A 144179-nucleotide genomic window follows, 5' to 3' on the forward strand; every position below is an offset into this window, starting at 1 on the left:
GCACAGTAGGCCTTCAGAATCTCTGTCCTCGGGGAACTAACTCACCAACCAGGCGCTCATCCCCTCTGTCTGCACTTAGTGCTTCTTTTCTGGCTTCTCCCAACATCCTCTGCCTACCTCCCTCCATCGTAACTCTCCTCAAAATAGAACTATCTCACGTACTTCCCCGTAATCCCAGCGTACCATCAGCTCCTTGAGGGTAGATAAAAATTGTTTGCATCTTTATTCCCAGCGTCGTGACTTGGTTTTGTAAAGTTTGTTGAATTTAGAAGTGCCTCTATGGTGTTTTGAAAATCCATAAGAATTGTCATGTGCATAAAACATGTGGATTATAAAACAACAGGCTATGACTGGGACTTCACATATAAAAACAGAATTAATATAAACTTTGAAAAACCTTAGAGAATAGAGCATAAATTATAGCCGAGAAGAGAAAACTGTACTAAAGATCTGTCACACACACACACACACACACACACACACACACACACAGATCAGAGAGAAATCATGTGAAACACAGAAAACATTAACAACGTCTATAAGAGTCTAGTTATTACCTGGACGGTCACAGTTTGGAGATGGAATGTTACAAGATGGATGAATGCTGTTGGGAAATGGTGATGTATCATCCGTCAGCGAGGGAAAAATGATGATGACTCAGCACAGAAAGCTAAGGATAAGAAATGCTTCGAAGAAAACAGAGACTTGAGTTTGGTTGGGGAGGATAAAGGAGGAAGATAGTGAGAAGAAAGAGGACTTGTCATTTCTATGCACAAGTAAATTCTGCACCAAAGCTAGTCAAGAGGATCTGGGATCAAGACCCAGAGGAACTACCTCCATGGAGGTTCTGAAGGGAGAGCTTGCAAGAGCGAAGCTCACACATCAGCATAAGCGAAAGTGGCTTTCACGCAGGCATGCCTGTGGTGGCATCTTGGGGGGCACAGCTATCCGGGAAGCACAGAAAAGGAAATGTAGCATCAGGATGTGGAATAGGAAGAAAGAGTCCGAAGTCGGAGAGAGATCAGGAAGACGGAAGGCATGCACACAGGGGCAGTGGGTTCAAGGTCGAGGACAGGTGCGGGGAAATGGCAGCCAAGTCGGGTGACTTGGGGAACTGAGGCAGGTGGAAGCTTCTAGGAGGGTCAAGCGGGAACATCTGGCTGCAGGGAGGGTGGAACATGGTGTCCTCTGTTCACCCTTTCCTGATGGTTGGCCTCCGAGTGTTACAACCGCTGGTGGGGAAAAAGAAGAAGAAGGAGCCTCTATGGTGAGGAATATTTGCTAATTCCAAGGCAAGATGTATCTGAACAGATAAGAAGGGGGTTAAAAGACTAACCAACAATGGGGTTGGAAGAGATTCCCGTAAAACAGCAGGAGAGCACGCAAACAGCAAGGAGGGAACGTTCTCTTACATCGAAGGACGGTTCCACAGGGTTACAAGCTGAGTGAAGACACGCTCCCTGCCACCCCCAGGCCCTTTACCAAGTAAGAGGGTAGAGAATGGATACTGCTCAGAACCACAAGTTCAAGTACACCAACAATGGGCGCCTGGGTGGCTCAGTCGGTTCAGCATCCAGCTCTTGGTTTCTGCTCAAGTCCTGATCTCATGGTTCGTGAGTTCAAGACCCGCCACAGGCCCCATGCTGACAGCGTGGAGCCTGCTTGGGATTCTCTCTCTCCCTTCTTTCTCTGCGCCTCCCTGTTTGCTTGCTCTCTCTCAAAATAAATAAATAAACAAACTTAAAATTTTTTTAAAGACACGGACACCAACATGAACACTTCACTCAAGGGCTAAAAAATAGCTCTCACTCATATTGAGGATATTGGTTAATTCTAGTTGATAAAAAGCTGTCAAATATAGACAATGGCTTTTTTTCCATCTTCCTATTGTGAATCAACTTGGGAGGAGGAGGCCGGGAAAGCGATCAGAGCTCAGCGTGTCAGCTATTGTAGGGCGAGACTGTGGAGAAGGGTGTGAAGGTATCACCCAGACACTTGAGTGAGCAAATGATGTGGAATAGAAATAACGCAGAAGGAAAAGAAACCGTGAGCCCGTGTGACAACAACGTGTGCGAAGAAGCTTCCAGAAAAAGTGACGACAGTGATAAAGAATGAAAGTACCTCCCAAGAAGAAGCAAACATTTTTCTCAAGTGATTAAACTTTAAAAAGAAATCAATTTCTGCTTTTAACATTTTATATTTACCTATTATTCTTGAAATGTCCCCGGGAGAAACTATGTTTGACATGTGTAGGCCTTTAATAATAAAAAAAATACATGGTATCTTTTTTTTTTTTTTGTATACAATTTGGGATCATTCTTTGAAAAACAACTTCTGTCTGACAATCAGCTTTTAGGCTTTTGTTCAGGGGAAGCCGCATTATCACATTAGAACCCAAAGGTCAGACATCTGTGAAACATTGTGTTAAAAGCCAGGAAGCTGAGGCAGAAAATTTCTCTCTGCTTCATCTCAATATAAATTGCAGATCAAACAGTGATCTGGATTGACAATGGCCATCCAATCTCAAATGAATTGTATTGCATTTAACATCCAAAATATCACACTGGGTATTGTGTGTGGCTATAATTTTCAACTGCCTGGCCTTGGACTTGGTATTTGTACCTTCCAAATGTGTCTTTTGACCTTCAGACGATAGGATTTTGTAGCTAGAACGACCAAGTGAAAGCTTTGTTACATGGACTGTAGCCAGTGATTGCTTATTTGCTAATTCATTTTTTAAACTATATCCACTTTGTTAATAAACAATAAGAGATATAATTTTAACTGACTTAATTTTAGCAGATGGTAACTCACAAAGAAAAATACCTTTAGCATTCTGTGCAATGGAAATATTTGACAACATGAACTTGAAACCCCTTTTCTCAAGCAGAATCAAGAGTTAACAGATCGAATTCTAGTAATTTCTGTATATTTGACGTTCACTCAATGTTGCACATTCTACTGATGGTTGCTAAGCCTCGTGATAAAGTCATTTAAACACTCAACTCTGTTACTCTCCACGAAGGTAGTTTACTGTGAAGGTAAGGTGAAACCACCACTAGAAAAGTCCACTTTGAAAAAGCAAAATTAAGAAAGGATATTGTTCAGGGCACCTAGGTGGCTGGGGCAGCCATGGGAAGTTCTTAGAATAAGACAACAGAGAAGTTTGCTGCATCGATTGACTCGTCTTTCGTGAACAATTTCTCTGTAGTGGGTGATGGTTTGATAGCATCTAACCCCCAGTAGAACTTCTCTCAGAACTGGAGTCTGCCCTCTCCAACCTGCCACTGCTTTCTCAACTGAGTTCATGTGATGTTCTGTGTTGTCATCTCAACAGTCTTCACAGCACCTTCACCGGGACTAGATTCCATCTCAAGAAGCCACTTCTTTGCTCATCCGTAGGAAGCAACTTGTCCGTTCGAGTTCAGGTTTTATCATGAGGTGCAGACGTTCAGTCCCACCTTCAGGCTCCACTTCTGAGTCCATTTCTCTTGCTGTTTCACCACATCTGCAGTGACTTCCTCCCCTGAGGTCTTGAGACCCTCACAGTCCTCCATGAGGGTTGGAATCAACCTCTTCCAGACTCCTGGTCATGTTGATGACCACCTCTCCCCATGAATCATGAATGTTCTTATTGACATCTGGAATTATGAGTCCATTCCAGAAGGTTTTGTGTTTTCTTTACCCAGTTCCATCAGAGGAATCACTATCTATGGCAACTAGAGCCTTATGAAGTGTATTTCTTAAATGATAAGACTTGGGTTGAAAGGACTCCTGATCCATGGGCTACAGGACGGATGCTGTGTTAGCAGGCATGAAAACAGCATTAATCTCATTGCACATTCTCATCAGAGCTCATGGGTGACTAGATGCATTGTCAGTGAGCAGCTGTATTTGAACTGAGCATCAGGTCTCAACAGAGGGCTCTGAACACTCAGTCAACCATGTTGTGAACAGATGTGCTGTCATCCAGGCTTTGCTGCTCCGTCGATAGAGCCCAGGCAGAGGGGATTTAGCAGGATCCTTAGGGGCTCTAGGATTTCTGGACTGGTATATGAGCACTGGCTTCAACTTCACATCGCCAGCTGCATCGGCCCCTAATGAGAGCATCAGCCTGTCCCTTGAAGCCTTGAAGCCAGGCACAGACTTCTCCTCTCCAGCTATGACAGTCCTGGATGGCATCTTCTCCCAACAGGAGGCTGTTTCATCCACACTGAAAGTCTTGTTCGGTGTGGCCACCTTCACTCACTCTCTCAGCTGGATCTTCTGGATGACTTCCTACAGCTTCTACATCAGCACCCGTGGCTTTGCCTGGGGCCTGTATGTCATGGAGGCGGCTTCCCTCCTTAAAGGTCACGATCCAACCTCTGCTCACTTCAGACTTCTCTTCTGCAGTCTCCTCAGCTCTCAGCCTGCACAGAAGTGAAGAGGCAGGGCCTTGCTCCGGGTTAGGCTTTGCCTGAAGGAACACAGGGGCCGGTTAGATCATAAGTCCAGACCACACAACCTTTCTCTGTATCAGCAGTAGGCTGTGTGGCTTCCTTATCATCCTTGTGCTCACTGGGGAAGCACCTGTCCTTTGCTTCAGGAGCTTGTCCTTTGGGCCCTCCACTTGGCTGATGTTTGGTGCATCCCTTGGCCTCGCTCTCAGCCTGTCTCAGCTTTGGACACACCTTCCTCTCTGAGCTGACTCCTTCCTAGTTTGTGATTCGTGACAGACCCATGACTCTTCCTGTCACTTGAACACCGAGGGGTCATTACCGTAGGACCATTAACTGTCCTGATTTCAGTATTGTTGTGTCTCAGGAATCGAGAGGCCTGAGGAGAGGGAGGCGGGGGAACGGCTGGTCAGCGGGGCAGTCAGAACCCACACACATTTGTCAAGTAAGTCGCCATCTCACATGGGCATGTTTTGCAGCGTCGGAAAACAATTACAACAGTAACTTCAAAGATCACTGATCACAGATCATATCAGTAGAACAAATAAATAATAGGAAAAATTTGAAATACTGCAAGAATTCCCCAAACACGTCACAGAAACATGGACCGATAGACTCGCTCGACACGCGTTGGCACAAATCTTCAATTTGTGCGACACGCGTTGGCACGATCTTCAAGCGCTATCTGTGAAGCACAACAAAGTGGAATGTGATAAAACGAGGTGTGCCTGTTTACATCCAGATAGAGAACAGGCCTTGGAGTCACGACGGGGTGTGAGGGTCAAGCTCGCCAACTGTTAGTTTTGTACCTTGGAAACCTTTGCTTCCCAAAGCCTCAATTTTCTCAGTTGTTCTGGGCTGAGCCACACTCGAATATGGGATAAGACGTCCTGTGTGGGCACTGCCCGGTCAGAACGAACAGGACCTGCAGTTCTAGAGACCCCAGGCCATGTGAGGCTCTGTGTCAGGACTTGCTCAGTGCTGCTTGGGGGCTGGGGGCTGGGGTTGGGGGGTCAGGGGCGTCCAGAGAATCTGGGGCGCTTCCTGCTGCGGCTGGGACAGAGCACACTCTTGCCACAGCAGAGGGATTCTGGTTTTAACAACCAACACTGCTGTCCTGGTGCAAGTGAGATGAGCATCAGACATGGACAAGCATTCCTTCTTTTCCTTTTTTGTTTTTTTGGCTCTGAAGAGCCCAGTTTGGTGATTAAAGTTTCAGCGCCTCTAATGTTCCAGGTTGGATGATACAGCTCTGGAAAGTGTGGGGACGGGGGAGCTTGTAGCTGCAGGGCTCCTACACACACGTGTACTCCTCCCTGTCCCCGTGCGTTCCGGGCACCTAAGGGACTGAATGGGGGCCAGGGGGAGGGCACGGGCACTCTCTCCCCCTGCCCTGTGCCTGCTTCCGGCTCCTCTCTCCAGACTCCCCTCCAAGATAGTTGCTCCTGCTGGGGGACATGGTCCCCTGCAGTTCTCCCCTTGGGCAGGGTCACTATGGAGCTGATTTAAGTCGCACATGTCTTCCGTGCCATCAGAAAGGGCACTGTTGCCCCCCCCCCCACAAATGCGGAGCTCACCCACTGCCTCTGCCTGCACACCGCCCCTCAGAGGCACCAACCTCACACCTGCCACACGCCCACCTCGCACCTGTCAGAGGCCAGCTTGGAACCTGGCACAACAGCCTCCCACCAGTTGGGCACACCAGCCTCGTACCTGTCACACACCAGCCTGTAGGCACTGGGCCTGCAAAGGACCTGCCAGCCTCTCCAGACGGTTCTCTGGAGCCCTCTCAGAACGTCCACTCAAACCTGAATCCCGAGGCAAAGTCCACATTCTATGTTGTGTTTTTTGAGTAAGAGAAGGGAATACTGTTTTCTCCGACTTCTTCCTCAGACTCAGGGGAAAGCTCTCCTCTCTGAATTCACCCTCCTCAAGTCTACCCCCACCTTCACCCCCCCCCCCCCATCTGATCTATCACCATTTCCCAACTCCAAAGTCAAGTCCCTACCGCTTGGACCGCTTGGACCACCTTTGTGCAGATTGGGAGAGGGAAGCCGGTGCAAGGAAGCGGCTCCTGGTCTTGCTACAATGTCAAGAAGGTAACCAGGTCACCCAGGCTGCCGTGCTGCCATTTCCAGGGTTCATCGCTCCCCTGCGCTCTCTGTCTTCAGCTGATGTGTAGCTCCCTCCAGTCCAGCCGTCCAGGTCTGAGCGTGTCCTCAGGCTGACCCCACCTGCCTCCTTTTCTTCCGCTTTACCCCTTCTGCGACCACCACACCCGAAACGGCCAAAAGCGACAGTGTGTTCAGCAGCAGATACCATCTTTCAACTTTTCTTCAGGCAGTTGGTTTCTTTCCCCTCTTAATTTTATTACCAATTCATATTCAAGCAACTACGTACATTCTACTCATAATGGTAAAAATTGAGAATCTCAATGTACAATAATAAAGACCTCCGAAATATACAAGTGATATTTGTTTTTTTTTTTTTTAATTTTTTTTCAACGTTTATTTATTTTTGGGACAGAGAGAGACACAGCATGAATGGGGGAGGGGCAGAGAGAGAGAGAGACACAGAATCGGAAACAGGCTCCAGGCTCCCAGCCGTCAGCCCAGAGCCCGACGCGGGGCTCGAACTCACGGACCGCGAGATCGTGACCTGGTTGAAGTCGGACGCTTAACCGACTGCGCCACCCAGGCGCCCCCAAGTGATATTTGTAAAAATAACATATAACACTGATGAATAAATTATGATGGCTTACAAAATGATCTGTACAGTATGCGAAGACCTTCCATCTGATTGATAATGGAAAATGAATCTTCAATTTTAAAAACTTGGGAAAACAGTTACACTTCACCATAAAATAGAAAGGAAAAAGGAAAAGGAAGATTCAGAAAACAAACCCCATGAATAAAAATGCTGAAAAACTCTACATCATCTTACTCTCTAACCTTTGTTTCCAATATTTATCTTTTCACAAAGCAACCGATGATCACCAAAAAAGACAAAAACAAACTTATAACATACAAACAAGTTCGATATCCATGAAGGCTGGCCACAGCCACGCAAGCCCAGACCCCACAAACCTCTTTTCAAGCTCAGTGTAAAGAGAAGGTAGCTAAAATTCCTATCTGTATGAAATGTTTCTTTGCACACAGAGAGAAGGGGGAGACGGAAGACTGAAAGTTCCGAGTTCTTGACGGCCCCTCTCACTTCCAAAGGCAATGACACGAGTACAGACGTACGGTCTTACCTTTAGCAGGGGCACTAATGGGACTCTGAACGTGCAAATACGAGTCCTGAGCTTAGCAACATGGAGAATATACACTGTCTGCACAGAAGGGGAGTCAGTTTTGGAGAAGATACCAAAATCAGTGAAGTCAGAAACAAAGTAAACCTGTTGGCAGACATTAAGAGGTGAGTGGGTGTCTAACCATATGATGCATACATATCCTGCGTTGCTGTAGTTAATTATTAAAATCTGCAGTTATGCAGGAATTTGTCTGTGTAAAACCAGAGCTAGGAAGGAGAGTAAAGGGTAAAAAGGACTTACGGCTGGAACACAGTTTGGTTTCGTTTTGATTATGGGAAAAAATCAAGGAAATAAATAGGCTGAATTCAACATTTAAACCGTCTCAGCAGAAGAAAGTGAATAATCGTAACAATTATAAGATGAAGAGCCAGGCTTCCAGAGTTTATGAACACAAATAACGGTAGGAATGAAGCCCACAAAGATGTTCATAGCCCCTTGCCTTTAGCCTCAGAAAGAATTATTCCCATTTTAGAGGTAAGAGCCAGAGAGGTCGAGTGACTCGGGTATGGGAACTCAGCTAAGTCACCCCTGAAATCTAGAACAGCTGGATTTGTTTTTTTGGTCTTTAATTTCTATTTTGTTTTCAGCGTATGGCTTATTTGGTGTTATTTTTCCCACTCCATGGTGTATTCAGAGGTGTCAACCCCACCTGGGAGCTTTGCAGAATAGTTAGTTATGTCCTGGATGAACACTTACAACAGACGCGTTAATCACATCATTTTTGTAGTGTGCTTCCTTCTTTCTCAAAGGAATAAAGGTGGTACATTTTCACCATATCTAAGGGGCACGGTCAGCTATTAATTAGTAATAAATTTCTCAAACGTAGAGAATCTTTCCCTTTCCCACATACAATACTGTTTGTATTTGACAAAGTTTATAGTGATAGAATTTCTAGAGATACCAAGGGAAATATCATTAAAGTAACACAATAATTGGGAAATTTTTAATGAGTGGAGAGTTTTTTGATGCACCTTTATTCATTTAAAAATTTTAATACTGGAAATAAGTACCTTTGTATACCTTAATTTAAAAAATATGGATAGCCATATATTTAGAACTGACAAAAATACCGGTAAATTGCTACTTTTAAAATGGCACAGTACACTGTGACATTGAAATAGTGAAAGCCTTTATTGCAATCACCAAGATTTTTAAACATTTTCACCTCCTCGGAAACCAAAAAACTGTCCAAATCATGTTGGTTTTGGAAATCGTGTCCTTTGCGATACAAAGAGATATTGGAAACGGCCAGGAGAGACTGAGTTTCATCATTTAATGCACCTTATCTAATGCAAATGTAAAGTTACCTGAAGATTTGTCACTTTTCCCCCCATTATCATGTTTAAACAGAAAAAAAGCTTTCACAGGGATTGGCAATCTCTGTGGAAATATTGCAATATTGGACAGTAGATGGCTATGAATGAAATGGGGGAAATCCCTGAATTAGGCTTCCCCAAGCCCCTGGCTTTCATGCCTGCGGGACACACCAATCCCTCGGTGAATCTCCGTGGCTACTGAGCGGTAAAAACCAAATCAGCCCAGCACTCAGCTTAATCTGCGAAGGGAAACATAACTCTTGTTGAAATGAAAGGAAAATATTTATATGAAGAGAAATTTTCTCCCTTGAAAATTAGAGGGAAAGCAACAGGGACAATCTAAACATGATTAGAAGTGCAACAGATCCATAAACATGAGTTTGAGAACTGAAAATAATCCCTTTAGCTTTCAGGCTTTTGTCCCTGTGTTTTGGTTCATGACTGTCAGAAAACAAAGCGTAAGAAGCTGGACGGTCAGATCATGATTAGAAAAGATTCAAAAGGCGTTCGTGGGCATTTGCTCCTAGCGAGACATCCTTCCTTATGGAGGTCTCGCAGTTTGGTTGATGGTCTGTGTCCAAATGGCATGGATGCTGAGTTTTGATAGAATGACAGACTAAAACAGGGAACAGAACAGGGTGCAAGTGACAGTCTATGCATCTGGAACTAGCAAAGCAAGGTAAGAATTGCCTTATGATTCTCAATTTACATGCTACCCATGGAGCTTCCTCTAAAATGAGAAGTCGTGTATTGATCTGAAAACTCCAGCAAAGCCCGGCTGTAGCTGACTCTAAACTGTTGCCAACTCTCAACACCACAGTTCATGGGCAAGTAGTAATAATAGCTTTATGAGTTCAAGGGTAAGGCTCGGAAAGGTGTTTCTTTTTTCTGTTTTTCCAAAAAAAATTTTAATGTTTATTGATTTTTGAGAGAGAGAGAGAGAGAGAGAGAGAGAGAGAGAGAGAGACAGAACGTGCGTGGGTCAGGGGCAGAGAGAGAGGGAGACACAGAATCAGAGGCTCCAGGCTCTCAGCCGTCAGCACAGAGCCAGATGCGTGTCCTGAACTCACAGACCACAAGATCATGACCTGAGCTGAAGTCGGACGCTTAACGGACTGAGCCACCCGGCGCCCTGGGGAAGGTTATTTCTTAATTGCTGTTTTAGTGAAACCAAAATTCGAGTTTGAAGTTTATTGAGCAAGTCGACATTAAAAAGTGAATGATGGGAAACCATGAGAGGTAAAGACTGTAAATCGTGCTGAACATTTATGCAGCTGGGAGAGAGAGAGTTCACTGGAAAACAAGTCTAATCCATGTGGTATACCCTGAAGCATTTACTGAGAGCACTTACAGGACAGGCTGTTCCTAAGAGTTCCTGCAGCCGTTCATGTTCTAACTCTGTGCAAATATGGCTCTCAAAGGAGGCTTATGGAAGTGGGAGCTCACGTTAATATTACCCTCTGTGCCAGACACACATCAGGATACCTTCCAAAAATCATTTAGCTTAGTTCTTCGCAAGAAAGCTGCTCATCACTATCCCTATTTAATAAATGAGGAAATCAACTTCTTGATTTTACTTAAATTGTCCAAGGTCACAAATCTCCCAGATAGTTAAACTAAGATTGAATCCCAATCTCTGAGTACAAAGACCACGTTCTTTGCATTTTGCTATGAACTGTGCTGTTAGAGACCTGGTTTTCAGCACCTCAGGGAACAAGTAATCTCCTCTGATGAAATATCTTTAATCATCTGAAATGTATAGAAAATATAGTTGAAGGTATAAAATGATGAATAAGCTAGTTGCTGGAGCGCTGTAACTGACAGGTAATTAACATAGGCCCTCTCCACCCTCTCAGTGTCTGAAGCTATCAGTAAATAACGTTTTTAAAGTTCTAGAAACCACAAATATAAGGCATCTGTGCTTTGGGGGGAAACCACTACTAATGCAAGTACGTAGAACGGGACAGGGACAAAAGAGCAAAGCAACTTCAAATCCACTTTAAACCTTTTACTGAGAACCAGGGAGGGCTTAAGATGCTGATGCCTGGAGGGAAGACAGTCTTCCACAAAGCCTGGTTTCATGGCCCAAACCCCTCAGGTGGGTGCAGGTAACTCCACTGAGCACAGGTAAGGGAAAGAGCAGACTTTGGTGTTGCACGGATTTTTTCCAGATTTAGTTTTGCAACTTACTAGCTCTGTGGGCTTGGTTAAGTTACCCTGGTTATGCTTTCTTGAGCTTCTGTGTCCTTTCTATTAGTTTGGAGTAATAAAAGTTCAGAGAGCTTCTGGGTGGCAGTTAAGTGAGAGCGTATTTCTTACTTTTAAAATTCGAGTTTAGAGCTTTCGGATTAATAAATGTGAACTTCATCCATCCGGTACAGGGTTTACACAGGTGCCAGGTGTGGCCCATTTTCTTTTCCAAATCTCAAAATATGCACCTTGGTTTAGAATTTGCCGTTGCTTTTTTCAAAACACTAAGATGAGGGGCGCCTGGGTGGCTTAGTCGGTTGAGCTTCCAACTTCGGCTCAGGTCATGATCTCACGGTCTGTGAGTTCGAGCCCCGCGTCGGGCTCTGTGCTGACAGCTCGGAGCCTGGAGCCTGCTTCAGATTCTGTGTCCCCTCTCTCTCTGACCCTCCCCCGTTCATGCTCTGTCTCTCTCTGACTCAAAAATAAATAAACATTTAAAAAAAAAAAAAACACTAAGATGACTGGGTCATGGAATTTTCAGAGAGGGTAGGGTTTTTTTGTTTTTGTTTTTTTACATTTTTATGAAGGAGAAAAGTCCCTAGTATGTCTTGACTTTGTCAATACATATTGGTGTCCTGTTACTGAAGTATTCAATCTTCATGCCTACCTTCTTCTTTTTTCTTTTTTTTTTTAATTTTTTAAATGTTTATTTTTTTTGAGAGAGAGACAGAGTGTGAGCAGAGGAGGAGCAGAGAGAGAGAGGGAGACACAGTATCCGAAGCAGGCTCCAGGCTCTGAGCTGTCAGGACAGAGCCTGATGCGGTGCTTGAACTCATGAACTGCGAGATCACGACCTGAGCCGAAGTCAGATGCTCAACCGACTGAGCCACCCAGGTGCCCCCATGCCTACTTTCTTTTAAACAAGTTGAGTAATTGTGTCAAGTTCTTTGACTTGAATATAAAATTCTTTCCAGAAGTGTAACTGGTCCAACCCTGTTTGTGTTTAAGATATTTATCTGGAGAAACAAGAGTTTACTGGCCTGGAATTTGGTGTCACCAGCTCCAGGACACCTGGTAACAGTTGATCCCGTGTCTCTTGAGTAAGGGGACTAAGTCTTCTCTAAAAATTACTGGCAGCCAAGCTTTGAAATGTCACACAGTGGTACCAACAAGGTAAAAAAGCAAGCACGCAAGCAAACAAGCACACAAAAGCCCTCCAAAAACAAACAAAAATAAAAAACAAAAACAAAAGAAAAACCAGGCAAATGGAAACCAGACCACATACCTTCCAGCCTAATTCAGTGCAATCGATAACATTCCCCACCAGGCCTTTTGGGAGAAGTAGATCAGCCACTGCATATCTAGGAATGCAAAGGATCTAGAATAGCCAAGTCGTTTCTGGAAATGAAGAAAAAGCTACAAGACATATACTTCCCAATTTCTAAATGGATTAGGAAGGTGCAGTAGTCCGAACAATGTGGTGCCACTGTAAGAATAAGAAAGTTGATCAATGAGGGGCGCCTGGGTGGCGCAGTCGGTTAAGCGTCCGACTTCAGCCAGGTCACGATCTCGCGGTCCGTGAGTTCGAGCCCCGCGTCAGGCTCTGGGCTGATGGCTCAGAGCCTGGAGCCTGTTTCCGATTCTGTGTCTCCCTCTCTCTCTGCCCCTCCCCCGTTCATGCTCTGTCTCTCTCTGTCCCAAAAATAAATAAACGTTCAAAAAAAAAAATTTAAAAAAAAAAAAAAAAAAAAAAAAAAGAAAGTTGATCAATGAAACAGAATCGACAGTTCAGGAGACACAATGTATTGTGGCCAATTGATTTTTAGCAAAAGGTGCCAAGACAATTCCATGCCGAAAGAACAGTCGTTTTGACGAGTGGTGGTATAATAACTGGGGCGTCCGTATTCACATACAGTCGTACCACACACTGTTCACAAAAATTAACTCAAAATGAGTCACAAATGTAAATGTGAGGATTAAAACTAAAAGTCTTTGAGAAGAAAACAGAAAAAAAAAAAAAACGTTTTATGACTTCTGCTAGCCGAAGTATTCTTAACAGTTTGAAAGACACGGTTAAGAAAATGAAAGACAAGCCACAGGCTGGGAAAAAGATATTTTCAAATCATATACCCGATAGAAAAGACTTCTATGTAGGATAGAAATAACACTTACAGCTCAACATTAACTAAACAAATAACCATTTTTTTCAACGTTTATTTATTTTTGGGACAGAGAGAGACAGAGCATGAACGGGGGAGGGGCTGAGAGAGAGGGAGACACAGAATCGGAAACAGGCTCCAGGCTCTGAGCCATCAGCCCAGAGCCCGACGCGGGGCTCGAACTCACGGACCGCGAGATCGTGACCTGGCTGAAGTCGGACGCTTAACTGACTGCGCCACCCAGGCGCCCCAATAACCATTTTTTTAAATGAGCAGAACATTTGAAAAGATATTTTACCCAGGAAGGTATGCAAATGGATAATAAAGATATGAGAAGATGGTCATCCTCATTAGTCTTTAGGGGAAAATGCACATTAAAACCACAACATACCACTTTACACCCACTAGATGGTTATACTCGAAACTACTGGGCACACCTCCATTACTAGGGATCTACTCAAGAGCAATATACACCTGTTTGCGTAAAAACTTTTTAGGGAATTTTCAGAGCAGCATTATTCATAAATGTCAATAACTAGAAACAATCCGATTTCCAATTTCACTGGTGAATAGATAATCTGCATGTGGTATGTCTATACATTGGAATACATTCATCAGTAAAAAGGGACAAATTCCCGATGCATGCTACAATATGGAGCACCTTTACAACATTGTGCTAAGGCAAAGAAGCCAGATGCAAGCAAACTCTACGTATACTATGATTCTGGACTCTCCAAGAAAGGCAAGTCTCTATAGAGACAAAAAAAATACATCACTGCTGGTCTGGGACTCTGGGCAGGAACAGGGATTCAGTGCAAACAGGCAAAACAGATCTCGTAGGGGCGAAGGAAATGACAAAACTGATTGTACAATCCTGTAGATATAATAACATCATTGAATGTTACATTTTAATTAATAATTCATATTTCAATAAAGCTATTTTAAAAATTAAGTAAGCCAATTGGAAGTCCTTATTCCTAGAGCAAAAGTGAAGACACACACACACACATGCACACAACACACACTTCAAATATTATTGGTTGATAATATTTATTGGTTTATTGGTTGATAAACACAAAAGTTTTCCTCAAGACTTTGAGCCGCTATGAACACCTTTAGAATAACTGTATTCTGCCATATGATTACCTTACTACGTAGATGTTCCCATCAGATATACAATTTGCCTTAATGCATTAAAACACCTGCACCAAAGGAATATTTATCAAATTTTTAAATAAAATTTTCACTATGTATTTCATAATAGTAGCTATCGAAAAACACCCTATAAGTTACTATTACCAAAATAACTTTAAAAAATTCAGCAAGCTAAATTGTGTAAGTTCTGAGGTCCTACTTGGAGAATATTTGAGACATAGAAAAAAATCCATCAGCCAATGGTCTAAAATGATATAAACATAGAAATATTCCTATGTTTAGGCATATAGGAAAGAGGAAACACTCTTGACAGTTATATCACCCATAATGAATAAAATTTAATACATATTTAGGAATTTTTTGAAAATATCCTGGTGCTTTATTTACCTAAATCGCTATTATTGCAGCCTCTGAATTAATGCAAATCACAATGGAATTACATTTTAGTAATCTGTGTGTGATATGTGATGTGGAAAGCAAAAAAGTCAGTGATTCTGTAGAGAAAAGGGTCTAGTGTTAAAACTATAGGAGAAAATTTAAGAGATTTTAAAATATTACTTTTCAGCTAATGTTTATGGTGTAAGATACACAAACACACATATGAAGACATGTGTGAAGACAGAGATAGATAGATCAAAAGGTAGATAGAGAGATAGATAGGTAATGTATATATGAATATACAGACCTATTTATATATAATGTTTTATTCATTGGATTTCCCATGACTCACTTAGAGGAACTTGCCACAGGGCAAAGTCTGGAAACACAACTTCAAGTCCTGAAACAATGCTGGGCGAGCTGGACATACCAACCAGAAGTTTCTGTGCAATGGGAAATCAGCCTCTAAAATATGATATATTGTCTTTAAATGTTTTATAAAGTACTAGAGGCATTTTTCTGTAGACAATTGCAAAGATCTGTCTTATGACATTACTTATATTTACTTAATGCTCGATGAATTTCAGATGAATCTGCCCCATAATCACTTCACGCATCCCAATAAAACAGTTGATGTTCCATTTGAATGCTAACATAAGTACTATTTTCAAAACCATTTCACATGCGCTACATAAAAGCTTCAACATGAGTGAGGAAATTTTGTTTCCAGGAACATATGCTTTATTTTTTATCTTCCATTTGTTCAGTGACTGAATAGATGTTACCATCCTAACAATGAAAATATAATGCCCATATCAATTACATGGGAAGGGAATTCACTTCCTAGTTGTGCTATTATTTTTCTGCAACAGAGGAAGAGTGAAACAAAATTTCTATATATAATTTATGGAGGGCATCAGAGTTTGATTAGCTGCAAACAAGGACTCTTTGAACCTATAAACACAATTTGTCTATTTGCAACTTCTTTGCTGCAAATGTGACGTTTTCTAAACTATGGAATTATTTTAACCTGTTGGTTATGTTGAAATTAATGTAAATGTAAACTTTGTGCACTTATAATACAGGATATTCATATCTAATGTACCTAAAAGTTTCTTTGAACCATTACTGTCCAATTGAACTTTCTACCAATGGAAAGATTATAAAATTTGTATTGTCTGGTATGGAAACCATTAGGCATACATTGCCACTGAGCGTTGAATGTGGCTAATGTCATTTAGAAACTAAATTTTTAATTTTATTTAGTTTACCCTAACAATATTTAAATTTAGACCTAAAGTGAGGTCATTTACTATATGTGGGGAAAAAATGATTCGAAAGTCAATATTTCCACGGAAAACTTTTTTGCATGTTCATTTATTTATTTTGAGAGAGAGGGAGAGAACGATTTGGGGAGGGGAAGAGGGAGGTGGAGAGAAAGAATCCCAAGCAGGCTCCGTGCTCATTGCTTAGCACAGAGCCTGATGTGGGGCTCCATCTCATGACTGTGAGATCATGACCTGAGCCAAAATTAAGAGTTGGATTCTCAACCGACTGAGCCACCTGGCCCCCCAGGAAGATTCCTTACTGCTAGCACAGGGAAAGCATTTCTCATTAGACTAGAAGTATGTACAAAACACAAATTACAGTGGAGCTTTATTAAAACCTCAGTGCAAAACTACCGATTTGAGAGATGGCACGAATGCATCCCAATGCATTCCGCCAAAATTTTTCTGAGAACTTTCCATAGTACATACCTCCATTTCTTTGCTTTAATGCTTCTATATAATCTGCTTTGTATTCACTCTATATAATCTGGCTTCTAGGTTCTTACCGCTTTATCAAACATTTCTCTCAATAAATTCTAACAATCACCCTGCTGTTAAATCCAGCTGGTAACTTCCACCCCATCTTACTCGACCTCTCAGTATTTCTCTTTTTTGGAAACCATCTTTTCCCTTGACTAACAGCACACCACACTTGATTGCATTTTCTTTTACCACTCTAGACTTTTCTCTTTCATTAAAAACCATCTTTTCTCCATAAATCCATAAGCTACCAGGGTTGCTCAACTATACTGGTTCCAGCCATCTGTTCCTTTTCACTATATATTGTCAACCTAGAGAATGGCATCCATTTCCATGGTTTCAAGTTCCTGTATATTTACAACTATGAAACATATATTTCCTGTTCTGACCTTCTTCCACATCCTAAGCTTACTTGTCCATGTGCCTTAAAAATACCTTTTTGGTTAGCCAAAATTCCTAGAAGGTCAACAGGAACAAGTCAAGGATCTTTCCCTGTCATTCCCCACACAGGACTCTCTTCTTGTTAGAACCATTATCTAAGAAATTATAACATAATTCATCCTGTCACAGAGTCAGAAATCTAAGCTCATACTTGATACACAGTTTAGCAATTTCAGTGTATCCAGATCCACTCAATCATAACATGTATGGATTATTCCATTTGAACACATCAAGTTATTCCCACCTCTACTGCCCCTGCACCAGACAGAGTCATCCTCCACAAATGTTCTCATCTTTTCTAAAACTAATGGAATGGTATCATCTCCCAGTCTTTTCTTTCTTTCTTCCTTCTTTTCTTTCTTTCTTTTTTTTTTTTTTTTTTTACCCAGAATTCAGGTTTAAATTTACTATACTGAAATCTGACTTGCCATCTAATAACCAAGAAACCTTCAATAGCTTTTAATTCCTCTTATGATAAAACCAGCATCCTTAAAACAGCCTACTAAGACCTGGCATAAACTACCTCTCTTATAACGTGCATGTAACAAATTATTAATTGCTTACCATTGGTTATGAGCAAACATATATCCATCTCACACCCTCAGTGAGCTTGCTGATTAGGAAAGGAGAAAGATATCAATCAAATAAGTCTATAATTCAGGGTGCCTTGTTGGCTCAGTGGGTTAAGCATCCAACTTTGGCTCAGGTCATGATCTCGCAGTTGGTGCGTTTGAGCCCCACGATGGGCTCTGTTGCTGACAGCTCAGAGCCAGGAGCCTGTTTCAGATTCTGTCTCCCTCTCTCTCTGCCCCTCCCCCGCTCAAGCTCTGTCTCTCTCTCTCTCAAAAATGAATAAATGGTAAAAAAAATTTCAAATAATTCTGTAATGAAATGTAACAATTAACTGTAGTATTAAAAAGTCCACAGAGTTTTGTGAACCTATGATAAAGAGGCTTCATCTAGGCTCATAGGTAAAGGATTTTGAGCAGAAATCTAAAGAAAGATTAAGAGTTAACTTTAATTAAAAAAAATTAAAAACAGTTGCTCCGTCTTTAGAGTACATCATCATTTTAAAAACATAGAGGAAATTATTTAGATCCTTTACAGAAATAAAACACACTTTGCATGGTTCTACTCATTTATAAGATGCATTTTATGACCAATAGTATGGACTTGTTTGACCATGTGATGTGCACTGGGGAAGAATGGATATTCTCCTGTTAGGGGTAGTATTCTATCAAATATTGTAAATGGCTTACTGAAATCCTAACTGTGACTATAGATTTATTAAACCTCAGTCATTTCTCCTTGCGAATCAGCTAGGTTTGATTCATATGTTTTGACGGTTTCTTATTAGGTGTGCAGAAACTTTTATGATTATTAAATTCAAATGATGAGCTGACCACTTTATCACTATGAAATTACCTTTTTTATTTCTGGTAGTATGTTTTGTTTTGAGTATATGTATATATACTAAAATAACCACCCTAACATTCTTTTAGTTAACATTAGCACGTAAAGTGTTCCCACCCTTTTACTTGTATCTATCTGTCTTTATATTTAGTGCATTTCTTAATGTAATTGTTTTGTTTTTGGATCCAATCTGATCATCTCTGCCTTTTGTGTATTTAAGGCACTTACAGTTAATGTAACTATTCATATAATTAGCCTTAAAGTCTATCGTTTTGCTATTTGTTTTCTGTTTCCCTCATCTTTTCCTCCTTTCCTTTTTCTGCCTTCTTTCAAATGTGGTATTATTCAGATTCAAATTTATCTTTTTTGGGGGGTTATTAGCTGTGACTCTTTACTTTCATATTTTAGGAGTTGCTTATATTCGTTTTCTATTGCTGTACAACAAATCACCACAATTTAGCATCTTGAAACAACACTCATATGTCATGTCTCAGTTTCTGTAGGTCAGGATTTCAGGCAGTTTCTCTGGGACAGGATTTTTACATTCTTCTCCGGGGACTCTAAGGTTGCAATCAAGATGTTAACCCAGCAGCATTCTTCTCGGGAGGCTCAATTAGGGAAGAATCGGCTTCCAAGCTTATCTAGACTGTTGGCAGAGTTCAGCCTCTTGTGGTTGTGTGACGGAGGGCCCCATCTTACCAGCTATCCACTAGGATCTCTTCGCCAGCCCTGGATCCCACATGATCCTCGCCACTGGCCTTTGCAACCCGCCTGTTTGCTTCCCCGAGGCCGGCAGGAGAGCTCTCTCCTTTGGTTTGCTGGGGAACATTATACAACGAAAGGGCATCACACGAGTGTGTGATTTGCTTAATGCAGCCTAATCAACAGATTGATACCCCATCACCAGTACTATATTCTGTTGTTTAGAAACAAGTCACAAGTTTCACCTTCACTCAGATTATACTAGGGAGTGACTCACTAGTGGCCTTCCTGGGGCGGGTCACACTGCTTCTTAAAGAGATCACAGTCCACAGCTTTATCTTTAGCCCAGTCTACTTTCACCGCACACACAAAACTTTGAATAAACAACAAAGATGTGTAATTTACTTGTGTTTCTTTTCTCCCCACACTTTTTTTGGGGCTACATTTTACTTGTGCATATAATTCCCCCGATTGCTATTTTTATTAATATAGTTTATTAACTTTAAAAAAAAGATTTAGTGGTAAAAAAAGACATTTTTATTCATGTAGTTGCCATTTCTGGCACTGTCCATTTCTTTGTATACATTTAGATTTCAATCTAATGTCGTTTCCTTCTAAGTTAAAAGATGTCTCGCCCATTTCTTGTAGCATGGATCTGCTAATGACAATTCCTTCAGCTTTTGTACGTCTGAAGTGTCTTTACTTAACCTTTGTTTTTGGAAAGTATGTTTCCTGTAACTTTCGAGCAGTGCTTTGAAGATGCGGCTCTAGTGTCATGTTTTTTCCATGGTTGCAATAAGAAAGTTACTGCAATCCTTATTGTTGTTCCTTTGTATATAACATATCCTCCCACATAAAGCTGCTTTCAAGGTTTTCTCCTATAGGTGATTTCAAGCTGTGCAATCATGGTATGTCTTGGGATAGTTTTTTAATGTTTTAATGTTTATTTGTTTAGAGAGAGAAAGTACGGGGGGGGGGGGGGCTCTGTCAGCAGAGTGTGTCGCTCCAACCCAAGACCCCTGAGGTCGTGACCCTAGCAGAAATTATGGGTCTGATACTTAACAGATGGAGCCACCTAGGCGCCCCTTGAATAGCTTTTACTTACAATTATGTAACCTTCTCCACATTTACCTCCTAAAAGAAACCCCAAGTCCTCCTGCAGTTGCTCTCAGCAGGCAACCAATGCCCATCTCCCCACCCTCCTGCTTCCCTGCCCCCACCCCAACCCTGGATGACCACTAGCTGGCTTTCTGATTCTCTTTACAAGTGCCTAATCTGGGTATTTCATGTAGATGGAATCATACAACATGTACTCTTTTGTGACTGGTTTCTGCCACTTACCACAATGTTTTCGACGTTCATCCATGCTTCAGTAAGTATATCTCATTCTTTCATTTCTGAAAATACCCCGTTGAGTGGATGCAGATTTGTTTTCCAGTTCACCAGCTGATGGACATTTGGATTGTTTCTACTGTTTGACTTTTGTAAATCATGCTGCTGTGGGCACATGTGTGTAAGTTTTTGTGAACACAGTTTCATTCCTCTCAGATCTATCCCTACAAGAAGGACTGTGGTCCATATGGTCACTCATGTTTAACATTTTGAGGAACAACTATACTGTTTCCCCAGGCAGATGAATCATTTAAAAAAACTTTTTGAAAACATTTTACTTTTCAGGGGCGCCTGGGTGGCGCAGTCGGTTAAGCGTCCGACTTCAGCCAGGTCACGATCTCGCGGTCCGGGGGTTCGAGCCCCGCGTCGGGCTCTGGGCTGATGGCTCAGAGCCTGGAGCCTGTTTCCGATTCTGTGTCTCCCTCTGTCTCTCTGCCCCTCCCCCGTTCATGCTCTGTCTCTCTCTGTCCCAAAAATAAATAAATGTTGAAAAAAAATTAAAAAAAAAAACAAAAACATTTTACTTTTCAGAGACAGAGAGAGACAGAGTGCAAGCAGGGGAGGAGCAGAGACAGAGGGAGACACAGAATCCAAAACAGGCTCCTGGCTCCGAATTGTCAGCACACAACCCCATGGGGGCTTAAACCCAGAAACCATGAGATCATGACCCGATCCGAAGTCCTACCCTTAACCGACTGAGCCCCCCAGGTGCCCCCTAGGTGATCACTGTAAGTTTTCTTTAATGGTTTTTTTTTTTTTTTGAGAGTGAGTGGGGGAGGGGCAGAGAGACAGAATTCAAAGCAGAGTGGGGGAGGGGGGACCCAAACACAACAACTGTGAGATCATGACCTGACCTGAAATCAAGAGTGGGACACAGCAACCTGAGCCACCCAGGCGCCCCCAGATGCATCATTTCATATTCCCACCAGCAACGTGAACATTCCGCTTTCTGCACGTCCTCACCTTTTATCATCTTTTTCATTATCTCTTCTTATGTTTTGAACATAACTTTTTTTTTTTAAGTTTTTTAAAGTTTTTTTTTTTTTTTTAACGTTTATTTATTATTTTTGGGACAGAGAGAGACAGAGCATGAACGGGGGAGGGGCAGAGAGAGAGAGGGAGACACAGAATCGGGAACAGGCTCCAGGCTCTGAGCCATCAGCCCAGAGCCCGACGCGGGGCTCGAACTCCCGGACCGCGAGATCGTGACCTGGCTGAAGTCGGACGCTTAACCGACTGCGCCACCCAGGCGCCCCATGAACATAACTGTTTTTAATATCCTTGCCTGTTTGATTCTATTTGCTCTCATCAGTGATTTTTTTTTTTTTTTTTTTACTTCTCATTATGGATTTTCTTTACCTCTTTTTTTGCAAACTTGGTAGTTTTTATTTGGCTGCTGGACACTGTAAGTTGTGTGACACTGGCAGCTGGACATTTTTGTTTCTATAAATATTACTTTGCTCTGGCCTGCCACTTACTTGGTGATGTGCTAGCAGTCCAGCGCTACCTGCTCCCTGCCGCGAAGGCACACCGGTCAGATCTCTCAGCGCAGGGCCCGCGGCCGCTGAGGCTCCCATCCTGATGGGAGGAAACTGCCCCGGCTGTTTATTCCACGTTCCCTGAGCCAGTTCCGGGAGGGCCCGGGGGGCGGACCCCGGCCGACTGGTGGGCGGACCCCCACCTCCTGGGCGGCCCCCGGCCCCCGCCCGAAGACCGCTGCTCCTCCGGGATATGTGTTCTTCCCGACTGAGGCCAAGCATCTGGGGAGGTAGACCCAGTGCTTTCCTTCACCTCAACATAGTTTAAACCAACTGGATGCCGAGTGTCTCCCCAGAGCCCAAACTCAAACTTGGCCGTCGGTCTCCCGCTGGACTAAAACCAGCTCAACTACTCTGCCCGGCCCACACCACGCCCCCAGGCTCCAGCACCGCCTACGGGCAGCGCGCGCAGGCGCAGAGCGCCGGCGCGCCGGCCACGCCCAGCCAAGACCGCGCCGGCGCTAAACAGCCGTCACTCCAACGGCTCGTCGTCGTCTGCCAATCAGAGTGCACGCTGACCCTCGCTTCCCGCCCACTGACGCGGTAGCCAATCGCCTGCCCCGGTGCTAACAGCGGCGAATTCAAAGCTCACTGAAGGCTGGAGGCGGAAGAGCGGGAGCTCGCCGTCGGCAGGATGGAGGTGGCGGAAGACGGGGTGCGGGGCCCCGCGCTAGAGTGAGTGTGTGCCGCCGGATGGCCGCCGGGGGCGGGCTGGGAGGACCTTGCGGGACCCCGCGTACTCCCGGCGTCCCTGGACCTCGCCGCGGGACGTGCAGGCAGGCACCCCCCTCTCCCTGCACGAACCCCGGCTGGGTCCCGGGGGCCGCTTCATCCCTGCGGACCCCGAGTCCCTGGACCTCGCCGCGGGACGTGTAGGCACCCCCCTCCCTGCACGCACCCCGGCTGGGTCCAGGGGGCCGCTCCATCCCTGCGGAGCCCGAGTCCCTGGACTTCGCCGCGGGGCGTGCAGGCAGGCATCTCCCCCCTCCCTGCATGCCACCCAGCTGGGTCCTGGAGGCCGTTCCATCCCTGAGGACCCCGCGTCCCCTAGCGGGTAACACCGCCCAGGCATCAGATGTCTGGGAGGGTCTCTTAATTTTGGTCTGGCCTGTGTCAGCGCGCACTCTTCGGGAGACTGTTCTACCCTCACCCCTGCCTGCTGGTGAGGCGGCTCGCAGAGCCTAGAGCAGGCACCCAGCTCTCTGTCCGATCCCCGCCCCCAAGTGTCCCCTGCCCGAGACCCCCTCCTGCCCATCGGAGCGTTGCCCCTTTCCTTCCCTGTCCCGTATTCCCTGATGGCCTTCAGACCTTCCACCCAGTGGTTCCTCTTCCGTGAGACCTTTTCTGCCTAAGATCCTAGCCCCTTATCCTGACTCCCCCTGCTCTGCTTGTTTTTACTCTCCCTTCCATCCCCAGACAGCACTGCAGACCTTCCTGTAGATTCTGGTTAGGGCAAGACCCAGCGTTGTTGCGCACCTGCGAATGCATCCGTGCGCACAGGTCGGCCAGGACTAGCGCCCCAGGAGTGTCCAATTTTCCCCTTTTTCTTGCCCCGGCAGGGCCCTGGGCAAGCTGGCACACATCCTGGAGCCTACAGGCCTGCAAGAGGAGGCAGAGCTGCCGGCCCAGCTCCTGGCGGAGTTTGTGATGGTATGGGCAAGCCTGGGAGCTAGGGAAGCTCCGGGGTCCCCTCGTGGGGGTACTCGGCAGACGTCCCTCTTCTGCCGTCTCTCTGAACAGGACTCCCGGAAGAAAGACAAGCTGCTGTGCAGCCAGCTGCAGGTGGTAGACTTCCTGCAGAACTTCCTGGCTCGGGAGGACACTGCCCAGGGACCAGAGCCCTTGGCTTCTGAAGACGCCAGCCGTGAGCAGGAAGGGGGTTGGGGTGGAGGTGTGTCAGGTCAGCAATTTGGCTGATGGGAGGACGGAGGCCCCAGTGTGGCAGGCAGACAGGCAGGCCAGTCTCATCTTTGTTCTTGTCTTCGGTGGCTCCTTTCAGGGCAGAAGGCAATTGCTGCCAAGGAGCAGTGGAAAGAGCTGAAGGCCACCTACCAAGAGCATGTGGAGGCCATCACCAGGGCCCTGAGCCTGGCCCTGCCCAGGATGGAGGAGGCCCAGAGGAAGCGGGCGCAGCTCCAGGAAGCCCTTGAACAGCTCCAGGCCAAGGTGGGGCCAGGAGGAGGGAGAGGAGGGCAGGCACGCTGGGGTGGACCCCTGGCCACCTCCCCAATCCAACCAGAGAAACACTCTTCCTTCTTTGTTCCCCTTCTTTGCAGAAGCAAGCAGCCATGGAGAAGCTGAGAACAGCCCAGGAGCAGTGGCGGCTGCACCAGGTGGGTCCAGGCCCCTGGGGGAGTGTCCCTTCTGCACCCTTGCGCGGCACTGGCCACGTCCTCTGCCCTGGAAACCTCCATTCCCTTCTCCTCTGTGAGGCCTCCCCCCACGGGCCAGGTCCTCTTCCCACGTCCTCTACCCGGAAAACCTTCACCCCCTTCTCTGTGAGCCCTCACTGCTCGGGCACCAGCAGGGAGTTAAATCGTAGCCTCGCCACTGACAGTGTTAGGACCTTGGGTGTCCCCTGACTTCCTGTGCTGTTTCTTTGTCTACTCCATAAGCCAGGTGGATGACGTCATCAGTATAGCAAGTGCTTAAAACAGTACTTGGCACATCACAGACTAACGTTCGTTTGTGTGCCCCCTTCCTCCGAACACTTTGCACTAGAATAGCTCGTTCTGACCCCTAGACCTCTCTAGGCCCCTGTTTCCCCTAAAGTGAGTAGAGTTCCTCTTTCCCTCTGTGGGTCTGCACCCCAAGTCGTGCCTAGGCTGGGGATTAAGAGCGTGGCTGAAGGACCTCCACACCTGCTGAGGCGTTTTTGCTCTCACTCCGGTAGGAGAAGCGTCTGCAGCAGCTGGCGGAAGCTTCTGCGGAGGTGAGGCTGCGGCAGACGGGGGCCCAGCAGGAGCTCCGGCGTCTGCATCAGGAGCTTGGAGCCCTACGGCAGCAGGCGGGGCAGGAGCGGGACAGGCTACAGAGGTGAGGCTGGGAGAGTGGGCTGCACACCCCCGTGTGGCCCAGTTTTCCTCCCTCACCAGCCACCTCTTCTCTGCAGGCACCAGACCTTCCTCCAGCTGCTGCACACCCTGCAGGGTCAGCTGCCGTTTCCCGAGGCAGAGACGGAGCCCCCACGGAAGCTGGACCCTGCTGAGGATGAGCCCCAGCAGCGGAACACCGGGGATGCCGTGGGGAGAGACGGGGCTGGGCCATCCGAGGTGAGTGAGAGGTGGGCCGGGGGCAGGGAGGTGGACAGAGGAGCTGGGAGCCAGGCCTGACCCATCACCCGCACCGTGTGTCCCCAAGGCTGACGGCCCACCACCTGCTGTGGCCGCAGGCTCGCCGTGCCTCCCTGAGGGGCAGCGCCACGGGAAAGGAAGCTAGAGCTGCACGGCGTCCCTGGACTGCAGGTATGGAGGGAGGGGCGGCCTCAGTCCACCTCCTCTCTGTGTCTGAGCTGTTGTTCCTTGGGGGCTGGAAGTGGGAAGGAGCAAGGATTCATCTTGTGGCTGAAGCCTAGCACCTCGCTCTGTGCCCAGCCTGCCCTGGGCGAACCCCTGTCTGTCTTCTCACCGTCCCCCGCCCCCATTCTTGTTGCGGGATGCTCGGGGCTCTGGAGTGCAGCCTGGTTTCTGACCGGGACCTGGGTGGGGTGGGCTCCCGAGCCTGGAGCTCTGTCTGTTCCCCCTTTTGTGTCCATGGTCACATGTCGGTGGGCAGAGCCACACGTGGAGCTAGCGGTACAGCAGTTGCCGGGACCAGTGTGGACAGAGAGCGAGTAGGTGGGGAGGGGCCTGGCTCGCAGCCCTGACGCTGCTTGTCCAAATCCACGGGAATCCAGCTCGCCGAGCGTATTCACTGGAGGAGGATGCTTCGTGCAAGGCGGTTGGATGTGGCGCAGTGACGGAAGTGGTTATGGCGTCCCTGCCTCAGGCTGGCCCCTTGCTGCGAGCCGGGGCCCGGCAGCCGCGGGTCTGGCTAGGCCGCGCACACCTGCCCGCACAGTGTGGTCCGCCCAGAACAACCGGGATGAAGAGCAGCCCTGAGAGCAGAGAGAAGCCCTGTGTCTGCCTGAGCTCCTACTTCTGTCCGTATTTGTGTGTGTGTTTCCGTGTTCACTGTCTCCGTTGCTCTTGAGTGTGTGGCTGGTGTGGGGACACTGGGGGCACTGCTCTCTGGGGGACAGCGCGTCCCTGTCGGGAGTGTGAGGACTGCCATGTGAGAGACACCAGCGACCACCCCAGCGGAAGACCCGTCGTCCATATGAGGACGGGACCTTCCTGAGTGAGCGGGACCCGGGACCCCAGCGGCTCTGGGAAGAGCCTCGGGGGCTGTGTTTTCAGACGCCTTCCGGCACGTGGAGATGGATGGAGGTCTTTGAGTCCTGCTCTTGGCTCTGCTTCTCTGAGGGCCCGAGTTCCCTAGTGTTCTTTCAGATGTGTTGGCCCCGTTGTTTAGGTGTGAAATAGGTCTGATCTCAGAGGTGTTTGAACACCCCCTCAGGGCTGAGTGAGGGGTCAGGATTGAGGACGCTTCTCAGTCTACCATGTGTGAGGGAGCAGGCTTCTAGCTCCCAGGTGCCCAGTCCCACTCACCCCTCTTCTTGCTGGGGGGCTCCCTCCCCCACCTTCTGCCTTATCTCTGTGGCCTTGTGGGCCCTGGGATTTCTACACGGGAGAGCAGGCACATCGGCCCTGGGGAGGAGAGCTGCTAAGGGGTTCTGGGGTGTGGTTGGGATGCTGTGGGGTTGCCTGGTGCCTGCGCGCTGGTGGCTGATGGAGCCCGCAGGGACAGGAAGATACAGTCCCCGGAGCCCTCCAGGCCACTCCCAGTCCAGTCAGGGAAGAGCTGGGTGGACGAGCAGTGATCACACGAGCACACCCGAACTTCTGGCAAGCAGGCTTCCCTCCCCGAGTGGGGGCGGAGCCAGTGCACGCCTCACGCCTAGGTCTCACACCTAGGGGAAGGAGGGCTGGTGTTGCACCGGCCAGTGTGGCTGCAGGACTGACCAGCTGGGGGACCGGGCTTTATTCGCCGAGATGAGCAGGGTCTCGGCTGTAGTGGTGCTCTGTGCTCCCGGTCCCCTACGAACCATCCTGGGACCCTGGTCTCATACATGCACTTGGGCCTGTGGGCCTGTGGGCCTGCTGCCTGCTGGGGACTTGCTCTCTTTTCCACCTGCTGGAGGGATGGAGGCCAGTCCCTGAACCACTGGTCTGGACGCCATTGCGCTGTCCTAACCGAAGTCTCCATGGTAACTAACACGGATCATCGGCTCAGTCTAGCACCAGAGAAACTCTTCTAGTTAAGAATAGTGTTTTCCTTGGGGCGCCTGGGTGGCGCAGTCGGTTAAGCGTCCGACTTCAGCCAGGTCACGATCTCGCGGTCCGGGGGTTCGAGCCCCGCGTCGGGCTCTGGGCTGATGGCTCGGAGCCTGGAGCCTGTTTCCGATTCTGTGTCTCCCTCTCTCTCTGCCCCTCCCCCGTTCATGCTCTCTCTCTGTCCCAAAAAAAATAAATAAAAACATTGAAAAAAAAAATTAAAAAAAAGAAGAATAGTGTTTTCCTTTTAAACGTGATATTCTTCTGTGGCGAAACACTGCTTTGCTTTTTCTTTGCTAGCTTTAATTTCCCGCTTCCCAGCTACTGTTACGTGTTTTTAGGAATTTCTCTTTTCTCAAGCATATTGGTGTTCCATCATAGTATATTTTTTATTCTTTTAACGTGTGCACACTGTTGCAGGGTGGCCTAATGTGTATTCCTGATATTTTTGTGCCGTATCTGATGTTCCCTTTGATCTGTCTTCAGCTGTGCATTCATTTTCACATATTTAAAGCTTCAGAATTGCCTTTTGTGACCAGCTCTTGTTTGTGTCTGCTCTGGTTCATTGGCCCGTAGGCCTGGCTTGGCCATTTCCTACCTTCTGTTTCTAGGTGGAGAAGATGTACTTGTTTTGTGAACTTTTAATTTTTATCAGATAATAAACTTGTGTATCTGGTTCTTTGTTTTCTCAAATAAAATGTAAGGCTACACATTTCTTGTGGCTTTCTCTAAATATGTTCACATTCAGTTCATAGAATTTTCTATTTCCCATTATTTGATTCGTGAGTTTCTTAGAAAAGTACTTTTGCAGTTTTCTCTGCATGGGAGGATAATCTTTCTAAGTCTGCTCTAATTTGGTCAGAGAATGTCATCTATATAAGAAATCTTTGGAAGGTGGCGAGGGATGCGGGTAGAGCCAGGAATGTGGTCTCTTGTCTTTTCTTTTTTTGTGCTTCGCAGGGGTTTGAAAGGACGTCTGTTTTGGAATTGTCCCCTGTGGTGGTTTCTATGTGTCTGTCACATTTTGCTTGTTATTTTTTTCAGTTTTTGTCTCCCGGATACCAAATTTTTTGTTTTCTGAATGTCACCTCCTGAGAGGTGTGTTCAGGTCTCTGAGTATGATCTCCTTATGATTCTGGTAGATTCTGCTTCCCCTGCCCTGCGCCTACTGTGTTAGGGCACAAGTTTACACGTGGGTCTTCCTCTGAGCCGGGCTGTACCACTGTTGACGGGCGAGTGTCTCTTAGCCTTGCGATCTGCCTGCGTCGGTACCAAGAAAACTGCAGCTCCCTGGTACCTTTGCCTCGTCCGCCTCTCTGACAGCCTTGTGAGTTTCAACTTCTCTTCATCCTTGTGTCGTGTTGTGTTTTTAGAGAGCGAGCGAATGAGAGCAGGGGAGAGGCAGAGAGAGAGAATCCCAAGCAGTCTCCGAGCTGTGAGCACAGAGCCTGATTTGGGCTCGATCCCATGAACTAGGAGATCATGATCTGAGGCCGAAATCACGAGTCAGACGCTCAAACATCTGAGCCATCCAGGTGCCCCCACTTTTTATTTTTATTGCTTTTATACCACATTAAAGAATGATTTTTTAAAAGCCAGTTTCATAATTTTTCTATCTTTGGTTTTGTTTATTTTTTTATCATTTTGTTTTCATTCCTTTTATCTTTTTTCTTCTGAAGGTTGTCACTGGTTGTTACCCCAGTTTAGCTTTTGAGTTAATAACGTCTAAAGTTAAGTGTAAGAGTCTCGATCTTGAACAAGAAAGGAAGCTTGGCACCACTGATGGGTCAGCACACTTGACTAGTAAGATGTTTCCATCTGGTTCATTACTTCCAGCCTGTTCTCTCCTCACAAAGCGGACTGACTCTTCCCTACATTTTCTGGTCATGTTTACTCATTCACTTTGGTTTTCTGCCTGCCTGATTTTATATGTCAGAGCTTTCACATGGGGTGATTTCCCATCTGAAATACATGTGTCGGACTTTCTTTTAGTTATAGGGTCGGTAGGCTGTGCGACACTTCACTGTTTCTTACTGTGAAATGCTTTTATTCTGTTCTCATTCTGGAAAGAGGTTTTCATTGCGTAGAGAATGCTTAGGGCACAAGGGCTTTCGTTTAGAACGTGACTCTAGCTTTCACTGTTGCTGATGGGAAGTCAGCTGGCCGCTTAAAGTTCTTCCTGTACATCCGGTTCGTTCATTCGTTCGTTCGTTCATTCATTCATTCATTCGTTCATTCACAATGCTTGTGGTTTGTTGGGCTTTCTAAATCTGAAATTGCCAGTCTTTTCCACAGTTTAGGAGTATTTTCAGTATCTTCTGTATAAGCTTCTTCCACACGAGTTAGACATCAATTAGATTTTCTAACTTTGTTCTTCATGTTATATAGACGTTCTTCCATATTTATAGTTACTTTTTTCTCTCTAGAGCATTTTCTTTGTTTAAATCTAGTTTGTTAACTGTATGTTACTAACCTATTGGATAATCGTTAATTTCATTTTTTGTCATTAATTTTTAAGCAGCTCTGTTAGACACCAGTCTACGTTATTTGGAGTTTTTGTGTTATTCTGGCCTACAGTTTGAGCTGATCCTTTCTGACCCTCATACAACATGTTCCAGTCTTTCCCCGGCGTTGGAAGGGTGCGTAGTTTCCATCTTGGCGGGCCTGCCTAGGTCCTCACCTTCCTCATGTGCTCCTTGTTTCTTTGTGTGGTTTATGTAGTTTTACTACCGAGTGTCCATTTTTATTGAACTTCGCTGTTGCGAATACTTTGTGGCTGGTCACAGGGGGAGAGGGTGGGTGTGTTTTCTTTTAGTAGCTCGTGGACGTGCTAATGTTCCTTGTGTCTCTCCTACTTCTCATTCTTGCTGGTTGAAGACTCTTCATTCATATTTCTCAAAGACTTTTTTCTATTTTCTCTTTCAAAAGCACAAGCTTTTGGCTGTATTTTAATACTGCTTTAATGTTCTTTCATTATCCTCCTTTCCAAGGTGCCACCCTACAATTCTTTACTGAATTCTATTTTTATGTGACTGTTTCCACCAGGAAGATAATTCTTGTCAACACTTGGATGGTTTCAGCAAAGTCAATCCCTTGCATTCTATCTTTACAATTTTAAAATTTGTAAAGCCGAGATTTCACTTTGGATATTCTACCCTACTGTGAAAAGAAAGCTATTCTAAAATAGAATAATATAAAATATGATATGTGTTAAATAATAACAAATTACATGATAATTAAAGAAAGCTATTCTGGCCATTCTGGTTAATACACGCCATTCCTATCTTACAGAATTTATGCAACTTTTTGTATTGTAATTTTTATGGGTCTTCTTTGAGGCAATTATGTGTAAGTTTTAAAATACAGAGGATGAGGGGGCACCTGGGTGGCTTAGTTAAGCATGCGACTTCGGCCCAGGTCATGATCTTGTGGTCCGAGCCCCATGCTGGGCTCTGTGCTGATGGCTTAGAGCCTGGAGCCTGCTTTGGATTCTGTGTCCTCCCCTATCTGTACCCTTCCCCCACTCGTGCTCTGTCTTCCTGTGCCTCTCAAAAAATAAATGTTAAATAAATACAGAGGGTGAGGGGCGCCTGGGTGGCTCAGTCGGTTAAGCATCCGACTTCAGGTCATTGTCTCACAGTTTGTGAGATCGAGCCCCGTGTGGGGCTCTGTGCTGACAGCTTAGAGCCTGGAGCCTACTTCAAGTTCTGTGTCTCTCCCTCTCACTCTGCCCTGCCCCTGCTCACACTCTGTCTCTGTCTCTCTCTCAAATCAACATTAAAAAAAATTTTTTTTAATACAGAGGATGAAATAAGTTAATTTCATTATTATTCCTAACCCAGTCTTTAAATGCCCCTTTTGCTACTTTGAGCACTGGGCTCTGAGGAATTTAGTGTTTGGGCCTTGATAAACTTTGCTTTTGAAATTTGGGATAACCTAGGCATTAGATCTCAGTCTCAGGAATCAATATCTTTTAGTTTGTTTTCAGGACTTATTAAACAGTTTTTTGAGGGCATGTACATTCTTTTATTTATGTTGTTAAATTGAATTTATATAACTGTTGACATAGTTAGGAAAATCTTCACAGAGCTCTCAGTATACCAGATTAGGTGTCGGATGCCTGTTCCCATGTACCTATAACTTCTAAACTGTCAGATGGACTCCAGCAGACCCACCTATGTGGACATGCGTGATTTAGTTCATCGTGCATTTCTTCGTTGTCACGCCCTAGTGAGGAGTTGATAATTACTTAAATGGATTGATTACTATACACCTAAAATAGCATTTCAAAATAGGAAAAAGAAGGAGTAAATCCAGAACTATAGGAGATTGTCGCATATAATCATTATAAAAGAACTAAACCATAAAAAATCTATACGTGTATACGTAATCTGGTACGGAAGTGTTCTATTTACACATACTATAAAAAATCACAGGAGAAGCTAATGTGAGTTGGAGTAATCAAAGTGAGGTTTGTCTTAGGAAAGAATGAGTTTAAAATATCCTCATGATTCTCAGTGTTATGAAATTACATTGCAAAAACTTCAGGTCTGATCTTACAAACCAATCATAAACAGTGAGCATGTTTCATTAATTAAAATACTAGCTTAAAAAGGAGGTATATTAAATTCTCAAGTTTTTCATATAACTTAGCAGTGGACAAGAAGTCATGTTTTGCATGTCTTTGAGGGAAAACACTCCGGGCACAGAGGCCAGTCCACCATCTCCATGTTTGTAAAGTCTGGATTACCTGGGCCAGATGTTCTAGAGTTAAAAGAGGGATTAAAGTAATCCATTTAGTGAAGTTTAACGTTATCTCTGGTTGTTTCACTTGGTCACCGTGAAGTCAGGACTGTGTGGGAAAGACACGCAGATTTCGTGTTTAGACTGCTCTTGATGGTGACCCAGATGCTGATCCTTGTTCCGGTGTGCCTTTTTCAACACACGAAGGAGGGGTGTGTTCAGAGTACGTAATACTTGTCACATAAACACGTGGACACGGACGCATCCACACCTAAAACAGGTGGAGAACACGCGGATCAGATGGGGGAAGTGGTTTCGGGCTCCTTTTCTCGGACACAGGTCCTGTCATTCACACTGGCTCTGATTCCTCTGTTCAGGAATATGCGTAACTTTTGTCCACAAATGAACTCACACCAGTGCCCTCGTAATTTAAAAGGACTTAAGAAATGCTCATTGCATTATATTCAGGGAAGATTTCTCAAAGAGCTGCCTGTTGAACTCAATTTCAAACAAATGCAATTATCCAGAGGCAGGTTTCATCATTTATTGAATGTCAGCTGTGTGCTCAACATAAGTTTTGAGAATTAAAAGAAAAAAAAAGGAAGATGATAAAGACAATCTGAGTTTACATTCGGAGACAGGAAGGAAAAACTAACTCTAACAAGCAGTACCTACTGTTCTCATGGAGTGAGGGCTGGCGTGTTCAGCAGCACCGGGATGGCTACGTCCTCAGTAAAGCACAGAAAGTGACACCAGTGACCTCAGGAGCACAAGAGGCCGGGCAGAGCCTGGATCACACTGTCAGGGAGGCCGTTACCCCGATGGCTGGGGGGAGGCCAAGCCTTTACCCAGGAGCCAAGGAAACCTGCTGAACAAGGTGTTTTCCACCTTTGGCAAAAAATCTCCAAGCCCCTTTTAACCCGTTGAAATAGAAAGTCTCAGGGAAGACCCGCCCCTGGGGAGGGCTTTGTGAATCCTGGCACATGCCCTTGTAGCAAGCGGTACCGCTGCCTTCACTGTGCGGAGGTGAACAGTCTCCCTGAGCATCCACTGCCTGCTCCTGCACGTGCCACAGTGGCAGCAAGCAGAGGGCTGAAATCCATTCAGGCTCCAGAATGGACCTCTGTTCTAGAATGCTGGTGCTTCACACTAAGTGCAGTAGTGATCACGATTACGAGCTCTCATGTTCTACCCAGGAAGACCATCACTAGAGCAGCTCAATGATGTAGTGCTCTTGGCTGGTGACAGTTACCGTCAGGACAAGTGCAGAACAACTAGACTGATGGATGGCCTCTCCCACGGCTCACTGTTGTTTGGCGTGTTACTGGAGGCTCATGACTCCGTGAGAATTTTGGAAAGTATCACAACGCAACATCACTCACTGTGCCTCGGGTGTAGGCTACTTATCAAGGTTTTAGGGACTTACAGTTGAAAACGGGAAAAATCCTCAGCCATAATTTAAAATGTTTGTGATAAAGAATGGTGAACTATTTCCCATCAATTAGCAAAATGACTGGTTTTTAAACACTACCCTGTGACTACCATAATAACTTTGGTGTTAGTGATTACATTGAACAATATTCGGAGACTTCTGGAATGTAAAGATGAGAGGAGCTTTATGTTAGGAGTCTTGTCACTGCTGGTGCCGGCGACAGGCTGTTCTTACTCTTTTGAGAAAGAATAAGACAAATATTGTTTCATTAAAACAGAAGTGTGGTTGCTACCATAAGAAGAGATTTTCCATTTTCCCCCTTCCATCTATCTCTATCCCATCTCAGGGGTTTTTAGTTTTCAGGATCCAATGAACTAATTAACTCTGTTAGGGTGGTGGTGGCAGTGGTCTAAAGAAGTAGGCAGTGAAAAACAATGTTACGTTTATAACAAAAGAAAGGGCTAGTAGATATTCAGGTAATTCTAATAGTCATTATTGCATGTGGTGTATCTTTTATGTAGGCGAAACACTGAAACTATGGAGTTCCATGTGCCTCAAGGAAAACAATTTGTTTTATAGCTAAATAATGGAATTGGGTTTGCTTGTTTTTGACATCATACAACAGTGTTACTGGTGTGAGTCACAGTGCCTGCAATTTAGCCTTGCCATTGTCCAGCTCAAACAGGGGATGGTCTGGCCAATGGTGGTGAGATTTTCTTTATAATGTTTACAATTTCTGGCAAATTTCTTGCCTTGTTTGTTCTTTTTCTGAAATGTGTGTGTGTGTGTGTGTGTGTGTGTGTGTGTGTGCACGCACACACACATACGCAGTCATATTCGTTCATTCCTTTATGTTTTGAGACTAAGTTGTTAATTACATGCAGATTCAGAATTGTACTAACTCCCTGGTAGTTGTGTTCTGTTAGTATTTATTGATCACGCACTTAACAAACATTTCAGAGTACCTATGTGTCAGTTACTCTTCCGTTTTTTAATAAAAATATATTTGACATAACGTTGTATACATTTAAGGTGTACAACATGTTAATTTGATGTGTTTATATACTGTAGTATGATTGCCATTGTTGTGTGAAGCTACCATAATTAGTACCTCTGTCACATTAATAACCAGTCCTTTCAGTGGTTAGAATACTTAAGTTCTAGGCTCTTAGCAAGCTTGGTGATTATATAACAGTATTGTCTGGGTTCCTTTGTTCTGTGCATTAGATTTCTAGGGCTTATTTACTACCCGTTACAAGTCTGTCCCTTCAAACAGTGTCCATCCTGTTTTCCCTGCCCCTGTCCTTTGTAGTCATCATTCTGATCTGTTTTCACGAGTTCGGCATTTTTAGATTCCACACGAGTGATCCCATACATTACCTGCCTTTGCCTGACATACCTCACTTAGCTTAACTGCTCAAGGTCCATCCACGTCTCAGATGGCAGATGTTCTTTAACATGACTGGATAATAGATAATGATAAGTGTAGGTACCTGGATATGTACGATATATATGGAGACTATTTTATATAACGTGTAACGTATCTGCTTCTTTATCCATTCATCCAACAATGAACATTTAGGTTATGCCCACATCTTGGCTATTGTGACGAATGCTGCAGTGAACAGGGGAGTGCAGATCTCTCTTTGACACCCCGTTTTCATTTCCTTTGGGTGTACACGCAGAGATGGAGCTGAACAAATGTACATTCCCACCATCAGCGGAAAGGTTCCCTTTTCTCCACATCCTCACCACACTTGTTCCCTCTTCTTGTGGAAGTTTAATTCTGAGCTCTGTATTCTGTTCTCTAGGTCTACGTGTCTATTTTTTATGCCAGTGGCATATTGTATTATTACTGTGGTTTGTAGTATAGTCAGGACGTGTGAGGTGCCTCCAGCTTTGTTCTTCCTCCAGTATCGCTTTAGCTATTCAGGGCCTTTTGTGGTTCCATACGAATTTTAGGATTTTTTTCTTTTTTCTTTTTAGTTTACTTGAAGCCATTGGAATTCTGATGGGGATTGTGTTGAATCTATAGATGGCTTTGGGTAGTATGGGCATTTCAACTATTAATTCTTTCAATCCGTGTACAATATGTCTTTCCATTTGTTTGTGTATTCTTCAACTTCTTCCAGCAAGGTCTTGTATTTTTGAATGTACAGATTTTCACTTCCTTGATCAAATTTATTCCTAGGTATTTTATTGTTTTTGAAGCTATTGTGACTAGGATAGTTTTCTTTATTTCTTTTTTGGATGTTACATCATTAGTATATAGAGTTGCAACTGATTGTTGTATGTTGATTTTATATCCTGCAACTTTACTGAAGTTCCAACAGTTTTTTGGTAGAGTCTTTGGGATTTTGTATATACAAAATGAAATCATTCACAAATAATGACAGTTTTACTTTTTCTTTCCCAATTTGGATGCCTTTTATTTGTCTTGACTAAATGCTCTAGCTAGGACTTCATTACTGTATTGATTGAGTAAGAGGGGTGAGAGTGGGCATCCTTGTCTTTTTCTTGATCTCAGAGGAAAAACTTTCGATTTTTCTCTATTGAGTGTAATGTTAGCTATGGGTTTGTTATACATGGCCTTTTATATGTCATGTTTCTTTGGTACCCAATCTGTTAAGAGTTTTATCATGAACGGATGGTGCATTTTGTCAAATGCCCTTTCATCATCTATTGTGGTTATTATGTGATTATTTAAATCTTTCATTCTGTTAATGTGCTGTATTACATTTATTGATTTGTATGTGTTTGAACCATCCTTGCATCCAGAGATAAATCCCACTTGGTCATGGTATATAATCATTTTTATGTTATTTAATGTGTTCTTGAATTTAGTTTGTCAATATTTTGTTGACAATGTTTGCATCTGTATTCATCATGGATGTTAGTCTTTAATTTTCCTTTCTTGTAGTGTTCTCTTCTGACTTTGGTTACATGGTAATTTTGGCTTCATAGAATCAATTTGGAGGTGTTCCCTGCTGTTTAGTTTTTTTGGAACAGTGTGAGAAGACTTGGTGTTAATTCTTCTTTAATTGTTTGGTAGAATTCACCAGTGAAATCACCTGGTTCTGGAGTTTTCTGTGTTAGGTTTTTGATTACTGATTCAATTACTTTACTACTAGTTATTGGTCTGTTCAGATTTTCTGTTTCTTCCTTATTCAGTCTTTGCATTCGCTGTGTTACTAGAAATTCATCCATTTCTTGTAGGTTATATTTGTTGGCATATAATTGTTTATAGTAGTCTCTTAAGATCCTGTGTATTTCTGTAGTGTCAGTTGATTTCTAATTTTATTGGAGTCTTCTCCCTTTTTTAATTAGTCTAGCAAAAGGTTTGTCAATTTTATTTACCTTTTTGAAAAACCAGCTTTTAATTTCATTGATCCTTTCCATTGTTTTTCTGGTCTCTATTTCACTGATTTCTACTGTGATCATTATTATCTCCTTTCTGCTAGCTTTGGACGTAATTTGTTCTTTTTCTAGTTCCTTGAGGTGTAAAATTAGGTTTTTATTTGAGATCTAATTAATAGATGCACATAACACTAAGCTTTCCTCTCAGAGCTGCTTTTGTAGCATCCCATAAGATTTGATATATTTCCATTTTCCTTTGTTTCAAGATAATTTTTTATTTCCCTTTTGATGTTTCCTTTGACCCACTGGTTGTTCAGAAGTGTGTCATTCAGTTTCCACATATTTGTAGAGTTTCTACCTTTTCTCTTGTTCATTCCTACTTCATACCATTGTGGTGAGAAAAAAAAAAAAAACCCTTGGTATGGTTTCAGTCTCCTTAAATTTGCTAAGATTTGTTTTGTGTGCTGTCACAATCTGTGGTCCACGTGCATTTGAGAAGAATGTGTATTCTGATACTATTGGATGGAATGTTGTATCTGTGTCGGTTAAGTCATTTGCTATAAAGTGTGGTTCATTTCCAGTGTTTATTTTGTTGATTTTCTGTCTGGATCATCTATCCATAACTGACAGCAGAGTATTGACGTTCACTACTATTTTTGTATTATTGTCTATTTCTCCCTTCATATCTGTTAGTATTTGCTTACCGTACTTAGGTGTCCCAATGGTGGGTACCTATATGTTTATGATCATTTTATCTTCTTGATGTATTGACCCTCTTATCATCATATAGCAGCCTTCTTTGTCTCTTGTCACTGTTTTTGGCTTGAAGTCTGTCTTGTCTGATGTAAGTATGGCTGCCCTCGCCATATTTTTGATTTCCACTTGCACGGAGTATCGTCTTCCATCTCTTCACTTTGAGCCTATTTGTGTGGAGAGCTGAAATGAGTCTCTTTTGGCGGCTTAGAGTTGGGTCTTATTATTTTTATCCGTTGAGTCACTCTGTGTCTTTTGACTGGATAATTCGGTCTCCTTACATTGGAGCGATTATTGATGTGTAAGGACTTGGAAATGCCATCTTACTGTTTTCCTTCTGGTTGTTTTCCATGGTAATGTGTTCAGTGCCCTCTTTTTCTAATGGTTTGTGAATCTAGATTGTTGCTTTGTGGTTACCTTGAGGTTTATGTAAAACATCTCAGATAAAAGTTCTTTGATGCTGAAAGCAGCTTATCATCATTCCCCTGGAAAGGCTCCACCCTATTACTCCTCCTCTTTTATGTTTTTAATGTCACAGTTTACCTATTTTATGCTGTGAATTTATTGTACATTATTGAGGTTTTTACTGTAGTTAAGTGGCCACGGTGCTTTTCCAATACAGAGTTAGTTTTCTAATTCTGGCTGTTTACTTCTCACCTACCCAACTGCAGTGCACTGTCCTGCTTTCGTGTCACCGATTAGCACCTTTGCATTTCAGCTTGAAGAACTCCTGTTAGCATTTCTTGCAAGTCAACTCTTGTGGTTGGCAACCTTCCTCAGCTTTTATTTATCTGGGGATGCCTTTATTTCTCCTTTGTATCTGAAGGGTGGTTTTGCCACGTAAAGTATATTTGGCTGGCCAGTTTTCTCTGTCAGCACTTTGAATGTGCCATTCCACTCTCTTCTGGCCCGCAGGGCTTCTGCTGAGAGCCTAACAGGGTTCTTTTTAAGGGTTACGTTCCCTGGCTGCCTTTAAGGTTCTTTATCATTGAGGGGTGCCTGGATAGCTCAATTTGTTAAGCATCTAACTTCGGCTCAGGTCATGATCACAGGGTTTGTGGGTTTGAGCCCCTGCGTCAGGCTCTGTGCTGACAGTTCGGAGCCTGGAGCCTGTTTTGGATTCTGTGTCTCCCTCTTTCTCTGTCCCTCCCTGCCTTGTGCTCGCTCTCTCTCTCTCTCTCTCTCAAATATAAATAAACATTAAAAAATTATTAAAGAAAGATTCTTTATCATTGATTTTCGACAGTTTCATTGTAATGTGTCTTGGAGGTCTTTTCACATTGAGATAATAGGGTGTTCTAGTAGCTTTGTGAACCTGTGCCAATTTCTTCCCAGGTTTGGGACGTTCCCAGCTATTATTTAAGTAGACTGTCCCCTTCTCCTCTTGTCCTTCTGGTATACCAGTCACTCTTCTATTTGCCCTTTTGACCTTTGTGATGGAAACTGATGGCTCTTGTAGGGTTTCTGCCCTGCTTTACAATCTTTCACCTCCTCATTGAGCTGCACTCTAATCTGTGTCCTCGAGGTTACTTGTTCTTTCTTCTGTCTGGAGCGATGCTTCCTTCCTCCCCTCCTTTATTGAATTCTTCAGTTCCAGAATTTGCTTGGTTCTGCCTTATAATGTTACTCTCTTGTAAAGAAGTGCTCTGTTCATTAATTTTGTTCCTGAGTTCACTGAATTACTGTTCTGAGTTTTCTTGGAGCTTGTTGAATTTCTTCATGACTGCTGTTCTGAATTTGTTATCGGATTGCAGTTTTCCATACCATTGAGTTGTGTTGCTGGAGGATTACTGTCTTTCTGTGACACCACGTGTCTGGGATTGTTCATAGTGTTGGGAGACATGCACTTGTGCTCCAGCCTCTGAACTGTCAGTCACCTTCCTTAAGTAGGGTTTTCTGTTGACTGTGGATCTTATAGTTCAACGGTTTGGCCATTAGGAACCTTGTTTCTTTTGGAAGGTGGCTCCGTAGCTGGAGCGTGGTTTCTCCTTTGACTCCTCTGGCAGACGTGTGCGCACAGGGAGCTGGTGGCAGAGCCCGGGCAGTTGTGGGCTAGGTGCCTGGGGCTCTAGGGGTCCCTCTGGGCCTGGTGTGGTATCCTCCAGGGGCCCAGGGCCATCCTGCTGCTGACGTCCTGAAGCAGATGGCATGAGGCCCGTTTCTTCACGGCGCTTTGCCACTGTCGTCTTCCTCTTTCCCTGTCCTGTCCCTCCCCCGGTCATGGGTGGTCCTCAGATGTGCAGGTGCTGCTGGAGACAGGGCCTCTCCTCGGCAGCCTGTATAGCTGCTGCGGGGGTCACTCTGCCCACGGGGGAGAAGGTGTGGCCTTTGCCTTGTAGTTCACCTGTCTCTAGACCTTGGTTCCCAGTCAACGAGAGCGCGATATAAGGGAGATGTCTTTGTTAAGTGACTCATCCATAAAATCAGTTTTTGTGGTCAGACAGGTTATAATATTTAATTTTAGTTTGGAAACTTAAGTTATAAAGCTGTTTAGTGTTGTGTTTTGTTTTTCCTGGCGAAGTATCTTGAGTGTCATATTTTTTAAGTGGACGTGCATTTACATAAATTCTAAACCGAAGGCAGGCATTGTTCTTTCTTTATAGCTTAATTTTATCTTGTGTTATTTCTTAAGGAGTCATTTATTTAAATCATGAAGGCACCCGGAAGCTACGGGAAACCTTCCTCACTTCATCGTAGGACTGATTGCTATCCATGGTCTGCTATTTTTTATCTGTGAATCTAGTTTACCTCTAAGGAAGCTGAATGGACAGCCTGGCTCATTTTAAATTTTGTATTAAGAACAGAGTGCACTCATTTTGTTCAATGTCAGGTGAAGCCTATCTAATATTTCCTAGATGGTAAGTATATGAAATTATATATAATAAAAAATTATAGAAAAATTAAAAATCTGTCTTCCTCCGGGCATCTCTGTCCCCACAGAAGTATACATGCTTGGCAGGAATGTGGATGAACACTCTCCATCCTTGGGGCACCTGAGTGTCCCCGGGGGTTGGGCATCTGATGCTTGATCTCTGCTCGAGTCATGATTCCCGGGTCACAGGCCCCACGCTCTGCATGGAGATTCGCTCTCTGCCCCTTCCCCTCTCTGTTTCTGTCTCTCTCTCAAAAATAAACATTAAAAAAGATTTTTAAAAAAGGAGTTGGAAGGTAAGAGACAAAAGCGAATAGATGTTTAAACTATTATCCATTTATTTTCATACAGATTTTGTCATCTTTTAGATTATCTTAGTGAAAATAGCAGAGTTTTGTCAGCATAAATTTTAATTTTTTTTATGTTTTATTTATTGTTGAGAGAAAGCACGGGAGGGACAGAGAGAGAAAGGGAGACACAGAAGCTGAAGACAGGCTCCAGGCTCTGAGCTAGCTGTCAGCACAGAGCCCCACGCGGGGCTCGAACCCACAAACCGCAAGATCATGGCCTGAGCCGAAGTTGGACGCTTAACGACCGAGCCACCCAGGTGCCCCTGTTTGTCACAGACTCTTCCTGACCTCAGTGGTCTCCAAGACTTTCCCTATGAGCAACAGTATCTTCTAAAAAAAAATAATGAATCTCAAATAATTGTCATCTTTTTGTTAAAAGTATAATTAGTAAAAGTGAAAATGTTGACTTTGAACAGTATGGTGTTTTAATCTAATCTCGGAGGAGCTCCAGATGACTGAGTTGCCATGGCAACCTGTTAGCGGTGGAAATGCAAGAAAACTTTATTTTTTTTTTCAACGTTTTTTTTTTTTTTTTTATTTTTTATTTTTTTTATTTATTTTTGGGACAGAGAGAAACAGAGCATGAACGGGGGAGGGGCAGAGAGAGAGGAAGACACAGAATCGGAAACAGGCTCCAGGCTCCGAGCCATCAGCCCAGAGCCTGACGCGGGGCTCGAACTCACGGACCGCGAGATCGTGACCTGGCTGAAGTCGGAGGCTTAACCGACTGCGCCACCCAGGCGCCCCTGCAAGAAAACTTTAAATATGAAATGTTTTGATCGTGTCTGTTCCTAATTGGTACTCTCCTCTCCGGTGTTTCCACTGATGTTTTCATAACACTTCAGTGGAGTACACATTTATCAGCAGTTAGAAGTTGTTTTATAGACAGTGAAACTATCACAACTTTATGATTGTTATCTTAAAAATATGTAATATATTTGCGACGCTTTGACAAACCTTTTGAAAAGCTGTTCTTACCTCAGCAATCTTTGGCACATCTCAGAGCAGAGCCCCAAGATTGCTCCTGTGACCTTCCGCACCCCGAGCCCGGTTCCACCTGGCACTCCCCATGTTTTAGGGAAATTATCGCTGACACTCTCTCTTCCTTATTTGTGTATTCTTACTGCAGAATACACTGCTCTTCGCATTACAGGTACCCGAGAGTTGTTTCTTTCCTTATTCTTCTTATAACTTGTGAGCCTTATTTCTCAGGGGCTCGGACTCAGTTCAAGCCAGGCACGGGTCAAGATACATTTAAAATTGCACACGAATTGGGGCAGATGCAGTCTCGCAGGAAATCTCCAAATGAAGGAGAGAGGCTTATTCGAACTACAACGTAACATTTTGAAATATATAGATCTTGCAATTTTTTAAAAAATGTTTATTTTGAGAGAGAGACAGTCAAGGAGGGGCAGAGAGAGAATCCCAAGCAGGCTCCACGTTGTCAGTGCAGAGCCTGATGCAGGGCTTGAACTCGTGAACTGTGACCTCATGTCCTGAGCTGAGATCAAGAGTTGGATGCTTAACCGACTGACCCACCTAGGCATCTCAGATGTTGGAATTTTTTTATGGTGGAAAAGCATACATGACAAAATTTGCCATTCTAACTACAAGTGTACAATTAAGTGGCATTTCGTGCAGTCACACTGTTGTACAACCGTCACCACTGTCTGCCTCCAGAACTTTTTCATGTTCCCAGACCGAAACTCCTTACCCAGTAACAGTAAGCCAGCCCCTAACAACCACCATCAACTTTGTGTCTCTATGAATTTATGAGACTTATTATGAGACTTAATATATTTAGAGTTATTATGAGACTGAATATAAGTAGAATCCTGCAACACTTGTTCCTCTGTGGCTGGCTTACTTTTAGCACAGTATTTTCTTTTTTTTTTTTTCAAAGTTTATTTATTTTTGGGACAGAGAGAGACAGAGCATGAACGGGGGAGGGGCAGAGAGAGAGGGAGACACAGAATCGGAAACAGGCTCCAGGCTCTGAGCCATCAGCCCAGAGCCTGACGCGGGGCTCGAACTCACGGACCGCGAGATCGTGACCTGGTTGAAGTCGGACGCTTAACCGACTGCGCCACCCAGGCGCCCCTAGCACGGTATTTTCAATGTCAAATTTTTCTTCATTGAGTCTGAATAACATTCTCCTCCTGTATGTATATATCACATTTTGTGTGTTTGTTCATTCATCAATGGGCACTTAGGTTGCTTCACGTTTAGGCTCTTTTGAACAACGTTGCTATGAATGTGTATGTACAAATATCCATAGGAGTCCCTGTGTTCACTTCTTCTGAAATTCCAGAAGTGGAATTGCTGGATAATAAGGTAATCCTAGGCTCAATTTTTGGAGAAACTACCATACTGTTTTCCACAGTGGGTGCACCATCTGACATTTCCACCAGCTATGCACAGAGGTTCCAGTTAGTCTACATCTTCACCAAAACTTGTTACTTTCTAGCTTTTTTTGTTGTTTTTGATAATAGCCACACTAATGGGTATGAAGTAGTATCTCATGGTTTTGATGTGCGTTTCCCCATCAATTACCAGTGACCAGTGTCGAGCATCTTTTCATATACTAACTAGTTGGTCGTTTTTTAGGTGAAATGTCTGTTCAGTCCTGTGACTGTTTTTTAATCGGGTCATTTGATTTTTTGCTGCTGAATTGTAGGAGCTCTGTATTTTCTATATTAATCTCTTATTGGATATGTGATATGCAGATATGTTCTCCCATTCCATGAGTCACCTTTTAGCTCTGTTATAGCCATTGATGCACAAATATATTTTTTCTTTAATGCATATTTACTTTAAGAGAGAGAGCAGGGTAGGAGCAGAGAGAAAGGGAGCGAGAGAGAGAATCTGTGCTGACAGCACAGAGCCTGATGAGGGGCTCGATCTCATGAACCATGAGATCATGATCTGCGCTGAAATCAAAAGTCAGATGCTTCACTGACTGAGCCACCCAGGTGCCCTGATGCACCTTTTTAAAATGTATTTTAATATTAAGTGTTTTTAATTTTGATAAAATCCAACTTACCTAATTTTTTGTTGTTGCCTTGATTTTGGTGTCCTATCCAAGAAAACAGTACCAAATCAAATGTAGTGAAGCTTTCCCTCTGTGTTTTCTTCTAAAAGTTTCAGAGTTTAATTAGTTCTTAGATTGAGCCTTTGATCCACTTTGAGTCAGTTTGTATATGGTATAAGTAAGAGTCTAACTTCATTCTTCTGCACACAAGTATCCGGTTTTCCAACACCATTTGTTGAAAAGGACCCTTTTCCCATTGAATGGTCATGATACCATTGTCTAATATTTTACCATACATGTGAGGATTTATTATTTTTTTGGTAACATTACTTAATTTGTTTATTCTTTTTTTTTTTTTTTTTTTAGTGTGGAATATTTAGGGTCTTCTGCCTGTAAGATCATGTCGTCTGTGAACAAAAATAATTTTATTTCTTCCTCTTTTATTTGGATGCCTCTTATTTCTTTTTCTTGTCTAGTTGCTCTGGCTAGGACTTCCATTACTATGTTGAATAAAAGCAGAAAGAGGGGATCCTTGCCTTGTTCCTGATCTTAGAGGAAAAACTTTCAGATTTTTACTTTTGAATTTGGTGGTTACCATGCATTTTTCATATATGGCCTTTATTTTGTTAGAGGGTTTTCTTCTAGTTTGTTGAGTGCTTTTATCATGAAGGAGTGTTTTATTTTGTTGAGCTTTTTTTTTTTTAATCAATTGAGATAATCATTTTTTTTATTCCATTCTGTTAATGTGGTTTATGTCATTGTTTGCTTTTCATATGTTAAACCATTTTTGCATTCCAGGAGTAAATCCTACTTGGTTTTGTGAATAGTTCTCTTAATATATAATTTGAATTTTGGTTTGATGGTATTTTGTTGAAGATTCTTGCATTGATGTTCATGAGAAATAATTGTCTGTAGGTTTGTTACTGGTTTTCTTTGTGTCACTTTGATATCAGAGTAATGCTAGCTGCATAGAATGAGTTAGGAAGTTGTCTTAGTTCAGGCTGCTGTAACAAAAATACCATAAACTGGTGGCTTATAAGCAACAGAAATTTATTTTTCACAGTTGTTGAGACTGAAGAATCCAAGATCAAGGTGCCAGAAGATTCAGTGTCTGGCAAGGACCCTCTTTCTCATTCATACCCCTGACCTCATTAGGTCCTTACATGATAGAAGGATGAGGGAGCTCTGTGGGTTCTCTTGTATACGGGCGAGAATCCCATTCCTGAGGTCTCCATCATCATGACCTAATCGCCTTTCAAAGACCCCAACTTTTAATATCATCACTTTGGATGTTAAGATTTCAACATATGAATTCTAGGAGGACACAAACAATCTCTAGCAGAAGTGTTTCCTCCTCTTCAGTGTTTTGGAAGAATTTGAAAAGGATTGGCTTAATTCCTTTTTAAATGTTTGGCAGAATTCATTGGAGACACTGGGCTGGGCTTTTCTTTGTTGGGAGGTTTTGATTACTGATTCAGTCAACCTGTTAATTAGAGATTTATTCAGATTTATCTCTTAACGATTCAGTCTTGGTAGAGTGTGTGTGTGTGTGTGTGTGTGTGTGTGTGTGTGTGTGTGTGTGTGTGTGTATTTTAATGTTTAAGGGAGGGAAGGAGGGCCTGGAACATCTCAGTCCCCCATCTGGCTTATACCTCTGTCTGTTGCACTCTGTTTACATTGTGTTCTGTCCTGGAAATCATCGGCAGCAGCACTTACTGTTCATGCAGTAAGAGCTTCCTTCTTTTCCAGCCAGCTGTTCCCTCTCACTTTTGCATGTGGAGTACATATGGTTACATCACTGAAATTGATGACTAGGACGTATCAGTTCCCTTGCTGTGATTGAAGACTGTATTTCACCCTGAAGGCACATGTCTTAGTGCAGGGGGTGGTGACTCTGCTTTCGAGAAACATGGATTCGTGTTCCAAACCTGGTGAATAACAACACTAGTGTTTTGGAGACTCAGTCATCTTATCTGTAAAATGAGAATGTTAAAGTAAATGTTTTTTAAAGGTTCTGTTTTATCTAACTCTATGGTTTTATAGTGTAGATAGTAATTTAAAATTTGATACAGTATAAGTGAGCGTGAGAAGAGTTTTCTGTGTACCTACTCAGGACACAGCTACCTGGAGCACTTTGGATTAGGTCAACAGGCAGCCCTTATGAAAATAGTGAAGAGGGCACTGGAATAAGTTACTGGGACCTAAGGAAACAGAATCTGATTCTTAAATCAATATGCACCTGCCCCAGCCTTTCACAGAGTGTTACAGGTTGTCTGTGAACTTTTCCCTGAGGGTAAAATAGACCCATCTCTGGACATTTTCCTGGAGGAAAGGCTCATTGTTGGCAGGGAGCGTCTTTGGAGAATAATACTATATGATATACCTCAACTATCCTTTGGTTCTGGCCTAGGAGAATATGGCTCAAGTTCTTTGATAAATAAGGTTATAAGAGTATGACAGAAAAAGCCGTGATATAAGAAAATATGGAAGGAATGTAACTAAGAAAATATGGAAGGAAAAAAAAACAGTGAACAACTGTTACAGACTTTGAGGCTGGAGTAATCTCTTGTCCAGCAAGAGATCGGGTGCAGAATTAACTGTGAGGGAGGCTAATGTCCAGGAGGAAACAAGAGCCGGGAGGAAGCGTCCTTGCTCCGTCTTTATTAGGATCAGAAGGCTTATAAGCATGATGGACATGCACAAAGAGACAGTGAAACCGTGAACATTAACTCTTGTGTGAGGGAAAGGGGGTTACGAAGATATGCGGTGTTAGGGGTTTGGGTCAGTACAAAACAAAATCCTGGCACGGGGCACATGGCTGTTTACAGCAGGCACCAGGTGCGTATCTGTTCATCTTAACTGGTCTAGGGGCTAAGACAGATGGTGCGTGCTACTGCAGGGTCAACAAGGCTCCTTTCTTTCAGTAATTAGCTCCTGGAAGTTTCTCCGTGCTGTGGTGGTATGCCCTGTTTTATCTGTTTACCTACTCTGGAGGCTTTAGTCCTGTGGAAGCAGCTTTCTGCTTTTATTAGTACTATGCTGAGGCACTTTTGCCCTGTTTATCTATTCTCGGGCACTTTTGTCCTGGGCCTTGTTAACTGATTGGTGCAAGCTCAGAGAATTCCTTAACTTACTCACCACAAACAACTTCAGGGTCACTAGAAAAATAAACTAGGCTCTTAAAGGTGGAAGGAACTCAATGGTATTCAAATGCAAGAACCATCCAGAAAACTCACAAACTGGCCCTTCAATTCCCAGAGAAAATAAGTTTGCTTTAATATTGCTTACTGCCGAAAAAAATTATTATTAGTTATTTTAGGACTTGAGGCCTGTGTGTTTAACACTGCCGTGAAGAAAATTTGTGTACACAAAAGAGATTCTTCTTTATTTTCGGAAATCATAGCATGGAAAATAGAACACAGAATATACTTGAAGAGGCTTCTAAAAGGAAACATAATTCTATAAATAGTTTACTTTCCATGTTAAAATGTAATGTTCATGAATAGTAGCCACAAATATTTCTTTTGATCAATATGCTGTTCTGTTTGCTTGTAATTTAAACATAATTGAAGGTTGTTACACTTTATAAATGTATAATAGGTGTTGCCATTTATTTCCTTATCCTATTAAAACGTGAAATGCCACTATCTTCTGTTATTTTCAGATAGTTCTTTAGCTCATGTTTTCACGCATGTGGCACCGTTGGTTATGTCACTTCTGCTCATTAATGTCAGCAACGATAGAGAAAAGAGAACTGAAGTATAAATGCTGAATCCATCACAGTGTGGATAAAACAGTTCAAAACTAGGTGAAAGTTAATGAACTTTGCAAAGGTGTTTCATGAAAGTGAAAGTGAAAGTTTCATGAAAGTGAAGTTCACTGATGTGAATTAAAAACTATTGTATTTGGTCAAGATACTCGGTTCTATTATTTGCATAAGTTGGATTCAGGCAAAATACCAGAGACCCAAGTGTGAGAAAGTGTGGTCGTGTCCTTCTGCCGGTATCCTTCCGGCCCCGGTGGGGTGTCCTTCCGCCTCCATCCTGCCGCCCACCAGGGGTTTCTTTCCGCCTCTGACCTTCTGGCCCCCGTGGGGTATCCTTCCGGTGCCTTTCTGCCACCCCTGTGGGGTGTCCTTCTGCCTCTGTCCTTTCTGCCCCAGTGGGGTGTCCTTTTGGCCCCATCCTTCTGAGCCCCCATGGGGTGTCCTTCCGGCTTCGTCCTGGCTCCCCCGTGAGACGTAGCTGATGCAGACACTTGAGGGAGAGGACCCTGGGAAGCAGGCAGAGTAGGAGGCACCAGGAATCAGTCGGCCCTGATGGAACCTGCCTCCTGCACCTATTTTGGAACTTTGGAGACTTGAAACCTTACAACTTGCAGGGGATGGCTTAGATGATGCCTTGCGATTCATTTCAGTCAATTTCATCTCTAAGCTCAGCAACTTTAGCTTTTGCTGAAGCCCAAGCCCCGGGGCAAACAGCCGTGCACGTGCGCCCGGAGTAGCTTGCCCCCAGCTGGCAGGAAGTCAGGGTGAGCAGTCAGGACCTGCCCTCCAAATATCCACAGTCTTGTTCTGATCCCTGAATGCCGCCTTGGACTATATCCTGGATGTCTGAATAAGACCTACCCGTCCCCCTGGGACTCACAAGTGACTGGGCAGCCTGGTTGAAGCCAGTGCATGGGTTGGCCTCATCTTGCTGCTGGAAGTTCTGTTGATAATAGCCATAATTATACTCTGTGCAGGACGAGTCTCTGTTGGTCAGGTTGATCAGGATGACAGATGGAGCTGTATACTCATGTGAAGAAATATTCAAGTTCCGCCAGGAATGTGCAGGGTCAGATATTGGGGCAGGCAAACAGCCCTTGCCTGAGCATCACTGCTGGGCATGGCAAGAATGCACAGTCCGACCACCCTGCCTGGGCGATTTCTCAGGGTTGTATGTGCAGCCAGCCACCTTGAGGAAGGAAGTGACCTCTCTAGGAGAAAGTGGGTTTGTTCGCTGTCTTCTGTAAAAGATGACCCCCATGGCCTCCCATGGCCTGTGCTCCTCCGATGTGACAAACCCACTGTATGTGTAGCTCACACTAGGGCCCTCCACGTTGGCCCCGTGGGACTGGGCCCCGAGGAGCGGGATGCTTTTGCTACTCAGTGTGCTGTGAGTAATAAAGTTTTTTGTCTCTGGGAAAAAACATCAATCCAATAGAAGCCTGAAAAGAAAAATAAATACGTAGTAAAGGAATGTATAAAATAAGATAGAAATTAGTCCAGATAATTGCTAATAAAAAATTTACATAGACTAGATATACTTGATAAGATGCAGCAGTTTGAGAAGGAATTTTAAAATGATCTATGACGTGTACCAGAGACACTGCTATTAGAGGACAGGACAAGTGATGAAGATCCTGGAGCGGTCAGGCATCAAACAAATAATTAGGCTTCAGCTGTAAAATTTTAATATACACCAAGTGTCTTGCTATATTAATATTTGTAAGCTCTCATCAAACTCGAAACAGTTGATCTTGTTAGAATGCCGCCAGATGGGATCCATATTGATCTTATTTAAGGTTTACAACAAACTCGAAAACCAGGTGTTTTTAAAAAGCAGAGAATGGAGCTGTGAACCTTCGAGTAATTTCTCAAGAGCTTGCCTAGAACATGTGGCCCAACTAGGACTCAGTCTGCGTGTTTGGTTCCTTCTTTCCTTCCCTCCTCCACCCCTCCTCTCCTCCCTCCTTCCGTCCTTTTCTTTCTTCCTATCCTATTCCTAACTCCAAAGCTGTTACGCTTTCGGATCTGTCTTTGAGTCTCTTATTCATGAGCTAGTTACGAGTAACTTAATAAATATGAGATCATTTGGCAGCTGCCTAGGATGTTATGATAAATAGAAAAGGCCGCATTACATGTTAGCTTTGGAGACCTGACCAAATTATTCCAACCTATTCTCTGTGGTGTTCTACCCTCACCGTTTCTTAAATAATGAGATTATCTAATGTCAGAAGCGCTGCATCCTTTGCAGTGGTCTTGGAAGGGATGTTTAGGGGGGAGGAGGAGGCTAGAAGGCCTAAAGAATGTGCTACTGTACTTGTGAAGAGGGAGTCCTTTGTTCTCTGGGTCCTGTAGCTCTGGTGACAGTTTTCCCTTTCACACCCTAACGCCAGTGACTACAGAGAAGAGTGTGCTTTCTACTATGTGATCCCCTTTGCGGGTGGTGGGTGGGAAATAATGGATAAAGGGGCCTGTTGCACGTGCAAGACGGTGGGCACGTTGCACCCGCTCAGGAAGTCATGGGGCATGAACACAAGAGCCGCCACTTGCAGAAATGTGGCAGAAGCACAGCGGCACCTTGTTCCTTGTTCGTTTTTCTGCTGTTACAGCTTCAAGGTGACTCCCTCTGGGGCCCTGCTCTGCGCTTTGGAGGCTTAAGTTTGGTGGCCCTTTTTACCAGTTTGCACCCCTTTCTCCTCAGGCGACCGCTCACACTGTGAACCCCGGTGCCTGTATCACGGCACCTATTAGTGTCTGTGACCAGAGAGCACACAGACTGATACGCCCTCGAACTCTATGTAAACTGTAGAACACGCAAATTAGATAACTCGCTCGTGCAAGGTGACTTTTTAACTCTTAAAAGACTAATGTACACAAAATGTAAAAAAGGACAGTTAAGCAAATGCCAATTAAAGCATCCTCTGAAGACCAGCAGCATCCGCAGGCAACTTCTTAGAATACTCTGAGTTCCCACCCCCGATTACTGAGTGAAGGCTGTTAGTCTGTGGGATTTTTCTAAATGTTGATTTTATTTATTGAGAGAGAGAGTGAGGATGAGCAGGGGACAGGCAGAGAGAGAGGGAGAGAGAGAAAAATTCCCATGCAGGCCTCGCACTGCCATCACAGAGCCCGACGCAGAGCTCGAACTCATGAGCCATGAGATCATGACCTGAGCCAAAATCAAAGAGTTGTTCGCTTCACCGACTGAGCCCCCCCCAGGTGCCCCACGTGAATCTCTGTTTAATAAATACTCCAGATAATGTTAATGCAAAATAAAATGTGTGAACCAGTGGCATTTATTTATTTATTTATTTATTTATTTATTTATTTTCTGTAGTGACATGACAGGTAAGACTTCTTTGGACTCTTAATTTTATTTTATTTTTATTTTTTTTAAGATTATTTATTTATTTTTTTAACGTTTATTTATTTTTGAGACAGAGAGAGACAGAGCATGAATGGGGGAGGGTCAGAGAGAGGGAGACACAGAATCTGAAACAGGCTCCAGGCTCTGAGCTGTCAGCACAGAGCCCGATGCGGGGCTCGAACTCAACGGACCGCGAGATCATGACCTGAGCTGAAGTTGGCCGCTTAACCGACTGAGCCACCCAGGCACCCCTGGACTCTTAATTTTAAAAGAGTGAAGAAATAATTTCCAAGTAGTTCAGTGTTGGGTTGCTGGTATAGAGGAGGAATTAATTTTGTAATCGAGCAGACCGACGAAAGTCGTGAGGATTCGGTAACATACGTGTGCCACTTGGACATGACATTCTGTAAATGTCAATCATCACGGAATTCTAACATGCCCGCTTTTACATTTTAATATCTTCACAATCATGTGAGTCTTACAACCAATGCAATTAGAAGTATTACGCTGATGAATTAACAGCTGTCCTCTGGCTTGGTTAAGAGTGAAAAGACGACTGCATGTTTGTACATGCATGCCATGTCAGTGTTTTCACGTTCTGTCTGTCTCGTCCCTGGAACACAGTCAAACTCTGATTTGTTCAGGTCTTAGCTCTGTCGTGAACTTACTGTCCTCCTTAGTGATTCCCTGAGGTTATGTGAGCGACCGTCTTCATCTGTGAACTAGGCCGTCAGAACCGCACTGTCCTCATCTATATGCCGGGGGAACCAAAGTTCTCTCCAACTCTAACGTTCTGTGGTTTCAATGAAATACTATTAGAAATAAGATCAGTTCACAGTGGTGGATGTAGACAGTTAAGGTTGCAGAACTGAACAGGATAAGAATGTCAGGAAGCAATGATTTTGCACAATAAAGAACTTTCTGGCCTGGACAGAAAGGCTGCAAGAGGAGGAAATATGATGATCCTAACAAAAATAATCCCAACTGGAGGGGCGCCTAGGTGGTGCAGTCGCTTGGGCATCCGACTTTGGCTCAGGTCATGATCTCACACTTTGTGGGTTCGAGCCCCGCGTCGGGCTCTGTGCTGGCAGCTCAGAGCCTGGAGCCCACTTCAGATTGTGTCTCCCCCTCTCTCTGCCCCTCCCTTGCTCACGCACTGTCTCTGTCTCCCAAAAATAAATAAACACTAAAAAAAATAAAATCCCGATCTATTCCCTTTGTCACACATGGAGAGACTTGGGATTATGTTTCCAGGACAGAATGTGCCCCAGGGGAGGTAATTCCTGTGCGCCTGTGGGTCCTCAGAAGAGCCAAGAGAGATCACCTTCTTCATCATGGAAGAATTAGGGGATGAGCATGAAGGCTGGGGGACACACCAGACGGCTTGGGCCACTTCCAGCCTTCAGAGCGGCCAAGAGTGTCAGCAAAACTGGGGGACGTAATAAGGGGGCGAGCATACTTACAAGTCCCGCACACCTACTTGGAAACAGGAATAAAGCGATAGTGCTATGCTCTTAACTTTGTTTCCCAACATGCCGTGTGGTCAAACATGTTTGTCTCCTACTCCAGATATTCCTTAAAGTGCTGGAGGCAAAAGTAAGTCCCCTCAGATAAAGTCATAGCATGAATTGTCTTTGGCTCAAGCAGACCACCTGCCATAAGGGTCTGAGCACATGTAATTCGGGAGGCGGTTCTCGGGAGCTTTGGCCTTGAGTGTGGAAAGCACGGGAGAGGGAAAGGAGGGAGGCCCTTCCTGCACTGCTGCTGCAGGTGATCAGGGCACCGCCGCTCGCATCTCTGGGCCAGCGTGTAAAACGTGTACGGTGTGCCAGGCGGCAGGAAAGCCAGGCTGGATATGCGTTTGCCGGTCGTCCTGCGTTCGGGTTGCTCAGAGGATGACCCTCCTGGTCCTTTGTCCGCTTGCACAGCGTGTTCGGCTGCCAGAGTTCCGTACAAGACAAGGCAGCGCTAGAGCAGAGCGAGCAGGGCACCGGCGGCTTCTGCGGCCCCCTCTCGGCACCCCATGTCCGCCTTGGTCTCACGTTCCGCTCCTCAGGGCTCATCCTTGCTTTAGCAAGGACACGGCCACTCGGGATTGTACTGCACACCTACAAAAACTCTTTGTTTTTAAATAATAATTGTAAAATCACATGCACTGTTAAGAAATAACACAGAGTTCTCGTATTGCACTCAGGTTTTCCCTTTTGTACCACAGATTCCAGATTTACCGCAGCCAGCATCAACACACGTGACGATCTAGGTTGCCCGCTCCGCAAAGTGATCAAGATATTCATGTGTACGGACATCTGGGTTCTGTGCTCCCAGACCGTGATTCCTACAGTTGCCCACTGAAGGTCTTCGCAGAGGCTGGATGGCCCAGGAGGGACCCCAGTGAATCTCCTGAGCTCCGGATACACCCACCTTTGTCCTTGCTTGTCACAATCCCACCTCCCGACCAAAGGGTTAGTGGCTTCCGGTAGGAGAGTATTTTATCTCTTGGCCACCTGCCGGTCTCCTGGCGGGAGAAACTCAAATAACCATTGGTTGTCATAGCTTTCTATGTGTCGAAATTCAAGTCTCTGCTACGAAGAATATCCCCCACCCAGCCTTCCTCCAAGACGGAACCTGTTTACATAGACTGATTTAATAGGGGCGAGAAGTATAGATTATGCGCTGGATCCTGGGAATGATAATGAGATAGGTCACTCCTAACCACCACACCTTGGTTCCTTGACCTGTACATTTTAGCTTCAGATACAGATGTTCATGGATTGGGATAAATGGAAGAATAAATATTGTAAGATATCCATGCTGCCCAACCAGTCTACAAATTGCATTCAATCTTTATCACAATCCCAAAAGCGTTTTTCGCAGAAAAGAGAAAAAATGATCCTAGCGTTCTTATGAAACCACAAAAGATGGTGAATACCAAAGCGATCTTAACAAGAACATGAGGTATCATGAGAAATCTAGAAAAGTCAAACTTGTAGAAACAGAGACTAGGATAGAGGTTGCCTGGCTGGGGAGGAGAGACATAGGGAGAAGTTGGCAAAAGGGCTCAGACTGTCAGTTACAAGACGAGTAAGGTCTCATGATCGAATGTGCAACTGATAACTGGAGTTCACATGACGGTATTGCGTGATTGAAATCTGCTAATAGACTAGAACATAAGTGTTCTCCCCTTTGCGCCCTCCCCCCCATAAAAAGGTCAATATGTAGGATGATGGATGCGTTCATCAACTTGGCGGGAATCCTTCCACAACGTACATGTGTATCAAATCATCACACGGTACACTTCAAATATATTACAATTTTATTTGTCAATTATTTCTCAAAGCTGAACAAAAAGCAAACACAAAAAGAAGGAACAATGTTCAAAACTCTATTCTCCTAGAAAACCGTGTGTAAGGTCTCCAGAAAATTCATAGTAAACATTTATAAATCCTATTTTTTTGTGGAGAATTGGAATATAAAGTGAATGCATACACATTAGGTAGGAAGTTTTTATCAGCCCAGTTTTGGCCAGTCAACTGTGAGAAAGGGGAGAAATGATGACTTTAGTATAATTTGCCCTAAGTCTCCATGAGAATACTACCCCTCTGGGATTCCTTTCTGCCCATGCAGAGTTCCTAGAAGGTACTTTTTCCAAGCACGTTGTGTGGAAAAACGTGACTTAGTTTCTTCATGTCCTGACGATCCATGTACACTCTGGTTTGTCAGAGCCAGTTGTGCGCCTTTGTGATATAATGTGTCACAGACGATTCACATGGGGCTTCTGATCATGAGTGATTCTCCAACTCACGTTGGCAACTACCGGTGCCGGTGCCTTGTCTCGTTTTTGTGTGCCTACACGTGACTTGCATTTGAAATTGTTGTGTCAGGTAAACTGACTGCAGAAATCACGTTGTTATAAGAGACGTGAGCATGGGGCGCCTGGGTGGCTCAGTCGGTTGAGCGTCCGACTTCAGCTCAGGTCACGATCTCGCGGTCCGTGAGTTCGAGCCCCGCGTCGGGCTCTGGGCTGATGGCTCAGAGCCTGGAGCCTGCTTCTGATTCTGTGTCTCCCTCTCTCTCTGCCCCTTCCCCGTTCATGCTCTGTCTCTCTCTGTCTCAAAAATAAATAAACGTTAAAAAAATAAAATAAAATAAAATAAAAGACGTGAGCAGCCAGCCTTTGGAACAGAGACCTGGGGGTGGTGTAGACCGGGAGAAGAGCTGCCCGCGTGGGGGAGCGTGGAAGTGACTGTCGCCCAGGACGCACGTCCCGGGTGGCCTGGGCTCCTTGCTGTCTTGCTCCTTCATGCTGATTCTGCAATTAGTGACCCGTCAGTAATGTGTGAGGCCAGGCATTGGCCACGTTGGTTGTGATCAGGAACATTTGAAACCACAAAGGAATGTCCTCCCTTACATTTGTTAATCCAGGCTGCTATCTGGGAACCAAACGCTGTGCTAAATACACTGCTTTCATTTTATCTGTCAAAAGTTAAGATTTTTTTTTTTTTGAAAAGACTTTCAGTTTTTTTTTTTTTTTTAATTTTTTTCAACGTTTTTTATTTATTTTTGGGACAGAGAGAGACAGAGCATGAACGGGGGAGGGGCAGAGAGAGAGGGAGACACAGAATCGGAAACAGGCTCCAGGCTCTGAGCCATCAGCCCAGAGCCCGACGCGGGGCTCGAACTCACGGACTGCGAGATCGTGACCTGGCTGAAGTCGGACACTTAACCGACTGCGCCACCCAGGCGCCCCAAAAGTTCAGATTTTAAGACACTTTACCCTATTTTACAGATAGTTAATGGGCACCTGGGTGGCTCAGTCAGTTAAGTGTCCGACTTCGGCTCAGGTCATGATCTCACCGTCCGTGAGTTCGAGCCCCGTGTTGGGCTCAGAGCCTGGAGCCTACTTTGGATTCTGTGTCTCCCTCTCTCCCCGCTTGCACTCTGTCTCTCTCTGTCTCTCAGAAATGAATAAACATTAAAAAAAATTTAAAGATAGGGAAACTGAGGCTCAGCGAGATTGAAAATGACTGGTTAGTTGATAAAGGAGAGCTTACAGCTCGAGGTCCCGACGCCCTGTACAGTGGGCACCAGGAGGTCTGGACAGAAAAGAAGCTGGCCTCTGAAAAGCTGGATATTCAGTAATTGTCGGAGCTGCTGACAGTAAAACTCGTTTTCTAATCCTCTCCTGGAAACGTGTTTTTGCGAGGAAAAGGAGAGTTTTTTCTGGTTCTTATATTAAACTCAGTTCTCATCTCGGATCTTAGGACAAACGGGAGCAGCCACTCTCAAATGACCTCATTTGGATTTTCCTCCCAAAGATACTGCCATTCAGTTTCTCTTGCAGATTTCTAGCGTACGCGTGAGACCTTTCCCTCATGAAGGCTCCTCCACTTGAGGAGGTAGACGTTTGGTACAGTTTCCCTCAAAAACCTCAGAACCTATGAAGTGTGATATTTCAGGGCAAGAGATGTTATTTCCTCTCCAGCCCATGTGACTCACATTAAGATTTAAAAAAAATTTTTTTTTAATGTTGGTTTATTTTTGAGAGACACAGACAGAGCGTGAATGGGGGAGGGGCAGAGAGAGAGGGACACACAGAATCCAAAACAGGCTTCAGGCTCCAAGGTGCCAAAACAGAGCCTGATGCGGGGCTCGAACCCACAAACTGTGAGATCGTGACCTGAGCTAAGTTGGACACTTAACCGACTGAGCCACCCAGGCGCCCCAAGATTTTATCATGAAGGTTAAAAGTTTTCTCAAAACCTTTTTTCCTTCATCATAGCCTTTTTATCTCGATATCTTTGTTATTGTCTGAACATTTGACTATTTGCATGCATTACTCATATATTTTAAAAGTTTATTTTGATTTGTATAAAGAGTCATGCAAAGTTCGATGGGTTGAGTGTTAGACCATAGCAAAATTTTCCCAAGTCAACTGTTTGTATTTAAATATCACATACTACACGAAAGTATATACCTTATACCAAATACAGTATAAATGAGAGAATTTAGCTGTGTGTTTCTAGAACTGCTGAGACAGTGATGTTATTTTCACTGTTTAAGTTTTTGCCCTTCAGTATTCATGGGTTACCAGCACTGTTCCCCATTTTTAAGAATTGTCTTTGGTATGTATGTACGTATGTATGTCTGTATTTATTTATTTAAATTTTATTTATTTTTGACAGAGACAGAGTGTGAGTGAGAGCTAGGGAGGGGCCGAGGGACCGAGAGAGAGGGAGACACAGAATCCGAACCAGGCTCCAGCCCCGACGCGGGGCTTGAACTCACGAACTGTGAGATCATGACCTGAGCCGAAGTTGGACACTCAACCGACTAAGCCACCCAGGTGCCCCTAAGAATTGTCTTTGGTATTTAAAATATAATTCGTGAGCTGAAGGAACATAATCCCAAGGTGTTTATATGGTTAAACATCAAATAATGCACCTTGTTTGGTAAAAAGCATGACTCTATGCATATGGTGGTTGGAGGTTAAACTGGGAAGGTTATATGTTACTAACTTTGGAAATTATGTCCTGATGGATTGATGGTTGATTTAAATGTAAATTCGTGCCAAGTACCTGTTTTTAGGAGTGGATTATTATGGCTGCAGTTTCCCTGAAGTCTTAGTTCTGTTTGCCTTTGTGTGGCTTTAAGAAAACGAAGAATGGGAATGTGCAAATTGAGTTCTTTTCTTCCCTTTTGTATTTATTTGTTTTTATGCTTTTCTATCAGACAAGTGCCCTCCTCAGTCCCCATCCCCTGTTTCACCCAAACCCCACCGACCTCCCCTCTGGTGACCATCAGTGCTCTGTGGTTAAGAGTCTGTTTCTTGGTTTGCCCCCTCTCTTTTCCTGCCTTTGCTCGTTTGTTTCTTAAATTCCAAACATGAGTGAAATCATATGGTATTTATCTTTCTCTGACGGACTTATTTCACTTAACATCGTGCACTCTAGTTGCATCCACGTAGTTGCAGATGGCAAGGTTTCATTCTTCGTTATGTGTGAATAATATTCCATTGTGTATACATTACACTTCTTCATTCATCAGCCGATGGACACTTGGGCTGTTTACATAATTTGGCTGTTGTAAATAATTCTGCTATAAACATTGGGTTACATGTATCTCTGAATTAGTGTTTTTATATTTTGGGGGTAAATACCCAGTAGTGCAATTGCTGGGTCATAGGATAGTTCTATTTTTAACTTTTTGAGGCACCTCCACACTGTTTTCCAGAGCGGCTGCCCCAGTTTGCATTCCCACCAGCGGTGGAAGAGGGTTGCCCTTTCTCTACTTCCCCACCAACACCTGTTGTTGATTTCAGCCATTCTGATAGGTGTGAGGTGGTATCTCATCATGATTTTGATTTGTACTTCCCTGATGATGAGTGATGTTGAGCATCATTTCCTCAAAACGTTTAGGAAGAAAAGCACTGACTTTAGCCAGGTTTTCCCCTTTGTGTCTCATAAACACGGGCGGTCTAGGAGCTGGATGCCAAGTAGTGATGCAGCCCACTGAGGCACGTTGAGGCACTCACAGATAAATGTGCCCACCGTACAATCCCTCCCTCGTTGCTGCACAAGCAGCCGTCCTGAGAACCTGGTGCATCACCAGAAGCCAACAGCAGGTGTGGACGGGACGCCAGGCCTCCCTGCCGAGCACCGCGCTGGCCCGGGCTCGTCCAGCGTGGCCGTCGGCGCATCTGGTACACATCATCTCCAGTTTACATTCGACTCTGCTCTTTTGTGCAGCATCTCGGGACATGCTTACTTGCCAGTCACACACAATAGCACACACTCCTCCCAGTAGCAATTTATAAAAATAATTCAGATGAGAGACTACTTGCAGAATTGTTAAAGAAGTCAGATACAGAGAATGTCAGCATTTCTTTTCCCCAAACTCACATTCTTTTTACGATGCCAGAGAGCTTTTTCCAAAATGTCTTTGGCCTAAATAAACACTGCAAAATGGAGGTAACTGCGTAAAATAAACTGTAAGTATTAGCATAATGTGGTATTGGGTTTTAGACTCCATTCGCTTTCCTGGTATTTTCTATATGACGCATAAGTATACGAAGTGAACTCCAATCAACAAGTGTTGAAGCAAAATACCATTGCAGATACGTGATTTTTGTTTGTTTTGTTTTTCCTGTTTTTCAGCTTTATTTCCTTGCTCCTATCACTTCCTAATCCGAGGAGCCCATTGCACTAAATTCCCTACGTCCCTACGTGGTAGTTGTGTGCTCAGGACTTCTTTTTTCCTCTACCCTATTCTGCTGCTTACACTTCAGTGCAGGTGTTGAACAGACTGACAAATAAAACATAGCAGCAAAAGGTGCTGAGAATAAAAATACAGCACTGGGGAGAGGATAACTAGCTGAGGAGGGGGATCATCATGGGTTGGGTGCTGGTTAAAGGGATCATCATGAGATGGGGTCCTGGTTAAAGGGATCATCGTGGAGGTGGATCCAGGTTAAAGGGATCATCATGGGGTGGGTTCTGGTTAAAAGGGATCATCACGGGGTAAGTCCTGGTTAAAGGGGATCATGGGGTTGGTCCTGGTTAAAGGTATCATCATGGGGTGGGGTGCTGGTTAAAGGAGGTCATCAGGTGGGGTGCTGGTTAAAAGGGATCATCATGGTGTGGGGTGGTGGTTACAAGGGATCATCATGGGGTGGGGTGCTGCTTATAGGGGGTCATCATCAGGTGGGGTGCTGGTTAAAGGGGATCATCATGGTGGTGCGCTGGTTAAAGGGGGTCATCATGGTGTGGGGTGCAGGTTAATGGGAGACATCATGGGGTGGGGTCCTGGTTAAAAGGGGTCATCATGGGGTGGGGTGCTTATTAAAGGGGGTCATCATGGGTTGGGATGCTGGTTAAAGGGGGTCATCATGGGGTGGGGTGCAGGTTAATGGAGATCATCATGGGGTTGGTGTTGGTTAAACGGGATCATCATGGGTTCGGGTGCTGGTTAAAGGGGATCATCATGGGTTCGGGTGGTGGCTAAAGGGGGTCATCATGGGGTGGGGTGCTGGTTAAAGGGGATCATCGTGCGTTTGGGTGCTGGCTAAAGGGGGTCATCATAGGATGGGTGCTGGTTAAAGGGATCATCATGGGATGGGGTCCTGGTTAAAGAGTTCATCATGGGGTGGATCCTGGTTAAAGGGATCATCATGGGGTGGGGTGCTGGTTAAAGGGGGTCATCCTGGTGTGGGGTGGTGAGTAAAGGGGATCATCATGGGATGGGTGCTGGTTAAAGGGAATCATCATGGGGTGGGGTGCTGTTTAAAGGCGATTATCATGAGGTGGGTGCTCGTTAAAGGCAATCATCATGGGGTGTGACGCTGGTTAAAGGGGGTCATCATGGGTGGGGTGCTGGTTAGAGTCATTAAATAGGGGCTCTGACAGTTGTGTTGAGGAGCTGGAGACATGAAGCCATCTCATACTGAGATATGGCAGGTGGTGTGGTGTGAAGATGTGTACCACCTCTAGGACCTCAACGAGGGGTTGTTGGGTTTGAGATCCAGGGCTGGACAGTCGGCAGCTGCATTCGCAAGTGTGCAGTCGGGTTGCGGTCCACGTGGAAATAAAACCTTGGATGCTTCTGCGGTAGACATCATTTGTGACCGTAAGAGTGTGTGTGCTCAGCAAGGGTAGGAAGAAAAAAGCACGACCCAGGAGGAGGCCAGCATTTAAAGACGGGAGTGTCAAGATCTCGGTGCAGAGGATCTGGGGGGCGGCCAGGGAAGGGCACAGGAGGGAGGTGGGCGCTGAGGGAGGGACGGTCTCTTCTGAGGCCTTTTATTCGTTCGGTGGGGCAGTATCGTCGCCCTTTTCCGCAGTGACTTGTGTACCTTATGGTTTATGAAAAAATAAGAAACGTATGGTTCTGGAGATAGGCATTTTATCCGCCGAGAAAGAGAATTCGATGGATGTGCTGGAGATTTGAGGAGAGAGCGAGGTCTGTAGATGTTGTGTGGGACAGGTAAGCACTGTTGAATCCCGGGATGTGGGAAGATGGCCTCACTGAGGGTCCACGTTACTCCGCTTGGCCGTGTTGTGCACATACATGGTGCACACGTATGCATATGCAGTGGGCTAACGACTGAATCTACCCAGACCTACGGTTTCGACCAAGAAAACAGCATGATTCAGCAAATCCTTCCATTGGGGATCGGCGTGACCATGTGGTTGGCTGTGGCCAAAGGAAGAGCTGGGAGTGGTTTTCTGCCCTCTGGGCTGAAGCATTTACAAACCTGAGGGTCATGTTGGTGAAAGGACCCGGTACGAGCTGAGGTGGCCTCGGATGTTGACCGAGTGCAGGGGGAGAGCCCCCCTGAGGACTTAGATTGATGGCAACTTTTATGAGAACGGGAATTAACCTTTTGTTTCCAGCTGCTGTGCGTTTGGTGGTGATGCCACGTGTCATCGGGTGTGTCCTGCCTGAGAAACAGGCATGTTTGCGGGAGCAGGTGCCTGAGGTCAGGGGAAGGACGAGGGCAGAAATGCTGAGATGTAGAAGCATGAAGCCTGTGAAGATTTAAGTCACCGGGAGTCGCGAGGGCGTAAGTGTCGGGTGCGGAGATGACGTTAGGACGGAGTGGGGAAGGAGGAGAGCATGGGGTTTACTGTGGTGTGTGACCTGCGACCACGGAGGAGGGGGGACCAAGGAAGGTTCTGGAAGTAGCTATAAAAAGCAGAAGGAGATAATCATAAAACAAAATTAACCTCAAAGGATGTGGCTTTTCAAAGGGAATATATCTGAAGCACATAACCTTTTATCAGAATTTCAAGGTCCATAGCAAATGGCAACTTTAAAAATGGGTTGTGTTCTTGGATTTCAGACCTCAGAAACAGCATCGAAATATACTCCCAAAGTAAGCACTTTGCCGTGTGGGAGTCTCCAAACAATAAAAGACTATTTGGACTGAAATTATAATGTGTTCACACAAATTACAAACCTTGACCTCCACTAATGTTGCCTCAAGGTTGGTTTTTCTTCTAATTAATTCACAGTTATGATATATATATTTTTAAAAGTATATCAGTTTCTTACATTATTTGGAAAGAAAAAGACAACATCTGTCCCTTCCACTCAATTTTTTTTTTTGTATATATTTTTTTAATGTTTATTTTTGAGACGGAGAGAGACAGAGCATGAACAGGGGAGGGGCAGAGAGAGAGGGAGACACAGAATCTGAAAGAGGCTCCAGGCTCTGAGCTGTCAGCACAGAGCCCGACGCGGGGCCCGAACTCATGGACCGTGAGATCATGACCTGAGCCGAAGTCGGACGCTTAACCGACCGAGCCACCCAGGCGCCCCACTTCCACTCAATTTTAACGTGAAGTCAAAACTGCGAAAAAATACAGTCCGCCTACTTCCTTTTACACGAATTTATATTCATTACACTTTTCTGTCAAAAACCTGGAGTCATATACTTGACAACGTGAACTTTTGTCTCTATTACCTAGTGATCAATAGTGTTTGCTTTTTCATTATTATTATTCGGCAAAGTTCGTTGTGTTGCTTGGCCTTGTTTAGTGCTTTGTAGAATTTAGGAACATGAAGGGCTAAAGCAGCACACACCGCACCGGACCTCCAGGCGGTTTGGGTAAATAGTACGCGGCCAACTATGTTACAAAGGGGGGAAGGACCCCTTGTCTTCGCTGGTATTTCAATGGCGCTTTTACGACCCTACTACCTGCTTTAAGTTTCCAAAGTCCTTTATAGTAATTCGCTTGGAAAATTCCATAATTATATCTATGTGTATTACACCTGTTTCCTAAAATCACCATGACAATCCCGTTAAAATACTTTTGGCGGGAAAACGAGTGTTGTTTTCCCTCTGGATTTGGTTTAAAAATATATGTATTATCTAAACTGAGATCATGTAAAAGTGACATATAAAGGGGATATTGTGGCTTTAAACTTTACAAAATGAACCCTTTTCGCTGTTTGCATTTTGTTTCTTAATCAACAAGACTATTTGTAGGACCCCTTTGCCCATATTTTTTACAACCTTATGAGCAAATGAGCAATTGACGACACATATTGAGAATGTACTATCCGGTTGGTTTTCACATCCACGTACACAGGTGAAACTGTGATGGTCACGATGACGAATGTACCACATGGAATACTGTCCTGCTCCTTCACAGCCCGCCTCTCCAGCCACTGACCATGTCCCCAGGCACAACTGATGTGCTGTCTGTCACCCTGAGTTTGCCTGCATTTTCTAGGATTTTATAGAATCGGAATCATGCAATACCCGCTCTTTCTTTCTTTGGCTTCCACTCAGCGGAGTCAATTTGAGGTGCCACGTTGTGTGGATCCTTTGCTTGTTGCATTTTGGCTTATTTTATTTTATTTTGAATGTATTATATAGACCTGTCACAATTCTCTTCTTCCATCACTTGTTAATGGGCTTGTGGTTTGGGCTGTCCCTGGTTCTGGCTACCACGAGTAAAGCTGCTGTGACGTTTCGTGTACGGTCGTTGTGTGAACATGTGCTTGTATTTATCAAGGGTAAATCCCCATTCCTGTAGGGGCTGAATTATGTGGAAGTGTCAGGAACTTTTGAGGAAGCTGACAGCTTCTCCAAGTGTTTCTGCCCCTTTACAATCCCACAGTCGTGTACGAGAATTCCGGTTGTGCCCTGTCCTCGACACTTGGTGCAGCTTTGTTATTTTTAGACATTTTTATGGGGATTTAACAGGTGTGTCCTTGAGTTTGACTCTTTAATTGGTTTGCAGCTACTAATGTCGAGCATCTTTTCAAGTGCATTTTTACCATCATGTATCCTGTTTGCTGACGGGCCAGCTCAAACCATTTGCCTCTTTGTGAGAAATTAGTTGTCTTATTTATTGTGAGTCTTTATATATTGTGGATATAGGTTCTTTATTGAATGTACAATCTGAAAATAATTTGTGGTTTGTTTTCTTTTTCCCTCCCTTGACTTTTGAAGAGCAGAGATCCTTGACTTTGATACATTATGATTGATCAGTTGTTTCTTTTTACGGCCCATGCATGTGGTGCTGTGAGTAAGAAACCTTTGCCCCACCCAAATATTGTCTCTGGCCCGGCCGTTCCTAGCCCTGTGTGGCTCTGTGGTTACGCCCTGTGCTCTGTTCCGGTGGTTTTTTCTCTGGAGGCCAGTGGCCTCTTCACACACATGTTCAGAACACATCGACACAAGGAGGACTCTCACATCCCCAAGCTGGTGTCTCTCTGTTCACTTCTTTCCTGTCCAGTATTCTTCCCCATGTGCCCCGGCTTCCTCAGCCTCCTGGCCTTCCGGCTCCATCCCCTCAATTCAGGGGGACTTCTGGGCTGGGGCCACAGCCTGGGAGCTGTCTTGAGGCAGCAGGTGAGGCAATCGTGGGGATACCGTCATTATTTCCCCTTCCTCAGCGATCTGTGTTGTACACAGTCTCACCACCGTTGTTTCGTGTCTTTGTGTAGTCGTTCATTCGTTCTGGGTGATTCCTATCCCTGTTAGTCTGTCTCAGCCAGAAGTGGAAGACCCAGTGGTGTCGACCTGACATCCACTTATTTCACTCCCCTTTCCCGATCTCGTGTCTGTTACATAGTCGTTTTGCTGTCCCGCTCTTACTGCTGTGACATGTGCTTCTTCGTTAGCCTCATTACTGTTGACTCCAGAGTTGTCAATGGAATTGAGTGAATACATTACTAGATCTCCATAAATCAACTAAGTCATTTATTTCTAAGGGTCAGTCAGAATGAATTAATTGCATGCTTTTTGGGGAGACAGCTCTATGGGTTCTCGTGTTTCTGCGTGTCATGTAAGCAGAGGAACTAACTTCTTGATTATCTTTTCAAAGTGTTTGCATGAGACTCGTTGGAAGACAGAACTGACATTGTCCTGTAAAGCGAAGGGCATGTTTGCTTACAGTCTTGGAAGATAGAGATAACCTGTGCCTCCAGAACAAAGGGCAGGCATGTTTAGTGCCCTTTATAAAACACTCGGGTTATCTGACTTCAGGTTTCCTCTCTTGTACTCTCTACCCACCTGTAATCTGGCCCTTTCCTTGTAGCCCTTTGGGAATTAGCACCTAGGGAACCAGCACAAGAAACTGTTAGTATTCTGACTGCTGCTGTTTCTGAGAGTCATAAAATCCTGTGTCTCTGACCAAGGAGTCCTATGTCTTCTGCCAATGCTCATGATACTGTGACGGAGTAAATTCTCATTTAAAAGAAGGGCAAAATCTCAGACTTTTTACAGTTTTGATGCGCTTTTGCAAATAATTTGCAAACACAGGTTGAATAGAATTACTAGTGGGAATAAGTTTCTTCTACTGGTTTTAAGTCATTATTAATGTGTGACAGCTATGTAAAAAGGGTGTTTTAGACCACACTGGTGTGCTATGACATATCATGCTAACATCTCTTGAAAGTGAGTAAATGGAACAAAGGAAACATTTTGGCACACTTCCTGAATTGATAGTCAAATTTAACATCAATGCATCAAAAGAAATTCACTGAAACTAAGTGAGTCTTGAGGAATTTTTTTACTGCTTGCCTTACCATTCTGTCTGGGACATATCAAAACATAAGGAGTGGCAGGAAATAATAGCCTCTTGGATAAAGAGGACTGACTTTTCCTTTTCTTCGAGTCTTTCCATTGGTCTCTTTTTCTGAGCAAGTGGAGAATGACAACTATAACAAGATGAGGTCACTTCCCATGTTTACATGTTCATGCTTGAGAGGTTGTACCCACTTGGATGAAGCGACCTGACTCCCAAGTAATTCACATTTATCTTGAGTGGTTGGTAATCTATCAAGCAAAGTGAAGTCCATAGGAAACATACACCACCATCAATATGAAAGACAAACACACGTAACGTATCCAAGAAAGTTTTGTGTTTCTTTGAGCCTATTGTTTGACCTTTGTGTGACTCTGCCTCCCCGTCTGGAAAAGGCAAAATAATGGCATTTACTTCAAAGGATTGTTGTGGGTATTAAATGAGTTTGTATATGCAAAACATTTAGAACATAACCTTGCACTTAGAAAGGGAATTCATAAGTCTTAATTGGCTCTAATTGTAAAGGAATAGACTCATTACCAAAGTGTTACACAATAAAATTAATAAGTGAAGGAAGAAAGATGTATGATTCCTGTGACAGCAGTAACAAACTATCACAAATTGGGTGGCTCACAACAACAGAAACTTGCTGCCTCACGATTTGGGAGGCCAGAGGTATGAAATCAAGGTGTTGATAGGGCTCTACTCCATCCAGACCCCACGGGGTTGTGTCTTCCAGCTTCTGGCAGCCCCAGACGTTCATCGGTTTGTGGCAACATAGCCCCAGTCCCTGCATCCGCCTTCATATGGTTTTCTCCCTGTGTCTCTTCATCATCTTCCCTCTGTATGTACCATATCTGTATCCAAGTTGTTCCTTTTCATAGGGGCCCGATCATATTGGCTTAGGGCCCACCCTAATGACCTTATTTTAAAATTTGATTACCTCCATAAAGACCCTATTTCCAAATAAAGTCACATTCTGAGGTAGTGGAGGTTAGGACTTCATCACCTCTCTTCGCAAGGAAGATTTAGTCCATAGCAGGAGGAATTATGCTACCTGTGTAATTAAGTAATATGGATACTTTATTGAAAAAAAATGTATCTAAAAATATAAGAATATGCTCCATAAACTTACCGTTACTTAACATTAAAATATTTTAGGGTAATCTTGACAACGTACAGAGAATGCTTTATTAGTTACAGTGATACCATCCAAGTGGCAATGGTGTAAATGCGATTTACAGTTCAGTTCACGTGGCCACGTTCCCTTGAGAGCATATGACTGGTGATCATGGGATGGGAGCAAAGATTAAAAGACATAGCAGTTTTTGTATTAGGTCGATTTTTCTTAATAAATAATAAAATAATTTGAATGACCTAAAACACAACTGCGTCGAGCAGCTGGGTCGCGGGGTGGATTTGTACGGAGCTAGCCTGCTTGTAGGCGGTGCCTGTTGAATCCAAAGACTCTGAAGTCTATGTGTCTGGACATTAAATCCCAGTTAGTAGTGGGGCTTATTATACTTAACATGGTCCTAATTAACTGGTGAGAGTTAAGAATCATTGCTTAGGTCTTCAAATCACATTCATTTGGTACAATATGACTTAGTTCATTCAGCTATGGCAACAAGACCTAAATATATACGTTAAACAATTATCTCCATCACTTTACATTTTAGATTCGAATTTCATCATTTTATTTCCTACTTGCAGTGACAGACATTAGGTAAGCTAATTAGAGCTAAAACATTTAGTCATAAAAAATATGCCCTCAGAAAGGATTAGAACTCAGGCATTGCATTCTGGACTCTTCATTGTCAGTGTAGCATGAATTGGGGGAAAGAGTGGACAGCAGATCATCAGGGCTCTAGATCAAGCATTCTGACAAAGGGAGACATAGAAGGGATCGAAGACTCTACCCCACTGCCTCCACATCTAGGACTTTGTGGAACAAATGCTAAAATAATCCAGACGTTTTATCATACACCCAATCAAAGAACCATATGTATGGATAGGTTTCACTTCTTCCCTGTGTTTTCTCAGAGCAGCGCTTCTTCAGAATTCCAGGGACTGAGTTCAGTCAGCTACAAAAGAATCAGAGATTTTGAGAATATATGAAGGTGAAATATAAGAATTTCATGAATAGACTATTCTGAGCCTTTCCTATAATTTAACGTTAAAAGAGGGTTGTATGTTAGCCAATCTGACAATAAATTATATTTAAAATAAATAAATAAATAAATAAATAAAAATAAAAGAGGGTTGATTTACATTGGAAGATCTAAGGTATCCCTTAGAGTTAAATTATTTTTAACAAATTCAGATGGCTTATGGTGGGGCAAAGTCTCACTGTACTGGGCACCATATTCTAAGTCTCTTTTCTACCATGAGAATTATAGAGCAATCCCAAATGTACAGGATACATTGCTTTATTTAAATTAGCTACAGTCTGACGTTGCACAAATATAAATGAATAACAAGAAAAAGAAGCAAAACCAAGTGGAGTCAGGGCCCACGGAAAATTACTGAAATGTGGAATTTCCCTCTATTACGGCAGTTAATCATCTAAGGCTTGAGAAAAAAGGGACATGAGGGGCCTGAACGTGGTTTAGGAATGTTACAATATCCATTCATGTATAATACTAAAGACAGTTATAACTCTAGCTATTGTATTCTGAATAGTCTCTATGTGTCAGACATTGTGATAAATGTTTGGTGATAGACATTTAATTAAAACAACCCATTGAGTTCATAGTATTGTTCCTGTGTAGAGATGAGGAAAATAAGACTCTTGTATATCAAACAACATGCCATATCCATGAAGCTTCAGGTTAACATCATGGTAGACGTTGTTCAGGTGACCAACAGCCATCACAGTCTTCCATGGTCCTTGGTGGGAAGTACACATATAGCATGAAGCCACAGTCCAGCTTCCCACAGAATCAGTTGGAGAAGAGTTACGGAGAAGGAAGGATTCCAAGTAACTGCGGTGAGGCTACAAGCAGGAGTTATCTCACTGGGAGTTAGAATGTCAGACAGAAAAACTGAGTCTATTTAGTAGTAAAAATGCCAGACGTGCATTGTGGATGTACCACACTTTGCATTCACCCTGCCTCATCTTGACAGATTACCTGTTCTAAGTCACAACATAGTGACGGTCTCAACCAGGATTCAGACCCAGCTCTCCCTAAGTGCCAAAACTATGTAATTTCCACTATATGTTAATAGTTTACCTGTAGGGACTGAAATAACAGGCATAAAGCAGGCATGGCCCCTAAATGTTCAGTTGCTTAGGAACTGGTTGAAAGTGACTTCAGGTGGCAAAATGACTTACCTTAGCTACTCTATATTTCAGAGGGTGAGAAAAAGTCTATTGAAGTAAGAAATTTAAATGAAAAAGTGACCTGTCAGCTGGCAAATAAGCACATTAATTAATTAATTCTGATATTATCAGTTGATCTCTTCTTTTTTGATTTTTCATTTTTTATGTTTTTTTCTTTTTTTCTTTAAGTATAATTAACATACAGTGTTATATTAGTTTCAAGGGTATGATGTGGTGATTCAACACTTCTATACATTGCTCAGTACTTATCACAACAAGTGCCCTCTTTAATCCATCACCTATTTAATCCATCACCCCCCTCCCCACCCCCGCCACACTTTCTGGTAACCATCGGTTTGCTCTCTATATTTAAGAGTCTTTTCATTTGTCTTTTTTCCCCTTTGTTTGTTCCTTGTGTTTTTTTCCTCAAATTCCACATATGAGTGAAATTATATGGTATTTGTCTTCCTCTGACTGATTTTCTTCAGTTAAAATTACACTCTCCAGCTCCCTCCATGTTGTTGCAAATGACAAGATTTCATTCTTTTTATGGCTGAGTAATATTCCAGTGTGTGTGTGTGTGTGTGTGTGTGTGTGTGTACCACATCTCCTTTATCCATTCCTCCATGGATAGATACTTGGGTTGCTTGCATAATTTGGCTGCTGTAAATAAAGCTGCAATAAACATAGAGGTGCATATATCTTTTCAAATTACTGTTTTCATTTTCTTTGAGTACATTCCCAATAGTGGAAATAGTGGGTCATAGGGTAGTTCTATTTTTAACTTTTTGGACAAACCTCCATACTGTTCTCCACACTGGCTGCACAGTTTGCATTCCCACCAACAGTATAAGAGGGTTTCCCTTTCTCCACATCCTCGCCAACGCCTATTGTTTCTTATGTTGTTGATTTTCATCATTCTGACAGGTGTGAGGTGGTATCTCATTGTGGTTTTAATTTACATTCCCCTGGTGATAAGTGATGTTGAGCATCTTTTCATGTGTCTAGTGGCCATCTGTAGGTCTTCTTTGGAAAAATGTCTATTCTGCCCATTTTTTAATTGGATTATTTGAGCTTTTTGGTGTTGAGTTGTACAAATTCTTTATATATTTTGCATATTAACTTCTTATCAGATACATCATTTATAAATACCTTCTCCCATTCAGTATGTTGCTTTTTTGTTTTGTTGATGGTTTCTTTGCTGTGCAAAGTTTTTAATTTTGTTCTGGTCCCAGTAGTTTAATTTTGCTTCTGTTTCCCTTGCCTAAAGAGACATACCTAGAAAAATGTTTCTACCGCTGATGTCAGAGAGATTACTACCTATGCTTTCTTCTAGGAGTTTTATGGTTTCAGGTCTCACATTTAGGTCTTTAATTTATTTTGAGGTTTTTTTTTGTTTATTTTTGGTTTTTGTGTGTTTTTTTTTTATATGTGGTGTTGGAAAGTGGTGCAGTTTCATTATTTTGCATGTAGCTTCCCAGTTTTCCCAGCACTGTTTATTGAAGAGACTGCTTTTTCATCATTGTATATTCTTACCTCCTTTATTATAGATGAATTGATCATCTAAGTGTGGGTATTTCTGGGCTCTGTGTTCTGTTCTGTTGATCTGTGTGTCTATTTTTTGGCCAGTACCACACTGTTTTGATTACTACAGCCTTGTAATGTAACTTGAAATCTGGGATCGTGATACTTTCCAGTTGTGTTCTCCTTTCTCAAGATTGCTTTGGCTACTCAGGGTCTTTTGTGGTTCCAGACAAATTTTAGGATTATTTGTCCTAGTTCTGTGAAAAATATTGTTGGTATGTTGACAGGGATTGTATTAAATCTGTAGATTGCTTTAGGTGGTGTGGAAATTTTAACAATATGCGTTCTTCTAATCCATGAGCATGGAATGTCTTTCATTTGTATCAGATACTCTTTTCAAATATGCATTGTTAAATACAGAGTTCATAAAGATATATGGAGGGGTGCCAGGGTGGCCCAGTTGGTTAAGCATCTGACTCCCGATTTCAGCTCAGGTCGTGATCTCATGGTTCATGCATTCAAGCCCTGTGTCATACTATCAATGCTGACAGCTCAGAGCCTGGAGCCTGCTTTGGATTCGGTGTTCTCCTCTCTCTCTGCCTCTCCCCCACTTGTGTGCACACGCTCTCTCTCTCTCTCTCTCTCTCTCAAAAATAAATAAACATTTTAAAAAGATATATGGATATATGAGTTTTATTTCCCAGTAGTTTTTGTCTGTCATAGAAATACTGAAACTCTTCTTCCAGCCAGTGTTACAAGGGTAGATTTTAGAATTTTTAGATTTGACCAGTTCCATTGGGCAAAACTCAGCCTCTCTGAGACATAGGTCCTTAAGCAGTCCAATGGGAATAGCTATCAATACCTGCATCATAAATTTGGTGAGGGGCATCTGGGTGGCTCAGTCAGTTAAGCGTCTGACTTCGGCTCAGGTCACGATCTCGTGGTTTGTGAGTTTGAGCCCCACATTGGCCTTGCTGCTGTCAGCGCAGAGCCTGCTTTGGATCCTCTCTCTCTCTCTCTCTCTCTCTCTCTCTCTCTCTCTCTCTGCCCTTCCTCTGCTCATGCTCTGCCTCTCTTTCTCAAAAAAAAAAAAAAAAAATCAAAAAAAAAAATTTAAATAAATAAATAAATAAATTTGTTGAAATAATGCAATATAGATTCTAATATCATTTCCATCATCTTCATCAGCATCCTCCTTTTCTCTCTACTTCACACATCTGTGTCTTTTTATGTGGAATAAATTGCTGTCTTTTCTAGAATGTCACAATCTATACTAAACGTGTTCAGTCCACTTCAAATTCTGACAGCTTCTCAGGACACCCTTTACGCCCCAGTGCCAAATAGTCAGACACTCATTCAGGTACCTGTCTATGAATCAAAAAAGGATTCAGTATTTTACATAATCCCTTACTGATGATAAATCTTATCTTTTCCATTTTATGAGTTTAATGAAAGCAAAACTCTAGCTACTTTCACTTAAAAATGATTATTTTTAACATCACCACAGCAATACCTTGCATGTTAAATAGATAGTAATACCAGCTTGGATGGGCTTGGCTGGGTGTTAAGACCTTGCCTCACATCCCCATCTTCTTTCAGTGTTTTGTGGTCATTGATGGTCCGGCAGCAGCATCTAGAGTGAAGCCAAGAAAGGGATCAGAGGATGACCCTAGAGGTTCTTGTGATTTTTATTTTTTATTTAGGAGAATTTTTATGGATTCTGCACACTTATAAGGATACTACTAAAAATAATACCTGGTCTCCTATTTCTTCATCATTAATATATATTATTGTATTTTACTTTCGCTTGTTGGCAGATGAGGATGGATGCAAAAATTGTTGATAAAATTTTACATGACAGGGATGTTTGAGATTCTTACTTTGCGACACAGATTGCCTTCATTAGCTATCGTGATTAATAACAGACAGATGGGATTCAAGAATTCTCTCCAGAAGAGATAGTAAGACCACAAAAGACTCCAAATCGCCAAAGTTATCTTGAGAAAGGAGAACATGCTGGAGGCATCATGCTCCTTGATTTCAAACTACATTAGAAAGGTATAGTAATAAAAGACAGTATGGTGCTGGCATAAAAATGGACACATGGACCAATGGAACAGAATAGAGAGTCTAGAAATAAACCCATGCCTATATGGTCAATTAATTTATGTCTTACGGCATAATCAAAAATCGGATCAGAATGGATTAAAGACTTGAGTGTACCCCTGAAACTATAAAATTCTTGGATTAAAACATAGGGAAAAAGTTCTGTGATATCCATCTTGGTGATGATTTTTTTTTTTTTTTATTTGGCACGGAAACAAAAATAAACAAGTGGGACTACATCAAAGTAAAAAGCTTCTGCACAGCAAAGGAAACCATCAACAAAATGAAAAGGCAACTTTGGAATTGGAGAAGATATTTGCAAATTATAGATATCTTAAAGGATTAGTATGTAAAATACATAAAGAACTCATATAACTCAATAGCAAAAAAAAAAAAAGTAAAAGAAAACATAAAAATGGTCAACAGGTATATGAAAAAGTGCTCAACATCACTAATCATCAGGGAAATGCAAACTAAAACCACCATGAGATATCACCTCATCCCTGGTAGAATGGTTATTATCAAAAAGACAAGAAATGACAAGTGCTGGTGAGGATGTGGAGAAAAGGGAACCTTTGACAATGTTGGTGGGAATGCAAACTGGTGCAGCCTCTCTGGAAGACAGTAGGGAGGTTCCTCAAAAATTAAAACTAGAATTAACACATGGCCCAGCAATTGCATTTCTGTGTATTTACCTGAAGGAAAAGAAGACAATGAATTCTAAAAAATAATGTGCATCCCCATGTTCAACGCAGCATTATTTACAATAACCAAGATGTGGAAACAACTGAATGTGTGTGTGTGTGTGTGTGTGTGTGTGTGTGTGTGTAAATGAGACACAATGAAATACTATATAGCTATGAAAAGGAAAGAAATCTTGCCATTTGTGACCACGTGGATGGACCTTGAGCTCATTAGGCAAAGTGAAATAAGTCAGACAGAGAAAGACAAATACTGTATGGTCTCATTATATGTGCAGTTTTAAAAACAAAGGAAAAACAAGTTCATAGATACAAAGAACAGACTGGGTGATTGCCAGAGGCAGGTCATGGGGTTGGGCAAAATGAGTGAAAGGGGTGAGAAGGCTCACACTTCTAGTTATAAAATGAATAAGTCATGGGGATGTAACATAATGTATGTGTAATGTATGCATGGTGACTATAGTTAATAGTGCTTTATTGCATGTTTGAAAGTTGCTAAGAGAATCGATATTTAAATATATTTAAAAAGATATTTAAAACAATTTGTAGCTATGTTGGTGAGGGATGTTAACTAGAATTATTGTGGCAATCATTTAGCAATATATATAAAAATTGAATCATCGTGGGTTTTTTTGAATTATTATGTTTTATACCTGAAAGTAATATTATTTTATATGTCAATTATACAAAAAATATTAAACAAATTAAATAATTTACAATTAAAAAAATAAGGGATTATAGGAAAATCTTATAGTCCTGTTCCTTTTCTTTTGTTGAATTCTCTCTTAATATATCTTTGGTCTGAGAACTAAGGGTCTTACATACACACACACACACACACACACACACACACACACACACACACATATATATTTTGCATATATGTATATTTAATTTAAGTTTAATTTTGAGAGATAGAGACAGAGCATGAATGGGTGAGGGGCAGAGAGAGAGAGAGAGAGAGAGAGAGAGAGAGGGAGACAGAATCCAAAGCAGGCTCCAGGCTCTGAACTGTCAGCACAGAGCCTGATGCGGGGCTCGAACTCATGAACTGTGAGATCATGACCTGAGCCAAAGATGGAGGCTTAACTTACTGAGCCACCCAGGTGCCCAATGGGTCTTACCAATTTATAAATAAGTTACTGTGCCCAAAAAAAAGGAGAATATGGCAGTCGTGTAGAATGACATATGCTAAGTTTTCATTATTTTATTCACATGTATTTTCTAAGCATATGGTAGGTTATATTTTGTATATTATTATTATTAAAAAATTTTTTTTTACTATTTATTTATTTTTGAGACAGAGACAGAGCATGAACGGGGGAGAGACAGAGAGAGAGGGGGAGACTCAGAATCCGAAGCAGGCTCCAGGCTCTGAGCTGTCAGCACAGAGCCCGGACGCGGGGCTCGAACCCATGGACCGTGAGATCATGACCTGAGCTGAAGTCAGACGCTTAAATGACTGAGCCACCCAGGCACCCTGGTATTTTGTATATTATTTTACTTCCTTGGTCAGACATCAAGATTAACAAAGTTAGATCCCTTCTCTACTACTACTTAATAATTTCCTCTAAAACTACCATAATCTGGTATACACAGATGATTTTGTAAGCAGATATTGGAGTGCTGAGGTTGTTGATAATTCATGAAGCTCTCTCTAACACTTCCCAATCTCTCTTACGTTGAAAGTACAATTATATCTTCATTTTTACGTGAAGAAACTGAGAGTTAGAGATGTTGAAATATTGTGTTATACAGCAAGGGAGAACTAAAATCTGAATTTGAACTCATGTGTACTTGACTCTAAAAGATTTTTTATTAACTATGTTATGAAGTTTTAATCACCATACTTAAAGTGGTAGCTCTTAGTTGATGTATTTCCAATCATTTTTAAACTAATTTTTTTCCTTTATGGAATACTCAGAAATACTGTTTTAGATCATCATAATTTAAGTAATACACATGCCTCTCAGATTATCTTGTACTGAATTTCTTTAAAGCATGCTGTATTTTTAAGGATGTATGTAGAGTACTGTATTCCTCAGCCCTTATTTTTCACAAATGGCCCAACTGACGATTTTCAGTCTGTAATGTGTTTAGAGTAACAACATTTTACTTACTTAAAGGTTATGTCATCATAACTTAAAACTTGTAGGTCATGGTTCAAAAATAAGAAATAATTGAAAAGAGAAGAGAAACAGCCAGAGTAATTCTTTTGGTTTTAATAGATGTGGAATTTATGATTCAAGGCTTAATTTGAAGCTTAATACTATGTAAGTGTTTGGCATTTCCCTGAAACACAAAACCTAAGCAAGATTAATATTTCAAGGAGGAGGCACAGCAAGAGATTAAGCCCACTCGTCCCACACACAACTCAGTGTCACCTTGTTTTTCTTGGGTTGGTAAGTGTAGAGTGATTCAGAATATACCTTACCCCATTGGATCAGCTAACTACTTATCAAAGTTTTAACAAAATGTAAGGTTAACAATGTTACCAGGATCTTTTCCCTTAAGAACACCAAGAATCTATTGTAATGTATTTTTCATTGAAAAAGTTAAATTGTTGTAGTGGCAATTAAAGATTTTGCTTTCCATTATATAGAAAATTCACAGCTACTGATGAACTCATTACCAGATAACAGAAGCCTATCAATATATAAACTATATTACAGTCACTTATAGCAATCTCTATCTTTTTTTTTTTTTTTTAATTCACTGACTATATCTGGGCGCCCGGGTGGCTCAGTCGTTGAGCGTCCGACTTTGGCTCAGGTTGTGATCTCACGGCTCGTGAGATCTTCAAGCCCCATGTCCGGCTCTGTGCTGATGGCTCGGTGCCTGGAGCCCGCTTCGGATTCTGTGTCTCCCTCCCTCTGCCCCTTTCCCACTCATGCTCTCTCTCTGTCTCTCAAAAATGAATAAATGTTAAAAAAAAATTGAAAAAAATTCACTGACTATAATTCAGGACCAATGAAAAATTATGAATTATGGGTTGGAGGGGCCATCTGAAACTAAAGTTATATGTACACGCATGTACATACACATATACAAACATACACACAATAAATCCATAATAAACATTGTGAAGCAATACATAAACATACACGTAAAATAAATCCATAATAAATATTGTGACTCAATTGTACAACTAAAACTGAATGGCTTCTCTCCTTTCTAATAGTGTATTATTGATGTCTATAAAAACTACAAGAAATCTGGCTTCCAGATGCATGTTTCCTGGTGTTAAATGTAAGAACTCCCCGTCAAAGCTGGTTACTGCAAATGAGCGTAGGAAGCAGATAACGGCAGTAAGTTAACTCGGTACGGAAATCCTCAGCACAGCAAGCTCTTCTAACGGTTCGGATCATTTCAGACTCTGTCACCCGCTGGGCCTCGACACACGACAGAGACACGTCTTTCCAGGAGTTTCATTTTCACTGAGTTCAGACTAAATGCCATGCAGACATCCAGTATTTCTCGTAGGGATATTGTTACAGCTGCCAGATAGTTCTGCTGGAATTCAGGTCAGGAAGGAAACTACACTCTTCCCCAAACTCTCCAGGCTGTTCTCTGACAATAGCTCTTATATCACACAGAGTATACTTTGATTCGATTTTCCTTGAACTATTTCATGTTCGAGTGGGTAAAGAATAGATTTTGTGTGTGTGTGTGTGTGTGTGTGCATGTGTGTATGTGTGTGTCTCACATGATGTACTGTGAATAGGGTATCTGGGCACTGTGGGACCCCCAGCTCATTTTCTTCTGGCTCCAGACTCAGAAGCAAGTATGTTACCAGAAGCCGAGCACAGAGCTGGAGTCTAAGCTAGAAACTTGAGGTCTAGCAGCCTGCCCTTTACACGTTTACTTCCAGAACACTCCCATCTATAAAGGGGAGGGCATTATAGCATCTATAACATGGGGATGTGGGTCCCAACGGCACCTAGTTCACTCAAGTAATGCATAACCCCGAATTAAGTGCTCCATTGTAGTAACAAGTAATGGCAGTCGCCCTGAGAGTATGGACAGCTTCATGGGCTTCCTGTGATGTCGCCCGGCACTAGGCAACATGCTCCACGTGTCTTGGGAATTTCACTCAACTCGTCGGCCCGTTAACAACTGCTGGAGGCACAGTGGATGGTTGGACAGGAAAAGAAAAAGTCCACCTGTCAACTTTTTTGCCCTGTTACATCCTCAGCAAACTAAGCTGGACTTTCTCAAATACCCAAGCTTTGGCCACAAGAAAATGTGAAAATATGTAAAGAGACTTAAAGACATAATAGTGATCTTTTGAAAATAATTGTAGCTAAAACAAAGGAGAGAGTATATTCACTCCCTGTTTGAAAACAGATCTCACTCCGGATGCCCAGGAAAGTAATTTGCACAATAAAAGGTGCTCAATAAATTTTTTTAAATTTAATTAGTTGATGGCAATTATGTAAGGAAGCCAGTTAACGAAGCAACACTGACCCCCTGGAAGATCATATAATCTGCACGTGGAGAACTATTTGAGTGTTTTGGATCATATCAAGTGATCGTATTCGGTCTTGCCTTTTGTAGACTCTGTGTCCCCTTGTCTTGTATCATCCTGTGTCCAATACAGCCAAGAACACAGAAGATTTGAAAATATAAGAATTATGTTAACTGTAAAATAGCTACCGAGTTCCTGTGTAGCTGTGATGCAAATGTATATATCTCCTTCTTCAGCCTCCTAACAGCGAGGAACAACAATGCGCAGAAGAAGAACAAGTACAAAAATACTTACGGGAATAACAGAATATGACAGTATAGGAAATATCTTCTAAATAACACGGAAGCTGGTGCTTTCAACAGAAAACTCTTTGAATTGTCTAGTGCAATAATAAATACACTGAAAGCTTCTTAAATGGATTACATATGTGGTATAATAAGGTAAATCTGAATGGAGATGTTTGGTAAGTACAGGTCTGACTTGAGGCGGATCCTGAACAAACATTTACTACCAGGCACTGAGTGTATTAAGAATTGAACATGGGAAAAAATATCTCACATATGCATTCTTTTTTAATTCTAAAGAGTGAGAATTGATCTTTACAATGATTATATAGATGACTGCAGAGTGTCTTGAGAAATTTAAAAAGAGGAATAAACTAGATTTAGGTTCATTTCTGGGTTAACTATATTTTGTTGAATGCCAATAGTTTGAGGACTGTTTAATGCTGCAAGCATTTATTAGCTATCTTTTCTGTACATAACAAGGTACTTTGTGATTTGGAGAAAAAGTTAAGATACTTTTCTCATCCAGCTTGCTTATAATTTATTAGTGGGAATAAGTAAACATACAACTGTTTTATATATTTGTGTGATAGTAATAATTTGAAATATTCTTTCTTTTAAATAAGATTGGGAGTTTGGATATTGATAAATCTCATTTTTGAGTCATAGAACTTTCCATGATCCTCTTGAATAGAGATTTAATTAGGTCTCAGAGAAATCAGAAGTAATCTTTACTAACTCCCTATTGCTTTCAGAATTAGTTATAGATTTTCCATCCTCCATGGGGAAAAACTGAGAGCTTTCCCCCTGAGATCAGGAACACGACAGGAATGTCTACTCTCACCGCTGCTGTTTAACATAGTGTTGGAAGTCCTAGCCTCAGCAATCACTTGTTTCTAAAAGTGTTTTATGTCATGGCCTAAGCTTTCTACCATTGTTGCCCAAAACAATGTGTAAATGCCCAGTAAAATAGAATTTAGATTTGTATTTCTGACCACAGTCTATGCTTTCCTAACAAGACCTTTGCCTATGCCCTAGAATATCACTCACACTACTAAAAATTCACTCTTCTTTGGTGTTAAGTCACTGTCTACCGCTCTCATGAATGTTATTCTGGCCTCTTTGTTTCTGTTTCAGAACTGTAGTGATACTTTGCTTGAATCTCTCTTTCAAAGTACCAATTATGCAAATTGAAAACACTTGGTATAATAGAAAGCTCGATGTAAATACTGTTTTTTCTTCTTTTCTTGACTCTTCAAATATTTGATAAGTAACCACATATGTCAAACTGCTTGGTGCTAGTTTAACCTCAAGAGACTCAGGATCCACCGGCAGAGAGAAGTAAGTAAGCTGACGTCTAGAGTATAGGAGACTAAGGACCATGGCAGATGAAGGAGCAAATGGATCAAAAAAACACAAAGTTGTGAAACACGTAACATCTTCCCCAAACTTGGATCTAGTGTACAGTGGGAGGAAACAGTGAGTTTGCAGGGATGATGGGAGAGACCCTAAAGAGAATGAAAGACGATCTGAACTGTGCCGTGCCGTAAGCACACATCTTTGAATCTCGTGAGAGCCATGATCCACATGGAGAGGTCTTATGCAGAGGACTGGACACATGTTCCAGAAGGGCTATCATGGAATCAGTGTGGGTCCTAGTTCCAGGGGGTGGGGGAAAGAGAGTGCATCAGAAGGCTCCTGGAGGAGCTTAGGGAAGAAACGATTAGGCCTGGCTGGGCGGCAGATGGGAAGGATGGGGCAAGATAGGAGAAGTTGGTAGAATGAGCCCACGTAGCTGCCTGGGAAACTGCATTACTGTGTTTATGAAGAGACAGAGTATAAATGTGGGGAAGCAAAGATAAAGGAGGAAAGTGGTACTTTCTGCGGACACCTTGTAAACTTAGGGGGAGATCTTTGGTACGTAGTGGAATGTACAAGTCTGAAACAAAGTGGTCCTGCAAACAGAGATCCCCCAAAAGGAAGAGAAGGCTGCAGTTGGGTCTGGGATGTCAGTGCCATAGACTTTCATCCCACATGAAGCTGGTCTGCTCAAGTTTCTGTGGCCTGTCTCCAGAGCTGGAGACCTTTCCATTCTCACAAAGTTGACCTAGGCAATCTGGATGGGTCTGCACAGAGAGGTGGCTCTGGAAGACAGAATTTCATGGTTATTGTTCTTTGGGGGAATCTCTTTGAAACTGGTTACAAGCGTAGATGTTAGCATGGTCCTTTGTTCGGATCCCTTGTTGACATGCTTTTACTCAAGAGCAGGACAGATTGTTTAAGCTCTTCAACAGTTATACTGCTGATTGATAAAATAGGAACATTTCTAAAATAGGGATAACTGTTTCTTAACTCGCTGTTAATGTAGTGAAGAATAAAAACAAAACATATGTATTGTTCTTGCCAGGGGTCTTGGCACATAAAAGAATCTCCAAAAAATAATAAATAGCATTACTTACTTGGTCTTCCTCCTCTTCTTCACCATCTTATGATCTTTTGTGCTTGGTTCTTACCATTTATATCAGGTGAGGTGCGCTGGCAATATGAGCAGGCACATTGTGTCAGTGAGAACTTTTTGGTATCTTCCAGCAAGTGGTTTTATGCTTCCTAGAATCTTGTTCTCCTCTCAGAATAGATTTCCATTATCATACCACAGTATCCTCTATTTGCTCTTCCCTTCTCCAAGAATCCAGCAATAATATGTCAAATTTCAAATTCTGAAAAAACATTTTGAAGATTCCACTCTTATGTTCTTAATTTTATGCAGTACAGAGAGATATTAGACTATTAAAGTGTCCTTAGTTCATGTATTTCAAAGGTGGCCTTTAAGTTATTTACAAATTACATTATTTCCCAAATACTTAGTCTAAAAGGCCAAACTCATCTTTAGATGTATGTCTGCCCCACCTCATGTCGTAGACTCTGGGTCTGGAGTTCTGTCTTGTCCAGCAAGAGAGCGGGACACAGGATTGAAAATGCGAGAGAGGCTAATGTCTGGGAGGAGACAACAGCCCCTAGTAGGGGTCCTTGATCCGTTTTTATTAGGATTGGAAGGCTTACAAGCATGATGGACGTGCACAAAGAGACAGTGAAACTGAACATTAACTCATGGGCGTGAGGGAAAGGGGTTTGGAAGATATGCGGTATTAGGGGTTTGGGTCAGTATAAAACAAAATGCTGGCGCTGAGTCGATGGTTGTTTACAGTAGACACGAGGGCCCACCTCTGTTTACCTAAACTGGTCTGGGGACAAGACAGACAGAGCATGCTACCTCAGGGTCAACAAGGCACCTTTCTTTTGCTAATTAGCTCTGCTCTGGGCAGCTTCACCCAGCAGTGGTCTATAGCCTTATTTACCTATTTACCTAATTTGGTAATTTGGTCCTTCCTTCCTTTGAAAGCAGGTTTCTGCTATTGAACTAAGTTCGGGGGCGTCTCTGCCCTGAATACCTAATCTTGTTTGCCACGTCTTGGATGTTTTCATCCTGAGATTTCCTATTCCTATACCTTTGTCCTATACTGGATGCCTTGGCCCCGTTTGTCCTATACTGGGGGCCTTTGCCCTGTTTACCTAATCTTGTTTGCCCAAACTTGGGTGTGAGTATCCTATGGCTGTCTAATTCTTTCTGCCTTGTTAACCCATCGTGCAGGCTCAGGGAATTCCTAAGCTTATTCCCCACAACCTCATAATAACTTTTGTTTGCATTTCTAATAATATAAAATGATATTGCTGAATCACTAATGATAAACATATATTGGCATGTATCAAAACTCATGTTGCTACAATACATATTCAAAATTAAATTCAGAGTTATGGAAATGCCATAGAATTTATAGTACTAAAAATACAGTACAAATCACATCTGGCTCATATTTAAATGAGCAAAGAAGAAATCACTTTTATAAGATCAGTAAGGGCAGGCAATGTCTCTGTGATGTTGTTCAGCATTGAATTTGTAGAGACAATTAGAATTCTCCCATAATATTTTGAGAGAATAGATGGATGGATGAACAAAATCTCGTGAGGATCTTGGAATTGCAAGAGTCAGGTTTCCAAAACAAGTGTTTTCTTCTAACTGACTTTTTGTTTTTTTTGTGTCTATGTAGAGCTTTTCAGATAATCAGGTGCAAGGTACACATTATATTACAATTAATTGAGAATCAATATGGGCCAACGAGTTAGTGTTCTATTGGTGCATAACAGAGTGTCACCACAAAAGTGGCTGTAAACAGCACGTATTTATTAGTGCACAGTTCTGTAGGTCAGCTAGCCAGCATGGTGTGGCCGTGGTGTCTGTTCGGGATACCAGAAGCCCAAAGCAACGTTTTGGCTAGGCTGGGCTCATGTCTGTAGGCTCTGGGGAAGAGCCCCCGTCAATCTCATTTAAGCTGTTGGCAGAATTCAGTTCCTTGACGTTCTAGGATGGAAGTCCCCACCCCCCTTTTCTTGCTGGCTGTGAGCTGGGGACCCCATTCAGCTCCTAGAGGCTGCTTGTAGATCCCTGGCCTGGCCTCCTCCATCTCGGCAGCAAAGACAAAACATCGAATCCGTCTCAGGCCTAGAATCTCAAACTTCCTCACCCGCTACCAGCCAGGCAAAACTCTTTGCTTTGAAAGGGGTCACGTGATAGGTTAGCACTACCCAGACACTCTCTTTTTTAAGATCAACTGATAAATGACCCTAGTTCCATCTGGAAGATGCTTTCTATGCTGTGATATAATATAACCCCGGAAAAATACCAGGGGGTAGAGCCATTTGAGAATTCCATCACAATCAAGGTTGTCACTATGCCAACCTCTGTTCCATAGATGGTTAATTTAGGTGTAAAGATAACTAAAGTTAAACAACCAGTGATTTTCCAAGAATATTTTTGATTGTATAAGCATGCTGTCATAGTAATTATAACAGGCTATTTCAAGATTTGCTACGGATTCACATTTGGGTGTAGCATATACTGACATAAACACAAAATTGGTTTTTTACATTATAGAGGCTTTTATGAATTTATTCTTGATGGCTGCTATCTTTAAAAAGATTTTTTTAACGTTTATTCATTTTTGAGAGACAGAGACAGAACATGAGCAGGAGAGGGGCAGAGAGAGAGGGAGACACAGATTCCAAAACAGGCTCCAGGCTCTGAGCCGTCAGCACAGAACCCGACGTGGAGCTCAAACTCCTGAACTGCAAGATCATGACCTGAGTCCAAGTTGGATGCTTAACCGACTGAGCCACCCAGGCGCCCCATGGTGCATAAATAATTTTCATTTGCGTAACACAACCTACTGGGTTCACAGTTCTAAATATAGGTGTTATGTATTCACAATCTCAAGTACCAACCGCGGCTTAGTCTATGTGACTGGCAGGATAGCTGGCATGCGTGACTGTTTTCGGATGGAATACGCAGTGTGTTTTGTTCCCGGAGGTGCCCTGCCCTTTAGGAACGCCTTGTGCAGACCAGGAAGTGCATAGAACGTACATTACATACCACGAGGGTGCTGTTGGGGTATAGTGCCGATCTCTGGCAGCTTCGGGTTTCAGAAGCAAACCCAACGTCCGTCCATGTTCTGAACTCTATAGTCATACATCATTCAGTTAGTTTACCTTCAGGTTAGCCTTTTCTCCCAGACATTTTCGATCAGAGCTATGCAGGGATGCAGCGTCACATCGTGTTGTTTTAGTTAGAATCACCGGAGGGGCGCCTGGGGGGCTTAGTTGGTTAAGTGTTGGACTTCGGCTCAGGTCATGACCCTGCGGTTTGCAGGAGCCTGGAGCCTGCTTCAGATCCTGTGTCTCCCTCTCTCTCTGCCCCTCCCCAGATCACACTCTGTCTCTCTCTCTCTCTCTCTCAAAGAAAAACATTTAAAAAAATTAGAATTGCACGAGAGTTTTTACAGTAGTCTCTTCTCTCCTCAATCAAGTAAATGGCCAAATTAGCAACTTGAGCTTGCTCTAAATTATCAGGTGGAAGAGGGTGTTTAGAAAGTCATCTGTTTAAAATAGTCATTGTTTGCAAATCTAGCCGGCCTTTTACAAAGAACCAACCAATTAAAATCAGTCAGCAGGAACAATTGCAAAATGAACGTGGTTGCCTAATATTGACTTAGTTTTTCTTCTTTGATCAAAACAATTCTAATCCTGTCTTCCTTTTACTTTTTTTTTACCCTATTTTACATGCACACACAACACATACACACATCATATTGCATATAACAATTAATTTTTGAAAAGAATCAGAGACCTTGGAGAACAGCCAGTGACGCATGTTGTATTGGGTATGGGACTTCATTTTTTGTTTATTTGAGCAAATGTTGGCTGTAGAATTTGTATAAACTGTTGCAGTCAGTCCCTAGGGTTAGTTTAAAGACTGAATTAAAGTAGGCAGAGGAATTAACTCAGATTTTGTAACCTAGAACATATGAAAACAAAGTACATTATGGCTTAAGCCATCTATTTAGAGAGAGAAAGTTATAGAAATAAACATAAATTCATTATATTCAACAACAGGACTAAATAGTTATTCTTTGACTTAATTCATTGTCTTACGAACCTAATTTAAAGAAACCTAATACCCAGTGTAGAAGTGGACAGTGTATAAGAGAGTTCAAAGAGTCTCTGAATTCATCTCTTTCAAAAGAAAATCCTATTCATTGTGAGGAAATTTGAGGATTTTTTCAAAATTCTTAAATTTTGATATAAGAATATGTATACTTGGAAGATATTTTCAAACAGCTAAATTAGGTGCAGAAGGAGCTTATTGAAATCGAAGGGTTTTGGGGCGCCTGGGTGCCTCAGTGGTTTAAGCATCTGACTTTGGCTCAGGTCATGATCTCGTGGTTCGTGAGTTCAAGCCCCATGCCAGGCTCTGTGCTGACAGCTCGGAGCCTGGAGCCTGCTTCAGATTCTGTGTCTCCCTCTGCCCCTTCCCCGCTTGTGCTCACTCTGTCTCTCTCTCAAAAATAAATAAACATTAGGAAAAACTTTTTTTAAAAAAAGAAACCAAAAGCTTTTGATTTTTCTTATGAACCTAAAAGGAAAGCAATATCCATACAATATTCATCAGAGTATAACATACTCTACCAGAGGGCAGTTCATGTAATGAAAGAAACGGGACACAGGTAGTACAAACTCACTAACAATGATTAAAGGCTGTGTGACTTTTGGCAAGTTACTTAGCCTCTCTGAACTACATCCTTCTTGTCCATAAAAATATGAAAAAATATATTTATGGACCTGTTTGAGTATTAAATGTCATATTTATATGCGCCAGTAAAGTGCATAGAGAAAATGAAAGTAGAAATCAGAGGGTTTTTTTATTTGGTCTCAAAAATAGCTTCCATATAGGTTCATACAACTAACAGAGTCTACCTCTGTCTTCAAGAGTCACAAAGAGGAAAATTCCTCCATCATTTGAAGACACGCATGTTCTTCACACCCATTGTGTATCTTCCAGTCCCCCCTTATAGTTGCCCAGCGATACTTGCCAAGTTCCTTTAACATTTGAGTTGTTTTTTTTTTTTTTAAATATTTTTTTCCAACGTTTATTTATTTTTTGGGACAGAGAGACACAGAGCATGAACGGGGGAGGGGCAGAGAGAGAGGGAGACACAGAATCGGAAACAGGCTCCAGGCTCTGAGCCATCAGCCCAGAGCCTGACGCGGGGCTTGAACTCACGGACCGCGAGATCGTGACCTGGCTGAAGTCGGACGCTTAACCGACTGCGCCACCCAGACGCCCCAACATTTGAGTTGTTTTAAGACATTGAGACCATTAACTCTCTTAGTGACATTTCCTCAGCTTGTGTATGAATGGAAGCAATGGGTGGGTTGAGGAAGAGTCTCCCCTTTCTCTGTTGACAGCAGGGCCGTCCTTGTAACCCGGGAGGAGGAGCAGAAGGCTTTTTGTCTCAGCCTGACTCATCACTGAGCTTGTCCTCACTTGAGCTTTACCTTCCTTACACGTGAACTGCTAGTTGCGACATGTTTCAGTCTAGCCACACCTGATACATGTTTCTATCCCTGCGGTCTTCATCTAGTCAATACCCATTTCCGTAGGGTAAATTTTCCTAATGATGTTTACTGAAGTTGAGATAAAAGCAACATCAAGGAAAAAAAAAAAAAAAAAAGGAATCAACTGCATGCATGTGGCTCTACATAATGTTCATAATGGAGAATAGAATGAGAGATACGATCAAGTATGAGGGTGCTTTGATCTTTACTCCAAAGCTCAGCTAGTTCATGATTTGTTTATAAGGCAACACTGCTGTCATGTGCAACAAAAAAAATACAAAGCTCTTGGATATTTATAGTGTTATCTTCTGTGCAAAACTGTTAGTATGGATATGCGGCTAAAATTATTCCAATAATGTAATGTTGACTTTTAGTTGGCTCAAGTAAGCTCTTGTGCCCAGTTGAGTTAGAAACAAACTGTTAGAGACTCTTCGAATTCAGAATCATTTGTCAGGCTTCACAATTAAGATAAATGTAGTACTCATTTGTGACACCAGAGGATACCTGAGATTTAAATTTAACTTAAAATTTCCCATATTTCAAAAATAGTCAGTGGATTTTATCTACTGTTGCTATTAAAATATGAGATGTTAACTCCACCAGAGGTTAATATAAATTAATAAGGAACTGATTTTTTTTACAAAACGAAAAATTGAGGCCCTAAATCTAAGAAATGAGGTAAGATTACTGAGCTGATGATGTCTTTTTAAAATTGATCTATAATTGACATGTAACATTATGTAAGTTTAAGGTGCACAAGGTATTGATTTGATACATGTGTATGTTGCAATATGATTACCAGTGTAGGGTTCCCTAACACCTCCATCATCTTAGGTAGCTATCATTTCTTTTTGTGGTGAGAACATTTGCAATCTAGTGTCTATCTTACATCACCCACAAAAGTTATCTCAAAAGGGATTAAAAGACATACATGTAAGACCTGAAACCATAAACCTGCTAGAAGAAAACAGGGGAAAAGCTCCTTGGCATTGGTCTTGGCAGTGATTTCCTGGCTATGACACCAAAAGCATAAGGAGCAAGGGCAGAAATGGACAAGTGGGACTACATCAGTCCCAAAACCTTCTACATAGCAAAGGAAACCGCTGACCAAATGAAAAAGCAACCTACAGAATGAGAGACAATATTTGCGAATGATAGATCTGACGTGCGGTTAATATCCCCAATATGTAAGGAACTCCTACAACTCAAGAAAAAATTTGATTAAAAAATTGGCAGAGAAACCGAATAGACATTTCTCCAAAGAAGACGTCCAGATGGCCACCAGACACATGAAAAGATGCTACACGTCACTGATCGTCAGGGAAATACAAATCAAAACCACAATGAGTTGTCACCTCACACCTGTCAGAATGACTGTCGTTAGAAAAGAGGTTAACGTGTTGGTGTGGATGTAGAGAAAAAGGAAACTTGTTCCTTGTTGGTAGGAATGTAAACTGGTTCAGTTACTATGGAAAACAGTGTGGAGATTCCTCAAGAAATTGAAAACAGAACAGAAATTGAAAATATCCCACCAATCCAACTTCTGGGTGTATATCCAAAGGAAATAAAACCAGTGTTTGGAAAAGATATCTGTATTCCCATGTTTATTGCCACATTAATCACAACAGCCAAGATGAAGAAACAACTGAAGAGTCTGTCAGAGGATGAGCAGCTAACAGTGTACCATATATGCGGTGGAATATGATTCAGCCCTAAGAAAGGGAAATCCCGCCATCTGCAACAACTTGACTGGACTGTATTATATACTTCAAAATTAAAGATGTCTTTTAGGGTAGGGTTTTTATGGAACTTCTTATTCTTGGCAATCATAGACGCATAAGTTTGGACTGTACTTAAGAAAATATCAGCGAGTATCATGGAAAATTTTACGCAATATGTCGACTTTAAGAGCTTAACATTGGAGTCCGAGGTTCGTATTCAAAACCTGCTCCGGCATTTTCAGCCACGTAGCCTGATGTAAGTGATTGAATCCATCCGTCCTCAGTGTGCTCATTCATAAAATATGGGTTGTAATCATCACTATATGATTAAAGACATTAGGCATAAATGCGATTATGGCTTCATGTTGCTCAGTATAGTACTCGACACCATATTAATACTGAGTGGGAGAAATAAAATCGACAGTGAGAAAAAATAATTCTTAGATCCTTCACCACCCCCTCACTCGCAGGTCACACTGCAGCACAGGTACATCATGGTGGGCACGTGGAGCCCCGGGGGCAGAGTTAAAGAAACATGGCAGAACAGATTCACGGTAGTTGCCACCATCTTGGGGGCACCCTGGGAATCAGGAAGCTTGGCTGTGCCGTGGAGCCCCAGCCTGGCCCAAAGAAGGGGACTTTGCAACTAGCAGCTTGGATGCCACAACGGTGCCGACATGTGTGGAAACCTGCATCTCGGGAAGACGGCTTTGCGAGGATAGAGTCGGAAGTCCTCGCCTATCTCCTTCTTAGGTAAAAATAACCTCCCCAGAAGCACGGCGGTACCCATTTACTTGACAGTTCACTGTTGACGTGTGTCTGTCACAGTGTTTTATTTCGTGTTTATGAAAAATAATTGTGAGAATGGCAGAAGCTATTCCACAGTGAGCTGACCCTCTCCTGGTCCTCACGTCACCCTCCTGGTCCTCGTATCATTCTCTTCTGGTCCTCGTGTCATTCTCTCCTGGTCCCCATGTCGTCCTCTCCTGGTCCCCACGTCCGTTGTCCTCTCCTGGTCCCCATGTCGTCCTCTCCTGGTCCCCATGTCATCCTCCTCTGGTCCCCACGTTGTCCTCTCCTGGTCCTCGCATCATCCTCTCCTGGTCCCCACATTGTCCTCTCCTGGTCCCCACGTCGCCCTCTCCTTGTCCTCAGGCATTAGTGAGGCAGTTTGATTATGTAGTGAGCTGTTCCTGGAATGGGATAATCTCCCCCAGGGTGCTTCCTAGGGCATCCAGTAGAGACAGATTCTTATTCTCTTTCCTCTTCTGTAAGATGTTTCATTTTAAAGATGAATTGAGGTAAAGATAAAATCTTCTGACATATATTAGGCACTTAGTAAATGGTAGGTATTTTTGCTAAAGATAATAAAAAAAAATTATATGAAGAGAGGTGAGAATATCTAAATATAGTAGTTTTGACATACTTCTAAATAAGCACTTTAGATGGCATGTTAAGCTATTCATAGGAAATAGTAGAATTAATTAATATGTAATATGTGAAATCATATTAAACTCCAGAAAACAATTGTTGAATGAATTTATTCATTATATTATTCTTGGGATACAAAGTTATTTTCTTTTCAGGAAAGCCTTTTTAAACAATCATATATATTTTTGACTTAATTATAGCATAAAACTCCAAACACCAACATGATCTACATGCAAGGTAGGAACAAATAGGTACAACTATAGCCAAGGACTGAGCTCTCAGAATTGACCACACAGTCACAAGTTTATACATGTTTCCATTTAATTTTTTAATGCTAAAGTTGTTTTTTTTTAAGAGTGCCGGTAGGTTGATATTCAAGAGCTAAACAGTTTTAGATGCTTTAAATTCAAGTTATGAGTATTCAGAAAGCAAATAATACTCCAAGTTGCCAACTAAAACCACACTTCTGTGTTTACTTAAGTTGTTATTTATTTGCATAAGTTTACATGATCCCCACCCCCCCCCATCTACTAAGGCTTATTAATAGTCCCCATGATTCTTTGTAGCTTTTAGAGATGACCTACTCGCCGTCCATACACGGGAAGATAGAGGGTCGATTGCGCTGTGGGATTTCAGTTTTCTTACCAAGGCTGAACCGTTTGCATTTCCCCTTTTCAGCTGAGGCAGCTATTTGGCTGAGTCCCCTGGCATAAAACAGAAATACGCAAAACGGCAGCGACAACATCAACAAAAGCTCGAGAAACAAAGATGGTTCCCTTTTCCTCTGGTTTGATGTCTCATGTTACTGGAAATCGCACTGACTTCCTCAAAAGAACATTCATAATATCCAGTAAGATGCAATGGGAAAACTAGGCAACTGCAGTTTTAAAAAGGATACATTTTATTTATTTGGATCTGATCTTTTCAGTTTTTAAAGGAAATGATTGGATTACCATTAATTGCTTCAACATCTGAATTCATTTGGTATATTTTAACATCTTTACCCACATCTGAATACTCGTAATTATTCTAGCAATAACATACATAGACATCAAGTCAAGAAGCAATTAAAAAGCATCATCTGTATATTATTTTAATATAAATGATACAAATTAGAAATAGATAATTATACCTTATTTAATTGAATACAATTAACATACAATAATTGCTTTCTACAAAGTTTTCAGGCTATGTAAAGACGCGTTCAGGTAGGAAACACACCAGATTTTTGTAAGTTGGCATATTGTCAAGAATGCATCTAACAGTATAGCACCAAGTACTTGTAAAATACATGATTTCTTTCACACGCATTGCAAGATTAATACAGTCGAGTGCTTGGAAATAGAAACATATTAACTCGTTAGATTAATTCCCTCCTCCTACCCCTTACAGTATTCCCTACAGTGGAATAAGGGAAGCTACTGTACTAAATATTTTTAGAGTGAAGTTTCTCTCAATGTTTTCACACTTTAAATGGAATCATTTCAATAGTTTATCTCAACCTCAAGCATTGACAAAGAAGATGTACGACTTTCACTTCTGGGCAAGGTAGGCGATTAGCGTTGAAATTTACTGGGCTGCCGAAAAGCTGCAAAGTATATGAACTGATGCTTCTCAGGATGCTGTCTATCAGGAAACCAAGGACAGTGTTTCCCGAGAGATGAGAGATAAAAACGAGGTGAGCTTTATCATCGCCCAGGCATATGGGCAAGGGACCCAGGTGAATCCAGTATGTTCCTTGAGTTGAGAACTCAGAGCCAAGAGCCTGGTTGGGGGCGGGGGGATCGGACAACCTGGATTTCCACAACAAAGTAACTGAGAGGAGAAAGAAGTATAAAGATGGACTTCCAGAGATCTCCAGAAACGCCCTCAGGTGTTTCGTGAAGTATTGATTAACATGTTCATTAAATGAAAGCCCTCAAGGTGGTGGAAAGAGCCACCAAAAAGGAATAAAGGTGTAAACCCCCAGAGGTGCAGGGCTTGGAGTAGGGCCTCTTCCCAACTGTTAGTCTAGAAAACCTCTCGATCCAGCAGGCAGTGGCTAGGGTGTAAAGAAAGGTCTGGCCTTAGTAAAGGGAGTGATCAACCCTGGACAGAAAGCAGCTCCAGCCTTCCCCGCACATCTTAGAAGCAAGACTCTAGAGGAAAACTGGCCTAACTATGTCTGAAAACGAACTGAGAATATCTTTCTCAAATTCAGCAACGAGCACGATACAATTCCCAGTGACGGGCATCCTATTAAAAACTACTGAGCTGCCAGGAGGGAGGAAAGTGAAGCCATAAAAAGAGAAAATGTGTCTATCAAAAGTGACACAGATGTTATGATTATCAATCACACTAAAACCCTGATTATTACTGTATTCCGAGTACACACAGGACGTCATTCAAGATAGATCATATTCTGTGCCCTCAAACAAGCATCTATAAAATGGAAAAAGATTTAAGGCCACGCAAAGTACCCTTCCGTTAAACAGTAGAACCGAATTAGAAATCAGTAACTGAAAGACCTGTGGCCAATCTCCCAAACTGGGAAATTAAATAGCACAACTCGAAATAACTCATTGTCCACTGAAAACATTCAAAGATTAAGTTAAGACTATTTGAGCTTAGTAAAAATGGACACGTGGCATATGAAAATGTGTGCAGCGTTGCTAAAGTGACACTTTGGAGGCAAATCTAGAATTAAATGTTAATTCTAGAAAAGATAGGTCTCAAATCAATGCTCTTAGATTCCTCTTCTAAGGAACTGGAAAAGGATGAGCAAATTGAAGCCAAGACGAATAGAAGCAGTGAAGATCAAAGTGGAAATAAGTTAAATGTGACAGAGAAAATAGTAGAGAAAGTCAGTGAAACTAAATGCCGAGTATTTGAGACGATGCATCAGATTGATAAATCTTTACCCACTTTGATCAGCAAAACAGAGAAGACAACCTTAACCGATAATCAGGAACGAGCAAGGAGACACCACTAGAAAATAAACCGACAGGATAAGTTTAAGAGAATATTATAAAAACCTTTATACCAATACATTAAAAATTTTTATATATAAAATTGATAAACTCCCTGAAAGATACTAATTACCAAGCTCACTGGAAGATAAATAGTGCTCACTTCAGCAGCACAGATACTAAAATTGGAATGATACAGAGATCGGCATGGCCCCTGCACAGGAATGACATGCAAATTCATGAAATGTTGTGTATTTTGAAAGAAATAAAAGGCATCCAAATCAGTAAGGAAGAAATACAAATTGCACACTTTGTAGATGACATGATATCCTATATTGAAAACTCGAAGGACACCACCAAAAAATTGCTAGGATGCATCAATTCAGTAACGTCACGTTTCTATACACCAGTAATGAAGCAGCAGAAAGAGGAATTAAGGAATCAATTCCATTTAAAATTGGACAAAAACAATAAGATATCTAGGAATAACCCTAGCTAAACAGGTGAGATACCTGTGCTCTGAAAATTACAAAACACAGATGAAAGAAACTGAAAACGACAAAAAGAAATGGAAAGACATTCCATGTTCAAGGATTGGAAGAAGGAATATTGTTAAAATGTCTATATTATATGTCTAATATATTATATTAAATTCCTATAAATCTACAGATTTAAAGCAATCCCTATCAAAATACCAACAGCATTTTTCATATAGCTAGAACAAAGAATCCTAACATTTGTATGGAACCACAAAAGAACCAAAGAGCCAAAGCAACGTTGAAAAAGTAAAGCAAAGCTGGAGGCATCACAAATCTGGACTTCAAGTTATATCACAAACCTTAGTTTCAAACAGTGTGGGACTGGCACAAAAATAGATACATAGATCAATAGAATAGAACATAAAACCCAGAAAGGAACCCCCAATTGTATGGTCGATTAATCTTCGACAAAGCAGAAAAGAATAGGCAACGGGAAAGAGACGGTCTCTTCAACAAATGGTGCTGGGAAAACTGGACAACAACATGCAACAGAATGAAACTGGACCACTTTATCACACCGTACACAAACATAAATTCTAAATGGATGAAAGACCTAAATGTGAGACAGGAAACCATCAAAATTCTAGGGGAGAACACAGGCAGTAAACTCTCTGACCTCAGCTGTAACAACTTATTTCTAGATAAGTCTCCTAGGCAAGGGAAACAAAAGCAAAAAGAAACTATTGGGACTTCATCAAAATAAAAAGCTTCTGCACAGTGAAGGAATCAATCCACAAAACTAAAAGGCAACCAACAGAATGGGAGAAGATATTTGCAAATAACATATCTGATAAAGTGTTGGTAATCAAAGTCTATAAAGAACTTATACAACTTAACACTGAAAGCCCAAACAATCCACTTAAAAAATGGGCAGAAGACGTGAATAGATATTTTTCCAAAGAAGACATACAGGGGGCAACAAACACATGAAGAGATGCTCAGCATCACTCATCATCAGGGGAACGCAAATCAAAACCGCAGAGATACCACCTCACACATGTCAGAATGACTAACATTAACACACAAGAAACAACAGGTGTTGGGAAGGCTGTAGAGAAAGGGGGACCCTCCTGAACTGTTGGTGGAAATGCAAACTGGTGCAGCCATTCTGGAAAATAGTATGGAGGTTCTTCAAAAGGTTGACCATTATTTCCCAAGATCTGGCAATTGCACTACTGAATACCCCCAAAATACAAAAATACTGACTCCAAGGGGTACATGCACTCTGATGTTTATTGCAGGTTTATCTGTAATAGCCAAATTATGGAAATAGCTTAAGTGTCTATCAATAGATGAATGGGTAAAGATGTATACATATATACACAATGGAATTTTACTCAGCTATTAAAAAAAATGCAAAAAACAAAATTTGCCGTTTGAAACAACGTGGATGGACCTAGGGAGTATTATGCTAAGCAAAATAAGTCAGTCAGAGAAAAGACATGTACCATATGGTTTCACTCATATGTGGAATTTTAGAAACCAAACAAGCAATGGGGGAAAAAGAGAGAGACCCAAACCAAGAAACACTCTTCATGGCAAAGCATGAACTGATGGTTACCAGAGGGGAGGTGAGCCGAGGGATGAGTAAAATAGGTGATGAAGATTAAAAGTACTCTTGTGGTGAGCCCTGGGTGAGCCCGTGGAGCGATGTTAAAATAGCAACAGTAAGTGATGAGGGTTGTCGTTGAAAGCAGCCTTGCTTTGACCTCAAAACCAGTACAAATTTCTTGAGCAAAGCAGGTGTTAGGAGAGGGCAGTACCTAAACTCCAACGTAAATTCAAAGCAATGATTTTCCATTTGTTGCTGGAACAGATTGCCGATGCAATCGGTGGTCTGACTATTGGAGAAGCAGTGAAATGATAAAACCACAAGCCTGTGTTCTTATGGAAGGGACGCCATTCGGAGTGTTCAAAATTTTATTTCTGGCCTCTCACACAGAACCTGACACATAGTAATAATTTAAATTTTTGATGAATGAGTCAAGGGATGGATGGAAGGATGGCTAGCTGGTTGGACAGGTGAGTGAAGCTGAATGAATATAACCTGGGAGTCAGGCTTTCCCTAAACAGGATTGCGAGTGAGTTAGATATCCGTAGGCTCAATTGCTTCTTTTTACAAATAGACAGTCTGTCTTTGCCTTAGAATGACCAGGATTCAAGTCCAAGCTCACCACTGAAATCGTAGCCTCATCTTGCGGGCATCTCTGTTTCCTGTGATGTGCAAGCTAGTGAGATACAATGTCACTAAATTTGGGAAATTTCCATTTTAGTTACATCAAGTAGCTATAATTTAATTGCCATATAAGAATGGATAGCTACTGGTGATTATTATCGATTATAATAAAATAATTTCAATTTAATGATATTCGCCTCTGTGACAATATCTGTGTAGGGTTTTTATAACGTGGTTTATGTCAAAGAACCTGGCCATGCCTCTAAAATCTGACATTTTATAAAAACCTTTAGTAAAACCTTTTAGGAAATAAATTACATAAAATTACCTAAGTGAGATCAAAATCGCCATTTGTATGAGAATTCCTCCAGGCACCATGCTTTTTTAGCAACTCGGTGAGAGCTTTCCACAATCGGACATAGTCTCTTAAATTGTACAAGATCATGTGTGAAAACTGCATTCCTAGATAGACCTCAGTGTTTGACACATGGGAGAAATACAGAAAATATGATTCTGACATAAAAAGTTTTATGCCTTAATTTTAAAAAGTGACGTTTTAAAAGCCTATTCAGTTTTCACAGTTTAAAAGCTTTTGATGTTAATTTCTTGGATAATTATTACTTTAATGCACAACTGAATTGAATTTAGGGCTGCGTTCCTTAACTAGTGGTTCTGTATTGACCAATGGATCATAAATTGTGGGGCTCTCGTTTGCCCCTCCAGTTTTACTGCCACAGTAATTCCTGACACGTGTCAGAGTCCGGAAGACGAGAGGTTCGGTAGAAGTGATGCTCCGTTCCATGCTCCCCCCATCCTGGCCAGCGTGTGCAGTCCCTGCCCCTCCAGGGGAGAAAATATGTCTTAAACTCTGCTCTGCTTCAGAAAGATTTTCTGGATGGATGGTGATGGGTTAGAAAACGCCCTTTGCAAACATGTAAACGGCCTGTGGCAGGCACAGAACTTTGGTGCCATTTAAAGATGGTCCTCCTTAAGGCCACATGCCTTAGTGTTTGATACCTAACCCGTGAAAGGTCAGCCCTGGGCTGATTTCTCCTATGTAATTATGGACAAGTCCGTATGGGCTGTTAGGAGCGGAATGTGTTGAAACCCAACCCCAGGATCTCAGAATGTGACCTCACTTGGAAAGAGGGTTTACAGAGGTAGCCCAGGGAAAGTGAGGTCACTAGAGTAGGCCCCACATGGGACTGCTGTCCTTACAAAAGGGGGCATTTGGACACGGAGGTGGACATGTGCAGACGGAAGGTGGTGTGCAGGGGACAGAGAGAGCAGGTCATGTGAAAATGAAGGCTGAGACCGAGGGGCACATCTACAGGCCGAGGAGCACCTATGAGGGGCACCTACGATTTCTGACGACCACCGGGATCTGGGAGCCAGGCACAGAGCAGTCTCCCTCGGGGTCCTGGGAAGGAACCCGCACTTCAACCCCAACTATGGACATGCAGACCCGGGAGGCAATAAGCAGCTCTTGCTCTCCCCGACCCCCCACCCCCGCCCCGGTTTGTGATGTTGTGTGACCGCAGCCCTAGGGAACTAACACACTCGCCGAGAAGTCTACAGAGAAATACCATGGCGATTATCCTGGAAAGAGGCAAAAGACAGCTCAAAACTCTAGAAAATTAGGGCAGCATTTCCTCATAATTTATAATTGGAAGTTTTATTTGTTTTTTTTTTTCTTCAAAAGTGTTATGGAATAATTTTTTTTAAAAATTAGGAAATACTGTATAATGCATGTCTCATTTAGTACTTAGGCTTATGCACATTTAGAATCAAACTATAAGAACACGGATGAAAATATTGATATGTGCTTTGGGACTGTATTCACCTCTGAGGAAGGTGAAAAGGAAATGCTATTGGAGAGCAGGGGGGATTCAGGAACTTGGATTGCATTTTGCTTCTTTAGAAAAACTGAAATCCACAAAAGGGTCATTTGTAACATTTGCTACATCTGGCTAACAGCTACCTGGGTATTTGTTAAATATTCTCTGTACTTTTATTATCTTTTTTTTTTTTTTTACCGTAATCAAAAACACATAAGCTAAAATGTACTATTTTAATGATTTCAAGTGGATTGTACTACATACACACTGCTGTGCAACAAAGCTAGAATATTTTTGTCACAAACCAGAAACTCTATATCCACTGAACTGAATCTCTCCTTTTTACCCGTTATCTTTCCTATATTTTATCATTTGGAAAGAGTCACATGCTTAATATGCCAAACTTTTTATGTTCAGAAGGCAAAGATATGTTTCTCATGAATTGTATATATGTAGGGGGCCAGAGAGAATTTCATTTGAGATGCTGTTGATTGACTTGGTTACTAATTCATGGCCGTGACCTCATACACAGTTATGAGAGCTAAATGTGTCTATCTAGTACGTCACCTACTCCATGATGTACATAAGTGTAGGCTCTACGCTCTAGTCTATATTCTCTCCTCTCCTTTGAGCATCCCAGAGCTACACAGAATGCGATTAAGGCCTTTACTCCTCCGTGACTTTTTGCTAAAAGGGACAATTAGGGGACCAATTCAACTTGCAGCTAATATGGTGGCCAAGATTTCCCCTTTGAAGATAAAGATGTTATCTGTCTAAAGCAGGACTCAACTCTGGAACATTCTGTAGGGGTTTGTTCACTGACAGTATTAGGCAACTCATTTGGGAAATGTAACTTTGTTCTCCGATGCCCCAGATCTAAATACCTCATAGTCTTTGTTCAAGAGTCTTATTACTTAACAAAAACACATGCATCTTAGGGGCGCCTTGGTGGCTCAGTCGGTTAAGTGTCTGACTTCAGATCAGGTCATGATCTCGCAGTTTGTGAGTTCAAGCCCCACGGTGGGCTCTGTGCTGACAGCTCGGAGCCTGGAGCCTGCTTCGGATTCTGTGTCTCCTTCTCTCTCTGCCCCTCCCCCGCTCACGCTCTGTTTCTCTCTCTGTCTCTCTCTCTGGAAAATAAATAAATGCTAAAAAAACACATGCATTTTGTTATTCCTAAATGGAAAAGTTCTTGCACAAACAATTCAAAGAAATGGAATTTGAGTGTGCCTCATAGGTGTTCAGGTAAAGGGGATTCATTTCCTATGCTGTCAGATGGAAAGATTCAGGCTTCGCTTTAAAGATTCTGTTTCTACCCGTGTCTAAGACAAATACGGTAATAGTTCATTTTACAGGAGGTCACCTTCTAAAATTATTGATTTTTCTAATAGGAATCCCGGAAGACCTTCTGATATAAATACACATTGTCTTCTCTCCTGTGATGCTTACTTTTTAAGGGTCCAGAATAGTCTGTCTTTAGGGAATGAGTCTGAAGTTCATATTCAATTTGGCAATAATGCCAAAAACGGCATTTCTTCATTATTGAAAAAAATGTATTTTGATGTAATATGAGAAAAGGAAACTCCAAACTTATATTTTTCTTAAAATAGAAGTAACATTTACAGGTAATTTAAAAAGTAGAAAAATCCAACCTTTTCCAAGAAAGTAGTTGGGGTTTTGAAAAATTAAAAACATTTTTTTGAATGTTTATTTATTTTTGAGAGAGAGAGCGTGAGCACTAGTAGGGGAGAGGCACAGAGAGAGGGAGACACAGAATCCGAAGCAGGCTCCAGGCTCCGAGCTGTCAGAACAGAGCCTGATGTGAGGCTTGAACTCAGGAACACAGAGATCATGACCTGAGCAGAAGTCGGCTGCTTAACCGACTGAGCCACCCAGATGCCCCAGAGGCCTAATTTAAAAGTACAACAGCACGTATCTATGTATTCATACTTTGTAATTTTTTTTCATATTCAAATCCACTTTGTTTTGTCTCTTGATGCTGGGAATGACAAGAAGTCCTACGTCAGTAGAACTTTGAACAGGTTATTTCATTGGCATTCCTGCGGAAGAGTGGCTATAATAAAATTTCAAATTCTTCCACTATGATATGAATACAATATGCATTATATGGCTGTGTCTAATTTTTTTTGGCTCTGTTTTAATGCACACCTATATGCATTAAGGTGCATTTAATGCACGCCTATATGCATTCTAAATTGTCCTGTGATATTTGTGGCCACAAGAGAAAGCCTTCACGATTTGGACTGTTGCTCTTTCTCTGTCTCTCTGTCTCTGTGTCTATACCTCTGTCTTAGAAGCTTTCAAAACCTTTCTAAAATAAAGCTCTCAAGTGTTTCTTCCATCACTGCTATTCCAAAACCAGCTGGAACATGACTGTTCTATGAAGTCATAATCTATTTTATGATTTAATATAGAATTGAATGGAGATATAGAAAGAGATTCTTTTAATTTAGAATAGAATGGTATTTCTTACTCAGAATGCCAAGTCCTATATGAAGATCGCTTAAATTACATTTTTGAAAAGTAAGACAGGGAATGAATGATGGTCTCATCAAATATAGTTAATTTCCTCTCTACCATTTCAGGTGCATTTTTAGCACGAAAGAAAAGATTAGCTACGGCACTGGAGTTCCTTTCCTGCCCTTCTTGCTGCAAAAGTGTATATTGGTTGAGGATCAAATAACAAAACTCGAAGGAGTCTCTGTCACGAGTCTGTGCAGAAAAGTAGGATTGTAAGTTTATCAGTCTTACAACCTACTGTGGTTTCTAACCACTCGGGACTTAGAGCGAGGGTATTCTGTACCAGTTACATCTCCCATTAAATTATCTGGCCTTGGACACGATCCAGTGGTGCCCACAAGTTATTAGAGGTGATCTTACCAAATAAACACTGATTTACTTTTTCAGTACTGAAAAGGCAACTCTGGGACTAGGGGGCACTAGAAAATGTGCTTAGTCTACAGAGAATGGTAAGCACGGTGGGACCCCCCCCACTGTACTAGCCCAGACTGAGTGGCTCACAGGCAGTGATTGTGGTAATGCCCTAGATGGGTATAAATAATGATTTAATATGTTGTATTTGTCTCCTGCTGCTGCCGTAACACGTTCACCACAAACTTCGTGGTTTCAATCCGTACAAATGCACCCACCTACAGCTGTGGAGGTCAGGATTCTAAGGTCCGGGGTTGGTGGGGCTGCATTTCTTCTGGAGGCTTCCGGGGATAATCTGTGTCCTTGCCTTTTCTTGTGCCTGTGATCCTGTTCCTTCTATCGCTGCAGCCTTTTGCTTCTCGGTCACACGGTGGAAGGCTCGCTTCCATCTTCCGCATCCCACTTACGAGTGCCCTTTGATTGCATGGAGTCCTCTCGGGTCGGCTAGCACACGGACGTCTTTGGGACCATTATTCAGCATGCGACAAACGGGCTATGGAATAGAGGGCAAAGCCCAGCTTCGTGGGGGGAGGGGAGCACGTGGAAATCTCCGCAGAAGAGACCCCCTCTGCATCAGGCCTAGGACTGTGATAGGTGGAGAACGGCAGGCCTCACAGAACTTGCTGGCAAAAGCGACTGCTAAGACACACGGCGTTACTTTGGAAGATTCTGCTCAATTCAGACGCTCACTGCATCTGGACTTCATTACAGCGCTTGTTGCTGTCAGACAGAAAGGGAGCAGGCCGACAGCCGGGGTGACCGCATTGACCCCTGGGCTTCCGGGTGAAGAAGCACCCACGGCCGCAACGACAGACGGGTCCCTGCCGCTCAGGCGAGAAATGGCAAACCCACTTCGACCCCAACCAGCCTTCCCAGCCGTAGACTCCAGACATCCCCGGTGCCAGCCGCCCATCACGTTGTCCTGCTGTCGTCGTCGATACTTACCCAAACCACGCTCCTGACCTTTTTTTCTCCCCCAGTGTTTGTCCTGTCGTCTGCTGCTCCCCCAGGACCGCGGTCGCCATCTCGGATGTCCCGTGTGCCACGCGGGGACACGGCTGTCGCTGTGCATCACATTAGTTCCGTGGGGTCCTCAAGGCTGTGGGCCCCATCCGCCTGCAGGCAGACAGCGCGGGCCTCTCCCAAGCCTTGCCCGCGCGAATCGGCACAGGGTGCCCCGTGCCTGCGGTTTCTGGGACTGCTGGGCTTAGGCTAGTAGGTAACCTGAAACTTCAGACTTTACATCCTCAGCCCAGCATTAGCATTCAGGGCAAGAGGCGGGGGAGGCCCGGCAGAGGCCTCACAGCCTGGACTTCCAGCAGGAGCTGTGGAAATCATCAGTAGGCACTTTCTCCGGGGTCCGAGGCTTCTAACCAAGACCCAAGCGAGAGAGGGCGCAGTCATGTCCCCGCCTGGGCACTTCAGAGCTCGTGGGGGTGGGGGTCGGGGTGGGGGGAGTATTCGCAGACTGAGAAACTGGAGGCGGATGAACGACGAAATGAGCAGAGGGGAGTGAGTGGGGAGCAGTGGGGGAGGGGCCGGCCTTCGGCATTACCTCTGCCCTCGGCCAACCTTCCCCGTGGATCGTGGATCGTGTGCCAGGAGCTCCCGGCCGCTCACGCCTCTCATTAGAAGCACGCAGAAACCATTTGGGATGGGAACTGACTTCAGTAATGCAGGGTAGCGTTGCTTACGATGTGCGAGCTTAAGTAGCATGTTGCTGCTAAAAATCCGTCGCAAAACAGGCGCGCGTGCACGGGGAGCTGCTCGTATTCGGAGCCCGGGTCTGAATTCCCAGGCTCGCGAAAGCTCCCGGGCGATTCCCGGCCACAACCGGCATCAGAATGATTAGCTGCCGACAACCAAAGCCTCGCGGTGCGGCCTCTGCACTGATGCAGTTGCTGTGACCTTTTCATTTGAAAGGAAGGTTATTTAAGTACTATTTGGGGGTTATTGTTTACTGAACCATGGGAAATTACCGAGGAACAAAATAATTGGATGGTTTTCCTTCAGTATAAGAACAGAGGTGCTGTAAATATCATCTACAGTGATTTTTTTGGGTAGTAAATTCCAAGAAATCCGGGGGCACTAATTAGTAGAACAAAATTTTCTGTATTTCTCTTCTGTCTCATAAAACTAGGCTTCACTTTTCCTATACGGAGTTTATAAACCTCATATATAATAACCATTCACTGAATGGTAAAAGGTGAAAAATGTAAATAAACCCAATAAATACATTAATTCGATATATTAGCAGAAGAACAATGAGAAGGTTGAAAGTAAACTTAAAATATTATAGTTAGGATATTTCTGGCTATGCTACTGTAAGCTGTCAATGAAAGTAGGTTGACTAACTAAAAATAGCAACTGTGATAATGAAAGATCAGCCTGAAACAAAAATGTTGTCTCAGTTATCAGCTTTACAACACTGTGATTTTTTTTTTGTTCCTTTAATTTTTTTCCAGTTTTATTGTGAAATGATGGATCTACATCACTGCATAAGCTTAGGGAGTACAGCAGGCTGGTTTGATTTACATCTGTTATGAAACCATGTCCACTATAGGTTCAGCTAACATTTATGTTCTCATACAGATAGAATAAGTAGAAAAGAAAGAAGAAAGGAATAAAGGGGTAAAACATCTCCCTGTGATGAGAACTCTTGGGATTTACTCTCTTAAACTTTCCCACGCGTCCTGGAGCAGGGTTAGCTGTGACCATGGCAGACACTGCATCCCCAGTACTTTCTGTCTGACAACTGGGAGTTTCTACCTTTGGACCACCTGCCTCCAAATCTCCCTCCCTCCGCCCATGAAAGCGTATTTGCAAAAGAGCACCAGAAATAGTGAAATAACATATATCACTACGTTGTGCTTGGTATTTAAAATTCGAAGAATGTCAGGGAAGTAAGAAAATGAGCAAATCTTACCTATTGAGTGCAATAATTTAGAAGGCCAGTTTTCTCCATCAGTAAAATGATTTATCCAATAAATACAGTTCTGCAATTCAATTTGGACTTACATACATATGCAGTTAACCAGAGATAATAAGCAAGGGTATGATTTGTTGTTTTATAAATTTTTAATGATGTAAATAAATGAGTACTTTGGAGGTCTTTATTAAGGAGTTACTGAAGGGGTGCCTGGGTGGCTCAGTCGGTTTAATGTCTTACTCTCAGTTTTGGCTCAGGTCATGATCTCACAGTTTGTGAGTTCGAGCCCCACCTTGGGCTTTGCTCTCACAGCACAGAGCCTGCTTGGGATTCTCTCTCTCTCCCTCTCTCTCTTCCCCTCCCCCAGTCATGCCCTTTCCCTCTCTCTCTCAAAATAAATAAACTTTAAAGAAGGGAGTTATTAAAGAAGCAGTGGGAATTATATCAGTTTAACCATCTACTATCATGAACATTATAATCTAGCTATTTCTTCTGTAATACATATAAAAAGATATATGTATATTTTCCTGTATTTCCTGAATAATGGCACATATGTAAATTTTCTAGACAAGAAAATGTTACCCTTTTTTTTGTATCAGAAAGTTATTTCAACTTGCCCTAGGAACATCCAAAACAATTGTTGCTTTTTTTTTTTTCCTCAAAACAATCATTGCTTTTTCAGAAGGGTACAATGGTAATGAACGGTTATATTTGATTTTTTAAGATTCAGTGCCATAAACGTATGTATTTTTTTTTTGAGTTTATTTATTTAAGACACACAGAGACAGTGCAATGGGTGGGGGGACAGAGAGAGAGAGAGAGAGAGAGAGAGAGAGTGAGAAAGAGAGAGAATCCAAAGCAGACTCTGTGCTATTAGCACAGAGTCTGATGGGGGGCTTAAACTCATGAAACTGTGAGATCATGACCTGAGCTGAAATCAGGAGTCAGATGCTTAACTGACTGAGCCACCCAGGGGCCCTGAGAAACATATATAATTTTGTAGCATTCTGTTGTACCCGTGATAAAGTAAGTGATGCCTTGGAGAGTGATATGAGTAATGCCGACTCATGCTATGCCGAAAAATTCAAATCACATCGGGATTCTTGTATCAAAGTGATGTCGCATTTTAGTCTGTTTTGCTTTAAGAACCCACGTTTTAATTCTTCAATTCCCCTGCGATTTCAGTGAGCTAGCTCTCTTAAATATAGTGAAATGTGGAAAACCAAATATCCAAGTTTATTAGCACTGCATGTGAAATAAAAGTAAATCATCACACCATGAGGTCTATATATTTTACTTGTAAAAATTATTTTTCTGGGCGTCTGGGTGCTCAGTCCGTTGAGCAATGACTCTTGGTTTTGGCTCAGGTCATGATCACAGGGTTGAGGTCATGGCTCAGGTCATGATCACAGGTCATGATTACCCACATCTGGCTCCACACTGGCATGGAGACTTCTTTGGATTTTCTCTCTCCCCTTCTGCCCCTCCCCAGCTCACGCTTTGTCTCTAAAATAAAAAAATTTTAAAATATATTTTGCGTTTGCATTTTTGCAGTGGATGTGGTAAAATTTGTCTTATTGGGTGAAAAGTCTTTTCGACAAAACAATTTCCCATGTTTTAATGGGATTACAAACAGATAGTATACATTTACAGGTATGTATTTCAATACTATCAATGTATCTGACCAACTCATATTTATTACCAATTTATCCTTTAATACATATTGCTCAGCCATATATGCATGACAATCTAAGCCTGTTACATTCATTGCCAGTATCACGGCGAGATGCTTATGTGACAGAGGATTCACTGAATTTACGTTCTAGATAGAAAGCGTGTTACTAGCATTTTACTGTTGGTAAATAGGAAAATTTCTAATTAATTTAGTCAATTTCATTATGTTAAATATACTGGGGTAAAGAATTATATTGGTAAAGATTTCGTAAATAATCACCATGTGACCACACTGCTTTCTTTTATTAATATTTTTACAAAGTAGTATTTAAATACCTTCTGCACCAAATAGTAGCATATAACACATGAAACGGGTACATACATCTATTTTTTTTTTTTTTTTAATTTTTTTTTTTTCAACGTTTATTTATTTATTTTTGGGACAGAGAGAGACAGAGCATGAACGGGGGAGGGGCAGTGAGAGAGGGAGACACAGAATCGGAAACAGGCTCCAGGCTCCGAGCCATCAGCCCAGAGCCCGACGCGGGGCTCGAACTCACGGACCGCGAGATCGTGACCTGGCTGAAGTCGGCCGCTTAACCGACTGCGCCACCCAGGCGCCCCTACATACATCTATTTTTAATAAACTTGCACAGCAATTATTAAAGGAAATCTCATGAAACCATAGAAAACATTTACTTGCACTGATCACAGATCATTCAAAATGTAAGTTTAATAATAAATCCGCTTAAAAGCCATAGGAAAAAAATTAAAGAAATGTCTTTACAACTGACTGATGGTTCTGGAAGAGGTACAGGGGTGCCTCTGGCCTTAAACAAAGAAAAATGCAGGAAACAGGAGCTGAGGGTGTCTGGGCAGAGACACGGGAGCTGGACAACCCATGACATTCTCCAGGGACACACCCGCTGCGGGGGCGCCAGGTGGCGGGGGGCCTGCCCCACGTGGGCGCACCGAGGGCGGCTGGGCGCTCAGGAGAAACGCGTGTGGACGGGTGTGTGGCGTCAGTGCGGGTCCCCGCGGGGACAGGGAGGGGGTTGGGCAGGGACCGGGGGCCAGGGGGCCGGCCGATGGCGACGCGGGGCCTGAAGCGGCGTGGGGGCCACACTTCCAAACGACGCCCCCTTTGTTCTCGCGGCCTCCGAGTCTGGCGCGGACCACGTGGGCCGCAGGGGTTCCTGGGAGCAGAGACCTGCCGGGAGGAAGCCGGAAGCTGCCAGGCCCCGTCCCGCGCGGCCTCCCCGCGCTAGCCCACGGAGTCCTCGTTGTCCCGAAGGCTTGGTGCCCGCCGCAGGCACCTGCAGGGCCCGGAAGCGTGCGGGGGGCGCCGCCCTAGGGCAGAGCTGAGGAGCCCGGAGCAGAGATGGGCTGTTCCTCGCCCCTGCCCGGTCCACTGCCCTGCAAGGCCGCGCCTTCCGAGTGTGCCGTTGTCCCGTCGCCCCTGGGGCCAGGTGTGCCTCCCTGCGGCTGCGTCGTGTCTGGGGCTCGTCCCCACGACCACGGCTGCCTGTTCGTTCCAGCAGCCTCGAAGGACAAGCTCAAGGCTCTGCTCTCTGCCCTGCGGCTGCGCTGGCTCTCTGAGCTCTCGGCTCCTGCTTCCGGAAACCCTCTCCGGGGCCAGCCCCCAGCCTGGTTCAGGTGAGTGCAGATGGGGGTTTTCCCCGGAAGGCAGACGGGGCCCATGTGACACCTGCAGGGCATACCGCGTGACTTGGAGTGTGTGCGGTGGGAAGGGATGGTCCAGGACTCGCTGAGCGTCCGGTGGGAAGCGGAGGACGACGGGAGGTGGCGTCTCGGAAGCAAAGCAGAGATCGGAAAAGTCAGCGGGCTGGTCTCTTGGAGTGTCCCGGACTACTGCTCGGGAAAAGGTTTCGGGGCCGCGTTACACAGAGTGAGAACCCAAAAGGAGCCTGGCCGCCTCCTTGAGTCGGAGAAGCAGAGGAGTTCCAGAAGCCAAGGCAGCTAGAATTTGCGACACGGTAGAACAGGGAAGGAAGGTGCGCCGAGAACCCTGGTGATTTGCCAAGGGGTTTTCTAAAGTCTTTAGCTGAGGACTGATCCGTGCAGGTGTTTCGATGAACTGCCAATGCGAGGCTAAACAGCAAAGAAAGGAACAGGACATATCCGTGTATCACATCCGTCAGAGTGCAAAGACCTAATACATGGAGTAACTATGTAGTGGAATGAATTGAGTCCTTCAGAAAGTTATGCTGAAGCCTTAACCCCTGATACCTGTGCGTGTAACCTTCTTTGGATCTAGGGTCTATGCAAATATGGGACATAAGTAAGGAAGAGGTCATACCGGAGCACAGGGGTTTCTGAATTCAGTATGACAGGTGTCCTTAGGAGACACACAGACACACAAAGGGAGGAGAATGTCATGTGAGCACAGAGACACCACTGATGGGAAAAAGCCATGTGCCAGTGGAGGAAAAAGTTGGGGTCAGGCAGCTACAAGCCTAAGGATTGCCATTGATTGCCAAAAGCCAGGAGAGAGATAATGGCCCTTATGATGCCTGAATTTTTACTTTTATCTCCCAGAAGAGTAAAAGAATAAGTTTCTGCTGTTTTAAGTCACCCACGATGTGGTAGTTTTTATGGAACCCCTAGGAGAGTAATACATATCGGTAGAGTCCTTAGAAAAATAGCAGATTGGCCATTGACTAAAGACTGTTCTGGATCCACACTGATCAAGTTTTGTCCACACTAATCAAGGTTAAGGTTAAAAACAAAAATTGAAAAGGTCAAAGTAATTCTGCACAACTTTCTCAGAACAGAATCCAAATCAAATTATAGTAATATAAAAAGGAAAAAAAATGCCACACACTTAAAATTTGAAAAAATGTTATCTGGTCAAACATTTTCAGGCATACAAGAAATGGAAAAATATAACTCATAACCAGGAGAAAGATCAGTCAGAACTGGAAGGGACTCAGCTGATAAAACTTTTAAATAAGGACATTAAGTTTCTTTTTATAAACATACTTCAAATATTCAAGAAGGTAGAGAAAAGCATTAAGTATGATTGAGAACTCATACGTATAAAAACAACCCAACCCAAACTGCTAGAAATGAAAAGTGCACTACTCTTAATGAAAATACATTGTAGGGGATTAAAAGCAGATTAGACAATTTAAATATTGTTCACATTGGCTAAAACAAGATCCAAACATGTACTGTTTACAACTGATGCACTTTAAAAAATATTGCAGAGGGAAATGAAAGGGCAAAAGGTGGGAAAAGATAAGCCAGCTAATAGCACGAAGAAAGCAAAAGTGTTTATATTAGGATCAACCAGTGTACATTTCACAGCAAGGGAGAAAAAGCTTCATTTTATAATGATAAGTGGGTTAATTCTGCAAGAGAACCTAGTAGCATAACTTAGTATGCAGCTAATCATGGAGATTCAAAATGTATAAGATAGAAAGCGATGGAACTGGAAAAAAAATGGCTAACTCCCAAACTAAATTCACAAACCTCTCTCAACTTAAAAAACACGTTGATGGCAAATCAGAAATAATAATGATTGAAAACATGCTCAGGTGTGATAACCTTGTATTTACAGAAAACTCCAGCCAAGAGCAGCATTATGCAAATTCTTTGCTACTATACTCAGAAAAGATACTGCAAGGGGACATACTCTAGGCCATAGGCCAAGTGGCAGTGTATCAAAACAATTAAATCATACCATATATATTCTCTGATCCTAGTGGAATTAAATTAGAAATCAGTAACAAAAAGAAAACTGGGAAAATCCTTAAATGTTAGGAGACGAAACAATTTCATTCTAAATAAACCATGATAAAATGTTGATAATGAAAATTTAAAAATATTCATAACAAAGAAAATTAAAGACAAACACTCAAATTTGTGGGAGATACTCATCTGTAGTAATAAATGCTTATGATGTAAGAGAGACTCAAGTCAACAATTTAAGTTTCTGCTTTAATAGTCCAGGAAAAAGCTAAGGAAACCAAAACTTGCAGTAATGCTAGTATCCATCAGATGGTGATTGCTACTCCACAATAGGAAGGAATAATGTACTGATACGTGCAACAAAATAGAGGTATGCCTAAGCAATGTGATGAGAGAAGGAATCTGGATAGAAGTCACGGAGCGCAGTTTGATTCCATTTATGTAAGTTCTAGAAAGGGCAAAATTGAAGTGATAGAAGCAAGAGCCAGAAATTAAGCGAGGGAAGGCCTTTTTCTTTATGCCATGATTGGACAAAAACAAATAACATGTTTTCAATTCTGCCTTTACTCCACTATGGTAAGTCCTAATTTCACCTTTGACACTTTAAGGGAGATGAACGAATAGTTGACAGTTTTAAGCAAGATGGTGTAAGATGTTTTTCCAAAATGGATGCTGTTATGATACTATTTTAATATTTTCGGTCCTCTTGCATCATGGTTACCTGATGGTTTAAGAACTGACAGATGAGGCGTACTAACACTGTCCAATAATGTAAGCAAATTTCTAAAAAAACAAAACAAAACCACAGAAACTGAAAATCAAAAGGTTAATATAAAGTATAAATAAGAAGGAAAAATAACACGAAATGTCAATTGGATATAAGAATCGTATAAAAGCCATGAAGCAAGCAGAGCCCATGAACACTTACCATATGTGCTTGCATTGATTAGTGGCAAGGTAAAGAAAATGAAGGCTTTTTAGTCTGGAAAGCAGAAAAGCTGTTAACCTTCTGCAGATTGAATCTCATGCAACAGTTTTTAAATGTTCTCGTATAGCGGAAACCGTAGGAAAGAAAATGTGCTATTGAAATTCTCATTGCTGTGAATGGTTATCAGTGGTACGGATCAATGTGAATATTTGAGGAGGGAAAGCACGAAGATTTGCAACTCTGCTAAATGTATCTGCCAGATAATCAAAAGCAATGAACAGTGTTGACAATGGCATTGCTCAAATGTTAATCAGATAATTAAACTAAAAATGTTAAAAAATTGAGGAGCGTATCATTTTCTCAAATGGACTGATCCCCTGGAATCTCTTGATAAAAAAGATAAAATGGCTTACCTCCTGGAGACATATATACCGCATCTTCATTCTGTCCTACTTCTGTTAGAGGCTTCCTTTAAAAAATGCTTATCCATTAGGGGTGAAACAAGCACCGGATTTCCTGTACAGGAAAACACATTTTGGGAGAGAGGAAGTACAAACAAAAGCACTTCCAAACATACAAAAAGGCAGAGTAAGACTGAACTGACCTACACATTTCAAGGATATTGGAGATGTAGGTGTGGAAGTAGGCATTTGGGGGGAAGATTTCTAACACAGGACTTAATTGTTCAATGGCTGAGTATTTTGATCTGTAGAACCTTTGATATAGAATTACTGACAGAGCCGTTACATGGTATTGAGTCCTGGAAAATAAATATGCCGTTTAGTGCCCAGACTAATTTCTGTTTGCTGTATAATGATGCAGTTAAAGGAAATAATGTGTGTCTGTAACCAATGAGATTGTGATAACATGAGAGAGAAAATCGTTCAAGTCAATTACTGTAATAACGTCATTGTGAACGCTAGATTGCCTGAAAATGACTGACGGGCACCAGAAGGCACAGAGAAGTTCTTTACGTCCGGGGCCAGGTGGTCTTTTCCGAATTGAAGCTCAGAGGCATTGGGAGAGTTGCTCTGGGCAGAAAATAAGGACTGATTTTAAGATCTAGGTGAACAGATCTTGGTCATATAAATTAATGACTTGTTCTACAAACTGCTCTCCACCTGTTTTCTGACCAGAATGTCCATTTTCCGTGGAGAACTAATACCTGCTCCTTTGAGTGCTAATTCCCAAGCTAGCTCAAATATGGAAATTGTATGTTATCCTTATGTGAGCTTAGGGTATGTTTTCTAGGACTGCCTTTATAAAGTGCCCCCAAAGGAGTGCTTAAAACAACAGACTTTTTTGTCTCACAGTTATGGACGCTTGAAGTCTGAGATGAAAGTGTGGGCGGGGTCCTGCTCCCTCCGAAAGCTGTAGGCGAGAATGCTTTGCCTCTTTCTGGCCTCTGGTGGTTTTCTGGAGATCCTTGATCTTTTTTTCCTTGCAGATGCAGCCCTTCAGTTTCTGCCGCATTGTCACATGGTTTCCCCTCGTGTGCATTTCTGTGTTTCTCCTCTCATGAGGATGCCAGTCGTGTTGGGTTAGGAGGCCACGTACTCCAGTAGGACCTCATCTTAATTTAGGTGATTACACGGGCAACTACCTTGTTGCCAAATCAGGCCGCATTATGAGGTACCGGGGTTTGGGATCAGCGCACTTTTGTGAGGACATACGACCTGGAACAGCTTCTGTAGTCATTCACAGCATTTTTCACGGACCCCTTAGACAACAGCCTGCACGTAGCATTAGCTTATGTGCTCCGTGAGAATTGGAATTACTTACTCATTTTTGTATTGCTGGCTTTGGCATAGTGTCTGACATGGCGAAAGCTTGCGATTTGTGTGGTTATGTGCATGTAGGACCTAAATGTTACGCCCCCTGACTTCATCTTTTATTAGCGCCCCCGTGTCTCCCTGTGCTTCACACATGTGATCGTAAATACAAGTGCTTAGCAGGTTGCCCCGCACACAGTAAGCACCCGGTAAATGACCAGACCAGCAGGGTTATACCTCCACACTCGTTTACTCTTCAGCCCCCGTCCAGGCCCAGACCCCTGCTCCAGTCGTGCGGCCGGTTTGCCTTCTGGTGGACAGCCTCGCATCTCAGCGTGAGAGGACAGTAGGTGCAACTAAACATGAAGAGCAAGGGTGTATTCTTGTAACAGAATTAGGAAAAATTCGTAATGAGCTGGGTGTCTTTCATTCTTTTATTTTACATCATTTTGAGGCTCGTCCTCTGAGAAAGCCTTTTTTATTATTATTGAAGTATAGTTGAAGCACAAACCGGATGTTTTTCAAAGACATCGTTTCCCTAGATATCCTGTCTGCTGGCTGTTACCCTCCTACAGCGTACCAGGAGATGCCTGTACCTCTCTGGTTCTTTTTATGATAAATGTAAATGTAAACTACCACGTGGGAATCAAGTCGTAAAACTTGATTTAAAGGGCAGGATGAAAACGAAGACGTCGGAGGGTTCCATTTCAGCTAACCCTTGAAATCCGAGGACACACGTGAGGCCGTGGGGTTTCAGAGTGGCAGCACAAAGGCACGGAAGTTCGGGGTGTACTTAGGGACTCGTGAGCGAGCACGAGGGACCAAGTGTGGGGTTGGCCAGGCAGAGTCTGGGGGGATGCCACTGCTGAAGGTGATAGAGGCCACGTTCCGCGATGCCAGCCGCCATACTGAGACATCCTTGAATGTCTCAAAGCCTCCCGAGATCTGATTTTAGAAACAGAATTTGTGGGAAGAGTTGGTTTCGGTGCGATGAGGATGTTTGCAGGGCTGCCGTATAGCGCATCGATACGTAGGGCCAGAGCCAAAATAGTGACGGTGAGATGAAAACCAAATGGCGAGAGTTTAGAGTCACTTCCTACGTAACGTCAGTAGAGCGCAGTTTTAGCTTTGTGTGCGTAGGTGTTTAACAGCAATAAAGTAAATTAAAAGGGGCTAGAGCCAAAATCTGGTTTATAGTTATTAACATCATCAGTCTGACCTCTGGCAAATACTGACGAGTCTGTACCTTTCTTGGAGATTTCCAGTGCATTTTGACATATTAATGGTTCTGAGAATTCCTTCAAGGGAAAACACATCGGTTAACCGCTTCAGTCCAGAATGTTCCAAATTATTTTGTTTATGGGGCCCTTTTTTGTGTAAAAATATTTCATGTAAAAATGTTTGCTGCACTTTGATAAAGCACACAAATTTTCTGTATAGCTATAAATGGTACTTCATACATAGCTCTAGTATGAACATATTCTGAGTTGAAGAAAAGACTATTGGTACAGTTCTGTCCTGTTAGTGTAGAATTAAAATGAATGAAGTTATGTAAAATACTACTGTAAATGAGTATTTGTCATTGAAACCTTGTTTCACCTTTATTAAAATGATAAAAATAACATAGAATTCTTCCTCTTTAAATACAGTTGTCACTTAAAAATAAAAACTGATTGCCTTATCACAATCTGCGAAGCAACCCCAGATCGTATACTTAACATGCCTTAGGACTTCTGTTTGTTAATAATAGCGTGGCATCTTCTGGTAACACAGACTCATTTTCCCCATATTACATATATTAACGGCTTTTATCAGTTTTTGAATTAAAAAGATGCTCCCTCAAGCAAACCTCTTGAAATTGAAAGACTCATTTAAATATGTCCATTCTATTACTGATTTTGTAAAATTAGAGATTGTGTTACATTGCCGACATAGCAGTTACCTGCCAGATTTCGGGTAAATTATTAAAGCGATGACATTTGATAAACGTAGGAAGAAAATGAGAAATAATTGCAGCCATTGTACTGTAAAAATTCAGTCTGTTTATATTCCCAAAAATCTTTTCTAACTTTAAGGTTGTCTTCTCGGCTACTTATTTCCCCCTTTCTCCAGTACTTCACTGCTTCGGATCATAGGGTTTTGCACAAAATGTAGGTGTGATAATTGTTCAAATTCTCATAGTGTTGGGAAAGGACAACTCATGGTTTAGTGTGGTAAAAAGTGAGCCATTTTTTATATGCTTATTTACCTCTGGTCATCATTAAACTAGGTGAGTCTCACTTGATCACCTCCTGATATTCCTGCCAAAGGGTCACATAACATTTCTTACTTGTCCCTTGTTCTCTGCAAATTCTGTAGATTGTAGTCATGAGGAAGGGGAATCTGTCTCACTCCTTGCCCTGTGTTCTGTATACAAGTAACCTGTAGTTATTTCATACTTTTATTAATAGAAAATACATTGCTTGGGCTAAATTATAAGTAGGATACAAAGGTATCAGATGACAGATAGAATCTTACCTAATAGATATCTGACTCTGTTTATAGTCAGAAGTTATTTTTAAAGCACTGCTGTTCCTGCCTCCCTCTCTCCCTCCTTTCCTTCCTGCCTTTGTCTTTTAAACACATAAGCAAATGTTTTTGTGAGCACGTGATAAAATAGTATTAAGTAACAGTAAATGTAAATTTATTAATATATAAATGTATTTATGTATTTTGCTTGGGTATGATTTACACGTTTATATAATTTAAATGTAGCTATAAATTTATATTATATATAAATATATAAAATAAGAAGAAGAATTTTCGTACTCTTTCTAAAGTGAAATGGCAGCCGTGTCCAGAGTGTCGTAAGTTTACGGGCTTGGTGCAGTGGTACCACTTCCGGAAATACACCTGTTTGGTAGGGCTGCCTAAAGAGAATACCACAGACCTGTGGCTTCAGCAGTGGAAATTTGTTTTTCTTACAGTTCTGGAGGCTAAGTGTCGTCAGGTTTGGTTTCTTCTGAGGCTTCTGTCCTTGGATTGAAGATGTCTGCCTTCCCACGTGTCCTCACATGGATTTTCCTCTGTGTACATGCATCCCCGGCGTCTCTTCTTTGCGTTTCCAAATTTCTTCTTCTTGTAAAGATACCAGTCAGATCAGTTTAGGTCTCTCACCTAGTTAAGGCCTCATTCCAACTTTATCACATCTTTAAAGGCCCTGTCTCCAAATACGCTCATATTCAGAGACACTGGGTTTTAGGGCTCTGATATATGAATTTTGAGGGGACAATTCAGTCCATAATCCAACTCTAGCAAAATATCAGACAGATTTAGTCAATTTTATGTAAATCAAATTTATTGCATCATTATTACTTTTTAAAGACTCGATTACTTTTAGAGCAGCGTAAGGTTGAGATAGCAAATTTGCAAGGAAGATACAATGGTCTCTCATAGGCTGAGCCCCTACACATGCCCATCCTACCCCATTATCACCATGTCCCACCAGAATGGTACATTTGTTACAATTCATGAAGGGACAGCAACACATGGGCACTCAAGTCCATAGTTTGTATTAAGTAAGGTTCACTCTCGGTATCATTCTGTTTGGAAAAATGTGTAATGTCATGTATCTGTCATTATGGTGTCATGCAGAGTATTTTCACAGCCTGAAAATCTCTTGTGCTCTGCTTATTTATCACTCTTAATCTCCCCCACTCTTTGGTAAACACTGACCTTTTTTTTTTATTTAATTTTTTACATTTATTATTTTTGAGAGACAGAGTGTGAGCGGGGGAAGGACAGAGAGAATCTGAAGCAGGCTCCAGGCTCTGAGCCATCAGCACAGAGCCCGATGTGGGGCTTGAACTCACATCCGTGAGATCACACTCTGAGCTGAAGTCAGAGGCTTAACTGACTGAGCCACCCAGGCGTGTCAACGCTGACCTTTTTATTGTCTCCAGTTTTCCTCTTCCAGATTGTCATACAGTGGGTTGCCTTTTCGGATTGGCTTGTTTCCCTTAGTGATGTGCATTTAAAGTCCTTCCATCCTTTTGCCTGTCTTGATAGCTCATCCTGTCTTAGCACTGAGTAATATTTCACTGTCTGGAGGGACCACAGTTTGCGCACCCTCCACCTGCTGAAGGACATCTTGGTTGCTTCAAGTGTTGGCAATTATGAATAATGCAGATTTTTATGTGGACATGAATTTTCAACTCCTTTAGAAAAATGCCAAGGAGAATGATTGCTGTATCACGTGGTAAGAGCATGTTTAGTTTTGCTAGAAGCAGGTGAACACTCTGTCTTCCAAAGTGGCTGCACCATTTTGCATTCCCGTCAGCAGTAAACGGGAGTCCCTGTTGCTTCACATCCTCACCAGCATTTGCTGCTGCCAGTGTTCGATAATTGGGCCATTGTGATCGGTGTGTAAGTGCTATCTCGTTGCTTTAATTTGCATTTCCCTGATGACCTATGATGTGGAACACCTGTTTATATGCTCATATGACATCTTTGTATTTTCTTCAGCGAGGTGTCTGTTACGATCTTTTGCCTGTCTTTTAACTTGTTTTTTTTCTTTCCTCTTTCCTTATTGTTGTTTTAAGAGTTCTTTGTATTTTTTGGAAAACGGTCCTTTGTCAGATGTGTTCTTTTAAAATATTTTCTCCCAGTCTATGTCTTGTTCTTTCATTTTCTTGAAATTGCCTTTTACAGAGCGGAACTTTTTAATGAAATCTCGCCTACCAATTATTTCCTTCATGGGTCATGCGTTTGGTGTTGTATCTAAAAAGTCATTGTCGTGTCTAAAATCATCTAGGTTTTCTCCTATCTTCCAGGACTGTTATAGTTTTACATTCGACACTTAGGTATGTACTCCATTTTGAATACATTTTTGTGAAAGAAGTTAAGCCTTTTTCTAGATTGTTTTTGCTTGTTTGTTTGCATGTGGATGTCCACCTGTTCAGTACCATTTGCTGAAAAGTCCATCTTTGCTGAGTTTTCTTGCCTCTGCTCCTTTGTCAAAGGTCATTTGACTATATTTATTAATGTGTATTTCTGGGCTTTCTGTTCACTTGTGTTGATGTATTCTATAGCCAGTACCACACTGTCTTGCTTACTGCAGCCTTGTGGTAAGATGAACTCAGATACAGCATCAGTCTTATCCTTCAGTATTGTGTTGGCTATTCTGGGTCTTTTACCTCTCTGTGTAACCTTTAGAATCGGTTTGTCCTTCTCTACAAAATAACTTGCTAGACTTATTTCATTTAGCATGCAAGACAGATATCATATGTTTTCACTCATACGTGGATCTTGAGAAACTTAACAGCAGACCATAGGGGAATGGAAGGGGAAAAAAAAACAGTTTCAAACAGAGAGGGAGGCAAACCAGAAGAGACTCTTAAATACAGAGAACAAACTGAGGGTTGATGGTGGGGGCGGGGAAAGAGGGGAAAACAGGTGATGGGCATTGAGGTGGGCACTTGTTGGGATGAGCACTGGGTGTTGTATGTAAGTGATGAATCACAGGAATCTACCCCCAAAAGCAAGAGCTCTATGTTAGCTAACTTGACAATAAATTATATTAAAATAAATTTAAAAAATAAAAACTTAATAAAAGGGGAGACATTGCTTGTCCCCATGAGAATGGAAAAAAAATAACTTGCTAGAATTTTGGTTCTATTGAATTGACTCTATATATCAAGTTGGGAAGAGAATTGACATCTTGACAATACTGACTCTTCCTGTTCATGAACATAGAATATCTCTTCCTTCATTTGGTTCTTTGATTTCATCCATCAGAGTTTTGTAGTTTTCCTCATAAAGGTCTTGTACATATGTTGCTAGATTTATACCTAAGGATTTCACTTTATGGTGCTAATGTAAATGATACTGCGTTTTTAATTTCAAATTCCACTTGTTAATTTCTGACACGTAGCAAAGGGATTAACTGTTGTATATCAGACTGGAATCCTGTCACCTGCTATATTGCGCATTAGCTCCGTATTGTGAGGGCCTCTCTGTGACTGAGTTCCTAGGAGCTTTTAATGTTGTCCACCCTGAACTCCAGCAGTTTGCTGGTTAGAGTTCGGGTTTGTCTACTCTGGCACTAGTTCCCTGGATGGTTTCTGGTCATGAGTCTCTGCTCCAATAACCTTACCTTGACTGTATGTAGTCACCTCTCTTTCTCTAGTCTTGGGGGAATAGTTTGCCTGTTCCTGCCCTCTCCTAGAGATCTGAAATAGTTGTCGATTTTCCATCTGTTTGGCTTCTGACTTCTTGTTAGCTAATCGAGCTCCTTACATGAGGAACTGGAAACTGGAAGTTGCAGTATTATTTTTTAAGGTAGAAACTTGAAAACAAACCGAATGCCTAAAAATAGATGATAGTTAACAAAAATTATGGTACGGCCATATAGATTTAATGTCAGTCACTAAAACAAGGTTTAGAAATTATTTAATTATATGAGAGCATGATATTTTATCAAATGAAATTAGCCACTTTCAAAAATGTGTATTTAACGTATTTCCAGCTTTGTGCCACAAATGCAAATGGATAAATATGTCAAGAAAAGAGATCATTTAAAATTATCATTTCTGGTTGGGATGGTTATGAACACATTTTAATTTTTTTCTATATATCTTTCTACCATTTTCAAACATTATACCATTTAAAATGAACATATACTTTAAAATATAAGTTTCATTTCATGAAATTCAAGTTTTAAATTAGCTGAAATTTCTCAAAAAAATTCTTTATGCTCAAATATAAAAATAGTATTCTAAAAGACTATCAGTTCCATAAAATAGTGGTTAGTCCTTCAAAACTGAATTTACTTAGTTGCTGTGTTAAAGTAGAAACAGAAATAGTTCAATATGAAAAAATAGAATTCAGCTGATACCTATAGACAAATTAAAAATTTCTGTGTGCCAAAGCTATGTTTGAAAGTTCTGGTCATTGCATGTGCATACCTTTTTATCTTTATACCACATCTCTTTTAAGCAGTAACAAATGCAGTGTTGAAGGTTCTAGAGAAAGAACACCAGAGAACAGGGTGGTCAGTTAACAAGTGAGACTGTTGTTATCTTCTGGCAGTTAGTAGAAATCATATTACAGTCTTATGGTCTCTTATATAAATTAGTCTTCGTTTGATCGTGAAGAAATGGAAGAATAGAGGTGCGAGGCAGGGGATAGTGTAGAGGTAGTCAACATCTCGGCTCTCAGACATGGTTTAAGAATAAATCCCAGTAGGGTGCCTGGGTGGCTCAGTCTCTTGAGCATCAGACTTCGGCTCAGGTCATGATCTTACGGTTCATGAGTTTGAGTCCACGTTGGGCTCTGCACTGACAGTGCTGAGCCTTCAGGTTCTTGGGTCTCCCTCTCTCTCTGCCCCCTACTCGCGTTCTCTCTTGTTCTCTCTCAAAAAGAAATTAACATTGAAAACAACAATCATTTATCTGGGCTAAATGATAAATGTCCTCTGGGTCTGGGGTTATTACAAAAGGCCGGGGAGGGGGAGAGGATGATTAGGCCAGAGGTTTGTGAATCTTTTTACATAAGGGTATCAGAACTATCCTAATTCTTCAAACCGTAAGTGAAAAATTGTATTTTTTTTACATTGGAATTGGATAATGCTTCAATTGTGGTCACTGGTGAAGAGAAGGGCAAAGCTTAGATGAACAAACTTGCCTTTAGTTTGTAGACTGTCTTTTATTTTACTATAGTATCTTGCTTGCTATTGATCCTGGAATAATGATAAAAGTAATGATTTCCTTACTAGAGCAACCACACAGGATTTATGAGTCATAAATATACAGTGACCAGAGAGTGTGAAAACATAGATTATATTCTTTTATGTTTTTACAAAGTGAAGCTTTTTCTGGACTGTAGTTTGCATATTTACCCTTTTTCTCTGAATTGATGGATGCACTGTCGTGATATTCTTAAACAAATAAAAGGACCTCATGAACAATGGGAAGGAGAATCAATCCCTTGCATCAATGGGACCCCTGTCCCATTAAGCTTAAAATCAAGCTCTCTATTGAAAGATAGAGGATTCTAGAAATGCTTTGGAAATTTCTCTTCGTGTAGTACTGCCTGATATCGCTATTGATTTTCTTTTTTTTTTTTAAATTTTTTTTCAACGTTTATTTATTTTTGGGACAGAGAGAGACAGAGCATGAACGGGGGAGGGACAGAGAGAGAGGGAGACACAGAATCGGAAACAGGCTCCAGGCTCTGAGGCATCAGCCCAGAGCCCGACGCGGGGCTCGAACTCCCGGACCGCGAGATCGTGACCTGGCTGAAGTCGGACGCTTAACCGACTGCGCCACCCAGGCGCCCCGCTATTGATTTTCTAAAAAAGAACTTTAGAAACCCAAAGCGCTTGGAGTAGAGTTCCCAGGTTTCCTGAGCCCGTGAAGGAGTTCGTTTTGTGCTTTTCAACTGAAGCTTGAAATGATAGCAGGTTAATGTCCAGTTCTAGCCTTACAGCCTTGCAGAGGGGCCTTGACGTTCCTCTGCCAACGTGAGGAGGAGCAGCAGCCTACGTCGTGGTCCGCAGTGTTCCCGGTACCTCGTCACCGCCCGACAGACGCCCAAGACGGGCGTCTCTGCCGGGCTTCTGACCGCAGTCCCTTGGGTAACAAGACTGACAGCGAGAATAATTGGACGAACGAGGGTCTGCGCGGTTGCTAGTTTTCTTCACAGTGGGCGTGTGCGGTCAGTGCAAGACACAGTACGCCTGTGTCACATCCACAACGTTCTCAGGGAAGTAGGGTCAGCCGTTTTAATTGACAACGCGTGCTCACGGCACCTGCTCGAGGCGTCCTCCTCTGCTGCTCCCGGTTTCCTCACGGACTCCTGTCCGGACACTCGATAAAGGGTGGGGTTGTATCCCACCTATGATCGGTCGAGAATTACTGTTTGACTAAGTGACCTGATAGTTATCCCATTATGTATCATTAACTTGGGCAAGAGACACTTAATCCAGGAAAATTCTCCTCATTTTGATCTTGAGGCCATAAGTGTGTAATGTAACTTAGTTTTATCTGCCAATACTCAGTGGAAATTTTTCTTCTTTATTGTGCTAACTTGAATACCTCAACTAGATATTTAAAATATGCTCAAATACGTCCGTTTTTCTTACACCTTCCAAAGGCTTTTTACCAAATAAAATTGTAATGAATCCTACTATGTGAATATAAATGTATTTCATCATATATTACTATTACTTTATCATTCCTCAAATAATTGCCTTATTTATACTTGTAATGTCCCATCAGAAACATCCTCAGGCCAAATTGAGATGCAAGGAAGTGTTTGTCATTGGAGAGCATTTGGCATTTTGTCAGCTTTGTATATCCTTTCCTCTGCTTTCTTTTGACCGAGTCAAACTAAAAATATCTTCTTTCTACAGAAATCCTATTAAAAGGTACCATTAACGTGTCTCATTTTCTCCAATCTAGATCAACGTGCACTCCCTTTATTCTGCCACACCGCGTTGGCTCTGAATATTATACTGTCAGTTTTCTCTGCTTTTCAGTTTCAGCTAGTTTTCAGTTGGTTTATTTAAGCAAATTTAAAGTCTAAGGTGATGGTGACTAACTCATATCTTAATTCCTTCAGGCTCTCTGTACATGTTTCCTTGGGATAGCTGAAGAGACTTTTAACTCCCAAACTGAGAACCTGAATGATGTAAGTTGAAACCATGAACTCCAACAGAATGATTATCTTGATTATCATGGGCATCTTTTCCATTCTTTCCCTAGCATAATGTTAGGAATATCCTATCCAGTATGTCCTGTGTCTCCTAGTGCTCCACCTTGCTGTGACAGTTTCTCAGAATTTCTTTGTTTTTTATCACCTTGAAAGCTTTGAGGACTATCGGTTAGGTATTTGGTAGAATGTCTGATACTTTCTCACGACTAGAATAGAGTTGTGTTTCAGAGAGGAAGAAAATAGAGATAGTGTCATTTTCATCACATTATATCAAAGGTACCTACTCTCAGTATGACCGATCACTGTTGATGTAACCTTGACATGTGGCTCACGTAACATTGGTCAGGTTTCTCTGCCGTATGGTGATCCTATCTTCTCTCCTCTTCGGAAGGACATCGCTATGCACAGCCCACACTCTGGAAGTGCGAAGTCGTGCTCTGTCTTTTGGGACCCGTGTATCTTCATAAGTTATTTGGAGATGTTCTATGTTGGAATTTTTTTTTACCTGTTTTTCAATGCCCCCTTTTTATGAAAACGTTTAAGTTCTCTGTTAGCAAATTTCAGTATAGAATACAGTGTTATAAACTATAGCACCGTGTTATATACGAGTTTCTAAGACTTCATTCAGCTTGGAACTGAGAGTTTGTATTCTTACCAACCCCTCCCTGTGTTCCTCACCACACATAAGGGATACCATGACGTATTTGTCTTTCTCTGTCTGGCTTATTTCACTCATCATAATGCTCTCCATTCTCACCTTTGTTCTCACAAATGACAGGATATCGTCCTTCTTTAAAGCTGAATTGTATTCCATTGCGTGTTTCTACCACAGATTTAGATTCATTCATCTGTTCACAGACACCTAGATTATTTCCATACCGTGCGTATTGTGAGTAACTCTGCAGGGAACATGGGGGGTGCAGAGAATTCTCCGAAGTGATGACTTCATTCCCTTTGGACATATCCCCAGAGTTAGGATTTCTGGCACATGTGGTAGTTCTATTTTTACTTTTTTGAGGAACGCTCATGCTGTTTTCCGTACTGGCTGCGCTAGTTTACGTTCTCACCCGTGGTGCACAAGGTTCTCTTTCCTCCACATCTCTGCTGGCATTTGTTATTGCTTCTGATGATAGCCGTTCTAAACAGTGTGAAATGATGTCTCATTGTGGTAGGAGATTCCCCTTTTCCCCGGTTTATTTATCTACACAAGAATTAATGATACCAGTGTGGACTCACGGATACTTCTGTTATGTGTTAGGTTATAATCCAGTGCTACTTCATTTTGTTGTTCAGATTGTTCCAGCCTTGACGGTAGAGGGCTCTTTGTGCCTCAGAGCCCATTTGACATGCCCTCATCAGTGTGGGGGTTATGGGATGCTGTTTGAGTCCTTCCTGTATTTCCTGCCCAGCTCTGGAATCGGCCATTTCCCCCAGGACTCCTGGTTCCTTTTATTGGAGAATTGCACTCGAAGCCAAGAACTGGGTACTGGGCATGCCCTTTGTTTCTGGAGTGGCATTGCTTCTAGTTCCTGTAAGATGACAGAGCAAGAAGATGCATGCAGTGTGTTAGCCAATGAACATACAGGTATCTGTATGTATTTTTATGTGTGACTGTACCTACGTAAAGCTAAAGATGAGTTCATGCGAATGCTTCCGATTCTGATCCATCCACTACAACGATGCTTTTTAGCCTTCTGCACGTGCTTCCTTGTGCCTCCCCCCCTCCAGTAATGTGGATGTTTGCTCCTCTATTTTCATTCATACGTAGTTGTTAGGTTGCAGTGTCTGCTTATAGTGATAATAGCATGGCTACCCACATCTCTGTGGGAAAGAGCTTCCTCCAGATATGAAGTAAAACATGGAGGAATGTGTTTGGATCTTGCTAAACACACCAGTTTGTCAAGCAGTCTTCATTGCTCGCAGGTAGTCGTTACGTTAGGGAGATGCAGTTGCCCGTGTGGCGAGACATTTGTGACCAAGCAAGCCACATGACGGCTTAGCGATGGCCGGGGGTGGGCACGCCTGGATGTGCCCCTTTACCGCAAGTCCGTCCCATGGTCTGTCTGATGTGCGGGAACATAAATTGGGGTGTTGAGACCTACTCTCAGGATGAAAACAAACAGGCATCCTTACTGTTACCTGGAGATACTGGGTTTTAACAGAGCACGCAGGTTTTTGTTTTTTGTTTCGTTTTTCTTTTTTAATCATTCTACTGACCTTTCTTAGAGATTTGTGGGTTGCATATGCCAACTTTCAGTAGGATAAAGTAATAGTTCATAAAGCTGGTGATAGATTTACAGAAAGAGAAAAATATTTTGTCCGGTCGTGTCAGTGTGAGAAGAACAATGGTTTCAGGTACTTTTGAAAACAGGCTGGATGTAAGACACAATTCTGTGGTGCTGGAAGATGTCAGGAAGCTTGTGTGGAAAATATAAAGGCCTCTGACTCCTCACTTGTGGCCCCCCTCATGCTCCCCACTGCTTACCTTCCCTTAGGGGGTGGCTCTGCACTTTATGGACGAATCTCCTTCTCCTCATTTAAATGTTTGTGCTTGGGCTGATGGCGTCGAAGAACACGTGGAAGCGATTTGTGTGTCTTTGGAAGTGACACCGAGTTGGACGTGTTTCTTTCCCTTTGGTGTTTGATGGGATCGCAGCCTAGGATTTTGGTGATTTCTGTCCCGTGTGCTGTTGACGGGCCTCCGTGTCACGAGTGTTGTGTGTCTTCCTCCGAGTAAGACGGACAGTTCCTCTTCTTCTAGGTTGCTGTGGTTGCATTTTTCATGCTGAAGCCTTTTTCTTTCACCTAAATGTTATTGTAATGAGGTGGGTTCTCGAATTCTCTAAGCCCCTGGCATCCCCACCCCCGCCCCACCAGCACAGGAAGAGGCAGAGAAGATGAGCCTGTTTGCTTTTGTCCTTTAAACAGAAGAGCCGGATCGGACCCTTCCCTGGGCACGTGGCGGTTTCCAGCTTAAGGCGTTTCGTGGAATGTTCCTCTAGGTTTCCTCTGGAGTGTTGGTCCCTGGACTTGCCCGAGTTCACCCCTCTTGGCGGCTGCTGGTTAGGCTTCTGGGCAGCTCTGATTCCATGAGCAGGAACAGCCTCTGGTAGCAAATACTCAGCCCAGACTTCAGCTACTCTGCTGGGAGCCCCTCCTCTTCAGTGTTTCTTCTCGAAGCAGCTGCTCGGTGAGAGCTCTCAAGGGGCCTATTTCTGGGGAACCACATCTAATTTATTTCTTAAAAAAAAAAAACAAAAAAAACCCCACATTTCCTCGTGTGTGCGTTTGTGTGTATGTTCATGCACTGATGTGTGTGGCACTAAGACACTGATTTGTTTAAACTTATCTATTACTCCTCCAAATTCTCATACAAACACTCACTGTAAAAATCAGAGATTTTTGGAGGGCAGTATCAACTAATTTTAGAGCATGGAGGTCATGTGACTTCAGGGAATGAGAGTGCGAACATCACTGTAAGAGGCCAGAATTGTAAAATAGCACCGGGGTCGATTTTTACTTTCAAGAAAACAGAATATTCATTTCAGGGTCCAGCGTGTCAGAGGTGTATATGTGGGAGATGATTTTAACACCGTCCTGTGATGTCCTTAGAGTTAAGGAGTAAAGTGAAATTGTTTCTAGAACTGAGGTCCTCTGCGTCAGCTACTGATGCAGACCACTGTTCTGTGAGAAAATGCCGTGTGCTTACCAGTGTTGAGTGCGAGGGACTCAAAAAATGTGTGAGATGACATTTCTCCTTTTAACGACTATGTTACATAGTTGTAAACATTGGCCACATACCTAAAGGGGAAAAAATTGCTGCCGTTCTTTTTATCCATACAAATCAAGTCCCAAGTCCTGTGATTATGTTTCCACAGAAACACTTGCTTGACAGGGCCCATGTTTTGCAGGCCGGAAACAACCAGTGTGATTTTAGGTAGCCGACTCACAGTCGCACATTCAGTAGGGGGATGTCTCGGCCCTTGGCCCCCTGAGGAAGAGTTCCCCTCCACCAGTTCAGCACACTTGATGTCCAGTCTTTTTCCTCCGAGCGATCTTCCACCACCGGCCCCCTCCCTCTGTCCACCTTTGCTGCGTGTGGAGTTGAGCCCAGTTCTGTACTGAACTCTCACCCCTGCCACAGTAGCTCACTACAGTCTGTCTTATTTTTAGTAAGCGTCTGCTGCAGAATTTCCCCTTCACACCGTCCTTTCAAACCCCTTTAGGGTGATTTTTCCCACACAGTCCCTCCTGGTGGATTTGCGGTCTTTCTTGGTTTTCCCCAGCACATTCTTCGTAACCTAGGTGCGCATCCCTCGGAAGCCCATCCAGCAGAACTTCAGCAAGCCCTCTGCTCCCCGCCCTCCCTGCCCTGAACTGCCTGTGCTCCTGGCACCGTGACTGCGGCCAGAACAGCGAATTTAACCCTCCACCCGCACACTGGCTGTGCCCGTGAGCACGTCATCGACAGTGCCCACAGCATCTTCCCGATGTCTGGAGTTCCTTCAGTCTCCACCTGGCACCCTCTGCTTTCAGCTCTCTCTTGGTCTAGATTATAGCCTCTTATTCTGTATCTCCTACGGGTAAGCTGCTTCAAAGGCCCACTTAAGTTACATGCACAAATGAAGCTATACGTCATTAATCATAAACAAAAAAATAAAACAAATTAAAGAATGAGAGATGTGTTAAATAATGTGGGTCAACCTAGAGCATTTACACCCGAGAACATAACTGTAATTTTAAATCCAGCGTAACTACTAAGCACACGCTAGCTACTTTATGTACAGACACTTGGAGAAGAGGAAACTGCACCAATGCTGGGGGAAGAAAACCTGGCTGTGCTAGATGTGCTTTTTTTTTTTTCCTCTTTCTTTTTCTTTTTTTGTCTTTTTAGGCTTCACACCTAGCATGGAGCCCAATGTGGGTCTTGAACTCATGACCGTGAGATCAAGACCTGAGCCCGGACCGAGAGTCAGAAGCGTAACCAGCTGGACTACCCAGGCGCCCATGGCTGTGTTAGATGACTGAAAGACAGTGTAGAATATTGGTCTTTAGAGTAGGAATTTTTGTAAGTGTTTTTGAGAATAATTTTGGCATATGCAAAAATTACATTTTCAAAATCGATTTAGAACATGACCCCCACAGAAGATATGATGTTATAAGTAAATTATCCCCTACCTAGCCACAGAAGATTTTGAACTAAATTGGTTATTCCCCCTGGTTTTGACATACTTCTCCCCAGGTCCTACGAATGTATTAATCCTTTTCTTTGTTCACTGCTGCTCGAAGTCAGGTGGCCCTCTTAATGGCTCATCTCAGATTCACAGTAGGAGTATAACTATCCTTGTATTGTCTCAGATTTTGTGACTGACTTTTTATACTATTGGTTCTCAATCTGGGTTGATTGGGCCACCCAGAAGGCATTTGGAAATGTCTGCAGGTACTTTTGGCTGTCAGAACAGGGTTGGGGTATGGATGAGGGCATCTAGTAGGTAGAGGCCAGAGATGCTGCTATCCTATAAGGTACTGGAGAGCCCACCACAGTAAAGAATTACCTGGCCCGAAATGTCAGTTGTGTTTAAGTTGAGAAAACATGGTTTTAATGGAAGATTTGTTTCCCCAGGGGAACTGTAAGCTTTTGAAAGATGAAGTTAGTAGTAGAAATACTATTGTATTTCCTTTGGGAACCATTTATTGTACCAATAGCTATATATCAAGGCCTTCCTCTCTATTGGGCAGTTTACTAAGTGCCAAGCACAAAATTGTATATAGTCTAGTGATGTGAGCAAAAGATCTGTAAATTCTAGTTGAATTAAGGCCTATGCATTACTTCATACTCTATACGTAGTTCAAGGCATGGCCTCAAAAAATGACGATTTAGATTCATGAGTATTTTCAAGATTAATGGAAGAAACAATCTAATGTGTATGGCACGCAGAATGTCAATGGGAAAGAAACTTTGTGATAAATATATTGAGGGTAGCTGTAGGGTGTTGTGATTACAGTCAGTTGTTGATTCTGATTCTTGATATCAAACACATATTATCTATTTCTAGCATATTTCGGTAGACAATTGATTCTGACCCTTGCCTGAATAAATGAATCTTGTAATAATTATGTGGCAGAAATTTCATGTATTTTGGGAAAAAATTCGTGAGTATTCCAATCGGTGACTTGGAATACCCCAAACTGCTTGCTCTTTGGGCAAACTCTGTTGGAGTGCGTCATTTCATATCTTTGAGTTTATCAGGTAGCTCCGTCTTAGTGTACAAAATAGCTTACGAGGACCAAAGCAAAACAAGTAGTACTTCTCGTTATAATTATAGGTAATATCTTGGACTTAATTTCATAGGAAAGGCATCTGACCAACACATCTCAGTAGAGTGACCACCAGTGTTCCAGTGGGCCCAAGACTTTCCTTCAGGCTGTGAACTCGTCTCTCAGTCCCAGCAACCTGGGTTGGTCGGTCATATACAGGACAGAGTTACTGCAATACTGGAAACTAAATTCTGGGGGGCTCTTAGTTTTAAAATGTTTGGTATAAGTACAGCTTTACCCATGTTTAAGTATTCTGGCAACAGTCCATAGTTGTATTAGTTGACGCCTCCATAAGACATGTCTCGTATGTTCATTGACATATAGAGAGAACTAGTGTGTGAAAAATTCTGTTGAATAAAGTCTCAGAGTTCCATGTGTGGTATTGCTCATTGAAGTCTAACAGGTAATTCTTAAGTTAGGTATTCTATTCCTTCAGTTTTTTTTTTATTGTCATTATAGAAGTATCCTTTATTTACCAAGAGCAGACCTGCTGAAAGGAAAACCTTTTATTTCAATTTATGTATGTGTGAGGTAAAAAGAAAACATTACTTTATAGAGTATCGGGGAAGATTAAACGAGATAATAGTATAAAGCACTTGGCATACGTAAAGAAAATGTCCTGTAAGCATGGGGGCCTTTGTGTAATCAGACATTCGTCATAATCATTATGGTTATTACATTCTCTGGTCACAGATGGGTAAACAATTTCACATTAATGTTATGTAGAAGAACAGATTTGCTGGAACAGTGAAGGTTCATCTTTGTTAGTATTTCTGCATCCTGTCCGTGCCAGCCGAACATTTTGTTAGAGTAGAAACATAGCTGTTGTGATCATCAAAATGGATAGAATTGGCCTTCACGTCCCTGGGCAACCCCAAAGCCATCTATGTAGGTTTATAAATCATATATTTTAGGCATCCTTTTATAAAGTTTGGATTATGAGAAGACAGGTCACTTCCCAAAGTGCTCGTATGGTATACTTAGGTCAAGTGATCTCTTTCTCTTTAGAAGTATATTTACATTTAATATTCTTCTTGTCAAAAACCCTGGATTTTTTTTTTTTTTTTTTTTTTTTTTTTTTTTTGCAAACCTCTGGATTTGACTTGGGAGATCTACTTGTCATGCTCAGTGAGCATCTGATACTGTCTGCTGGGCCTTGGCTAGCCTCCTTAAAGAACCCACCTTAGCTTTGCACGACGTTGGTTGGGCCTCATACAAAAGCATCCTTGGTAGGTTTACTTTCATGGAGCTGTTTCCAGAGCCGATCTCCTCTCTCACCTCGTACCTCCTCCAGTGCCTTGTAATCAGTCCCTCTCTTCTGCCCTTTTTCTCTGATGTCACATGAACTGGTTATATGCTCCCATTCACATCTTGCCTTTGTGCTCTATCCAGTTCATCACAAACTGATCATTCAGTAGCACCTCCTTGTTAATCACATTTTCAGGGCCAGCCTCTGAAAGCAGCTGAGTCCTGTGGCTGGGCTCTGAACACTAAAAAAGTTGTGGGGGCGAGATCTGGGCTTTCTTTCTCAGGACACAGAGAATGAGTCGCACACCAGGCTGACCACCTCTCCTCCTCTACTCCACGTAAACATGAAAGGTAAATAGGTGACTATTTCATAAAAAGTAAAGATTAAAAACTATGATAGAATGAAACATTTATTCAGGTCCATGCAAAATCATATATTAGCAGGGTTATTAGCTGGTGTCCAGCAGCAAAATTATTACCACAACAGCAACAGTAGTAGCAACAAAAACTGCAGGTTTGTAAAACACTGTCTATATAAAGCGGTTTTTTCATAGTTTTTCATATACCTTTTATAGACACTCTTGATATATGTGCAGGGGTAGTTACTTTCTTTTAGTTTTCTGGGAAAACTAGGGAACCAGGGAACCTCTACAAGTGAATTCAGAAGGCTGCATCCAGAACTTTCTGAGAAGTGTAAAGAGACTGGTTGAAGGTTGAGTACACGCTTTAGACAATCTGGAGTTGACCTTCAATTTTAATCTTGTTGTCACACAAAACCACGCAGTGTCCGGCCGAAATACACTGTGGCCCACAAGGTTCTACTGTAGCGTCCAGTGTCACGGGAGCGCAGTCTGGGTGACTGTGCGCTTCCTTCACACTGGGCCCCAGTCCCGGGGACCAGACTGGCGCATCTCTGCGCTGACAGACACGGTAACGTGGAGCGCCTGCCTGTTAGTTAGGTTGATGTTTCGGACATTGGTGTCGGCCCATGTTATGTATACACGTTTCCCGTTGCTGGTGGCTTTGGGGAGGACAGCTGTGCTGAGGAGTCAGTCCCTCTGACCCTGGTCCTGGTTCTGCTGTATTCCGGTCCATGCTTGCACATACTTACACGTGGGAGGTCACAGATGCCTCACACGTAAGCTTGTGGCTTGTGTAAAAACACATTTTCAAATATCTGCGTATTCATCACTTCTCTATGAAATCAGTACTGGATACATATACTAATTATTGTATCTCCCCAAAGCACGATATGAAGCAGTTTTAAAAATAAATTGTATTTTAATTTTAATTAATCATACTTTGATTTGAAAAATGTATGTGAATGTCATTTATTAGTGTCATGATAGAGCCTTTAGTAGCTTGAAAGATCATTTTCACTGTTCAGTGTCAGATAGTTGACATCCAAATTTACCTTTTGGTTGTAGGGGAAAATTGGCTTTTTTGCTACATAAACGCATGTAGTGGGGCCCAGGTGCCCCGCTATTTATATATTTTTAAAGTAACAAATTTGCTTAACGTAGACAGAGCTTGTGTTTAATGGGATATTCTTCATATTATCCCTCTGTATTAACACAATTTTATTTACCTGAGTGATTTGGTTACATTTGGTTCAGTTGTTCAATCGTATTAATACCCAATTATGGAAAACTTAGGCCATTTACATGTGGATATAAAATTAAATGATGTACTGATAGCTATTATGGTTAAACTAAAATCATGTCTCCGAGAATGTGAGAAAATATGTTATTGAAAACTGAGATGAGGAAGTTTGCTATAAACCAAGAGAAGTGAGATGTTCTTACCTTAAACCAAAAGCACATCACCCATAACTGTGTAAAAACATGAAACGTCTCTTTAAAGGCTTTTTCCAGAATTGATTTTCATGGCTTTAAAACTTATATTATGTATTTCAAGATCAAATGAACCATATCACTCACAGTGAAACTCAAGTAAAACTAATGAGACTTTCTTCTTTGTGGCCTAAATTGTTCATATCTGGATTAAATTACATATAATGTTTGCATTAAGTTATTCTTTGTTTTATTGAAATCTTACATTTCTGGATTTGGCTCTCTCAGGGTTCTTGTAATCCATGATAGAACTTTCTCTTAGCCTCTGTAGTAAGAAATTTTACTCAGTGGAATTCCTTGATTTTAGTAATTAAGACAAATTCTAGTATGTAAATAATGTTATTTATTCTAAGAACCATTATAAAATGCCATATTTTTAATTTGTATGCAATTATTAGGATAATTTTTGGTAAAATGAACCTGTTTCAAACAAAGAATATGTATCTTTCCTCCAGTTTTGTTAAGATACAAGTTTATGGGGCCGCTAGTAGAATACATGTATTTCCATACTCTTACTGATATTTTTGTTACGTACTTCTGGAATCACGTGAATTACTCAGGGAAATAATTCTTCTGGAAGATTTAGCCTGTCTCTGGTCTAGCACTGTCAATTAGAGATATAATACCAGCCATATACGTACTTGAAAATCTGCTTGTCGTAATACTAGAGATTAAATATTTATCTAAAATATTATCTTGGAAACACATTAGCAGTAGAAAATTGCTAGTGCGATATCGTGCCTCATTTTTTAGTACCAGGCTTTCAAACAGAGCGTGTGTTTTGCCCTTCAGTACATGTCAGTCCACACTGCCCACAGCTTCAGCGCTAGTGGTTAGTGGTTGCTGGGTTGGCAAGAGTAGCTGCAGACCGTGAGGCAGAGCCGGGAAACCGCATATGGTCTAAGACCTTCTGTGATCACACTGTTGTCTGAAAGCGCTGCATGCGCTGTGCAGCATTCAGATCTTGCGGGAGGGCCTGTTGACACACACACACATGCGTCTTGCATGTTTGGGTTCAGCCCTCCGGAAGAGATTCCTCGGTTCACAAGAAGCTCAACTTCTCTACCAGCCCTTCCTTTGAACTCCGTTCTCTTGTCTCTGCCGCTCATTCAGGCTAAATGCTCCACCGAGTGGCCAATATTGAATTTAATTGGATTCGTAATCTGCCCTGTGTGTGATATGAGAAGGTATAATGCTGACTTTTAAAGACTCCCTGTTAGCTTTGTTTTGAAAGGCGAGTTTCAGGTGGGTATTCTAGAAATCAGCTTTTGTTCTAACAAGTAGTTACCCGTAGAATTATGAGAACTGTAAAAAACCACAAACCAATATTTAAACAGTGATGAGTTAGCATGTTAGGTTTATGTAATAGCAAAAATTCAATGAAGTTTAGACTGTTGATATTTGGTGATTAAAATATTTTTAAATACTTTGCAAAATGTACATATAAAATATATACTTTTTAACTCTTAAACTGTTTTAGTGTATCTGGTACATGGTGGCTAGCATCTACTTATTATGATCAGAAGTACATGACATTTTTGTATATATGAGTAGCTTATTAAATTTTACAACTGGCCGTTTTGTACATGGATACACAAGGTAATTTGTATAAGCAAATATACTTTTGTGGGCTTAATGTAAGAAAATAAAGAGGACTTAAAAAATACTAATGGAAGGTACAATTTAAGGTGAGAAACAGGTAACATAGGTACAAAAGGCTATTTCTGGTACCAAAAGACCTGATAATTGTGGTAATTCATAATTGTAGGTAGTAAATTTACAGTCACAGATTATTAACATGGTTATGAAGAAATAAGATAGACAAGAGCTACCTCGTATCCTTTCATTTACTCATCATGTGTTACTGCTTTGTCTTTCATTGTTATGTGTTAAAAATGTTTTGGGGAAATTGGAGACTTAAAAATAACAAATCAACTAAATTTATGGATTATACTTTGAAGAATGTTTGATATTCTTGCTTGTTACAGAAGAACAAAACCTTTTAGTAATTTATTTTAGTTTGAAAGTCTCTGAGGGCTCTGTTCAGCACAAAGAATTACTAGATCACTAGGACAACTTAAGAAGAACATTCTATGGAAGGTACGGGAATTCACAAAATTGAGTAAGCCAGTCTGTCTCCTGGTGTGGCTTACTGTATTAACAGCACATTTCCTCACTTCCCACACCTCTGCCCTCTCTGAATCAACATCCTCTGCCGAGTGGATGTCCTAAAGAGGAAAAGTAGATGTTCCCACCCCTTGACTTTGGATTGACTATAAGATTTGCTTTGGCCAATGGAATATTATTGGGTGTGATCGGACTAAAAGGTTGAAAGTTGCTTGCAGATTTGGGACTCTTCCTTTATGCCACTGCCATCGCCAGGAGATGACCTACCTGGGCAGGAGTATGAGTGATGTGTGGAGCAGATACTAGGCTAGCCTAGGTCAGTCAACCCTTAAATCGCCCACAGACTTGTGGGCTAAATGAATGCTTACTGCTGGCGACACATGCTAGCCAGTCTTACCTAGTGCAGGCAGATCTTCGGGATGGATAAGAAATCAGTGGTTGGACATAGGAGGTAGGTTAGTGGTGGGTAGAGAGGGAGAATAGCAAAGGACATGAGGGAGCTTTGAAGAGTGATGGATGTGTTTATTGTCTCAGTTGTAGTAGTGGTTTCAAGGTGTGGCCATATGTCGAGTTGATCAAACGATGCTTGTTAGATATACAGTTGTCGGCAACATGCTGTGGCCACATTTGGCATAACTGCTTGACATAAGTAGGAGAGCTTGGGACATTTCATCCTCTGGTTCTGCCACGATGGCTTCACGACTGAAGGAATGCAGTGTTGCCAGTGTAATCTTGAATTCTGATAACCATTTTCCTGTCCACATGTAAGTGCTACTGACATTTCCTTTAGTGATTGAACAAACGTTTATCAATCACTGGCTATGTTCCAGGCACTGTTCTAGGCTCTGAGGAGATAGAGTGAATGACATAGTCCAAAATATCTGCCCACATGGAACTTAAATTCTTGTAAGTGGAAGAAACACAGACATGAAATAAATACTAAAGCATCAAATGCATTCTATTTGATGAGTCCTAAATGAAAATAAATAAAAGGTACAAAAAAGAGGGGATAAAATAGTATTCAGGAATGGAAAAAATTACAATGGTTTTCTAGTTCCTGTGCAGAATATTTATATCCTCTGTAATAGATAATCAAGGTGTGCTGTAATTGAAACATAGCTTATATGGAAAACTAAACGTATTCACTATCAAATGAACATTTATGAAGCACATATCTATGCCAAGCAGTATGAAGATTAGGGATGATTTGAGAGTATTCATTTTGGAAATATTTAGTACCTGTGCATAAAAGTTATGGAAAATAGTTTCAAAAATGAAAAAGAGGATCAGAGTCTCAAATATCTTCAGGAATTTTATAGCGAAATAAAACCTGCAAAATACAGACATAAGATTGTTGGAGATGGTGCTGGCTATATGATCTTAACAGAACACGACCCAGTTACAGGCATTCTCATTTACTGTTTTTAATCAGTTGACAGTGTCTTCTTAACACGAAAGGTTTGCACACTAGTAAAAGCCTTGAACTTACAAATCTTGCCTAGGACAGTATATAGTTGACCCTTGGACGATGTGGGAGTTAGGGGTGCCCTCCTATCCCTACAGTCCAAAATCTGCCTGTAACTCTGGGCTCCCCCCAGACTTAACTACTAACTTCACTGGAAGCCTTACCAAATAACAGAAATAGTGGATCAACCCATATTTTATATGTCATATGTATATTCACAGAATAACTATAGAGAGAACATGTTACTAAATTCATATGGAAGATAAAATACATTTACAGTACTGCACTGTGCTTGTAAAAAAATCCCCATGTAAGTGAACCCTCACAGTTCAAATTCATGTTGTTAGAGTCAGCTGTATCTTTAAATGGTAGTATGTCTTTATATTAGTTGTGAGATAATCAAGGAAGGGATAACAGTGATTTAAAACCTATATGTAATGCAGAGTCTGCGGCAGTGCCCTTGGTTGGGTGGTGTATTTGGTGCCCCTCAGCAAGCCGCGGGGACTTTGCTCCAGTGGGCTCAAACATCCCCTCCTGTGCATACTGTTCTAGATCTGGATGGTACGGATTAGCTGTGGCCCACTATGCCTTTTCATCTCTTTCCCCCCAAAGGAGGGACAGCATTTCTTTTATCAGGCTATCTGCACACACCTGACTATATCGGTCACAGACTAAAGGCATCTAGAGGAGAGGGGGGCAGATCTCGATGGGGATAAACATCATCTTGTCCTGGTCTCACCATCTGAAGCTCTGTGTTGTCTCCAGGCCAGAGGAAGCAGCTTTCTTATAGCACAAGAAGTAAGGATTTCTTTTCCTTTTTTTTTTTTTTAAAGAAGAATAAAGAACATAAGCTATTTATTTATTTATTTATTTATTTATTTATTTATTTATTTATATCCAAGTTAGTTAACATATGGTGTAATGATGATTTCAGGAGTAGAATTTAGTGGAATTTAGTGGTTCACCACTTAACGTATAACACCCAGTGCTCATCCCAACAAGTGCCCTCCTCACTGCTGATCACCCATTTAGCCCGTCCCCCGCCCAGCACCCCACCAACAGCCCTCAGTTTGTTCTCTGTATTTAAGGGTCTCTTGTGGTTTGCCTCCCTCTCTCTTTTTTATCTTATCACAGAGTGCTCAGGTAAATGTGGGGGTTTGCAGTTCCCCAAACCTCCAACCAAATAGCCCATCCGAAGTTGTAAGGTCCCTTTTCTTCCCTCCTACCGGGGACACTTGTAAGGGTTTGACATCAGGCTTCTTTGTATTTACCGTCACATCATCAGAAGGCAGGAGGGCCTTGTTGCCGTCTGCTCAGAGGGTGATCCATGCGAGGGTTTCATCAGATTTCATCAAATCCGTGGGAGGGTTCTGATTCTTAGGATCATATCTGGGATGACTTGGTGTAAGATTGATCCCCCAGTAAGAGACTCTGACATAAGTTGGTGTCTTTCAGTCTAGTATTTATTTGGAAGGTGATAAGTGAGTGCAGAAGTAATACAGGGCTCTGTTCAGCAGGTTACAACTTGAAGCAACTGGGATTTTAGAATTGGTCTTTGGTTGTCACTTGCAGCCAGACTTCATTCTAGCTAACGGAGTCCGTGCATTTCTGTTGTTTGCTACCAAGAATTCTGGCTGGTGAGGCACATTTGACGAATGGCATCAAATATAAGATAGTCACTATGTATTGAGTGTTCTCCGTGGTAGCAGGCATTGTGCCAAGTATCTTATCCACACTGTCATTTGATCCTCCTGAACCTCAGTAGAACCACTGCTGTCCACCTTTCACAGAGGATGGATTTGAATCCCCGACAGTTGCCTCAATTTCCTAGGGTCACACATTCATTACGTGACAGAACCACATCTCACTCATCATCTGCTGGATTGAAAAGTTGCACCTTTAATGCTGCAACACCTCGCAAGTGATTCTCTAATAAAAATCCACGTAGTCATTGAGATGAAATCTTTCTTGCCATAGCCTAGATTTTTTGTGCAAAACCAATGTCATTTATCATTGTACCTCTTCATCCAAAGGCTTATGAAACACTTGATTGTAACAATTATTATATCTTCTGATTCGTCAGTATTCTTTTTACAGGCAAACAAATCTTTCAGTTCCTCATTTTATTGTTTTTGTTACCTTAATATAAACATGTTGTAGATTATGTCCTGATAAATACTATCCAGAATGAAATACAAAGTCTTGCAAATGGCCTTTCTGTCTGGTATATAATAGGACGATCACCTCTTTTGTGGAATGTAAATTAAGACAGCCATTGCTTGGATTTATCATACTCCTGAATCGTGTTGAATAAATTTAATTTTTAACCTTTTGATATTAACTATTGTTTAGCTAGATTTTCTCCATTATGAATATACCATTTTTTAGACCTAAGTGTAGGATTATTATCATCATCACCATTTTTAAATTTTTTAAATATTAATGTGTTGCTTTAGGTTTGCCAGTATCTCTTTCAGTCTGTTACCAGACATATTCAACAAGGCTTCCAGCTTTGTGTCTTCTTCAAATATAAACAAATAGACTTTTAAAAATATTTATTTATTTTTTTGAGAGAAAAAGCACAAGTGGGTGCGAGAGACAGAGGAGAGAGAGTGTCAAGCAGGCTCTGTGATCAGTGCAAAACCGGAAGCGAGGCTTCATCTCAAACCCTGAGATCATTACCTGAGCCACAGCAAGTTGGATGCTTAACTGACGGAGCCACCCAGGTGCCCCACAAACAGACTTTTATAGCTTCACAGACTTACAGTAAATTGAAGCAGGCTAAACTCAGTATAGGAGTTGAAATACCATTTGAAATTTATTCTAAATTGTACTTGAGTATTATAATTTAAATATTGATTAAAATGTTTTTAGACAAGCACAAAGCCCACGTCAGTCTCACAAAACTGTTGTGGAAAACTTACTAATTCTTTGCTCAAATTCAGCTTCACTGCTTTTACTGTATTTCTAGAATTTCTAAGTATGGTGATTAGTGTATAAAAAGGAGGCAAGGAAAGGGGCTCATTAATTATTTTTTAGAAAACTCCCTCCTGTAATCGCAGATATGATTGGTAAATTGCCGTCTTAAGTAATCGTTCTAAAATCTGACTTTACATTGCTTTCACGGACTCTAACTTCCCTGATACATGTTTTGCAATATCCTCCTTCATATTTTTGGAAAACTGATCCTTGGCCCATCTGTGGCTTTCTGACTCCCCTCCTGTTCTTTCCGATTCCGGAAGGATCACATCTGCCCAGACTCAATTCCTGATCTATCTTCCATTCTGGCAAAGACTTGGATTCATTTATCACGTAAAAGTTGCCTGGCAGTTGTGCGACTGTGAACATTCAGAGTCCTCTCAATGGTATTCGCTCTGTTTGAGACAGAAAATCATGTTCCTAGATGGAGAAGATGAAAGCAAAATAGTAACAGAGAAGCCGGGATCTGTTGTTGTTATTATTCAACTTTTAGCGCTGCACTTATGGCTTCCTGGGAATTTTGGGAAACCTCCAAAATTTTTAACCTTTTTATTGAAGCAGTATGTTATCAATGTAGATAAATTTGAAAATAAAGGCGTACAATTAAGGCTACTCCAGATATGTGTATATGTGGATGTGTATGAACACTATTATGTTTGTTTTTATGCACACTGGGTATATACTAGATACATGGTTGGTATGTAATTATATTTCTTGATGGCCACATAGTGTTCCATCATGTGTAATACTTAACTTTAAACATTTGGATGGACATTTCGATTATTTCCAAAACACATTTTCAAAGAATGCTTATTTAAATACAAATACGTATTTCATATTTATTGTTTTTAAGTATGGTTATTATTTTACTGCCCAGAGGCTATACTTGCAAAATTATGGCTACCAATGATATGTCATGTCAGTATTTTATTCGAAATTGTTCTCCACGGGTGCCTGCGTGGCTCAGTGGGTTAAGCGTCCGAGTTTGGTTCAGGTCACAAATTTGTGATTCGTGAGTTGCAGCCCTGATTCGGACTCTGTGCTGACAGCTCAGAGCCTGGAGCCTGCTTCGGACTCTGTCTCCGCCCCTCCATTGCTCATGCTCGCGCGCTCTCTCTCTCTCAAAAATAAATAAAGATTTAAAAAAAAGACATTGTTCTCCAGATTGGCAGTGATTTTGACCTTGAATTATAAGGCACTTAAAATGTTCTGTGCAATTAGTAAACAACATTGAAGTTACATACAGCGTTTAGAGTCAATAAATGGGTATTTAGTAGAATTTCAAATAATTAAGTTTTAGTTTACTTTTCCATTATACTTCCAAGTTATTTTTTGCTTTAATCTATAAAACTATTACAATAAACATTCAGTCTTAATCACTGTAAACCCAAGTAAACAAGCAGAAATAGTATTTATGTGTGTGTTTGGTAGTTTCCTTGTATTTCTTAATTTTATAACACATCTCCTCATGGTGTCTTTGTCCTATTTTCCCCCCACAAGTGACAGATCTTTCTTAGTGGATGATACTAAGTCTTATATCATTTGAGTAGATAGTTCTGAATTTAAGAACAGTAGATATCCACCAGATTTAACAAATTGAGAGAGTCATAATCCATCCTGCACAGTTTATAAAGATGTGTCCAGCTGGGGATGGTAATTCTCCACGTTCTTCCCACATCTGCTTGCATTTTGTTGTGGTGGACCTGGGCATGATTACTGAGACTTAAATATAAGAACTAGTGTAACAAAACAGTATATTCTTGGACAAAGATTTGATAAAATTATGTTACTGTAGGAGTGTGTGGTCCTCTGATGAGTAAATATAACGAATGGAAGTGGACAGAAAGTGCACAGCACTAATGGAAGTGCTGGATAATACAAGAAACTCAGTAATGGTCCCAGGCCTCCTCAATCTTCTTGGGGGATCTGTCTTATCTAAATTATGTGACCACAGGCCATGTTAATCCCTAACCCAGAGCTGAAAAGCCAAGGAAAACATATACCAGTAAGTAAGTGAAAGGATCATGCAGCTATATAAAGTTGAAAGTCTTAAAAATCACAACTGGTGCAGTCCTCCTGCAGGAAGAACCAAGTCAATAAAGAAATGGGCCTTTTAATAAGAAAGCTATGAAACTGAGATAATTTCTAAAAACGCTTGAACCTTTAATTAAATATCCATTGGCTACCCTCAACTTATAGTCACTGTTGCAGCTACTAGAGATTGAAAAGAGATGAGTAAAACAAATGATCCTGAGTTTGAGTCAGAGCTTCTAACACCAAGGAAACTTACCATTTAGTAAGGGAAATGCTGTGTATGTGATTGAAATGAAGTCTGGTACAAGTCTGTAATTCTCAAGCACATTGCCAAGAGACGTGCAGGGAGAGCCCTTAAACAAGTATGTAGGAGTTGGGTAAGGCTTTTGAGGAACTGGTATCTGAGACAAGCTGTAGGGATTAATGATAGTTGGGCATGAAGAAATAAAGAGCAATAGATGTGGAGAAGAAGTTTATGACTCCGTTGAATTCCCAGTAGAATCTGGTGCCTCTGATAATTTTTGTGGTGAGTCCTTTAAAGGATCTGTTTGATACAACGTTGAGCCGTTAAAGATTGGACAGACCTTCTGTCTGACCTCAGTAGTTCCCAGGACCTTCATTGAGATCATTCTGTGTGAGTCTGGGGCTCAGCAACATCTCCAGACCAAGAGGCTTTGCTCTTCAGTTGGTGAGGCTTAATTACCCAAGGGTAGCCTTCTCTGCGGGGTTTACAAAAACCCATGATTCATTATGCTAATGTATAGTAGACTCACACATTATTTAGAGTGGCTTTGAGAATGATGGGAGGAAAGAAGGATGTAGTACAGCAGTGGGAAAGGATGAAACTTGTTTGAACACTTTGTAGTTGAGGTATTTCATTTAGTGAATTAGAACGACTACTTAAACATACTTTTAAATGAAAATGTGTTGCTTTAACTTATTCAAACATTCTAAAATGGGATATGGATATGTAGCATTAAATGAATGTGTTTTCAAAGGTTATTCATTGTCAACTTTCATCCTGAAGTTTATTCTGTTTAATCACGGAGAATTAGAAAGATTATATGTGATTCATCTCAGAAAATACACAGAATAATAAGTGAAAAATAAAGTACATCTAAAAGACTCTGAAAATATATAATGACATCAGGTTCAGCATTATGCAAACTGCAGACATTGTTAATCACATGTATCATGGCTTGATAGTTTTTTACAGTTATTTATTTTGAGAGAGAGAGAGGGCATGGACAAGTGGAGGGAGGGGCAGAGAGAGGAGAGAGAGAATCCCAAGCAGACTCCACACAGAGCCCAACACAGGTGGATGTCCACTCTCACTGCTGTTTGTTTAACATAGTACTGGAAGTCCTAGCCTCAGCAATCAGACAACAAAAAAGAAATAAAGGCATACAAATTGGCAAAGAAGTCAAACTTTCACTCTTTGCAGATGATATGATAATCTATAGGGAAAACAAGAAAAACTACACCAAAAAACTGCAAGAACTGATACGTAAATTTAGTAAAGTCTCAGGATATAGAATCAACATACAGATATCGGTTGCATTTCTATACATCAATAATGAAGCAGCAGAAAGAGAAATCAAGGAATCCATCCCACTTACAATGGCACCAGAAATCATAAAATACCTAGAAATAAAACTAACCAAAGAGATAAAAGATCTGTATGCTGAAAACTATAGAAGGCTTAATGAAAGAAATTGAAGAAGACACAAATGGAAAATATTCCATGCTCAGGGATTGGAAGAATAAATATTGTTAAAATGTCTATATTACCCAAAGTAATCTACACATTCGATGCAATCCCTATCAAAATAACACCAGCATTCTTCACAGAGCTAGAACAAACAATCCTAAAATTTGTGTGGAACCAGAAAAGACCATGAATAGCCAAAGTAATGTTGAAAAAGAAAACTAACGCCGGAGGCATGACAATCCCGGACTTAAAGCTGTAATCATTAAGACAGTATGGTACTGGCGCAAAAACAGACACTCAGATCAGTGGTACAGAATAGATACGGATCCACAAATGTATGGCCAACTAATCCTTGAAAAGCAGGAAAGAATATCCAATGGAAAAAAGCCAGTCTCTTCAGCAAATTGTGCTGGGAAAACTGGACAGTGACATGCAGAAGAATGAACCTGAGCCACTTTCTTACACCATACACAAAAAATAAACTCAAAATGGATGAAAGACCTACACATAAGACAGGAAGCCATCAAAGTCCTCGAGGAGAAAGCAGGCAGCAGCCTCTTTGACCTCGGCCACAGCAGCTTCTTACTAGACATGTCTCTGGAGACAAGGGAAAGAAAAGCAAAAATGAACTATTGGGACCTCATCAAGATAAAAAAATGTTCTGCACAGCACAGGAAACAATCAACAAAACTAGAAGTCAATCTGTGGAATGGTAGAAGATATTTGCAAATGACATATCAGATAAAGGGTTAGTATCCAAAATCTATAAAGAACTTATCAAACTCAACACCCAAAAAACAAAGAATCCAGTGAAGAAAAGAGAAGAAGACATGAACAGACACTTTTCCAAAGAAGACATCCAGATGGCTAACAGACACATGAAAAGATGCTCAACGTCGCTCATCATCAGGGAAATACAAATCAAAACCACAATGAGATACCACCTCACACCAGTCACAATGGCTAAAATGAACAACTCAGGCAACAGCAGGTGTTGGCGACGATGTGGAGAAAGGGGAACACTTTTGTGCTTTTGGTGGTAATGCAAACTGGTGCAGCCACTCTGGAAAACAGTATGGAGGTTCCTCAAAAAGTTAATATGACTACCTCATGATCCAGCAATTGGACTACTAGGTATTTACCCAAAGAATACAAAAACGCTGATTCAAAGGGGCACACGCACCCCGATGTTTATAGCAGCACTATCAACAATAGCCAAAATATGGAAAGATCCCAAATGTCCATCAACTGATGGATGGATAAAGAAGATGTGGTATATGTGAATATATAGATAATATATATGTATAATGGTGATCAAAAATAATGAAATCTTGCAATTTGCAACAATGTGGATGAACTAGAGTATATTATGCTAAGTGAAATAAGTTAGAAAGACAAATATATGATTTCATTCATATGTGGAATTCAAGAAACACAACAGATGAACATGGGAGAAGGGAAGGAGAAATAAGATAAAAACAGGGAGGCAAACCATAAGAAACTCTTAAGTAGAACAAACTGAGAGGTGCTGGAGGGGAAGTGGGTGGGGGGGATGGGCTAGATGGGTGATCGGCATTAAGGAGGGCACTTGTTGGGATGAGCACTGGGTGTTACATGTAAGTGATGAATCAGTGGGTTCTACTCCTGAAGTCAATACTACACTGTGTGTTAACTATCTTGAATTAAAATAAATAAATTAAATAAAATAGGAAATAAAGTAATGTTATTGGTATATTTATAATATCTTTATTATATTTTTAAATGTCTATAATGAGCTTATATTACTTTTAAAATCAGAATAAGCAGTAAAAATATTTATTGAGACAGGATTTCAAAGAATAATTTTGACCAGAACATTTTGAAAAATATGAATATTGTTGAATGACTTTACTATAGAAGAGTAAGATGGCATAGAAATGTACAGACTTTAAAAATTTTTATTGGCTTATAGCAATAATAATTTATTTTTATTTTTGATTTCACTGCTTCTTGGGTGGCCCCTCGCCTGCATGTGGAAAAGGCTGGAGTGGTGCTCTGCTAGCCTCCTCTGGCAGCAGGGCTGGACTTGAACTTCCAGGAAAGCTTCAGTCACATGTTCGACTTCTCAGTGCTCCTCTCTGGCCTCTGCCTTCTTCCATTATTGTCTCGCATGACAGCATCCAGCTAGAGCTTCCATTCTGCATGGCAGCGTGGCTTTTTAGTAATAATAAAATTTAAACCGTTAGTTAACATACGTATATTTTATAAGCACTGAGAACATTATTAAGCAGGAAGAAAGGAAGAATTCAGCAATTTTTAGCCACTTGAGTTAGGGTTCAGATATTGCAGTTCAACTGTCCTCTAGCTTAAGTACAATTTGATGGCTTTCAGTTTCTTAGCCGACTGACTTTTCTTTCAATATGTGTTTTATTTGCATGGAATTTTAATACTAGTCTGTCAGATCAATTTTTGTTTAATAGTTTGGATAGTAGCATTTAAAACAAGCTATCAATAGGAAATTCCTACTCAAGGATTGAAATTTAGGTTTCCAGGCCTTTTAAAATTTTGTATATCAAGAAAGCGTACCTTCTGGATGACATTAGGGTTTTGCTAAATGGGCTGATTTTCTCACTGATAGAACTTCTTGTTCTCTCTAAAAGATTCCTGGGTCTTGGGATTTATTTAGAGAATATTATATTCAAGTAATTCTTTTGGGTGGAGGGGAGAATATGTGACCCCCAAATATGCCATTTTGGCATGTATATTATTTTGAGCTGAAGGCAACCAAGATTCAGCAGACTCAAGAAAACTTTTTTTAATAGATGATTTTCTTTTTTCTTTTTTCTTTTTAATTAATTAATTAATTAATTTTTAAAGAGAGAGTGAGTGGGGGAGACAGGCATAGAGAGAGGGAGAGAATCCCAAGCAGGCTCCATGCTAAGCATGGAGCCTGACTTGGGGATCTATCCCAAGACTCTGGGATCATGACCTGAGCCAAAATCAAGAGTCAGACATTCAATCAACTGAGCCACCAGGCACCCCATCAAGAAAACCTTTATATCTCTCCCTGAACTACCTAAAATAATTTAGATTGGTGAGGGAGCTGGCTCAGAGAGAGCTACTACCAGAGATGATAACTTTTATTTGAGTGAGCTATCTGTATGTGCAAGGATCTAATTACCAGACATCTGCTCATGCTCCATGCCGTCAGCACGGGGTCCGACGCGGGGCTTGAACTCCCGAATCGTGAGATCATGACCTGAGCTGAAGTCAGACACCAACCAACTGAGCCACCCGGGCACCCCCTGCCCATTGACTAATCTTAATACAGGTGTACCCCTACTGTACTGTGCTTTGTTTCTTTGCATCTCACAGATGCTGTGTTTTTACAAATTGGAGTCTTGCGGCAACCCTGCATTGACCAAATCTACCGGTGCCATTTTTCCAATGCGTTTGCTCACTCCATGTATCATTTTGGTAATTCTTGCAACATTTCCAACTTTGTCATTATTACTCTATTTTTATGGTGATCAGTGATTACAGTTACTGAAAGCTCATGTAGAGATTTTTTAAATTAAGACATATATACATTTTTCATAGACATAATGCTCTACCAAATTTAGACTACAGTGTAGTCTATAGTATAATGTAAAATAACTTTTATGTGTAATGGGAAACCGAAAAATTTATTTGACTCACTTTATTGTGGTCCGGAACTTAGCCCTCAGTAACTTTGAGATATGCCTGTATTTCTTAAATTAAAAAATTCCAGAAAACATACAGTATTCAAATTTTTTTGTGCGAACACACAAATTAACAAAGGTTTCTCAAGAACAGGTAGCCAGGGGCGCCTGGGTGGCGCAGTCGGTTAGGCGTCTGACTTCAGCCAGGTCACGATCTCGCGGTCCGGG

General features: G+C 42.0%; 1 protein-coding gene and 1 non-coding gene across 5 annotated transcripts; both read left to right on the forward strand.

The window, feature by feature from the left end:
- Positions 1-22797: 22797 nt before the first annotated feature.
- On the forward strand, positions 22798-76634 carry ZWINT (ZW10 interacting kinetochore protein). Of its 4 annotated transcripts, none has more exons than XM_086679473.1 (9): positions 22798-22919; positions 23804-23894; positions 23985-24108; positions 24244-24410; positions 24521-24577; positions 25138-25280; positions 25357-25516; positions 25605-25708; positions 74781-76634. In XM_086679473.1, the coding sequence occupies exons 1-8, from the start codon at positions 22879-22881 to the stop codon at positions 25680-25682; spliced, it is 861 nt and encodes a 286-aa protein (XP_086535599.1). In that variant the 5' UTR covers positions 22798-22878; the 3' UTR covers positions 25683-25708; positions 74781-76634. The 4 variants fall into 4 exon arrangements, with proteins under 4 accessions (XP_086535599.1, XP_086535598.1, XP_025770859.1 ...); XM_086679472.1 differs by having other exon boundaries at positions 74785-76634; XM_025915074.2 differs by lacking the exon at positions 74781-76634 and adding an exon at positions 53506-54109.
- Positions 76635-92494: 15860 nt separating this feature from the next.
- LOC112851590 (U6 spliceosomal RNA) lies at positions 92495-92598 on the forward strand. Its single transcript, XR_003222781.1, has one exon. It is a non-coding gene; the product is annotated as a U6 spliceosomal RNA (small nuclear RNA).
- Positions 92599-144179: the final 51581 nt, after the last annotated feature.

The sequence above is a fragment of the Puma concolor genome, chromosome D2, assembly GCF_028749965.1.
Source record: "Puma concolor isolate L17-30 chromosome D2, mPumCon1.1.hap2, whole genome shotgun sequence".
NCBI lineage: Eukaryota > Metazoa > Chordata > Mammalia > Carnivora > Felidae > Puma > Puma concolor.

What these genes read in the sequence shown, in the direction of transcription:
- ZWINT (XM_086679473.1), top strand. Translation starts at nt 22,879, where the DNA reads ATGGAGGTGGCGGAAGACGGGGTGCGGGGCCCCGCGCTAGA. An exon ending in GTGCGGGGCCCCGCGCTAGA is followed by an intron (nt 22,920 to 23,803) that starts GTGAGTGTGTGC and finishes TTGCCCCGGCAG; the next exon opens with GGCCCTGGGCAAGCTGGCAC. An exon ending in AGCAGTGGCGGCTGCACCAG is followed by an intron (nt 24,578 to 25,137) that starts GTGGGTCCAGGC and finishes TCACTCCGGTAG; the next exon opens with GAGAAGCGTCTGCAGCAGCT.